This window comes from Rutidosis leptorrhynchoides, chromosome 4 (assembly GCF_046630445.1).
Source record: "Rutidosis leptorrhynchoides isolate AG116_Rl617_1_P2 chromosome 4, CSIRO_AGI_Rlap_v1, whole genome shotgun sequence".
Lineage (NCBI taxonomy): Eukaryota > Viridiplantae > Streptophyta > Magnoliopsida > Asterales > Asteraceae > Rutidosis > Rutidosis leptorrhynchoides.
The window spans coordinates 538,783,389-538,927,567 of record NC_092336.1 but is presented as its reverse complement, the minus strand read 5'-3'; the positions used below and the strand labels follow the sequence as shown (position 1 = coordinate 538,927,567).

Here is a 144,179-nt window from a genome sequence, read left to right as displayed (position 1 = left end):
TAGGAGCAATAGTAAAGCTCACCCTTATAATTTTTTGGTTTGGCACAAGGTCCTGTCTTTGACCATACTATGCAACCACCGTTCTTACGGTTGACACCCGATTTGGTTCAGGTGACCTAATGAATTCCAGGTGAATTCCTAGAATTTTACGTTCAATGGTAATGAACGCATTAAAAATAGGTTTTCAGAAAATAAATCGGTTTGTAATTTTGATCAAAATATTTTCTCGTTCAAGCTCGAGTTTAGATATCATTGAATTTCATGAGTTTGTAATTCTCAATCTTTAAGGTCAATCTCTAGGATTGAGTAATATCAGGCTTAAAAGCTGATTTTTGATCTTTAAGGAGATTATCCTTTCTGGGGATCTGATTCATTAGTCTTATCCAGCTAATTTGCACGGCGTCTTCCCTATTTTACAAGACAGATCCTCTCATGGCTAGGATAAGTCTGACTACTTGGCGACCCTGTTTTATGCCGAGGTCCGTAGATTTCCTGCTGATTTTAGAGATGACTTTTCTAGGTTTTTCGTCAACCTACAGCTGGTCTGGACGACAACTTCATGACCTAAATCAAGAAGCGCGTTTCTTTTTTGGAAGACTTTACTTCCTTTTAATGATGGAATTGATTCATCGTGTAGATCCATCTTTCTTTCAAATATATTACAGTAAATCAGGTAAAACTGATTAAAATCGTCCAAAACAAAAGTATCTTCAGTTATTTGTTACAAAAATATGTGACTTATGTTTTAAATAACTTGGTAAATTTTCCCACACTTGGCTTTTATTTTCTTTTATTTGCCTTTTTATTGTCCTCTATTCCATTTTAAATGAATTCTAACATTTTGGTTTGTTTCTCAATTTATGTCCTTTCCGAGGTAACAATAATTTCGGTGTTAACACCTAGTTTTATCGTTCATAAATATGTATAAAAATGATTTTGAATTCATTTTATTGAAAATTTTGAAAAATTTTACTAGAAATGGGTAGTCAGTATATAACACTAGGGCTGTTCTTTGTTATCAGAGAGCACTAGATTCTAATACAACTACTACGTTACTAGTATTTTTAATAGTAACCAAGTGTTTAAGTTAAAAATTTTAAAAATCCGAAAGAATTTAACCCCTTCTCACACTTAAGATCTTGCAATGCCCTCATTTGCAAGAAATCAGTAACAATTTAAATTATTGAGGGTGATTAGCGTAGAAAAATGATTAAATTTTACCAAAGTTTCCAAACATATTGGCGTTTGTTTGCTGAATGATAAATGGTGCATATCATTTGTTCATTCTGTCTGTTGGTACATCACATTTGTTTTTCGTTTTGTCGTCAAAATTAATAGCTTTTGCTGAACTTAATGCCAGTCTTTGAAAATGCGCTGTTTTACCCTGTTTTGTACATGAGATAAACTACAAACACATATATACATATTTTTGAAGTTGGGTTTTCACACCACATTCAAAAATTATTAAAATCTAATAAAGTTAGAAAATTATTAAAGCTATTATAATAATAAAATAAGAAATAAGAAATAAGAAAATTAAGAATTAGTAACATTACAATAAAATAAACAAAAATAAAAAATTATGGATGAGGAGGATGGTTCCAGTATGGGTCCCAAGCGTATCCATAGATGCTGTAAAATGCTTGGGCAGGGTCATATGTAGGATATGGTGGTCGGCTCTCTAAAGTCCAAGGAGCAAATTCGGGCATAACGGTAGGAATGTAGTTTCTACCTACGTGTGTACAATGACTTATGATTTGGCTTTGATGATACTGCCAATCTTGAAATGCTTTTTGTCTAGCCATTTCATACTCGTGTCGAGACATAAAAATTTGCATTTCCGTCATTGGATTACCCCCTCCCGGTTGACCTTGCTGTTGATCTCTCTCAACCTGTGGATGCCTGCCATCATAACGTGCTGCCGCGTTGGTTTGTTTCTTTAAGACCTTAGCACCATGATAAACACGCAAATCTATTCTATCGCGGGGTTCTGGTTCTGCCATTAATAATCCCCCCCGACTTCTATCCACACCGAGATATTCAGCAATTAAAGTAATAAATATACCACCTCCTATTATGCTACCACGCCTCATACCCCTAACCATAGTCAATAAATAATAACCCACACAAAAAGATATACTTACAGCGCTCTGTGGGTCTCGAATACGCATGTGGTAAAACAAATCCTGTTCATTTACCTTTTCCTTATTCTTACCTCGTTGTGTAATCGAATTGGCTAAAAAGCTATGGATTACTCTTAATTCAGCTCTATCAATATCAAGATAAGAGTATAATCCCCCCTGGAATCGGCGATGGCTAGTCATCCTACTCCATACGTCATTCGTATCAAAATTCTCATCCACCCTCCTACCATAAACTATTAACCTCTGACAATCATAAGATGCTAGCTCCTCGAGCGTATATATATGTAAAGCCCGAGCTATATCTAGTAAAGACATATGGCGCATCTCCCCTCCTAATAAAAATCTAAGAAAACTACGATCGGTTAAAGTATCTACCCGATCATTTATTTCAAAAGTATATAATAACTCTATACACCATTCTCTATACACAGGTCTACGCATGTTGAATAAACGTACCCAATTACTAAAAGTAGAATTACCATACCTTTGAGTAAGTAATTCCCTGATTGGCTCGGCCAATTCCACTACCTCTAATGGTTCCCAATCTATAACTCTGGGTACCTCAACATTATTAGACACAAGGTTGTGCAGGTTCTTTTGATATTTTGGATAGTCTATCCAATATCTATCAAATCTCAAATTCGGATGTAAATCTGCCTCATGAATGTTTGAATATGAAACAATTGGGTGAGGCATATCTTGTCGGTATTGGTTATTAATTTCCTGTTGATCTGCATCTTCCGGAGGAGCATTGCGAGCCTGGGATGAAGATTCACCCCTTTCAGTCTGCAAAATAAACACAATTTTTGTGCATCCAAATATGCATTAGTTTTAGCAAAATCATAAATCTAAACAATTACAATGACATGTTTAATCCATATTAAACTCTATACACATTTTCAAAATATTAACAATTCTACACTTTTACAAATATACTTTTACAAAAATGTATACAAAGTTCCTTCGCATTTATCTTTTAAAACATGTCAAAAACAATCATTATAACAATTAAATAAGTTCCTCATGGCATTCATATCAATTAAATCAAGTTCATGCAATTTTGGTTCAAAAAGTCCACTTTAATCTTCATAAATCATGTTTAGGATCAAAGTTTTGATCATTTAGCAACCTAAACATGTTACACTACTCAAATTAGCATAAACTAACAACAAAATTCGGCCATAACCTGTTTATATCAAAAAGTCCTAATTTTGCTCAAGAACACAAACCCTAGATTATTTAAAAATTGAAGTTCAAAGCTTCGAATCATGTTAAATAGCATCAATCTAGGTTATACAAGCATAATACACAAACAATTGAAGCATTATTACACTAGAAAGCATCAAAATTGAATTAGGCATAAAATTGTTTAAGAACACTAAAAATTCAGATTAAATGGTGTTTAGGTGTAGAAATTTACCGATTTCCTTGAGTAATTTCTTGATAATAGTCTCCTCATTGTGATTTTATGAAAGATTTGATGAAAAATGGTGAAAAATCACGAATTTGGGCAATTTTTTGTGTGTGTTTTTCGCAGAAAATGGGTGTGGGTGGTGTACAAACTGGTCTGTTCGACCAGTTATATATTTTCTTTTGGATTTTATAAGCTCCGCGAGTGCGGTGGTGGTCCCACTAAAACCTTCGCGAGTCGCGGCTATATATATATATTTTTTTATATAAAACCTTATACTAACAAAACATAAATTAAATTTAAAATTTTGTTTTTCCTTTTATTTAGGACGAGGTTGTTTCGGAACGATGTCCTAGTCCGTCCCTCGATAAAATTTTAAAATTTCGTCATTTCAAAACATTGTTTTAAAAGCAAAGATTTTTGGGTTTTTTTTAATGTTTTTGGCATACTTTAGTTCAATAAGATTAAAAATAATGATAATAAAAGTTCTCGTCCCTCCCTCGGGTAAAGCAATTTCGGTTCAACGACCTAGTCTTCAACTCACGACGAATTTTAAAAATCATATTTTTAACTTAGTAAAATAAAGTAAATTTTTGTTTTTAAATTTACACCATACTTAAATTTAAAATGCATAAAATTAAAAATTCATATTAAAAATTCACACCAAACTTAAATTATATTTTTCTTTTCATACAAATTTATATTAAAAATATTAATTTTTCAAATATTTACAATTTTAAATATATATTAATTTTAACAAGTTTACAATATTATTTTAATATTAATTTTAAAAACAAAGTAAAAATAAAATTAAAAATCTTTTTGGTCTTTTATCCCACTTTAATCAATCAAATATTATCAAAAATATACGCCCCTCTTTTCGGTAAAGTAATTTCGTTTCAAATACCTAATTTAACTCATGACGAATTTTTGAAATATTTTGGGTTGATTGATTAAAGATATTTATACCTTAAGAATAAACGGTAAATTTCGCAGTGATGTAATAAATTTTTGTATGATATCAATAATTTTGGTCGCAAGACCTAATTTTACCGAATACCAATTTAATACTTTATAGCGAACAAATTAGCGTTTATTATCAAAAGGTTAAAAATAAAAATAAAAATAAAAATAAAAACTGTACAAACTTACCTGTGAGATAGTATTCTTAGTGATATGCTCTAGCCCACTCATAAGATAGTCGGACTAATTGATTTTCCATAGCTACATAGGCGTAACCTCGAGCATTCAGTGTTTTTTCTTCTAAACATACGAACGGTCCATCTCTGCATAGAGTAACAAATTCGGTATTTGAATAGGTTTGATTATTTGAACATTTACCTTCGTGTGACCATTTTCCGCATTTGTGACATCTTTCAAGGTGTCATGCTCTTCTTTTCGCTGCGGATTTTGATTTTCCTTTACCAAACTGTAACTTATTATCTTCGCATCTGGATTCTTTTCTTACTCCGTCCAATTTACCTCTGATTAATGATACTATTTCACTTGGAAGTGTGTCATTATTACGTTTAGTGATCAAAGCATGTAGCATTAGACCATGGTTTAATTCACAGGAAGTCTTCATCTCGTAAAACCTAAAAAAAATAAAAATTCAGAATGGGGGGAGAAGACTAGTTCTTTAGGGTCTGCTACGGAAAGACCATTCGGATTCCATTTTCGAGAACTACACGAAAACAGAACATCTAACTCTAACAGAAATACATATTATCCTTTAAAGACTTGATTCTCCCCACACTTAGTTAGCTGTGGTATCGAAATTGTGATTAACTTCGTTGTCAACTTCCATTGGACTATCTATGTAATGTTTAACTCTGTGACCATTAACCTTAAATTCAATCCCATTTGAATTTATTAATTCTACTGTTCCGTATGGGAAAACTCTTTTTACTATGAATGGTCCAGACCATCTTGATTTGAATTTTCCAGGAAATAGCTTGAATCGTGAATTGAAAAGAAGAACTCTGTCTCCTTCTTTAAATTCTTTTGAACTTCTGATTCTTTTATCATGCCATTTCTTCGTTCTTTCCTTATAGATTAACGAATTTTCGTATGCTTCATGTCTTAATACTTCTAATTCGTTTAGTTGACTTAATCGTAGACGTCCAGCTTCATGTAAATTAAGATTACATGTCTTTAAAGCCCAAAATGCTTTATGTTCAATTTCTACTGGAAGATGACATGCTTTTCTATAAATGAGTTTAAAAGGTGTGGTTCCAATTGGAGTTTTGTAGGCTGTTCTAAAAGCCCAGAGTGCATCCTCCAATTTTATGGACCATTCCTTCGGATTTGATCCTACGGTTTTCTCTAGAATACGTTTTAAAGCTCGGTTGGTATTTTCAACTTGTCCACTTGTCTGTGGATGATATGCGGTGGATATTTTATGAGTTACTCCATATCTTTTGAGAACTTTCTTAAGTTGGTTATTACAGAAACGAGTTCCCCGATCACTTATTAAAGCTTTCGGTGTTCCAAACCTTGCAAAAAGACATTTTAAAAATTTGACTACAACTCGTGCATCTCTAGTTGGGAGAGCTTGTGCTTCCACCCATTTAGATACATAATCAATGGCTACGAGAATGTAGAGATTATTATGAGATTTTGGAAATGGACCCATAAAGTCAATACCCCAAATGTCAAATACTTCACATACTTGAATGACATTTTGTGGCATTTCATCACGTTGACTTATATTTTCGGCCCTTTGACAAGAATCACAGGATTTGCAAAGAAAGCGTGCGTCTTTGTAAATTGTAGGCCAATAGAATCCAGCATCATAAACTTTTCTTGCTGTGAGTTGAGGCCCATAATGCCCTCCTGTTGGTCTTGTGTGACAATGGTTTAAAATTTTACTAGCTTCATCTTCGAATACACATCAGCGTATTATTCCATCTGGACAACTTTTAAACAAATGTGGATCTTCCCAGAAATAGTGTTTTATATCACTAAAGAATTTCTTTCATTTTTGGTACGATAATCCTTTTTTAAGGAATCCACATACTAAGTAGTTTTCATAGTCTGCAAACCATGAAATTTTATTATAATCTATCTTCAATAGATATTCATCAGGAAAGTTGTCTTGTATGGCCGATTCATTTAGAACTTCTAATTCAGCATTTTCAAGACGAGAAAGATGATCAGCTGCGAGATTTTCTGCTCCCTTTTTATCTCGGATTTCAATATCGAACTCTTGTAAGAGTAAGATCCAACGGATTAATCTTGGTTTAGCATCTTGTTTCGAAAATAGGTATCTAAGAGCAGAATGGTCAGTATAGACCACCGTTTTAGCTAGAACGAGATATGATCGAAATTTGTCAAAAGCAAAGACAATAGCAAGGAGTTCTTTTTCAGTAGTTGTGTAATTTGTTTGTGCTCCTTGTAACGTTTTACTAGCATAATATATAGGTTGAAATTGTTTTTCAATCCTTTATCCTAAAACGACTCCCATTGCAAAATCACTTGCATCGCACATTAGTTCAAACGGTAGATTTCAATTTGGAGTTATCATGATCGGCGCATTAGTGAGTTTTTCTTTAAGAATATTAAAAGATTTAATGCATTCATCTGAAAAGATGAATGGAGCATCCTTTTCTAGGAGTTTATTCATAGGAGTAGCAATTTTAGAAAAATCTTTTATGAAACGTCGGTAAAAACCGGCATGCCCTAGAAAACTCCTAACTCCTCTAACATTGGTGGGATGTGGAAGTTTAGCAATTACATCTACTTTAGCTCTATCCACTTCAATTCCTTCTTTTGAAATTTTATGACCAAGAACGATGCCTTCTTTAACCATGAAATGGCATTTCTCCCAATTAAGAACTAGATTTGATTGTTCACATCTAATAAGCATTCGTTCAAGATTAACTAGACATGTTTCAAAAGTATCACCGAAAACTGAAAAGTCATCCATGAAAACTTCCATGCATTCTTCTATCATGTCATGAAAAATCGCCATCATACACCTTTGAAAGGTTGCAGGGGCGTTGCAAAGTCCAAATGGCATGCGTTTGTAAGCAAAAGTACCATAAGGGCACGTGAATGTGGTTTTCTCTTGATACTCGGGTGCTATTGAAATTTGAAAATATCCGAAAAAACCATCAAGAAAACAATAGTAACTATTTCCGGCTAATCTTTCCAACATTTGATCAATAAAAGGTAAGGGAAAGTGATATTTTCTGGTGGCGTCATTTAATTTTCTATAATCAATACAAACACGCCATCCTGTTACAGTCCTAGTAGGAATAAGCTCATTTTTCTCATTTGTAATGACAGTCATGCCACCCTTTTTAGGCACGCATTGAACTGGGCTTACCCATGGACTATCAGAGATTGGATAAATTAAACCTGCATCAAGCAGTTTAATAATTTCTTTCTTAACAACTTTTTGCATATTAGGATTTAGTCTTTTTTGATGTTGCACATATGTTTTATGACCTTCTTCCATAAGGATTTTATGTGTGCAATACGAAGGACTTATCCCTTTAATGTCATGAATCTTCCATGCAATAGCTGGTTTATGAGCTTTTAACACAGAAATAAGTTGAGATTTTTCATTTTCAGTAAGAGAAGACGATATTATTACAGGTAATTCAGATTCACCATGTAAATAAGCATATTCCAAATGGTTTGGAAGTGGCTTTAACTCTAATGTCGGCTGTTCTTCTATCAATGATTTATATCGATATCTGTCTTCTTCTTTTAGCATTTGAATTTCTTCTATTGTTGGTTCATATCCATTAGCCATAAGTGTAGCTAACATTTCAGTTTCATCAATTGGTTCAGTACCTTCTCATAAAGAACATTCTCCTATTCCTTGTAATTCTGGAAATTCTTCTAACAATTCTGCATGTGAATCTATAGTTTGAATATAATAGCATGTACAATCTGCAGATTGCAGTTGTTGCATTGCTCTATCAACTGAAAAGGTAACACTCTCGTCCTCTATACTTAGGATTAGTTTCTTACCAAACACGTCTATCATTGCTTTAGCCGTGTTTAAGAATGGTCTTCCTAATATGAGAGGAACTTGAGAATCTTCTTCCATGTCCAGAACAACAAAATCTACTGGAAATACTAAAGTACCAACTTTAACTAGCATGTTCTCTATTATCCCTCTGAGATATTTTACTGATCTATCGGCTAGTTGTATACTTATTCTTGTTGGTTTCAATTCTCCAAGGTCTAGTTTAGCGTATAGTGAATACGACATTAAATTTATACTAGCACCTAAGTCTGCCAATGCTTCTATTGAACTAAGACTACCCAGAAAACATGGAATTGTGAAACTTCCTGGATCTGATAATTTTTCTGGTATTTTATTCAACAGCACTGTAGAACAATTAGCATTCATAGTAACAGCCGAGAGTTCTTCCATTTTCTTTCTATTTGTGATTAGATCTTTCAGAAATTTAGCATATCTAGGCATTCCTGAAATCACATCAATGAAAGGAAGATTTACATTTATCTGTTTAAACATATCCAAGAATTTGGATTGCTCGGCTTCAAGTCTCTCTTTTCTCATTTTACTCGGGTAAGGAAGTGGTGGTTGGTATGGTTTAACATAAGGTTTAGCCTTAACTGTGTTATCCTCATTAACCTTTTCAACTACCGGTTCTTTTTCCTTATCTTGCTCAGATTGTGGTTCTTGTAGAGTAGGAATAGCTTCATTAGAAATTACAGGTATTTCAGGTGGTTTAAGTGTAATACCACTTCTTGTGGTAATGGCTTTAGCTGTTTCATTCCGGGGGTTAGCATTTGTATCACTAGGTAAACTTCTCCGTTTTCTTTCACCTATTAACCTTGCTAGGTTACTTACTTCTTGTTCCAAATTTTGAATAGAAGCTTGTTGATTTCTAAATGCTTGAGCATTTTGTTCATTGGTTTGTTTCTGATATGTGAAAAACTGCGTTTGAGATTCAACTAGCTTCGTCATCATATCTTCTAAATTTGGCTTTTATCATCGGTTTGTGGTGGTTTGTTTTGAAAATTAGGTCTTTGCTGATTGTAAGTATTATTGGATACTTGTTGATTGCTAGGACCTTGTGATTGTTGTATGGAACATTTCGGTTATAATTCTGGTTTTGATTGTAGTTTGGTCTTGGCGGTTGATAATTATTCTGATAATTATTTCCAGGCCTTTGGTTTATGTATGAAACATTCTCTCTTTGTTCCATTGTTAATTCAATACTGAGACAATCTTTTGTCAAATGTGGTCCTCCACACTGCTCGTAACTAATTCGTATTGAGTGAATATCCTTAGTCATCTTTTCCATTCGTCTCTCGACATCATCTATCTTTGCGGAAATGGAATCTAAGTCATGGCTAGAATCGGCTCTAGCTGCTTTAGATGATCTAACGATATCTTTTTCTTGGTGCCACTCATGTGAGTGGGAAGCAGTGTTATCAATAATTTTATAAGCATCAGTTTCTGTTTTCTTCATAATGGAACCACCAGCTGCTATATATATGTCTTTCCTTGTAGTGATGTCGCATCCTTGGTAGAATATTTGTACTATTTGACAGGTGTCTAAACCATGTTGCGGACATCCTCTCAATAACTTTCTAAATCTGGTCCACGCTTCATATAGAGTTTCATTTGGCTTCTGTGTGAACGTAACAATTTCTCCTTGAAGTCTTACGACTTTAGATGCCGAAAAGAATTGTTTAAGAAATTTTTCAACTAAAGCGTCCCATGTATCAATCGCCCCTTCAGGTAACAATTCCAACCAATCTTTGGCTTCTCCCTTTAAAGTCCAGGGAAATAACATGAGATATATCTGTTCATCCTCCACTTCTCTTATTTTAAATAGAGTGCAGATCCTATTAAAGGTACGAAGATGTTCGTTTGGATCTTCCTTCGGTGCACCACTAAATTGGCATTGATTAGTCACCATGTGTAGAATTTGTCCTTTGATTTCATAATCTGGCGCATTAATGTCCGATTGAGTAATTGCGTGACCTTGGCCAGTGCGTTTAGCTCTCATTCGGTCTTCCATACTTAAAGGTTCCAGGTTTTCCATGATTGAATTTGTTGAATCTGAATCACTAGAGGATTCTGATTTAATGGTTGGTTCCTCAACAATCTCTGTTTGAATGATTGGTGGTTCCGGACGAAAGATTAATGGTTCAAGATCTATGAATTGTCCCTGAATATTCTCCGGATTCTCAATTGTGAGGTCGGATTCAAAAAATGGATTATCGGAAATTTGAATTGGAGTACTTGGTAGACTGGATGACGATTCTAAAGAAAAATCAACGGCGACAATATTTGCTAGATGTCTTGATCGAGTTACAGGTGGTGAACGTACAAAAGGTGGTGAACGTTTTGCTCGGTGCATTCACTGAATATCCTATTAGTTTTTAAAAAGAAAGAAAAATTATATAAGTTATCCAATTAATAGACTTTTTTGATTTTGCCCAAGTTTCGAATAGCCAAAAGATGCAGTAGAGGGGCAGGATTCGTTTGGTCTCAATATAATTGAGTACTGTTTGGCTCCAATAACTCGGTCCACGTACAAATCCAACTATTACTACGAACCAAAAAATTTTGATGTCTATCAATTTAACCACTTAAAACAATTTTTCGTTTGAAATTTAAAGAAATATTAGATAAGAAATAGAGAAAATTCTAAGTCCTAAAAACTAGAATGGCTAGAAATAAGAAAGAAAAAGAGCGTATATGAAATAGCTTATATTTTACTAGGAAATACTATTAAATATGATACAATTTTACACAAGATATTTATTTATTTATAGAATGGATATACCTAAACCTTGCTACAACACTTATAGGCAGTGTACCTAATCGTACAGTAGTGTAGTTTTTAGTAAGTCCGGTTCGTTCCCTAGGGAAATCTTTTAAACAAAGCTTAACGCTATATTAGTTTTATCTTATAAAAATACAAATATATATAAGTAATATTATTATTATAAAAAGGGGATTTTTTACCGTTTAATGACCGGTTTGTCGATTTTTAAAACTTTAGTCGCAGTTAAAACCTAATGTAAAATATTAAATAAATAAAAGACTTAATTTAAAGCGTAAAATAAATAACGATAATGAAATTGCAATAAATAAAAGTGCGATGAAATAAAATTGCGATAATTAAAAAGTACGATAATTAAAAGTGCAATTAAATACAATGACAATAAATAAAAGTGCGATAATTAGAAGTGCAATTAAATATGAAAATAAAGGAATTATGCTTATTTAAACTTCCGTAATCATGATGTTCGACGTGTTGATTTTAGTTTATTCCTATGGGTTAATTGTTCTTTGTCCTGGATTATTTAATATGTCCGTCTGGTTTTTGTCCATAACAGTCCATCAGTCATAAATATAAAGTGCGAGTGTCCTCGTCAAATTATCCTTATATCCGAAGTCAAATATTCCAACTAATTGGGGACTTAAACTGTAACAAGTTCTTAATACTTTGTTTAATAATTACACCAGGACGTCGACTGCGTGTAACCCAAGGTTTTAATACTTTGTTAACAATTATGCCAAGTGTCCTTGTACATAATTTCACCCTTGTTTTAATAATTCCATATACTATTAATCCATTCTCGTGTCCGGTTAAATGAACGATTATTCGTACATATAAATATCCCGCCCATCGTGTCCGATTGAGTGTATATGGTTATTTATAGGGACGTCCAATTGTAAATCTTTATATTAAAATTAACAAACTATCATTTAGTTAAACAAATATAAAGCCCATTAATAGCCCATAGTCTAATTTCCACAAGTGTCGTTCTTTTGTCCAAACCCCAATTATGGTACAAAGCCCAATTACCCAATTTTAGTATTTAGCCCAACATCATGATTACTTCGGCATTAAGTAAGCATAATAATAACTTAGCTACGAGACATTAATGAAAATAACATAAACATAACTTACAGTGGGTGTTATTAGCGTAGTGGTACACGGACAGAGTTTCGACTTACAAAACCTTAAAACATTCGACTAATCGATCCTTATTATTATCACTAACTTAAAATTAAAATTACAAATTGAGATTACGATTTGGAGTGATACTTGATACATAAAAATGGGGAAAGAAAAATATATATAAAATATAAAAGGTATATATAAATCGTCGAAATGCATGTTCTTTTATAGGCAGAGAGTGCTCCGCGAGTGCGGTGCATTTTGGTCTTCAAAGCTCCGCGAGTGCGGAGGTCGTGATTCCAGCTCATCCAAGTTTGGATCTTAGTCTGCCGGCGAATTTTATTATAAATATAATATAAATATATAATTTATATAATTAATTATATATTATATTATATTTATATACATAATTAATTTATAATTTCCGATCCGTTGCCTCGTACGTTGAAAGCTGGTTCATGTCTCGGTTCCGGATTTTCGAACGTCCTTTCGTATAATTTAATATCTTGTACTTTGCGTTTTGCGTCTTGTACTCTTGTAATTTTGAGACGTTTCTCATCAATAATTTGAACCACTTTAATTGTACTTTGTACTTTTGAGCTTTTTGGTCGTTTGCGTCTTCAATTCGTCAAATCTGTCTTTTGTCTTCACCTTTTAATTTTTAAACAAATATTCCTTGTAAATAGGACAACTGCAACTAAAAGCTTGTCTTTCTTGAGGGATAATGCGATGAAATATATGTTCGTTTTTAGCATTATCAGTAAGTGTCTCACTTGTTTGAAAGTCAAGGCCGAACATCAAAAACCTTCTGGTCTATTGACACAACCCGATATTCCAGAATGGAAGTGGGAGTGCATCACTATGCACTTCGTTACTAAGTTACCTAAGACTTCGAACGGTAACGATACTATTTGGGTCGTAGTTGATCGTCTTACTAAATCTGCACATTTCATACCGATTAAGGAAACTGACAAGATGGAGAAATTATCACAGCTTTATATTAAAGAAATCATTTCACTTCATGGTGTTCCTATCTCGATTATTTCTGATCGCGACAGTCGATTTGTTTCTCGATTCTGGAAAATTCTACAATCTGCTCTTGGAACTCAACTCGACTTGAGTACAGCCTATCATCCGTAAACTGATAGTTAGAGTGAACGAACTATTCAAACCATGGAAGATATGCTACGTGCTTGTGCAATCGATTTCGGAAAAGGTTGGGATAGACACCTACCTTTGATTGAATTTTCTTACAACAACAGTTATCACTCCAGCATTAAGGCTGCACCTTTTAAAGCTTTATATGGACGGAAATGTAGATCCCCTTTGTGTTGGGATGAACTTGAGGACAGACATTTAACTGGTCCTGAAATCATTCACGAAACTACCGAAAAGATCATTCAGATTAAGCAACGTTTAGAAACTGCCCGTAGCCGACAGAAAAGCTATGCCGATAAGAAACGAAAAGACATCGAATACCAAGTTGGAGATAAGGTCATGTTGAAAGTATCACCTTGGAAAGGTGATGTCCGCCTCGATAAATGAAGTAAACTCAGTCCACAATATGTTGGACCATTCACAATCACTGAAAGAGTCGGTCCCGTGGCATATCAACTAGAACTACCAACCGAACTCAGTCAAGTACATGATGTGTTTCATGTCTCAAATCTTAAAAGGTGTCTTGCTGACGACACACTCATTATTCTTCTGGATAATGTCCGTATTGATGACCAAATGCACTTCGTTGAAGAACCTATAGAAATCATGGAAGGAGAGGTCAAACAAACGCGTAAAAGCAATATACCTATCGTTAAAGTCCGTTGGAATTCGCGTAGAGGCCCCGAATATACCTGGGAATGCAAAGACCATATGATACGGAAATATCCCCATCTCTTCTCAACTGCTGATGCAAACGAGGAATCTACCTAAAAACTTCGGGACGAAGTTTTCAATAACGGGGAGGTACTATAACTACCCTCATTTTTCCATTATATACTTTTCCTTATTAAATTACCCAATAATATAATTAAACTTAGTAATTAAACTTTAATCGATAATTGTTAAGCGTTAAGGATTATAAAATATACTAATTAACTTTGTACATTAATCGACAACTTAATAAAAATAATAAGTTACTACTTTTTGTGAACAAATAAATAACTATAAAACTTGTCTACTTAAAATAATTGAACTTGGGAAATTAAGGAATTATTTAAGCTAAATTAAAGTACAAGGACTTAAGTGAAAAAGTTTAATTCCCCTAAACCCTAGCCGATTTTTAGAGGAAAAAATTACCCTCTTACCCTCCTAATTTTCGGCTCCCATGACCAACCTTAACCCCTTTTCCAAGCCAACTTGTTCCCTAAGTAAAACCTAATTAAACCCTAATTCTAGAATAATCCTAACACTCCTATAAATAGAGGTCTAACCTAAACCTAATTCTTGTACCAAATCACAACAACAATTCTCTCCCAAAAATCTCTCTCCCTCTTGTTTTCGGCTAAAATCGAAACCCTAACACCATCATCACCATCGAAATCTTCAAGGATTTCCAAGTGATCTTCAAGTGTTCTTCGCGTTTTTCGTGTTCTTCAAGAATCTTCAAGGAGTTCTTCAAGTTTTTCAAGGCTTTGATCTTCAATCTTCATCGTGTTCATCTTTTCTTTGTTAGTCATCTTGAATCTTCAACGGTATAACATAAACCCTAAACTATTTACATAAACTTTGATTCGTTTAATTCATATTCATGTTATAACATATTCATAAACATACACACACCTAGATCTACACATGAAAGAAAGAAAAAAAATATATTTGTATGTATATGTATGTCGACCAAGAGGAAAAAAAAGGGAAAAGGAAAGTTTGATCTTAAAACCCTAGGTTATTACATGAAAGATTTGTTTATGGTTAATTTAGGAAACAAATAAATATATATATACACACACACACACACACACACATATATATATATATATATATATATATATATATATATATATATATATATATATATATCGACATATACATATATATACATGTAAAAAAATATTTTTATTATATATATATACACGAAAATATACATATATATATATACTAAACCCTAATTACTTAAACCCTAAACCTAATTAATTAATAAACCCTAATTAATTAAACCTAAACCCTAGACATTTATGAAACCCTAGGACATTAATTACTAAACCCTAGTTATTAATTACTGCTTTAATTAACTAACCCTAATTAATGAAACCCTAATACTACTTATACTATTAATTAACATGTATACACTATTACTATTACTAGTACCTATAACCTACTACTTATATTATAACACATAAAAACATTTTGGGATATGTATTAGAGATGTATAGATCTTCGAACTTTCTTGACGAGTGGTTTCTACGAAACTCTAGGCGAAAGGGTTTGGATTTCCGATTTAAAGGATCTTATAGCTCAAGCCCCTAGACTTGAAATGGCCATTCGAAGGGAAAGGGGTGATTGGAAGCTTATCTAATACGGAGAGTATCCTAAAATGGAAAACATTCTTAAAGTAGAAACTTTCTAGTTATAGAAACTTACTAAAATAAGGAACCTACTAAAAGTGAAAACTTTCTAAAAATGGAAACTTACTAGGAAAGAAAACTTAGTAAAACTTAAAACACTATCATACTTAAACATCTAGTTAAACTTGGGAAAAACACTTACTACTCTTAAATGTCAATAGGTTGACTTTTCTGCTCTTTCATCCAACTTTCTATTCCGAGGAATAATCGTCATCTCTCTCTACTTTCTAAGGTAATTTTCATAGCCCCACTCTTTATTGTGCACAACTTACTTAACTTTTATTGGGGTGAGACACATGCTGTTTTTACATTTTACAATTTAGACACAAGTACCAAACTGTTAAACTATGCTATACCCAGCTATGTCCGACTAAGTCCCTACAGTGATATTTTTAATTGCTCGTTGAATGCATGCTTAATTATTGGGGGTAGGCCTATCGGGAGTAACGTCCCCGATACATTTGATTAAGTCTTTGTATTACTTAATAATGAAATTAAACCGAAAAGTATAAACTACAACTTGTCTTGGGGCAAACTTGAACGTTTAGTCTAAATATCACGCACTGACATAACTTTTTGATCCTGCGAGATCAACTTTACAAACTAAATCTTGTGGTCTAAAACAACGGTCAAACTTATTTGTTAAACCTATGAACTTCACTCAACCTTTTTTGTTGACACTTTAGCATGTTTTGTCTCAGGTACTGTTTGATTCAAGCTTTCTTATCTACTGCTTATGTGATGCTACTTGGACATAGGATAGAGATATCGCATTTAATACTATTGCATTTAAACATTTATTTTATTCCTTTGTAACGACATTTCATTTTCCGCTGCGTACTTAATAAAGTTTATTTTATCATTTAGTATTGTTCTCATTTATTATAATATGTTGGTTTGTTTGGTATTAAGTCACATTTCGCCCAGGCCCTAACTGGGGGTGTGATAATTTCCGACCAAATTTAAACTTAATCTTTGTATAAATAATGTTTCTGACACGGTAAGCAAAGTCTATAAAGTTGAATCTCAAAATTTTTGAAATGTTTTCATACATTCATTTAACTTCGACTATTCTCGACGATTCACGAACATTAATTGTAAATATATATAGGTATATATATATATATATATATATATATATATATATATATATATATATATATATATATATATAGGTATATATATATATAGGTATATATATATATATAGGTATATATATAGGTATATGTGTGTGTGTGTCTGTGTATGTGTGTGTGTGTGTATAATAAATTAAGGAATGTTAATAAAACATTAAATGATTTGATTGAGATGAAAATAATGAAATACATTATGATTTAGAAACATTAACGAAATGTTAAACATATAACTTTATACTTATTTGTTTCAGATAAATATCTAAGTATCAAAATGTGTTATGTAAAACGTGTTTTAAAACTTTAAGATTAATAAAAATATTATTAACTTTTAATATAAGGATATATATGAGGTTTCAAATTTATTTAGTAAACAACGAGAACATATTCGTTTGACATTAGACTATGATTAGACAAAATTAAATACGAAGATTCGAAGACGTAAATAACCAACACGTTCAAACGTACAGATTATACATTCCTGAATGATAATATATATGTTTTATAACGTGATAAAATATAATATAAACTTAGATTTAAAATGATTTATTATAAAGACTTAATATATTATTAAATATATATTAATGAATAACAAGACGAGGAATTAAAGAAGTAAATGACCAAAACACTCGAACGTTAAAGTTACACTTCAAGTAATATAGTTTATTGATAATTTAAGTCTATATTTTGACAAAGGTACGAGTCACGAAACGTAAAGTGCAAGTTTTCTAAGTATACGAAAGGACGTTCGAGAAAACAAAACCGGGACATAAGTCGAGCGTCAACGTACAAGTTATCGAAACTAAAATTACAAGTCACCTATGCACGAGAATATAATATATATATAATTAATATAAATTATATATATATTATAAATATATTTATATATTATGTCGACGAACTATAAAACAAAAACAGTGTGAGCTGTAATTTAGTCCCATGCGATCGCATGGGAATGTGTCTAGGAAGCCATGCGATCGCATGGCCGTCGGTTCTAGCAAATGTCTATAAAACTCGATCGATTTCTGATTCAGTGTATTCATAATTCATCTATCTGTCTCTCTCATATATATATTTACATATTATTATTATTATTATTATTATTATTATTATTATTATTATTATTATTATTATTATTATTATTATTATTATTATTATTAAAGATTAATATTATTATTAATCTTATAGTTAGGAGTATTATTATTAGTAGTATTATACATAAAATATTACGACGGGAGTATGCTTGAACGATTTAAAAACAAGCTTTTCGAGCTGGATAGAGTAAAGGAAACTATGGGTTATAACTATGGAGGTTATGGGTAATGTTCGTGGGTATTGTTCATGAGGTCAACCTTGTGTTTATCCGTCCCGTTGCGTCTACGTACTTTCCTGCAATATTGAATCACAATATTGATATGTGAGCATTCATATCTTATCTTTTATATATTAATAGTGTATCCATGTCTAGTGCTCGAGTATATATGTTTATGCATGCTTGTATGCTTTAATTTTGTCGTTAGATAGTTTATGATGAATCACGAATTTGATACATATGCTACTAATATAAAGTATATGATATGCATGTCGTTGGAAAGCTATCGAAAAATTAATAACTTTTCATTTAGAAATTGCGTGATTTTGATGTGAAAGGACCCATTCATACCGATTATAAATGATTCACAATAGTTGATCTCATTGCGATTCTATATGATAAGTTTTACAAACATTGCATTCATTTTTAAAAGACAAACTTTCATTTGTAATGAAAGTTGATAGGTATGCATACCATTTCATAATATATCCAAACTATAAATGACTTAATCCGTCATCTGCTTAATAATAATGTTGTTGAACTCAACGAATCGAATGCAACGTCTTTTGAAATATGTCATGAATGACTCCAAGTAATATCTTTAAAATGAGCAAATGCACAGCGGAAGATTTCTTTCAAACCTGAGAATAAACATGCTTAAAAGTGTCAACCAAAAGGTTGGTGAGTTTATTAGTTTATCATAATCCATTATTTCCATAATTTTAATAGACCACAAGATTTCAGAAATTTAATTGTACATGTAACCCGAGTACTAAATAATACGCGTAACCCGCGAATTAATAATCATTCATATGGTGAACACCTAGTAACCGACATTAACAAAAATGCATCTAGAATATCCCCATCATTCCGGGACTCTCATCGGATATGATAAATCAAAGTACTAAAGCATCCGTAACCCGGATGGGGTTTGTTAGGCCCAATAGATCTATCTTTAGGATTCGCGTTAATTAGGGTTTCTGTTCCCTAATTCCTAGATTACCAGACTATAAAGGGTGATATTCGATTTGATAATCCAACCATAGAATGTAGTTTTGATTACTTGTGTCTATTTTGTAAAACATTTATAAAAGCAGCGCATGTATTCTCAGTCCCAAAAATATATATTGCAAAAGCATTTAAAAAGGGAGCAAATGAAACTCACAATACGATATTTTGTTGTAAAAATATGCATACGACTGAACTAAACAATGCAGGGTTGGCCTCAGGTTCACGAACCTATATCATTTATATATATATTAACACATATAATGATAATCGAACAATTTATATATTATATCTTAGATTATATATCTTATATATTTAATTTGTATATATATTTAAAATAATTAATATTTATATAGTTTTATATATATATATATATATATATATATATATGATTAATATTATATTAAAAATTAATAATTTGTTATATGTAAATCTTTATAAAAATAATTTTATTATATATAATTATATGTAATATTATAGTAGTTGTAATAAATATACTCTTATATAGAAAATATTTATTTGTAATAATAATATTGTTAATATGAAAATAATAATAATAATAATAATGATAATAATAATAATAATAATAATAATAATAATAATAATAATAATATTGATAATAATAATAATAATAATAATAATAATTATAATTATAATTATAATTATAATTATAATAATAACAATAATAATAACAATAATAATAATAATAATAATAATAATAATAATAACAACAACAACAACAATAATAATAATAATAATAATAATAATAATAATAATAATAATAATAATAATAATAATAATAATAATAATAATAATAATAATAATAATAATAATAATAATAATAATAATAATAATAATAATAATAATAAGTAAACTACCTCAAAGAAGTAGCCCTTAAAAAAAATGCCCAAGTCTGGGTTCGAACCCGCGACATCCCGCTAACCCAACATTCCCTTAGACCAGCTGAGCTAGCCTATTTTTCTGAAATTAATACTAACCCATATATATTTAACCCAATATAACTGTATGTCTTCTGCTTCTTTTTCCAAAAAAAAAAAAATAATGCCACAGTCAAGGCTCCAACCCTCGACCTCTCAAATATCCAACACATGCCTAACCGCTGGTCTGTTTCTTATTTCTTGTCAAAATACGGATTCTAATTCCTTTTATCATGTATCTGTTTTTTTTCTTATATTTAAAACCAACTCATCATCATCATTCTTAATCGTTTCGTGATTATCATTCCATCATCATCAATCATATATTCAGCTCAACAACAAAATTGGTACACGGTTTATGTTGTGGGTTTTAATATTCGAAGCAGTCCAACAGAAGCCTAATCATCCTTGTTACACTTCTCGGCCCAACAAAACATAAGCCCAAGAAAAACAAATAATCAAGCCCATGATCCTAAGTCCATTAATTATGTTGTTAAATTTATGATTCAGTTTGATAACACAGAAAAATATTTGGGACTAATAATTAAACCACGGCCCCACAATTCTTCAACTAACATAACCTAATCGACAAGCTCCACTATCTGTCACCATCATCATCATTATTTAGTTTCGGTATCATCATTCTCATAATCAGTCTTCACTTTCGATTATGGTGGTTTCAAAAAGTGTCTGGTTTCAACGAAAATAGAAAAAAATAAAAGTGAGTTCTTCATGGCTTTCATGATGATTGATGGTGGTGGGTTAATCGGTGTTTGAAAGAAATAGATAGATAGATGGTTTTGTGGTGCTCTACGGTGGTGATTGGTGGTGAGTTTAGGTGGAGGAAGGTGGTGAAAGTGGGTTTTGATGAGCTCGTTCGATCAAAAAGAAAAATAAATGATTTATTAGCAACAGTACAGCAACCGTAGGTAATTGCTTTGATTTGGGTTTGAGGTGTACTACGGCTGAATAGAAAGTGCAGCTGTAGCAGTCGATTAGTATACAGGAAACATTCGAATAACAGGAGGGTAGTTGGTGAGGGTTATCAAGTAGACTGAGATCATTGGTGATGATTTTTAAACCGTAAAAGAATAACCCATGACCTAGAAGGCAAGTTGAATACAGTAACATTTACAAGTGAGTTTTGATGGCTTTTGAAATGAACCCAAAACAGAAACAACGTTGTAGTAGAAATAAGATTTAAATGGGTTTCTATCTAACATAAATATTAGAAAGAGAGAATGAGAGAGAGAAGTGGAAGGTGAAGGTGGTATGGTTATTGGGTTTCATCATGTAGCATTTAACAATCGAGTATTAGTGTCAACTTGGAACTAGAAATAGAAACGATATAGAAATAGCTGCAGTAACCGTAGTTGATGGTTGTTCATGTGGGTGGTTTGAATGAGATAACTGAAACCTTGCAGTAACCCATACCTCGGCTGCAACTTGTTTCCTTGCGGGTGATACGTACATGTGTGTGAACCTAAGCTTGAACAGGTAATTAAATAGGTTATTATCTTAACAAGTAACGAGCACATGTGGAGATATATGTACCTAGTAGTAGAAGGAAATTATAATAGTGATGGATTATGGTGATCGGTGTTTATCCGAAGGTGAGAGAGGTGGTGGATTGTTGATGGTGGTGTAGAGGTGATCGAGAAACAGAAAGAAGAAGAATGAATAGTTTTTTTTTCTCTATGAATCATGTATAGGCTATGTATATATAAATATCCCATATATAATTGTAGTGGGTTCGGTTTTTAAAAGAGAAAGCAAGGAAAGTCAATTTATTCTTTGATCAAAAAGAAAACAACAAAACTCATTTGTAATTTGATGACATAATTTACAGTAACAAAAGAAAAATGGGTGTTGTGGGGTTCGATTGCAAAAGTATCAAAAGACTTTTGGAATTATGTGTAGTGTTCTTCTAATTCATTTTATATTTGTGATGTATTAAGGGATTTATGTCCTAACACTCAAAGTGGTGATCAAAGGTGGTAATAAAGGTGGTGATTTTGGGTTTATACCGAAGAAAACAAGTAGGAGATATTAGTATCATATCGGTAGATTTTTGTGTGTTGTGTGTTCCACAAAAAAAAATACAAGTTACAATATAATAGATAACCTCTTTATCTAGCAACATATTTCTAATAATTATTTAAGAATAAATCGGGCATAAATAAATAAAATCTCTCTTTTGTTAGTTTGTGGAACAAGAAACATTCATTAGTGGTAAGAGGTGTTCAAAAGTGGTGGGGATACTAGAGAAGAAAAATTGAAAAGAATAGTGATAATGCATGTATGTGTGTGGTCGATATATGGAACAAGAACAAGTGGTTTATTGATGATATGGTTGTGAATCATGCATATATATATATATATATATATATATATATATATATATATATATATATATATATATATATATATATATTATAGTTTTATGGATATGAGATATTGATATATAATAATATATAATATAATAATAGATATAGTATAGTGATACTAATAATAAGGGAATGAGTTGGAAAGGAAAATAGTAAACAATGGTGTAATTTAAAAGTGATGAATGTGTTGGTTCCTCGAATAGTAAACAGAAACAAAGAAAAGGAAAATGGGTGGGGTGTGTCTTTGTGTATGTATGTATGTAATGTATATGTAAATAGAATAGATATAATAAATTAGTAAATATAATAATATATATTAAATTATATATTCTAAACGTGTGATGAGGCATAAGCAGCCTCAAATTTAATTTTACAGATTCAATAACACATGTTGGAATATAGCATCCTCAATAATGATTAATCTACCAACAGTTTTCACGGAGTGCTATATCGTTTACTAAATAAATTCGAAACCATATATATATATATATATATATATATATATATATATATATATATATATATATATATATATATATATATATATATATATATATATATATATATATATATATATATATATATATATATATATATATATATATATATATATATATATATATATATTCAATATACTTTAAATATATATATAGATTTATTTTAATAATAATATCATATACTATTTTATTTACATAATTAATTAACTCATATAATATTTTAAATTATGTTTCAAATTAATTAATTAATATATATATATATATATATATATATGTACAATTAATTATTCGTGAATCGTCGAGAACAGTCAAAGGGTAATTGCATATATGAAACAGTTCAAAATTTTTGAGACTCAACCTAACAAACATTGCTTATTATGTCAAAATATTAAATCGTATCGAGAGTTTGATTTAAAATTAGTCGAAATTTTCCGGGTCGTCACAGTACCTACCCGTTAAAGAAATTTCGTCCCGAAATTTAATCGAGGTCGTCATGACTACAATAAAAATGTTTTCATGACGAATATGAGTTGATAAATAGAGTTTTATTACCATAGAGTGATATGGCTAAAACAATTCGATTACATGAAGAGTATAAGTGAAGCTATCACAAAAGATTGAAATATAGAAATAGAGATTCGTCTTAACTTCTGACATAGTCATGGTTGATTTCCGGAATTCAAGGAATTTAAAGAAAATATTTGATAATGCCAAAAATGAACACATATTTTATAGCATTATTCCTCAGAAAAGACAAGATTTTAGTTGCAATTGTTCAAATTACAAGCGATATTCGTTTAAATATTAAAAAGAGTAGATAAAAGGCAAATTCGACAAATTGAAGACAAAAAGGTCCAAAGAGCTAAAAAGTACAAGATACAATTAAAAAGGTTCAAAATATTGATGAGGAACGTCTCAAAATGACAAGAGTACAAGTTACAAGACGCAAAGTACGCGATTTAAAATAATACGCGAGGACGTCCGAAAATCCGGAACCGGGGCCTGAGCCTAGAAGAAACGCCCGACGCAACGGACTAAAAATATCTACTCAACTATGCATATAAATATAATATAATATATAAATAATTATTAAAATTATTTATATATTTATATTATTTATTTATTATGTCGGCAAGCAATCAGATAAAAGAATGTGAGCTGTCATCACCAGCCATGCGACTCGCATGGCAGGAAGGGTAAGCCCATGCGAGTCGCATGGCTTACTTTTCCAGGCCACCTTCTATATAAAGCGAGTTCGTGATTCAGTTTGATGTACACCATAATATCTATCTCCCTCTATCTCAAACATATGATATAAATAAATATTTATAATTTTAATTTTAATTAATAATAATAATAAGGTTATGTTAAGGATTGTTTTAAGGGTGTAAGTCAAAATTCTGTCCGTGTAACGCTACGCTATTTTTAATCATTGTAAGTTATGTTCAACCTTTTTACATTAATGTCTCGTAGCTAAGTTATTATTATGCTTATTTAAAACGAAGTAATCATGATGTTGGGCTAATTACTAAAATTGGGTAATTGGACTTTGTACCATAATTGGGGTTTGGATAAAAGAACGACACTTGTGGAAATTAGACTATGGGCTATTAATGGGCTTTATATTTGTTTAACTAAATGATAGTTTGTTAATGTTAATATAAAGATTTACAATTGGGCGTCCCTATAAATTACCATATACACTCAATCGGACACGATGGGCGGGGTATTTATATGTACGAATAATCGTTCATTTAACCGGACACGGGAATGGATTAATAGCCACTAGAATAATTAAAACAGGGGTGAAATTACATTCAAGGGTAATTGGTGTAATTGTTAACAAAGTAGTAAAACCTTGGTTTACACGCAGTCGATAACCTGGTGTATTCATTAAACAAAGTATTAAAACCTTGTTACAATTCGAATCCCCAATTAGTTGGAATATTTAACTTCGGGTATAAGGATAATTTGACGAGGACACTCGCACTTTATATTTATGACTGATGGACTGTTATGGACAAAAACCAGACGGACATATTAAATAATCCAGGACAAAGGACAATTAACCCATGGGCATAAAACTAAAATCAACACGTCAAACATCATGATTACGGAAGTTTAAATAAGCATAATTCTTTTATTTCATATTTATTTTCCTTTATTTTATATTTAATTGCACTTCTAATTATCGCACTTTTATTTATTGTTATTTAATCGCACTTTTAATTATCGTACTTTTTAATTATCATAAGTTTATTTTATCGCACTTTTATTATTCGCAATTTCATTATCGTTATTTACTTTACGCTTTAAATTAAGTCTTTTATTTATTTAATATTTTACATTAGGTTTTAACTGCGACTAAAGTCTTAAAATCGACAAACCGGTCATTAAACGGTAAAAACCCCCTTTATAATAATAATATTACTTATATATATGTTTGTATTTTTATATAGCGTTGAGCTTTGTTTAAAGATTTCCCTGTGGAACGAACCGGACTTACTAAAAACTACACTACTGTACGATTAGGTACACTGCCTATAAGTGTTGTAGCAAGGTTTAAGTATATCCATTCTATAAATAAATAAATATCTTGTGTAAAATTGTATCGTATTTAATAGTTTTTCCTAGTAAAATATAAACTATTTTATATACACCTCGCATAACATCAATATTCGTAATCAATATATATAAAAAAAAAACTTTTAAAATCAAAAAAAAAAAATATATTTTAAAGTGTATTTTAAGTTTTTCTTTATTATTTATAAAATATTAAAGTATTTGTATTTTATTTTAGTATTTTATTAAGTTTTTAGTTAAATTATATATTTATATCTTATATTATAAAACTGAAAATATAAAATAAATTTTAAAAATCACGTGACCTGTCAAATTGAACCTGTCAATTGAACCAGTCCAGTTCAGTCATGCGACTCGCATGACCCACCGGCTTATTTCATGCGACTCGCATAAGGAGTTTGACCAGGCCACCAATTTACCCTAATATCGCATTTATTACGGGGATTAATTAATTATTATTCCCTAAACCCTATTCTTATTATTAATATTATTTTTTAGTTTTTAGTTTAATTAATTATTATTACTTTTATATTTAGTTTTAAATATATATACTTAATATTTTATTATATAAAATATAAAATAATATTTTTATAAAATCTAATATTTTTATAACTTTTTATAACTTTTATATTTTTGTATCTTTTAATTGTTTTAGCGTAATTTTTATATTTTTATTATTCGTACTTAGTTTTTAGACATAGTATTTACCGTAGTAATTTTAGATTTTTAGGCTTTGCCGTAAACTCTCTTAAGTGCTTATTCCTTAGATTAAGTATTAGGTGCTTTAGAATTTTGCGACGCCTTTTTAAGTTTTAGTTTTTTTTTTTTAAGTTATTTCCATTTGGGATTTAGTTTTTCCTGTAAGCTTTAATATTTTTAGACACCTTTTACTATGTATCAATTATCATTCCAATTAGTAATTTCAATTTGCGATTATAATTTTAAGTTAGTTGTAGTAATAAGATTAGGTTAGTCAAGTATTTTTAAGTTTTTATAAGTTTCTTTTATTTTTCCGTCACCTTTTATTTTTTCAACCATTTTTCTTTTTCTACCTTTTTCGACGAACTCTTTTTCTCTCTTATTTCTCGCCATTCTAGTTTTTAGGACTTAGAATTTTTTCTACTTCTTATCTAAATTTCTTAAAATTACGAAAATTTATTTTAAGTGGTTAAATTGATAGACATCAAAATTTTCTGGTTCGTAGTAATAGTTGGATTTGTACGTGGACCGGGTTATTGGAGCCAAACAGTCCTCAATTATATTGAGACCAAACGAATCCTGCCCCTCTGCTGCATCTTTTGGCTATTCGAAACGTGGGCAAAATCAGAAAAGTCTATTGATTGGATAACTTATTATAATTTTTCTTTCCTTTTTAAAAACTAATAGGATATTCAGTGAATGCACCGAGCAAGACGTTCATCACCTTTTGTACGTTCACCACCTGTAACTAGATCAAGACATTTAGCAAATATAACCGCCGTTGATTTTTCTTTAGAATCGTCATCCAGTCAACCAAGTACTTCAGTTCAAATTTCCGATAATCCATTTTTTGAACCCGAACTCACAATTGAGAATCCGGAAAATATTCAGGAACGGTTCGTAGATCCTGAACCACTAAACTTTCCTCCGGAACCACCAATCATTCAAACAGAGATTGTTGAGGAACGAACCATTAAATCAGAATCATCTAGTGATACCGATTCAACAAATTCAATTATGGAGAATCTGGAACCTTTAAGTATGGAAGACCGAATGAGAGCTAAAGGCACTGGCCAAGGTCACGCAATTACTCATCCAGACATTAATGCGCCAGATTATGAAATCAAAGGACAAATTCTACACATGGTGACTAATCAATGCCAATTTAGTGGTGCGCTGAAGGAAGAGCCAAATGAACATCTACGTACCTTTAATAGGATCTGCACACTATTTAAAATCCGAGAAGTGGAGGATGAACAGATATATCTCATGTTATTTCCCTGGACTTTAAAGGGAGAAGCCAAAGATTTGTTGGAATCGTTACCTGAAGGGGCGATCGATACATGGGACGTTTTAATTGACAAATTTCTTAAACAATTCTTTCCTGCATCTAAAGCCGTAAGACTTCAAGCAGAAATTGTTACGTTCACACAGAAACCAAATGAAACTCTATATGAGGCGTGGACAAGATATGGAAAGTTATTAAGAGGATGTCCGCAACATGGTTTAGACACCTGTCAAATAGTACAAATATTCTACCAAGGATGCGACATCACTACAAGAAAAGACATAGATATAGCAGCTGGTGGTTCTATTATGAAGAAAACCGAAATTGATGCTTACAAAATTATTGATAATACTGCTTCCCACTCACATGAGTGGCATCAAGAAAAAGACATCGTTAGATCATCTAAAGCAGCTAGAGCCGATTCTAGCCATGACTTAGATTCCATTTCGGCAAAGATAGATGCTTTCGAGAGACGAATGGAAAAGATGACTAAAGATATTCATGCTATACGAATTAGTTGTGAGCAGTGTGGAGGACCACATTTGACAAAAGATTGTCTCAGTATTGAATTAACAATGGAACAAAGAGAGAATATTTCATACATAAACCAAAGACCTGGAAATAATTATCAGAATAATTATCAACTGCCAAGACCGATTTACAATCAAAACCAGAATTATAACCGAAATATTCCATACAACAACCAACAAGGTCCTAGCAATCAACAAGTATCCAATAATACTTACAATCAGCAAAGACCTAATTTTCAAAACAAACCACCACAACAAACCGATGATAAAAAGCCGAATTTAGAAGATATGATGACGAAGCTAGTTGAAACTCAAACGCAGTTTTTCACATCTCAAAAACAAACTAATGAACAAAATGCTCAAGCATTTAGAAATCAACAAGCTTCTATTCAAAATCTGGAACAAGAAGTAAGTAACCTAGCAAGGTTAATAGGTGAAAGAAAATCGGGAAGTCTACCTAGTGATACAAATGCTAACCCCCGGAATGAAACAGCTAAAGCCATTACCACAAGAAGTGGTACAACACTTAAACCACCGGAAATACCTGTAACTTCTGATGAAACCATTCCTACTCCACAAGAACCACAACCTGATCAAGATAAAGAAAAAGAACCGGTAGTTGAAAAGGTTAATGAAGATAACACAGTTAAGGCTAAACCTTATGTTAAACCGTACCAACCACCGCTTCCTTACCCGAGTAAAATGAGAAAAGAAAGACTTGAAGCCGAGCAATCCAAATTTTTGGATATGTTTAAACAAATAAATATAAATCTTCCTTTCATTGATGTAATTTCAGGAATGCCAAGGTATGCTAAATTCTTGAAAGATCTAATCACGAATAGAAAGAAAATGGAAGAACTCTCGGCTGTCACTATGAATGCAAATTGTTCAGCAGTGCTGTTGAATAAGATACCAGAAAAATTATCTGATCCAGGAAGTTTCACAATTCCATGTTTTCTGGGTAGTCTTAGTTCAATAGAAGCATTGGCAGACTTAGGTGCTAGTATAAATTTAATGCCGTATTCACTATACGCTAAACTAGACCTTGGAGAATTGAAACCAACCAGAATAAGCATACAACTAGCCGATAGATCAATAAAATATCCTAGAGGGATAATGGAGAACATGCTAGTTAAAGTTGGTACTTTAGTATTTCCAGTAGATTTTGTTGTTCTGGACATGGAAGAAGATTCTCAAGTTCCTCTCATATTAGGAAGACCATTCTTAAACACGGCTAAAGCAATGATAGACGTGTTCGGTAAGAAACTGACCCTAAGTATAGAGGATGAGAGTGTTACCTTTTCAGTTGATAGAGCAATGCAACAACCACAATCTGCAGATGATACATGTTATTATATTCAAACTATAGATGCACATGCAGAATTATTAGAAGAATTTCCAGAATTACAAGGAACAGGAGAATGTTCTTTAGGAGAAGGTAATGAACCAATTGATAAAGCTGAAATGTTAGCTACACTTATAGCTAATGGATATGAACCAACAACAGAAGAAATTCAAATGCTAAAAGAAGAAGACAGATATCGATATAAATCATCGATAGAAGAACCTCCGAAATTAGAGTTAAAGCCACTTCCAAACCATTTGGAATACGCTTATTTACATGGTGAATCTGAATTACCTGTAATAATATCGTCTTCTCTCACAAATGATGAGAAATCACAACTCATTTCTGTGTTGAAAGCTCATAAACCAGCCATTGCATGGAAGATTCATGATATTAAAGGAATAAGTCCTTCGTATTGCACACATAAAATCCTTATGGAAGAGGGTCATAAAACATATGTGCAACGCCAACGAAGACTAAATCCTAATATGCAAGATGTAGTTAAGAAGGAGATTATTAAACTGCTAGATGCAGGTTTGATATATCCAATCTCTGATAGTCCATGGGTAAGCCCAGTTCAATGCGTGCCTAAGAAGGGTGGTATGACTGTCATTACAAATGAGAAAAATGAGCTTATTCCTACTAGGACTGTAACAGGATGGCGTGTATGTATTGATTATAGAAAATTAAATGACGCCACCAGAAAAGATCACTTTCCCTTACCTTTCATAGATCAAATGTTGGAAAGATTAGCCGGAAATAGTTACTATTGTTTTCTAGATGGATTTTCCGGATATTTTCAAATTCCAATAGCACCCGAAGATCAAGAGAAAACCACATTCACGTGCCCTTATGGTACTTTTGCTTACAAACGCATGCCATTTGGACTTTGCAACGCCCCTGCAACCTTTCAAAGGTGTATGATGGCGATTTTTCACGACATGATAGAAGAATGCATGGAAGTTTTCATGGATGACTTTTCAGTCTTCGGTGATACATTTGAATCATGTCTAGTTAATCTGGAACGAATGCTAATTAGATGCGAAAAATCAAATCTAGTACTTAATTGGGAGAAATGCCATTTCATGGTTAAAGAAGGCATCGTTCTTGGACATAAAATTTCAAAAAAAGGAATTGAAGTGGATAGAGCTAAAGTAGATGTAATTGCTAAACTTCCACATCCCACAAATGTTAGAGGAGTTAGGAGTTTTCTAGGGCATGCCGGTTTTTACCGACGTTTCATAAAAGATTTTTCTAAAATTGCCACTCCTATGAATAAACTCCTAGAAAAGGATGCGCCATTCATCTTTTCAGATGAATGTATCAAATCTTTTAATATTCTTAAAGAGAAACTCACTAATGCACCGATCATGATAACACCAAATTGGAATCTACCATTTGAACTAATGTGCGATGCAAGTGATTTTGCAATGGGAGCCGTTTTAGGACAAAGGGTTGAAAAACGATTTCAACCTATATATTATGCTAGTAAGACGTTACAAGGAGCACAAACGAACTATACAACTACTGAAAAAGAACTCCTTGCTATTGTCTTTGCTTTTGACAAATTTCGATCATATCTCGTTCTAGCAAAAACGGTGGTCTATACCGACCATTCTGCTCTTAGATACCTATTTTCAAAACAAGATGCTAAACCAAGATTAATCCGTTGGATCTTACTCTTACAAGAGTTTGATATTGAAATCAGAGATAAAAGAGGAGCAGAAAATCTCGCCGCTGATCATCTTTCTCGTCTTGAAAATCCTGAGTTAGAAGTTCTAAATGAATCGGCCATACAAGACAACTTTCCTGATGAATATCTATTGAAGATAGATTATAAAGAAATCCCATGGTTTGCAGACTATGCAAACTACTTAGTTTGTGGATTCCTTGAAAAAGGATTATCGTACCAAAGACGAAAGAAATTCTTCAGTGATATAAAACACTATTTTTGGGAAGATCCACACCTGTTTAAAAGTTGTCCCGATGGAATAATACGCCGATGTGTATTTGGAGATGAAGCTAGTAAAATTTTAAACCATTGTCACACAGGACCAACAGGAGGGCATTATGGGCCTCAACTAACAGCAAGAAAAGTTTATGAAGCTGGATTCTATTGGCCTACAATTTACAAAGACGCACACCTTCTTTGCAAATCCTGTGATGCATGTCAAAGGGCCGGAAAAATAAGTCAACGTGATGAAATGCCACAAAATGTCATCCAAGTATGTGAAGTATTTGACATTTGGGGTATTGACTTTATGGGTCCATTTCCAAAATCTAATAATAATCTATATATACTCGTAGCCATTGATTATGTATCTAAATGGGCGGAAGCACAAGCTCTCCCAACTAACGATGCACGAGTTGTAGTCAACTTTTTAAAACGTCTTTTTGCAAGGTTTGGAACACCGAAAGCTTTAATAAGTGATCGGGGTACTCATTTCTGTAATAATCAACTTGAGAAAGTTCTTAAAAGATATGGAGTAACTCATAAAATCTCCACCGCATATCATCCACAAACAAGTGGACAAGTTGAAAATACCAACCGAGCTTTAAAACGTATTCTAGAGAAAACCGTAGGATCAAATCCAAAGGAATGGTCCATTAAATTGGAGGATGCACTCTGGGCTTTTAGAACAGCCTACAAAACTCCAATTGGAACCACACCTTTTAGACTTGTTTATGGAAAAGCATGTCATCTTCCAGTAGAAATTGAACACAAAGCATTTTGGGCTTTGAAGACATGTAATCTTGATTTACATGGAGCTGGACGTCTACGATTAAGTCAACTAAACGAATTAGAAGAATTAAGACATGAAGCATACGAAAATTCGTTAATCTATAAAGAAAGAACGAAGAAATGGCATGATAAAAGAATCAGAAGTTCAAAAGAATTTAAAGAAGGAGACAGAGTTCTTCTTTTCAATTCACGATTCAAGCTATTTCCTGGAAAATTGAAATCAAGATGGTCTGGACCATTCATAGTCAAAAGAGTTTTCCCATACGGAACGATAGAATTGATAAATTCAAATGGGATTGAATTTAAAGTTAATGGTCACAGAGTTAAACATTACATACATGGTCAGATGGAAGTCGACAGCGAAGTTAATCACAATTTCGACACCACAGCTAACTAAGTGTGGGGAGAATCAAGTCTTTAAAGGATAATATGTATTTCTGTTAGAGTTAGATTGTCTGTTTTCGTGTAGTTCTCGAAAATGGAACCCGAATGGTCTTTCCCTAGCAGACCCTAAAGAACTAGTCTTCTCCCCCCATTCTGAATTTTTATTTTTTTTAGGTTTTTACAAAATGAAGACTGCCTGTGAACTAAACCATGGTCTAATGCTACACACTTTAATCACTAAACGTAATAATGACATACTACCGAGTGAAATAGTATCAGTAATCAGAGAAAGAATGGACGGAGTTAGAAAAGAATCCAGATGCGAAGATAATAAGTTACAATTTGGTAAAGAAAAATCAAAATCCGCAGCAAAAAGAAGAGCACGACACCTAGAAAGATGTCACAAATGCGGAAAATGGTCACATGGAGGTAAATGTTCAAATAATCAAACCTATTCAAATACCGAATTTGTTACTTTATGCAGAGACGGACCGTTCATATGTTTAGAAGAAAAGACACTGAATGCTCGAGGTTACGCTTATGTAGCAATGGAAAACCAATTAAACCGACTATCTTATGAATGGAATAGATCATATAACTAAGAAATCTATTTCACAGGTATGTCTGTACAGTTTTTATTTTTATTTTTATTTTTAACCTTTTGATAATAAACGCTAATTTGTTCGCTAAAAAGTATTAAATTGGTATTGAATAAAATTAGGTTTGGCGACCGAAATTATTGATATCATTCAAAAATTTATTACATCACTGCGAAATTTAACGTTTATTCTTAAGATATAAATATCTTTAATCAATCAACCCAAAATATTTCAAAAATTCGTCATGAGTCAAATTAGGTCTTGGAACCGAAATTACTTTACCGAAAAGAGGGGCGCATATTTTTGATAATATTTGATTGATTAAAGTGGGATAAAAAGCCAAAAAGATTTTTAATTTTATTTTTACCATGTTTTTAAAATTAATATAAATCTTAAATTAATATTGTAAACTTTGTAAAAACAATATATTTAAAATTGTAAATATTTGAAAAATTAATATAAGTTTGGTGTGAATTTATAATATGAATTTTTAAATTAAGTCTGGTGTGAATTTTTAAAATATGAATTTTTAATTTTATGCATTTCAAATTTTAAGTTTGGTGTGATTTTTTTTTTAATATTAATTTTGAATTTTATATTTAAATTGTGTGAATTTAAAAACAAAAATTTACTCTATCTCATTAAGTTAAAAATATGATCTTTAAAATTCGTCGTAAGTTGAAGACTAGGTCTTTGAACCGAAATTGCTTTACCCGATGGCGGGACGAGAATTTTTATTATCATTATTTTTAAGCTTATTGATTTAAAGTATGCCAAAAAAAAAAAAAAAAAAAAAAATCCAAAAATCTAAGCTTTTAAAACAATCGCTTGAAAATGACAAAATTTTAAAATTTTGTCGAGGGACGGACTAGGGCATCGTCCCGAAACGACCTCGTCCTAAAAAGAAACAAAATTTTTAAAATTTTATTTAATTCTATGTTTTAAAAGTATAAGATTTTATAAAAAAAAAAAAAATATATATAAATATCTGGAATTTAACCCCATGCGACTCGCATGGGGATGGGCAGGAAACCATGCGACTCGCATGGCTAAAGAAATCTGGTCAGGATCATTTATCCAGCGAATCTGCTTCTGTCTCTCACAAATACACACACATACACGAACTTACTCTCAAATCCTCTCAAATTTTCATCATTTTTCATCAAATTTCTTGCAAAACTTCACAACAATCATGCCTAGATTCAGTAGTCTCAACCCCTTCAGGCACATGGTAAAGATTTCACCCCTAATCTCTTTAAATTCGAATTTTTGTGTTCTTGAGTTAGAAATTTTATATTTTGATTTTGTTAATTTTAGGTGTAATTAGAGCTAAATTGTTGTTATATTATGCATGTATATCCTAGATTGAAGCTATTTAACATGAATTGAAGCTAAAAACTTCAAATTTTTAAGAATCTAGGGTTTGTGTTCTTGAGCAATTTGGGGCTTTTTGATATAAACAGGTTATGGCCGATTTTTGTCATGAATTGTTGCTAAATTAAGTAGTGTAACATGTTTAGGTAGTTAATTGATCCAAACTTTGAGCCTAAACATGTTTTTGAGAATTAAAGTAGACTTTTTAAGTCTAAAAATTCATGAACTTGGATAATTTGATATAAAGGCCATTTGAAACTTGTTTCATTGCTAGTAGTGATTATTTTGGCATGTTATTTGAGATAAATGCTTATGAACTTGATGTACATTTTTCGTATATGCTTATTTGACAAAGTGTAGACTTGACAAAAATATGAAAATGAGCACTAGTTTGATTTGAATGCCATGTAACAAGTGTTTAATTGCTATAATGATTATTGTTGACATGTTTAAGAGTTTAAATGTGATAAAACATTGTACACATTTTCGTATTTAAAAGTGTAGAATTGTTATTGTTAAGAAAATGTGTATAAAATGTGTTATGAATTGAACATGTCATCATAATTGTTTCAAGTTATTATTTTGCTAACACTAATGCATATTTGGATGCACAAATTTTGTGTTTAATGTGTTTTGCAGAGAAATACAGATACGGACGGTGCATCATCGTCCAGACAACCAGAGCCCGAACCGGAAATGTTTTATGAACAAGAACAACATATGCAACAAGAAGAAGAACAACATGAGGATCAACATATTCCATATCATGATCAAGATCAATTATTCATGAATCAGTTTCGTCAATTCGCTCCACATCAAATGATTCTGAGCTTAGACATTAATGAAGATCAATTACACCCAAATCTGAGATTTGATCGATGTTGGATAGAGTATCCAGATTATCAAAAGAACATGCACATTCTCTACTTTAAGGTTGTTGAAATGCCAAGGACAATTGACTGGGTACCTTTGGAAACAGTTGACCTTGCCGAACCGATTCGGGAATTATTGGTGCAAAGGTATGGTAATTCTCAGTTTAACGATTGGATGCGCCTATTTTCAATTCGTAGAACCATATATAGGGAATGGTGTATAGAATTACTTAGTACTATTAAGTTAAACAGTGATGTTAGGAGGATAGATGATAGAAGCTTTATTAGATTTCTGTTAGGTGGACGCATGTACAGAATGTCCATGATAGATTTAGCCAGGGCCTTACAGATTTACACCCCTGCTGAACTTTTGAGCCCCGACTGTAATAGCCTGATTGCCCAAGGAGAAAGGATAGATAGGGAATTTGATATTAACGCCGTCTGGAGGCGTATGTCCCACTTTAATGAATTTCACGCCAGTGGAAATCATACATACTTAGATATAGATAGAGCTGAACTCCGGGTGATTCATAGATTCTTAGCAAACACAATTACACAAAGGGGTAAGAATAAAGAGAAATTGACCGTAAACGATTTGTTCTACCTCAAGTGTATTAGAGACCCGAGGAGTTTCGTTAACATTCCCTATTGTGTTGGTTATTATCTCGCTAATGTAGTTTCGGGGATGAAATTGGGGAGTATTATAGGTGGTGGTATTTTCATTACTCTCATTGGAGAGTATTTAGGTGTGGATAAGCACCAAGGGGGTCCAATGAACGAAATAGAGGACGAAGGTGAAACTATAAGTTCAAACCTTTATCACGGTGCAAGGGTATTATTGATGAGACGTGGTCGGGTATATCGATACGAGGGACCTCAGCGACAGGTAGAAAGAGGTTCGGATGACGAAATGGAAGAGGCGAACAACATTATAGGAGTTGTTCGGGAGACTGCTCTTGATTTAGGCGTTCGTATGGAGGATGAATACATGACGAACTATGATAGGCATATGCAGTACGAGGCATGGCAACGTCGGAATGACTACGAGCATTCCCGGCAACGAGAGCATGGCCGATGGGATTATCATCAGCGCCAAATTATAAGCCAGTTGCAGCCTGGCGAGATGTATTATCCGACCCGACCCGCATACTATCCTGCACATCAGCCAGAAATGAGACCACCCTATGATTTATATGATTATGACGCAGCATACCAGTTCACCTATCACCAGCCATGGAACCCTGATCCGAACATGAATTGGGATCCATATCCTAATTTTCCTCCTAACCCGCCTCCTGATGAGTAGAGATAAGTTGGTAATTTTTATTTTTATTTTAAACACTTAACATTTTATTACGTTTATGTAATGTTTGATATTCTTATTATTATTGTGTACTAATATTTTTCTTATAGTTTGAAAGTGGGATGCCAAAGTTCCATTTCAAATTGCATGTATGATTATATTTGTATTGCATGTATTTTATGTTATGCACAAAACAGGATAAAACAACGCGTTTTCAAATACTGGCATTAAGTTCAGCAAAAGCAAGTAATTTTGACGACAAGATGCAAAATATATGTGAAATAACAACAAGACGGAATGAACAAATGACGTGCACCATTTATCATTCAACAATCAAACGACAATATGTTTGAGACTTTGGTAAAATTTAATCATTTTTCTACGCTAATAACCCTCAATAATTTAAATTGTTTCTGATTTCTTGCAAATGAGGGCATTGCAAGATCTTAAGTGTGGGAAGGGGTTAAATTCTTTCGGATTTTAAAAAAAAAAAAAAAAAAAAAAAAATTTTTTGATTTAAACACTTGGTTACCATTAAAAATGCTAGTAACGCAGTAGTTGTGTTAGAATCTAGTGCTCTCCGATAACAAGGAACAGCCCTAGTCTTATATACTAACTACCCAATTCTAGTAAAATTTTTCAAAATTTTCAATTAAATGAATTCAAATCATGTTTATACATATTTATGAACGATAAAACTAGGTTTTAACACCGAAATTATTGTTACCTCGGAAAGGACATAAATTGAGAAACAAACTAAAATGTTAAAATTCATTTAAAATGGAATAGAGGACGATAAAAAGGAAAATAAAAGCCAAGTGTGGGAAAATTTACCAAGTTATTTTAAACATATGTCACATATATCTGTAACAAATAACTGAAAATACTTTTGCTTTGGACTAAACTAAACTGTTTTACCCGATAAAAGAAAAGAAGAGATGGATCTACACGATGAATCAATTCCATCATTAAAAGGAAGTAAAGTCTTCCGAAAAAGACACGCGCTTCTTGATTTAGGTCATGAAGTTGTCGTCCAGACCAGCTGTAGGTTGACGAAAAATCTAGAAAAGTCATCACTAAAATCAGCAGAAAATCCACGGACCTCATCATTAAACAGGGTCGCCAAGTGGTCAGATCTATCCTAACCATGAGAAGGATTTATCTCGTACAATGGGGAGGCACCGTGCAAATTAGCTTGATAAGACTAATGAATCAGATCCCCAGAAAGGATAATCTCCTTAAAGATTAAAAATCAGCTTTTAAGCCTGATATTACTCAATCCTTGAGATTGACCTTAAAGATTGAGAATTCAAACTCATGGAATTCAATGATATCTAAACTCGAGCTTGAACGAGAAAATATTTTGATCAAAATTACAAACCAATTTGTTTTCTGAAAATCCATTTTCAATGCGTTCATTACCATTGAACGTAAAATCCTAGGAATTCACCTGGAATTCATTAGGTCACCTGAACCAAATCGGGTGTCAACCGTAAGAACGGTGGTTGCATAGCATGGTCGGAGACAGGACCTTGTGCCAGACCGAAAAATCATAGGATGATCTTTACTATCGCTCCTACCAAGGATAGTTCTAGCATCCGACACGTTTAATAAGACCATAATCATCTGCATGTCATAGGACATTGCCTTAACAGTTTCTTGTTCATCGCTTTCCTTTACAACCGGACGGTAGTTTACCGAAAGGTAATATACGGAACAAGTAAAGTGGGTGTGTGCTTTCCGATACCGGGATAGCAGTGGATTACACGAACCTAAAAGTTTTAGCCAAACTATTGATCCACAAATATATTTTGCAACACCGATGGTGGATTAAATCAGAAAACTTATCTAGGGTAAAATCTAGCTTGAATTTTCAAAAGATCAAATGTTTTCATAAAGATCCAATTTCCTTAAGGATCTAAATTTTTATAGTCATGTGGGACTGTAAACCGCCTTTCAAATGTGCACTTTGCTTTGGAAACCGAAAGTAAATCGGCTATTTGATTGCCAGTGTCGTTGACCTAAACCCGAGGCAACCATAAAAAGACACACCCACCTTTAACCACATCGTTACTACCATTGTTCATACCGCCGTATTGAAGTCACTGATGTACAAAGTGTGAAGAATAAAGAAGTGATTCAAGTGTTTCAAGACTATATTGCTTGAGGACAAGCAACGCTTAAGTGTGGGAATATTGATAATGCCAAAAATGAACACATATTTTATAGCATTATTCCTCAGGAAAGACAAGATTTTAGTTGCAATTGTTCAAATTACAAGCGATATTCGTTTAAATATTAAAAAGAGAAGATAAAAGGCAAATTCGACAAATTGAAGACAAAAAGGTCCAAAGAGCTAAAAAGTACAAGATACAATTAAAAAGGTTCAAAATATTGATGAGGAACGTCTCAAAATGACAAGAGTACAAGTTACAAGACGCAAAGTACGCGATTTAAAATAATACGCGAGGACGTCCGAAAATCCGGAACCGGGGCCTGAGCCTAGAAGAAACGCCCGACGCAACGGACTAAAAATATCTACTCAACTATGCATATAAATATAATATAATATATAAATAATTATTAAAATTATTTATATATTTATATTATTTATTTATTATGTCGGCAAGCAATCAGATAAAAGAATGTGAGCTGTCATCACCAGCCATGCGACTCGCATGGCAGGAAGGGTAAGCCCATGCGAGTCGCATGGCTTACTTTTCCAGACCACCTTCTATATAAAGCGAGTTCGTGATTCAGTTTGATGTACACCATAATATCTATCTCCCTCTATCTCAAACATATGATATAAATAAATATTTATAATTTTAATTTTAATTAATAATAATAATAAGGTTATGTTAAGGATTGTTTTAAGGGTGTAAGTCGAAATTCTGTCCGTGTAACGCTACGCTATTTTTAATCATTGTAAGTTATGTTCAACCTTTTTACATTAATGTCTCGTAGCTAAGTTATTATTATGCTTATTTAAAACGAAGTAATCATGATGTTGGGCTAATTACTAAAATTGGGTAATTGGACTTTGTACCATAATTGGGGTTTGGATAAAAGAACGACACTTGTGGAAATTAGACTATGGGCTATTAATGGGCTTTATATTTGTTTAACTAAATGATAGTTTGTTAATGTTAATATAAAGATTTACAATTGGGCGTCCCTATAAATTACCATATACACTCAATCGGACACGATGGGCGGGGTATTTATATGTACGAATAATCGTTCATTTAACCGGACACGGGAATGGATTAATAGCCACTAGAATAATTAAAACAGGGGTGAAATTACATTCAAGGGTAATTGGTGTAATTGTTAACAAAGTAGTAAAACCTTGGTTTACACGCAGTCGATAACCTGGTGTATTCATTAAACAAAGTATTAAAACCTTGTTACAATTCGAATCCCCAATTAGTTGGAATATTTAACTTCGGGTATAAGGATAATTTGACGAGGACACTCGCACTTTATATTTATGACTGATGGACTGTTATGGACAAAAACCAGACGGACATATTAAATAATCCAGGACAAAGGACAATTAACCCATGGGCATAAAACTAAAATCAACACGTCAAACATCATGATTACGGAAGTTTAAATAAGCATAATTCTTTTATTTCATATTTATTTTCCTTTATTTTATATTTAATTGCACTTCTAATTATCGCACTTTTATTTATTGTTATTTAATCGCACTTTTAATTATCGTACTTTTTAATTATCATAAGTTTATTTTATCGCACTTTTACTATTCGCAATTTCATTATCGTTATTTACTTTACGCTTTAAATTAAGTCTTTTATTTATTTAATATTTTACATTAGGTTTTAACTGCGACTAAAGTCTTAAAATCGACAAACCGGTCATTAAACGGTAAAAACCCCCCTTTATAATAATAATATTACTTATATATATGTTTGTATTTTTATATAGCGTTGAGCTTTGTTTAAAGATTTCCCTGTGGAACGAACCGGACTTACTAAAAACTACACTACTGTACGATTAGGTACACTGCCTATAAGTGTTGTAGCAAGGTTTAAGTATATCCATTCTATAAATAAATAAATATCTTGTGTAAAATTGTATCGTATTTAATAGTTTTTCCTAGTAAAATATAAACTATTTTATATACACCTCGCATAACATCAATATTCGTAATCTATATAAGATTTGATTATTCGGTAATTAAGGAAGTTATGATCCTCTTTGATTAAATGCGGTAATCTGCCTCGATTGCTATGTCTAACATTTCTCTATATATTAACCTCTTCCGTTCCATTATTTTTCCCACTCCTATACTTTCTTCCTCAATTCATACTTCCAAAAGATCCGTTAATATGCTCAATCCTATATTGATCTTCGCTATTATATTGACCATATATACAGTCATTTTTCTTTTCAATCTTCCCTTGGAAGAATATTTTTACTTCTACTATGCTCTAGTGATTATTGTATTTATCATTCTCCCATGTCTTTTTATTGCGATAAGCATTGATATACACAGTTTGTAATTTCTGTGTTGTGGTCGTGCTTATATTCTCCCTTATATTTTGAAGCTTCATGCTTTCGTTTTCTTCTTGACTTAAGGTAAATCGATCAAGACGTCTCGAATTCGTAGATTAAATCTTTGAATTTTGAATGATCATGGCTAACGTTCTAAGAAAGAAATGGTAATAACACGATCTGATTTGTTAAATTACCAGAATCACGGAAAGATAGAAATATCAAGAAAATATTTTTTTGATATGTTTAGAGTTTAAGTAGAATGAAAGAGTTATGTAACATGGCACATGATGATGGTATGATCTGTGAACTATCATCACGTTCCATTAGAAATTCAGCATGACTTACCGAAATATAATCACGTTGGCCAAGCGTAATTATATTATACTAACTCATGCTTCAATTCCCAACACTTCTCCAAAAGCATTCATAATTTAAGCTCAAATTTTACAGAAAGATAGTAACTAAAACAGTTTCTTTTATGATATAATATAGATATCACGAAGAGATAGATAATTTCAGACAAAGATATTTATGAAGGTATCTTTAGAAATATCAAGGATATTTATAACGAAAGATACGATGATATCTTAGAATTTAGAATATTTAGAATCAGAAGATGATGAGGAAATTTGTCAGCAAGGATTTAGAATAAGTAGGAGTAAGATATTCGTTTAAAGGTTTTACCTGGATAAAGTATCATCTAAATTCTTTATGTACAAGTTTAGTCCTGGTGATTTATTTACACACTCCTTCATGGTTTGCTCAATCCGTTTTTCAGTACCAATTTTCTATTGAGCATTTCCAACACTCCATTCTTTATCATCAAACTTTTGGCCATTCAGACCATCTACAGTTTTGCTGCTTCATCAGCATTCAAAGTTATCATAACTGAATTATTGGTTATCAATCCGAGATGTTTCAAAAATTTCGAAGGATTTGAACGCAGATTGTAATCCTCAAGATACAAAAGATTGTTTAAGATGAAATCAAGTGAAAAACTTGAGGAAATATTTAACTGTAGTAGATTTAATTTATTAACGATATTTTAAGTCAAAATGTGTTGTAATTAATATTTCCTACTCTTTTAATTCTTTTTAATTGTCTAAGATTAGTAGTCCAATGTTAGTAGTCCAATAGTCCAATATATAATCTCAGAATTTAAAATATTTAAGATTAGAAGATGATGAAGAAATTTTACGTAGTTAATTAATTGGTTACTAATCAATTTTATTTTATTCATTATTTTCTTCATTATGCCACTTGTCAAATCTTGACTTGGATTTTGATCAGCAGAAACTCGTATATGAAATTGAATTGGAATGAAAATAGTTGTTCTTTGGTGAACGAATACGTATATATGTGGATTTGAGCAGTATTGTTAATAACTGTTGAATCTGAATGGAAGAATGTACAGTGTAACCTATTAATGTGAAATCTAAATATTCCTAGGGTATTACCTACCCGTTAAAATATTCTTATCATTAATAGTTTGTACATGAGAAATTTTAATTACAATCTTTATGAAAATATACTTACATATATATTTTCTTCAGATGTAATCATGGATTTAATGAGTCAATATGATATTAATCTCATTTGATTTATGGTTAGAACTAGAGTACATAATCTCTAAAACATTAGAGTTTACGTAATCTCCATGTTGGACGAAGATAAATGAGGTAGAACGATACATAGAATGAAAATTAATCGATGTAGAACAAAGATTATGCTAGAGGTATAGATTGTGATATCGAGGCTGGTGATGTGAACGTTGCTGTCGGTGATGCAAGTGCTGTTGGTGTTGAGGCTGGTGATGATGCTGGTGTAATTAGTATAGCTTGTAAATCACGCACCATTCTTGTCAGGGTTTCTATTCTACCCTTAACCATTTTTATCCACCCACTCATCTGATTCGATAGATCTTGATTATCAATTCGAAGTTCTCTAACTTCTTTTAATATTCCTCTTTGATTGGTATTCGGAAGTAGAGGTTGAATATTTTATGATATTGCAGTAACGCGACCTTTGAGGCGGAATATTTTGGCACGAAGGGTGAAAACAGTGTTGCGCATAGGTTTACCGATGAGTACATCGTTTTTCTCCGATGTTAGGAGGTAAGTTGGTTCACAGTAGGGTTCACCTTCTTCATTTCTCCATCGAGTGAGTAAGTCTCGGACCCACCTCCATTTCCTTCAGAAAAAAAAATAGCTAAACAGTGGAGACACTTTGGGTTCATTGACTTCAGAGTCTACTTCAATATACATTTCGAAATTGCTTCCGGAACTAATGGAATCCAAGCTAGTTGTAGGATCCATCTCTCACGATCAGTTAAAGGATTTTGATATGAAATGATTTTCGGATATCGAATGATATTCTAATTATATATAGAATATCTATACATACTTCCAATGATCCCATGGATTACGGAGGAAATTAAGGAATGTGTCAGACAAAGTCTAATATGATGGGATTTGAATTTGTCAGTACACCATCTATGCAATAATTACAATAAGACGTGTCGAGACTGAAAATGATAGGTTGATATTTTTTGACAAAGCATGGTAAGTAAAACTTTTGACATGCAAACAAGGTCTAAGTCTAGACTCGTTAATGTATCCTAACAATTACTAGGTCAAAGTCCAGACTCACTAATGCATCCTAACAACTATCAGTTAGACACACTAATGCAAGACCTGGTTCGCTAAGACCCCTGCTCTGATACCAACTGAAAGGACCCGTTCATACCAATTATAAACGATTCACAATAGTTGATCTCATTGTGAGGTATTTGACCTCTATATGATAAGTTTTACAAACATTGCATTCGTTTTTAAAAGACAAACTTTCATTTGCAACGAAAGTTGATAGGTATGCATACCATTTCATAATATATCCAAACTATAAATGACTTAATCCGTCATCTACTTAATAATAATCTTGTTGAACTCAACGACTCGAATGCAACATCTTTTGAAATATGTTATGAATGACTCCAAGTAAAATCTTCAAAATGAGCAAATGCACAGCGGAAGATTTCTTTCAAACCTGAGAATAAACATGCTTAAAAGTGTCAACCAAAAGGTTGATGAGTTCATTAGTTTATCATAATCCATCATTTTCATAATTTTAATAAACCACAAGATTTCAGATATTTAATTGTACACGTAACCCGAGTATAAAATAATACGCGTAACCCGCGAATTAAAAATCATTCATATGGTGAACACCTAGTAACCGACATTAACAAAAATGCATCTAGAATATCCCCATCATTTCGGGACTCTCATCGGATATGATAAATCGAAGTACTAAAGCATCCGTAACCCGGATGGGGTTTGTTAGGCCTAATAGATCTATCTTTAGGATTCACGTCAATTAGAGTTTCTGTTCTCTAATTCTTAGATTACCAGACTATAAAGGGTGATATTCGATTTGATAATCCAACCATAGAATGTAGTTTCGATTACTTGTGTCTATTTCGTAAAACATTTATAAACGCAGCGCATGTATTCTCAGTCCCAAAAATATATATTGCAAAAGCATTTAAAAAGGGAGCAAATGAAACTCACAATACGATATTTTATAGTAAAAATATGCATACGACTGAGCTGAACAATGCAGGGTTGGCCTCAGATTCACGAACCTATATCATTTATATATATATTAACACATATAATGATAATCAAACAATTTATATATTATATCTTAGATTATATATCTTATATATTTAATTTGTATATATATATATATATATATATATATATATATATATATATATATATATATATATATATATATGATTAATATTATATTAAAAATTAATTATTTGTTATATGTAAATCTTTATATAAATAATTTTATTATATATAGTTATATGTAATATTATAGTAGTTGTAATAAATATACTCTTATATAGAAAATATTTATTTATAATAATAATATTGTTAATATGAAAATTATAATAATAATGATAATAATAATAATAATAATAATATTGATAATAATAATAATAATAATAATAATAATAATAATAATAATAATAATAATAATAATAATAATAATAATAATAACAACAACAATAATAATAATAATAATAATAATAATAATAATAATAACAAAAACAACAACAACAATAATAATAATAATAATAATAATAATAATAATAATAATAATAATAATAATAATAATAATAATAATAATAATAATAATAATAATAATAATAATAATAATAATAATAATAATAATAATAATAATGAGTAATAAGTAAACTACCTCAAAGAAGTAGCCCTTAAAAAAAAGCCCAAGTCCGGGTTCGAACCCGCGACATCCGGTTAACCCAACATATGAAGCGACCCATCCTAATCCATAAGGACGAATACAATAACATATGATTACATTGCTAGGTATTTGACCTCTAAATGATACATTTTACAAATATTGCATTCGTTTTTAAAAGATAAACTTTCATTACATCGAAAGTTAATAGGCATGCATACCATTTCATATTATATCAACTATCAATGACTTTATAATAATATTGTTGAACTCAACGACTCGAATGCAACGTCTTTTGAAATATGCCATGAATGACTCCAAGTAATATCCTTAAAATGAGCAAATGCACAGCGGAAGATTTCTTTAATACCTAAGAATAAACATGCTTTCAAGTGTCAACCAAAAGGTTAGTGAGTTTATTAGTTTATCATAATCATTCATTTCCATCATTTTAATAGACCACAACATTTTAGATATTTAATTGTACACGTAACCCGAGTACATAATAACACGCGTAACCCGCGAATTAAAATTCATTCATATGGTGAACGCTTGATAACCGAACTAACAGGATGCATATATAATATCTCCATCATTCCGGGACTCTCATCGAATATGATAATCGAAGTACTAAAGCATTCGTAACCCGAATGGGACGTGTCGAGGTCCATAGATCTATCTTTAGGATTCGCGTCAATTAGTGGCAATTATCATAAACACCAATTCTTAGGCTACCAAGCTAAAAAGGGGCATATTCGATTTCAATAATCCAACCATAGAATGTAGTTTCGATTACTTGTGTCAATTTCCTAAAACATTTATAAAAGCATCACATGTATTCTCAGTCCCAAAAATATAATAAAAGGGAGTAATGAAACTCACAATACTGTATTTCGTAGTAAAAATACATATGACGTCATTGAACAAGTGAAAGGTTGGCCTCGGATTCACGAACCTATATCAATTGTATATGTATTAAAACATTTAATGGAATCACATAATTTCCTTTATTAGTATGTATTATTTATATATATTTTTAGTTATATAGAATTTATACTAAATTCCATTAAAAACAAATACTCATATTATATCTTAAATTATAGATTATATATATTTATGTTGTGTATATATTTAAAATGTTTAATATCTATATATTTAGTTATATTAATATATCATATATATATATATATATATATATATATATATATATATATATATATATATATATATATATATAGTTAGTATTATATAAAAAAAATGATTAGTTTGTTATATATAAGTATTTATATAAATAATGTTAATATGTTTGATATATAGGTACGTAAACTATTAATATAATTATAATATTAGTATTAAGTATATTTTAGGTAAAAAATATTTATCTGTAACAAAAATGATAGTTTTGATAATAATGATTTACTAATAATAAATACTTTCTTGATATTGAAAATACTAATAATAATAACGATATTGTTAAAAATGGTACTTATGTTAATAATAATAATAGTAATACTAATAATTACAAAAATGATATTAATACTAATATTAGTGAAAATAATAATAACTTGTATTATTTTTATAATAACAATAACAATAATCCTAATCATAATCATAATAATAATAGTAGTACTAAAATAATAAATTAATAATGATAATAACATTAATAATACTTATAGTAATAATAATGATAATTGTTATAACACTTATTATGATACAAATAATAATTATTTTAATACTTATAATAACAATAATAATAATAACAACAATATCAATAATCATAGCAATAACACTAATAATAATAATAATAATAATAATAATAATAATAATAATAATAATAATAATAATAATAATAATAATAATAATAATAATAATAATAATAATAATAATAATAATAATAATAATAATAAAAATATTGAAACTACCTCAAAATCGGTTTTTAAACAAATTTTTCACCAGCTGGAATCGAACCCGAGACCTCTCGAATACCCGAACAACCCCTTAACCATTGCTCCATTACTGTCTTTCTGTTCTACATCCGTTTTTAATTTATATATAACCTGTATATATATATACATACATGTTCTTCTTCTTCTATTACTCAATTGACCCGAACCAAACAACAATCAATACTTAGCGAATTAAAGGTTTTATTTAAGACTAGTAATAGAATTATAATTGACCTATTGTGAGATTAATAGTCAAACAAAGAAGAAAAAAATAATAATAAGGAAGACACTGTCGCGATGTACACGGCAAACTTACACATTGATTTTGAAATCGCAAATGTTTTAGACAAAGTTTACAACACCAATTGTGTTTCAAATCACCTCTATAAAGGTTCTGGATCATCAATTTATCCAAAAACATTAACACGATTACGAATTTCATGATGAACACGATATTTGACTTTTCGAAATTGAAACTTTGACTCGAAAATTCAAGTTCGTTAAGATGAATTGGAATTTGATATTTTGCAGAAAGTTTAAGTGAACGGTTTCTAATCAACATGGCATTTTTAGATTTTGAAATATCATTTGAAATCAAGCTTTTCAAGAAAATAGCACAAGAACAGAGCAGACTTGTTGCTGCGTCTCTTTTTTTTTTTTTTTTTGACAATTGGAAGCTGTTTTAAATTCTAATTGATAATGGTGATTAAGAAGCTGATTGAGTTAACTAATATTGCTGAAAATTTAGATTGATTTATAGCCCAATTGGCCGACACACAATATTCGATCAGGAATATAAAAATAAATAAATTTGTTAAGTTCAACAAATTGTACAATTGATATGGACGTAATCAAACTTTAGAGATGTAAACAAAAATCATTTACAGTATTTGATTGAGATAGGAAACTGATTTTGGCTTTTATTAGACGTATGAATGATTTTATAATTATAATTATATTAAATTTCTAATAATATTAATAATAGGATTAATAATAATATTATTATTATTATCCTTATAAAAAAATGATATTAATAGTATTATTACTAATAATAATAAATTATATCATTTTATAATATCTATAATAATGATAATATTTTATAATCATAATAATAATATTAATTCTTAATAATAATGGTAATAATAATATCTAATAATAATATTAATATTAACCATAATACTAAAACTATATCTTTACTACAAGTTATAATGATATTAACAATGATAACAATAATATAAATATAACAAATTAAATGTATCAAATTTCAGTATTATAATTTTAATAATATTAATAATACTGATATTATATTAATAATGAATGTAACCATAATAACTATCATTAAGCTTGTAATTACATTTAATATTGCAATTTATAAATTTTGTAATATTTAATAGTTATATAATATATAATACTTTTATTGAATATTTATTATTTATAAATTTTATTATAATATACATATCATAGTAATTATAGAAATCATACATACATATATATATATATATATATATATATATATATATATATATATATATATATATATATATATATATATATATATATATATATATATTCATTTTAAATTTCACTTAATTGTTTTGTATCTTATTCTTACATATTTGAATCTAATGTTTAATTTTTATATTTTATAATTTCATATTATTATATATACTTACATTTACATAATATATATATATATATATATATATATATATATATATATATATATATATATATATATACACACACATATTTATTACAAACAATTGTTCGTGAATAGTCAGGAATAGTCAAGGTCAAATGCATTCATGAAAAAAAGTTCCAACATTTTGAGAATCGGTTTAATAAACTTTGCTTATCGTGTCTGATTTAAGTTTAAATTTGGTCGGAAATTTCGGGGTCGTCACAGTACCTACCCGTTAAAGAAATTTCGTCTAGAAATTTGATTGGGATGGTAATGGTCGACAATAAGTATGTTTTCATGACTCATATGAGTTGGAAATTAGAATTTTATCATTAGTTAGTAATATGGATAAAATAATTTGATTTTTGCGAAGAGTACGAGTGAAGCTATCACAAAAGAGTGAAATGAATAAATGCAGGTTTGACTTAACCGGTGACGTAGTCACGGTTGATTTCCGGATTTCAAGGGATTTAGAGGAAATTTTTGAAATAAGATTTGGCTTTTCGATAATTAAGGAATTTGAGATCCTCTTTGATTAAATGCGATAATCTGTTTCGATTGCCATGTCGGATATTATACTATAAATCACCCCCTTCTTTTCCTTATTTCTACAACTCACACCTTCTATTCTTTCTCTCTCAATTCATACTTTATAGCATTCACCAATATGCTCCATCCAATTTTGATTCTTGATATACTCCTAACTTTGATATCTGTCATTCTTCTTTTTCATCTGCCACCGAAAGAATCTATTTACTTTTACTATACTCTAGGTTTTATAGTGTTTTTAGTTCTCCCGTGTCTTTTCGTTGCAATACATATTGATATACACGGTTTGTAATTTATGTATTGTCGTCGGGCCTTATATCTTTCCTTATTTCTCGAAGGCCCTGCTCCCGTTTTTCCATAATCATTGACATCTACGGTTAATAATCTTTTCTGTTTGCTGCAATTTATACCCCCTTTTTATTTTGGAACTTCATGCTTTTGTTTTCTTTTCACAAGTAATGGTCCAGAATTCGAAGGTATGGAGTTTCGGTTTATCATAATATACAAAGTAGAAAGGAAAGGTAGTAGCACGATTTGATTTGTCAAATTACCAGAATATCCGAAAAAGACCGAATCATCAAAGAAATATTTTCTTGATATTTTAGAGGTTAAATAGAATATAAGAGTCGTGTAACATGGCACATGATGACGGTATGGTCTGTGAATCGTCATGTCCCATTAGAAACTCAGCATGACTTACTGTAATATAATCACGTTGATCAAGTGTCATTATATTATACTAACTCATGCTTCAGTTCCTAACACTTCTTCAAAAACATTCATAATTTAAACTCGCATGTTTACAGAATATAGAAACTAAACCATTTCCTTTATGATGTACTACAGATAACATGAAGAGATAAATGATTTCAGATAAGAATAGTTATAAAAATATCTTCATAAATATCGAGGATATTTATAATGAAAGATACGATGATATCTTAGAATTTCTAATATCGATGGATGATGAAGAAGATTTATCCGTAAAGGGTTAGAGTCAGGAGCAAGATATTCGTTAATAACTTCACCAGATACTGAATCATTTGGATTCTTTGAAGGCAGGTTTAGTCTTTTTGATTTGTCCACAGCCTCCTTCATGGTTTGCTTAATCCGCTTTCCAGTTCCAACATTTCTGAGCTTTGCCAACATACTATTCTTTATCATTAAACTTTTGACTGTTAAGGCCGTTTACCGTTTTTGTTGCTTCATTCAACTTTTTCAAAATTCAGGGTATTGATTCGTAGACTGTGTGCTTTTCAGAATTTCCAAATGGAAGATCATAATTCTAAGAGATAAATGTTATATGTATACTTATAACTGTTGACGTAGAAATGCTGCGAGATTCAAAATACTGATTGCTGAGTTTCGGTACTTGGTATGGCAATTCTCGTTACAAGATGCGGAGGTGTATATGATAGGATTTTAATGATCAAATATAATGGTTTGTCGGAGAGAGACTTAAGCTAACGAATAATGAAGTTGCTAGTAAGTTTACTGATAATGTGGTGGAATATAAACAGTTCCCCGGTAATTATGATGAAGGGGTAATATTTATAATAAGGTTTATTCGAATGAAAAATTAAAGTTGATTTGCTGAAGCTGTGACAAAATTGGCTAATTTGAAAAAGAATTGCAATGTTATTTTCGGTAATAGCAATGCCGAAGGAGCTAGCACAGATACGTGTTAAACGTTTACTCAGGTTCCGAGTGTTTTTAGGTGCATAACTATATGCATCAATCTTTTCTTCCGTAGATGAAGTGTGGTTGGTTCATCCTCTCGATTAAGGTGTTTTCAAGAATCATGAAAGGTTTGAACGCAGATTGTAATTATCAAGATACAAATGAGTTTTAAGATGAAATCAAGTGGCAACTTGAAGAATTGTTTAGTTTCATATGTTATAATTAATATTTTAATTCATTTTAATTATCCAATGTTATTAGTCCACAGTTAGTAGTCCACAGTTAGTAGTTCAATAATTCATATATAGTTTAATATATAATATTCGAATTAATTAATACATATCGTGACCCATTGTATACATGTCTCAGACTCGATCACAACTCAAGGTATATATATTATTTTATAATCAACCTCAACCCTGTATAGCTAACTCGAGCATTACTGCATATAGAGTGTCTATGGTTATTCCAAATAATATATATAGATGACGTCCATATGATATGTCAAAACATTGTATACGTGTCCCGATATTTAAAGTGCGTAAAATAAATAACGATAAATAAAATTGTGAGAATTAAAATTGCGATAAATACAATGTAATAAGGAATTAACAGTTAGCTAGAAACAGTTAGCTAGGATTTTATTAGCGTGGATTCTTAACAGAATTTCTCATAGTTAATTTGTTTGTTTCTAACAAATTTTATTTTTGTCCAATGTTTTTTCAGTATGCCACTTGTTGGTTTCTGATAAGTCAAAATCCAAATATAAAATTGAATGAAAATGGTTATTCTGTGGTGAACGGATTCGTATATCTATGGATGTAAGTAGGATAGTAAATGACTGTTGAATCAGATTCGAAGAATGTTCAGTGTAACTTATTAATGTGAAATCTAAATACTCCTCGGGTATTACCTACCCGTTAAATATTTTCACCATTAACAGTTTGTACAAAAGAATTTTTAATTACAATCTTTATAAAAACATATATACATATATATCTTCTTCAGATGTAATCATAGATTTAATGAGTTAATATGATATTAATCTCATTTGCTTTTCGGTTTGAGCTAGAATAAATAATCTCTAAGACTTTGGAGATTACATAATCGCTACAGAATATTTCTCCAATGATGTTATAGATAAATACTTCATCAGTTGTTGTTGTTGGTACTCCTTGGTATCTATGGTGCGTATGACGTTGATGCTCGAGATACAAATTGTGATGTTGAGGTGTGAGATAAGGATGTTGCTGTTGGTGGTGGTGATGGTACTGTTGGTGTTGTTGATGGTGGTACTGTTGATGCCGGTGCTGCTGGTGGTGGTTGTAATGTTTGCACCATATTCTCTAAAATCATTATTTAGGCGCGAAGCTTTTTGACTTCTACGATTACTCCGGGATGATTGGCGATTGAAACGAGCGGATGAATAAGGTTTTGAATTTGAGATAGTATATAATCATGGCTAGATATTCTGGAAATGAGAGAGAAAATGGTGTTTCGGACAGGTTCACCAGTAAGTGCTTCAGGTTCTTCGCCAAGAGGGGAATGTGTTGGATGGAAGGGATCGCCTTCTTCTTGTCTCCAATGATTAAGTAGGCTACGAACCCATCCCTAGTTCATCCAGAATAGATGATGGCTATTTGGTTGATCCATTCTGGTCACACTGCTTTCAGAGCTCGAGTGAAACTCCATATCAGAATAGCTGTCGGAATCCAGGGAACTGGAACTGGTTGTAGGGTCCATCTCGTACAGAGTAGGGAAATGATATTTTGATATGAGGAATATTTTAAGACTTAGATTTGGTATTCTTTAATACATAAATTACATATGTATATATAATACCAAAATCCCATAAATTACGGAGGAATCTTTGAAATATGACAGGCAAAGTTTACAGTAACAGATACGTTAAGATATGATTTAGCAGATATGCTAAGATATAAATTTTGTCTATACACTATTTATGTAATCAATGCAGTAAGATGTGTCTAGACTAAGAATGATGAACATGTAATTTTTGACAAGAAATGATAAGCAAAAATTTTGACATGCAACTAAGGTCGAAGTCCAGACTCACTAATGCATCCTAAAAACTATCAGTTAGACACACTAATGCAGACCTGGTTCGCTAAGACCACCGCTCTGATACCACATGAAGCGACCCGTCCTAATCCATAAGGACGAATACAATAACATATGACTATATTGCGAGTTATTTGACCTCTAAATGATACATTTTACAAACATTGCATTCGTTTTTAAAAGACAAACTTTCATTACATCGAAAGTTAACAGGCATGCATACCATTTCATATTATATCAACTATCAATGACTTAATAATAATCTTGTTGAACTCAACGACTCGAATGCAACGTCTTTTGAAATATGCCATGAATGACTCCAAGTAATATCCTTAAAATGAACAAATGCACAGCGAAAGATTTCTTTAATACCTGAGAATAAACATGCTTTCAAGTGTCAACCAAAAGGTTGGTGAGTTCATTAGTTTATCATAATCATTCATTTCCATCATTTTAATAGACTACAAGATTTCATATATTTAATTGTACACGTAACCCGAGTACATAATAACACGCATACCCGCGAATTAAAATTCATTCATATGGTGAACGCTTGATAACCGAACTAACAGGATGCATATAGAATATCCCCATCATTCCGGGACTCTCATCGGATATGATAATCTAAGTACTAAAGCATTCGTAACCCGAATGGGACGTGTCGAGGTCCATAGATCTATCTTTAGGATTCGCGTCAATTGGTGGCAATTATCATAAACACCAATTCTTAGGCTACCAAGCTAAAAAGAGGCATATTCGATTTCGATAATCCAACCATAGAATATAGTTTCGATTACTTGATTCGTAAAACATTTATAAAAGCACCACATGTATTCTCAGTCCCAAAAATATAATAAAAGGGAGTAATGAAACTCACAATACTGTATTTCGTAGTAAAAATACATATGACGTCATTGAACAAGTGAAAGGATGGCCTCGGATTCACGAACCTGTATCAATTGTATATGTATTAAAACATTTAATGGAATCACATAATTTCCTTTATTAGTATGTATTATTTATATATATTTTTAGTTATATAGAATTTATACTAAATTTCATTAAAAACAAATACTCATATTATATCTTAAATTATAGATTATATATATTTATGTTGTGTATATATTTAAAATGTTTAATATCTATATATTTAGTTATATTAATATATCTATATATATATATATATATATATATATATATATATATATATATATATATATATATATATATATATATATATATATATATATATATGGTTAGTATTATATAAATAAATCATTAGTTTGTTATATATAAGTATTTATATAAATAATGTTAATATGTTTGATATATAGGTATATAAACTATTAATATAATTATAATATATGTATTAAGTATATTTTAGGTACCAAATATTTATCTGTAACAAAAATGATAGTTTTGATAATATTGATTTACTAATAATAAATACTTTCTTGATATTGATAATACTAATAATAATAACGATATTGTTAAAAATGGTACTTATGTTAATAATAATAATAGTAATACTAATAATTACAAAAATGATATTAATACTAATATTAGTGAAAATAATAATAACTTGTATTATTTTTATAATAACAATAACAATAATCATAATCATAATCATAATAATAATAGTAGTACTAAAATGATAAATTAATAATGATAATAACATTAATAATACTTATAGTAATAATAATGATAATTGTTATAACACTTATTATGATACTAATAATAATTATTATAATACTTATAATAACAATAATAATAATAACAACAATATCAGTAATCATAGTAATAACACTAATAATAATAATAATAATAATAATAATAATAATAATAATAATAATAATAATAATAATAATAATAATAATAATAATAATAATAATAATAATAATAATAATAATAATAATATTGAAACTACCTCAAAATCGGTTTTTAAAAAAATTTGTCACCAGCTAGAATCGAACTCGAGACCTCTCGAATACCCGAACAACCCCTTAACCATTGCTCCATTACTGTCTTTCTGTTCTACATCCGTTTTTAATTTATATATAACCTGTATATATATACATACATGTTCTTCTTCTTCCATTACTCAATTGACCCGAACCAAACAACAATCAATACTTAGCGAATTAAAGGTTTTATTTAAGACTAGTAATAGAATTATAATTGACCTATTGTGAGATTAACAGTCAAACAAAGAAGAAAAAAAAATAATAATAAGGAAAACACTGTCGCGTTGTACACATCAAACTTACACATTGATTTTGAAATCGAAAATGTTTTAGACAAAGTTTACAACACTAATTGTGTTTCAAATCATCTCTATAAAGTTTCTGGATCATCAATTTATCCAAAAACATTAACACGATTACGAATTTCATGATGAACATGATATTTGACTTCTCGAAATTGAAACTTTGACTCAAAAATTCAAGTTCGTTAAGATGAATTGGAATTTGATATTTTGCAGAAAGTTTGAGTGAAAGGTTCCTAATCAACATGGAATTTTTAGATTTTGAAATATCATTCAAAATCAAGCTTTTCAAGAAAATAGCACAAGAACAGAGCAGACTTGTTGCTGCGTCTCTCTTTTTTTTTTTTTTTTTTGACAATTGGAAGCTGTTTTAAATTCTAATTGATAATGGTGATTAAGAAGCTGATTGAGTTAACTAATATTGCTGAAAATTTCGATTGATTTATAGCCCCAATTGGCCGACACACAATATTCGATCAGGAATATAAAAATAAATAAATTTGTTAAGTTCAACAAATTGTACAATTGATATGGATGTAATCAAACTTTAGAGATGTAAACAAAAATCATTTACAGAATTTGATTAAGATAGGAAACTGATTTTGGCTTTTATTAGACGTACGAATGATTTTATAATTATAATTATATTAAATTTCTAATAATATTAATAATAGGATTAATAATAATATTATTAATATTATCCTTATAAAAAATGATATTAATAATATTATTACTAATAATAATAAATTATATCATTTTCTAATAACTATAATAATGATAATATTTTATAATCATAATAATAATATTAATTCTTAATAATAATGATAATAATAATATCTAATAATAATATTAATATTAACCATAATACTAAATTTATATCTTTACTACAAGTTATAATGATATTAACAATGATAACAATAATATAAATATAACAAATTAAATGTATCAAATTTCAGTATTATAATTTTAATAATATTAATAATACTGATATTATAATAATAATGAATGTAACCATAATAACTATCATTAAGCTTGTAATTACATTTAATATTGCAATTTATAAATTTTGTAATATTTAATAGTTATATAATATATAATACTTTTATTGAATATTTATTATTTATAACTTTTATTATAATATACATATCATAGTAATTATAGAAATCATATATATATATATATATATATATATATATATATATATATATATATATATATATATATATATGTATATATATAGATTCATTTTAAATATCGCTTAATTATTTTGTATCTTATTCTTACATATTTGAATCTAATGTTTAATTTTTATATTTTATAATTTCAGATTATTAAATATACTTACATTTACATAATATATATATATATATATATATATATATATATATATATATATATATATATATATATATATATATATATATATATATATATATATATATATATATATATATATATTTATTTCTAAACAATTATTCGTGAATCGTCGGGAATAGTCAAGGTCAAAAGCATTCATGAAAAATAGTTCCAACATTTTGAGAATCGGTTTAATAGACATTGCTTATCGTGTCTGATTTAAGTTTAAATTTGGTCGGAAATTTCCGGGTGGTCACAACATTCCCTTAGACCAGCTGAGCTAGCCTATTTTTCTGAAATTAATACTAACCCCTATATATTTAACCCAATATAACTGTATGTCTTCTGCTTCTTTTTCCAAAAAAAAAAATGCCACAGTTAAGGCTCGAACCCTCGACCTCTCAAATATCCAACACATGCCTAACCGTTGGTCTATTTCTTATTTCTTGTCAAAATAAGGATTCTAATTCCTTTTATCATGTATCTGTTTTTTTTTTCTTATATTTAAAACCAACTCATCATCATCATTGTTAATCGTTTCGTTTCATTTCATGATTATCAATCTATGTCCCTTATTGTAACATTACATCATCATCAATCATATTTTTAGTTCAACAACAAAAATGGTACACGGTTTATGTTGTGGGTTTTAATATTCGAAACAGTCCAACAGAAGCCTAATAATCCTTGTTACACTTCTCGGCCCAACAAAACATAAGCCCAAGAAAAACAAATAATCAAGCCCATGATCCTAAGTCCATTAATTATGTTGTTAAATTTATGATGCAGTTTGATAACACAGAAAAATATTTGGGACTAATAATCAAACCACGGCCCCACGATTCTTCCACTAACACAACCTAATCGACAAGCTCCACTATCTGTCACCATCATCATCATTATTTAGTTTCGGTATCATCATTCTCATAATCAGTCTTCACTTTCGATTATGGTGGTTTCAAAAAGTGTCCGGTTTCAACGAAAACAGAAAAAAATAAAAGTGAGTTCTTCATGGCTTTCATGATGATTGAAGGTGGTGGCTTAATCGGTGTTTGAAAGAAATAGATAGATAGATGGTTTTGTAGTGTTCTACAGTGGTGATTGGTGGTAAGTTTAGGTGGAGGAAGGTGGTGAAAGTGGGTTTTAATGAGCTCGTTCGATCAAGAAGAAAAATAAATGATAAATTAGCAACAGTGCAGCAACCGTAGGTAATTGCTTTGACTTGGGTTTGAGGTGTACTACGGCTGAATAGAAAGTGCAGCTATAGTAGTCGATTAGTATACAGGAAACATTCAAATAACAGGAGGGTAGTTGGTGAGGGTTATCGAGTAGACTGAGATCATTGGTGATGATTTTTAAACCATAAAAGAATAACACATGACCCATAAAGCAAGTTGAATACAGTAACATTTACGAGTGAGTTTTGATGGCGTTTGAAACGAACGCAAAACAGAAACAACTTTGTAGTAGAAATAACATTTAAATGGGTTTCGATCTAACAGAAATATTAGAAAGAGAGAATGAGAGAGAGAAGTGGAAGGTGAAGGTGGTAGGGTTATTGGGTTTCATCATGTAGCATTTAACAATCGAGTATTGGTGTCAACTTGGAACTAGAAATAGAAACGATATAGAAATAGCTGCAGTACCCGTAGTTGATGGTTGTTCATGTGGGTGGTTTGAATGAGATAATCGAAACCTTGCAGTAACCCATACCTCAGCTGCAACTTGTTTCCTTGCGGGTGATACGTACATGTGTGTGAACCTAAGCTTGAACAGGTAGTTAAATGGGTTATTGTCTTAACAAGTAACGAGCACATGTGGAGATATATGTACCTAGTAGTAGAAGGAAATTATAATAGTGATGGATTATGGTGATCGGTGTTTATCCGAACGTGAGAGAGGTGGTGGATTGTTGATGGTGGTGTAGAGGTGATCGAGGAACAGAAAGAAGAAAAATGGATAGTTTTTTTTTTCTCTATGAATCATGTATAGGCTATGTATATATAAATATCCCATATATAATTGTAGTAGGTTCGGTTTTTAAAAGAGAAAGCAAGGAAAGTCAATTTATTCTTTGATCAAAAAGAAAACAACAAAACTCATTTGTAATTTGATGACATAATTTACAGTAACAAAAGAAAAATGGGTGTTGTGGGGTTCGGTTCCAAAAGTATCAAAAGACTTTTGGAATTATGTGTTCTTCTAATTCATTTTATATTTGTGATGTATTATGGGATTTGCGTCCCAACACTCAAAGTGGTGATCAAAGGTGGTAATAAAGGTGGTGATTTTGGGTTTATATCGAAGAAAACAAGCAGGAGATATTAGTATCATATCGATAGATTTTTGTGTGTTGTGTGTTCCACAAAACGAAATACAAGTTGCAATATAATAGATAACCTCTTTGTCTAGCAACATATTTCTAATAATTATTTAAGAATTGATAATGCTAAAAACGAACATATATTTCATAACATTATCCCTCAAGAAAGACAAGCTTTTAGTTGCAATTGTTCTATTTACAAGTGATATTCGTTTAAATAATAAAAGGTGAAGACAAAAGACAGATTCGACGATTTGAAGACGCAAACGACCAAAAAGCTAAAAAGTACAAAGTACAATCAAAGTGGTTCAAATTATTGATGAGAAACGTCTAAAAATTACAAGAGTACGAGCCGCAGAATGCAAAGTACAAGATACTAAATTGTACGCAAGGACGTTCGAAAATACGGAACCGGGACGAAAGTCAACTCTCAACACGCGACGCAACGGACTAAAAATTACAAGTCAACTATGCACATGAATATAATATAATATATAATTAATTCTTAAAATTATATATATATATATATATATATATATATATATATATATATATATATATATATATATATATATATATTAAAACCGTCGGCAAACTAGAAAACAAGAGAATGTGGCCTGATCCAGCTGGCCATGCGATCGCATGGCCTGAAAGAACAAAGCTCATGCGATCGCATGGATCACTGTAGCAGGCCACATTCTATAAAAAGTCAGTTTTTTGGACGAATGGAGTACTCTATCATCTATCTCTCACTCCTCTCATATATATATATATATATATATATATATATATATATATATATATATATATATATATATATATATATATATATATATATATATATATATATTTATATTTTAATTATAATTTTAATATTAAAGTTTAATAATAAGGTTATAGTGGCGAATGTTGTAAGTGTGTAAGTCGAAATTCTGTCCGTGTAACGCTACGCTATTATTAATCATTGTAAGTTATGTTCAAACCTTTAAAATTAATGTCTCGTAGCTAAGTTATTATTATGCTTATTTAAATCTAAGTAATCGTGATGTTGGGCTAAATATTCAGATTGGGTTATTGGGCTTTGAACCATAATTGGGGTTTGGACAAAAGAACGATACTTGTGGAAATTAGACTATGGGCTATTAATGGGCTTTATATTAACTAAATGATACCTCGTTAATTTAATATAAAGATTAAAATTTGACGTATCTATATATAACCACATACGCTTAATCGGGTACGGTGGGCGGGATATCTATAAATACGAATTATCGTTCATTTACCAAACACTGCATTGGATTAATAGTTAATGGACTCATTAAAACAGGGGTAGATTACATTCAAGGGTAATTGGTGTAATTGTTAACAAAGTAGTAAAACCTTGGATTACACACAGTCGATAACCTGGTGTATTCATTAAACAAAGTATTAAGACCTTGTTACAGTTCGAATCCCCAATTAGTTGTAATATTTGACTTCGGGTATAAGGATAATTTGACGAAGACTCTCGTACTTTATATTTATGACTGATGGACTATTATGGACAAAACCGTATGGACATATCGAATAATCTAGGACAAAGGACAATTAACCCATGATAATAAACTAAAATCAACACGTCGAACATCATGATTACGGAAGTTTAAATAAGCATAATTCCTTTATTTTATATCTCATCGCACTTTTATTTAATGTCATTTTAATTATCGTACTTTTTAATTATCGCAATTTTATTTACTGTCATTTACATTACCGCACTTTAATTTATCGCACTTTTATTTATCGTTATTCACTTTACGCTTTAAATTAAGTTTTATTTATTTTTAATATTTTACATTAAGATTTAACTGCGACTTAAGACATAAAATCGACAAACCGGTCATTAAACGGTAAAAACCCCCTTTTATAATAATAATACTACTTATATATATATATATATATATATATATATATATATATATATATATATATATATATATATATATATACAAATATAGTTTTAAAAATATAGCGTTAAACTTGGCTAGCTCCCTGTGAAATGAACCGGACTTACTAAAAACTACACTACTGTACAATTAGGTACACTGCCTATAAGTGTTGTAGCAAGGTTTAGGTATATCCACTTTATAAATAAATAAATAACTTGTGTAAAATTGTATCGTATTTAATAGTATTCCGCACTAAAAATATAACTATTTCGTATACACCTCTGCACACATCAAGTATTTTTGGCGCCGCTGCCGGGGACACGAAAGCGAAACGCTATAAAAAAAGATTTTTATTAAGCTTTAATTCATTTTTATAAAAATACGTTTTATATAATACAATCAAAAATATAAAAGAAAAAGAAAAATATATATCTATATTTTTAAGTTTAGTTAAATTTAAAAAGTTTATATTTCTATTTATTGTGAAAAGTTATAAAAACTAATAAGTAAAATTTTCTTATTTATAAGTTTTATATAAATATTTTACAAAAATATAAAACAGAGAAAAAGAAGTAAAAATAATCGGGCCTGGTACTGTAGCAGCCCAATTTGTGATCCGAAATTCAGGCCCATGCGATCGCAAGAACCGGAAGCTTCAAATCCATGCGACCGCATGGTGATGTCTGACACGTCTGAAACCTTGGACAGCCGAATTAGGGTTAAGTTAATTAATTATTATTATTATTCATTACCTAATTAGGGTTTATTTTAATAATAATTTAGTTTAGTTGTTATTTAATTTGTATTTTTAAGTTATAGTTAGTTTTATTAATATATAAATTAATACTTTTATAAAATAATAATATAAAAATAATATTTTTATAAAAATTATATTTTTATAACTTTAAGCTTATTTTTACATATTGTATATTTTAATCGTTTAATTCGTAATTTTATAATTTTTCTTTCGTAATTAGTTTTAATCTAGTATTTTGCCGTAGTTATTTTTATTTCTAGATTTTTAGGCTTTGCCATAAAATCCCTTAAGTACTTTTTCTTTAGATTAAGATTTAGTTGCTTTAGAATTTTACGACGTCGCTCATCGCTTTAATATTTAATAGATTTTAGTGGCTTTTAAGTTATTACCGTTTTGGATATAGAATACCTTTTAAGCTTTAATATCTTTAGACGTAGGTTTTAATTTTTAGTTTTTAGAATTCTAAGTTTCGACGTTAATTTTCTTATTTTTATTTTTCGACCGTTTGTTTTTCGACCTTTTATTTTTCGACGTTTTTCGACGCCCTCTTTTTCTTTCTTATTTCTCGACACTCTAGTTTTTAAGACATAGAATTTTCTTTATTTTCTTTAAATTTTGACGAAAAATTATTTTAAGCGGTTAAATTGATAGACATCCAAAATTTTCTGGTTCGTAGTAATAGTTGGATTTGTTAGTGGCGAGTTGTGGGCTTCCGATTTAAAGGGTCCTGGCTACCTGCTGCATCTATTGGCTATTCAAAACGTGGGCAAAATCAGAAAAGTCTATTAATTTGACAACTTATATAATTTTTTTATCTATTATAACTAATAGGATATTCAGTGAATGCACCGAGCAAAACGTTCACCACCTTTCATACGTTTACCACCTGTAACTCGAACAAGACATCTAGCCAATATTGTCACCGTTGATTTTTCTTTAGAATCGTCATCAAGTCGACCAAGTACTCCAATTCAAATTTCCGATAATCCATTTTTTGAACCAGACCTCACAATTGCGAATCCGGAGGATATTCAGGGACAATTCTGAGATCCTGAACCACTAATCATTCCTCCTGAACCACAAATCACTCATCCAGAAATTGTCGAGGAAGAAACCATTAAATCAGAATCCTCTAGTGATTCAGATTCAACAATTTCAATCATGGAAAATCTGGAACCTCTAAGTATGGAAGACCGAATGAGAGCTAAACGCACTGGCCAAGGTCATGCAATTATTCAACCAGACATTAATGCGCCAGATTATGAAATTAAAGGACAAATCCAACACATGGTAACTAATCAATGCCAATTTAGTGGTGCGCCGAAGGAAGATCCAAATGAACATCTTCGAACCTTTAATAGGATTTGTACTCTATTTAAAATCCGAGAAGTGGAGGATGAACAGATATATCTCATGTTATTTCCCTGGACTTTAAAGGGAGAAGCCAAAGATTGGTTAGAATCGTTACCTAAAGGAGCGATTGATACATGGGATGTCTTAGTTGAAAAATTTCTTAAACAATTCTTTCCGGCATCTAAAGCCGTGAGACTTCAAGGAGAAATAGTTACGTTCACACAAAAGCCAAATGAAACTTTATATGAAGCGTGGACAAGATTTGGAAAGTTGTTAAGAGGATGTCCGCAACATGGTTTAGACACTTATCAAATAGTACAAATATTCTATCAAGGATGCGACATCACTACAAGAAAAGACATCGATATAGCAGCTAGTGGTTCCATTATGAAGAAAACCGCAACTGAAGCTTACAAAATTATTGATAACACTGCTTCCCACTCACATGAGTGGCATCAAGAAAAAGATATCGTTAGATCATCTAAAGCGGCTAGAGCCGATTCTAGCCATGACTTTGATTCCATTTCCGCAAAGATAGATGCTGTCGAGAGACGAATGGAAAAGATGACTAAAGATATTCACTCAATACGAATTAGTTGTGAGCAGTGTGGAGGACCACATTTGACAAAAGATTGTCTCAGTATTGAACAAACAATGGAACAAATAGAGAATGTTTCATACATAAACCAAAGGCCTGGAAATAATTATCAAAATAATTATCAATCGGCAAGACCAATGTACAATCAAAATCATAATTATAACCGAAATGTTCCATACAACAACCAACAAGGTCCTAGCAATCAACAAGTATGCAACAATACTTACAATCAGCAAAGACCTATTTTTCAAAATAAACCACCACCAACCGATGATAAAAAAAGCCAAATTTAGAAGATATGATGTCGAAGCTAGTTGAATCTCAAACTCAATTTTTCACATCTCAGAAACAAACCAATGAACAAAATACTCAAGCATTTAGAAATCAACAAGCTTATATTCAAAATCTGGAACAAGAAGTAAGCAACCTAGCAAGGTTAATAGGTGAAAGAAAACCGGAATTCTACCTAGCGATACAAATGCTAACCCCCGAAATGAAACAGCTAAAGCCATTACCACAAGAAGTGGTATTACACTTAAACCACCTGAAATACCTGTAATTTCTGATGATTCTACTCCTACTACACAAGAACCACAATCTGAGCAAGATAAGGAAACAGAACCGGTAGTTGAAAAGGTTAATGAATATAACATAGTTAAGGCTAAACCTTATGTTAAACAGTACCAACCACCACTTCTTTACCCGAGTAAAATGAGAAAAGAAAGACTTGAAGCCGAGCAATCCAAATTCTTGGATATGTTTAAACAAATAAATGTTAATCTTCCTTTCATTGATGTGATTTCAGGAATGCCAAGATATGCCAAATTCCTGAAAGATCTAATCACAAATAGAAAGAAAATGGAAGAACTCTCGGCTGTTACTATGAATGCTAATTGTTCTGCAGTGCTGTTGAATAAGATACCAGGAAAATTATCAGATCTAGGAAGTTTCACAATTCCATGTTTTCTGGGTAGTCTTAGTTCAATGGAAGCATTGGCAGACTTAGGTGCTAGTATAAATTTAATATCGTATTCATTATACGCTAAATTAGACCTCTGAGAATTGAAACCAACACGAATAAGCATATAACTAGCAGATCGATCAGTAAAATATCCTAGAGGGATAATGGAGAACATGCTAGTTAAAGTTGGTACTTTAGTATTTTCAGTAGAATTTGTTATTGTGGACATGGAAGAAGATTCTCTAGTTCCTCTCATATTAGGAAGACCATTCTTAAACACGGCTAAAGCAATAATAGACGTGTTCGGTAAGAAACTGACCCTAAGTATAGAGGACGAGAGTGTTACATTTTCTGTTGATAGAGCCATGCAACAACCGCAATCTGCAGATGATACATGTTATTATATTCAAACTATAGATTCACATGCAGAATTGTTAGAAGAATTTCCAGAATTACAAGGAACAGGAGAATGTTCTTTAGGAGAAGGAACTGAACCAATTGATGAAGCTGAAATGTTAGCTACACTCATGGCTAATGGATATGAACCAACAACAGAAGAAATTCAAATGCTAAAAGAGGAAGACATATATCGATATAAATCATCGATGGAAGAACCACCGACATTAGAGTTAAAGCCACTTCCAAACCATTTGGAATATGCTTATTTACATGGTGAATCTAAATTACCTGTAATAATATCGTCTTCTCTTACGGAAAATGAAAAATCTCAACTCATTTATGTGCTAAAAGCTCACAAACTAACTATTGCATGGAAAATTCATGACATTAAAGGCATAAGTCCTTCGTATTGCACACATAAAATCCTTATAGAAGAAGGTCATAAAACCTATGTGCACGCCAACGAAGTCTAAATCCTAATATGCAAGATGTTGTTAAGAAAGAAATTATTAAACTGCTAGACGCAGGTTTAATTTATCCAATCTCTGATAGTCCATGGCTAAGCCCAGTTCAGTGCGTACCTAAGAAGGGTGGCATGACTGTCATCACAAATGAAAAAAATGAGCTTATTCCTATTAGGACTGTAACAGGATGGCGAGTTTGTATTGATTATAGAAAACTAAATGACGCCACTAGAAAATATCACTTTCCCTTACCTTTCATTGATCAAATGTTGGAAAGATTAGCCGAAAATAGTTACTATTGTTTTCTTGACGGTTTTTCCGGATATTTTCAAATTCCAATAGCACCCGAGGACCAAGAGAAAACCACATTCACGTGCCCTTATGGTACTTTTTCTTACAAACGCATGCCATTTGGACTTTGCAACGCCCCTGCAACCTTTCAAAGGTGCATGATGGCGATTTTTCACAACATGATAGAAGAATGCATGGAAGTTTTCATGGATGACTTTTCAGTCTTCGGTGATACATTTGAATCATGTCTAGTTAATCGTGAACGAATGCTTATTAAATGCGAACAATCAAATCTAGTACTTAATTGGGAAAAATGTCATTTCATGGTTAGAGAAGGCATCGTTCTTGGTCATAAAATTTCAAAAGAAGGAATTGAAGTGGATAGAACTAAAGTAGATGTAATTGCTAAACTTCCACATCCCACCAATGTTAGAGGAGTTAGGAGTTTTCTAGGGCATGCCGGTTTTTACCGACATTTTATAAAAGATTTTTCTAAAATTGCCACTCCTATGAATAAACTTCTAGAAAAGGATGCTCCATTCATCTTTTCAGATGAATGCATCAAATCTTTTAATATTCTTAAAGAAAAACTCACTAATGCGCCAATCATGATAACTCCAAATTGGAATCTACCATTTGAACTCATGTGCGATGCAAGTGATTTTGCAATGGGAGCCGTTTTAGGACAAAGGATTGAAAAACGATTTCAACCTATTTATTACGCTAGTAAGGCGTTACAAGGAGCACAAACAAATTACACAACTACTGAAAAAGAACTCCTTGCTATTGTCTTTGCTTTTGACAAATTTCGTTCATATCTCGTTCTAACTAAAACGGTGGTCTATACTGACCATTCTGCTCTTAGATACCTATTTTCGAAACAAGATGCCAAACCACGATTAATCCGTTGGATCTTACTCTTATAAGAGTTCGATATTGAAATCCGAGATAAAAAGGGAGCAGAAAATCTCGCCGCTGATCATCTTTCTCGTCTTGAAAATCCTGAATTAGAAGTTCTAAATGAATCGGCCATACAAGACAACTTTCCTGATGAATATCTTTTGAAGATAGATTATAATGAAATTTCATGGTTTGCAGACTATGCAAACTACTTAGTATGTGGATTCCTTAAAAAGGGATTGTCGTACCAAAAATAAAAGAAATTCTTTCGTGATATAAAACACTAATTTAGGGAAGATCCACATTTGTTTAAAAGTTGACCCGATGGAATAATACGCCGATGTGTATTCGGAGATGAAGCTAGTCAAATCTTAAACCATTGTCACATAGGACCAACAGGAGGGCATTATGGGCCTCAACTCACAGCAAGAAAAGTTTATGACGCTGGATTCTATTGGCCTACAATTTTCAAAGACGCACACCTTCTTTGCAAATCCTGTGATGCATGTCAAAGGGCCGGAAAAATAAGTCAACGTGATGAAATGCCACAAAATGTCATTCAAGTATGTGAAGTATTTGACGTTTGGGGTATTGACTTTATGGGTCCATTTCCAAAATCTCATAATAATCTCTACATTCTCGTTGCTATTGATTATGTATCTAAATGGGCGGAAGCACAAGCTCTCCCGACTAACGATGCACGAGTTGTAGTGAACTTCTTAAAACGTCTTTTTGCTAGGTTCGGAACACCGAAAGCCTTAATAAGTGATCGGGGTACTCATTTTTGTAATAATCAACTTGAGAAAGTTCTCAAAAGATATGGAGTAACTCATAAAATCTCAACCGCTTATCATCCGCAAACAAGTGGACAAGTTAAAAATACCAACCGAGCATTAAAACATATTCTAGAGAAAACTATAGGATCAAATCCGAAGGAATGGTCCATGAAATTGGAGGATGCACTCTGGGCTTTTAGAACAGCCTTCAAAACTCCAATTGGAACCACACCTTTTAAACTCATTTACGAAAAAGCATATCATCTTCCAGTAGAAATTGAGCACAAAGCATTTTGGGCTTTGAAGACATGTAATCTTGATTTACATGAAGCCGGACGTCTACGGTTAAGTCAACTAAACGAATTAGAAGAATTAAGAGATGAAGCATACAAAAATTCGTTAATCTATAAAGAAAGAACGAAGAAATGGCATGATAAAAGAATCAGAAGTTCAAAAGAATTTAAAGAAGGAGACAGAGTTCTTCTTTTCAATTCACGATTCAAGCTATTTTCTGGAAAATTAAAATCAAGATGGTCTGGACCATTCATAGTCAAAAGAGTTTTCCCATACAGAACAATAGAGTTGATAAATTCAAATGGGATTGAATTTAAAGTTAATGGTCACAGAGTTAAACATTACATACATAGTCCGATGGAAGTTGAAAATGAAGTCAATCATAATATCACCACCCAGGAAAACCCTCAGAATAAAAACATAAATATGTTATCAACAACATATGAAAAACCAAAATTGGAAGACGGGGAAACTTCAAATTGGAGTGATGAAGAAGAATTCCTATACAAACCTCCCATTCTAAGAAACGAAGAAAAATGTGAACAAGAAGTTCAAGTAGAAGTGAAAGAACCAAGAAAAGATCACTTGGAAAAGGTTAACAAACCAACTCTACTTACTAAAGTAGGAGACCCAGGTGAATTTATCATTTCCTGCTTACTTAACGATGGTGCTATGTATAATGGACTTGCAAATTTAGGAGCAAGTGCAAATGTTATGCCTCTTTCCTTATACAAAAGATTAGGTGTGGGTAAATTAAAACCAACTAGAATAGGTGTTCAATTATTTGATCAAACCATTAAACACCCGGTTAGAATAGCAAACAATTTACTTGTTAAAGTGAGAAGTTTGACCTTTGTTGCAAACTTCATAGTTATTAATATGGAGGAAGACCTTGATATTCCTCTAATTTTAGGTCGACCATTTTTAGCAACCACCGAAGCATTCATTAATGTAAAAGAAGGTAGAATGACACTTATGGATGGTGACAAATCGGTCACCTTTGTGAACCGAAAGTTTAGATCTCCACCAACCAAAACTGTTGAACCAATAAAAATGCCTAAGTGTGGGGAAGATGAAGCAACAACCAATGATGACCTGATAACAAAGAACTCTGTTGTTGATATGAAATTAGATGAACCCAATTTTAACAGTTCAACGAAGAAACTTTATAAACGGATTCAATAATATGCTAGGATTAAGGGGAACTTTAAGTTATGTAACCGATTAGTATCCAATTTGTCGCCTAAAGAAAAGGCAATGTTAGTTGAATTTGTGAAAGTTACAGAGGAAATCAACAATTGGCTTGAAGCAAAAGTCAAAGATATACAAGTTGTTGATAGTCCAATTGAAAACAAAGTTAATCACAATTTCGACACCACAGCTAACTAAGTGTGGGGAGAATCAAGTCTTTTTAAGGATAATATATATTTCTGTTAGAGTTAGATTTTCTGTTTTCGTGTAGTTCCCGAAAAAGGAATCCGAATGGTCTTTCCCTAGCAGACCCTAAAGAACTAGTCCTCTCCCTCCATTCTGAATTTTTATTTCTTTTAGGTTTTACAAGATGAAGAATTTCTTTGATCTGAACCATGGTCTACTACTACACGCTATGATTACTAAATGTAATAATAATACTTTCCCGAGTGAACTGGTATCATTCATAAGAGGCAAAATGGATGAAGTGAGGAAAGAACTCGAGAAAGATCATCATAAGACACATTTTGGTAAAGGAAAATCAAAATCCGCAACAAAAAGAAGAGCACGACATCTTGAAAGATGTCATAAATGCGGAAAATGGTTACACGAAGGTAAATGTTCGAACAATTAAACATATTCAAATACCGAATTTGTTACTCTATGCAGAGAAGGATCGTTCATATGTTTAGAAGAAAAGTTATTGAAGAATCGAGGTTACGCTTATGTAGCTATGGAAAACCAAATCACACGACTCTCCTATGAGTCAGCTAAAGCAGGTCTCTGAGAATTCTGTCTCACAGGTAAGTATGTACAGTTTTTATTTTTGTTTTTATTTATTGCTTTTAACCTTTGGATAATAAACGCTGAATCGTTCGCTATAAAGTATTAAATTGGTATTCAGTAAGATTAGGTATGCGAAACCGAAATTATTGATATCATACAAAAATTTATTACATCACTGCGAAATTTACCGTTTATTCTTAAGGTATAAATATCTTTAATCAATCAATCCAAAATATTTCAGAAATTCGTCAGGAGTAAAACTAGGTAATATAGCCGAAATTACTTTACCCAAAAGAGGGGCGTATATTTTTGATAATATTTGATTGATTAAAGTGGGATAAAAGATAAAAAAGATTTTTAATTTTATTTCTACCTTGTTTTTATATTAATATTAAATTAATAATGTAAATTTTTAAAATCAATATATTTAAGTATCTAAATATTTTAAAAATTAATATTTTTAATATAAGTTTGTAAAATTAATATTAATTAATTTTTAATTTTATGCATTTTAAATTTAAGTTTGGTGTGAATTTAAAAACAAAAATTTACTTTATTTCATTAAGTTAAAAATTTAATATTTAAAATTCGTCGTGAGTTGAAGACTAGGTCGTTGAACCGAAATTGCTTTACCCAAGGGAGGGACGAGAAATTTTTTTATCATTATTTTGAATCTTATTGATCTAAAGTATGCCAAAAACATTAAAAAAAACTCAAAAATCTTTGCTTTTAAAACGACGCTTAAAAAGTGACAAATTTTAAAATTTTGTCGAGAGACGGACTAGGACAACGATCCAAATTCCCTCATTCTTAAAAGAAACAAATTTTTAAAATTTATTAATTTATGTTTTATTAGTTAAGTTTTTAAAAAATATATATATAATAAAATAAAATAACCCCATGCGATCGCATGGGGTTTATGCTGGAAATCCATGCAGTCGCATGGTGATAAAAAACTGGGCAGGTTAAAATTTCCTAGCTCACTGTCTGTCTTCAACACAAAAACACACACATAAACTCGAAAATACTCCCAAACACTCTCAAAAATTCGCCACTATAACCTTATTATTATTTTATTATTTTTACCTCTTTATGCTAAACATTTAACATTTTGATACTTTAATGTAATGTTTAATATTTTTATTATTTTGTACTAATATTTCATTTTTGTAATTTGAAAGTGGGATATTAAGTCCCATTTCAAATTACCATGCATGTTTATATTTGTATTGTATGTATTTTATTTCATGTACACAACAGGGTAAAACAGCGAACTTTCAAAGACTGGCATTAAGTTCAGCAAAAGCTACTAATTTTGACGACAAAACGAAAAACAAATGTGATGTAACAACAAGACGGAATGAACAAATGATATGCACCATTTATCATTCAACAAACAAACGCCAATATGTTTGGAAACTTTGGTAAAATTTAATCATTTTTCTACGCTAATCACCCTCAATAATTTAAATTGTTACTGATTTCTTGCAAATGAGGGCATTGCAAGATCTTAAGTGTGGGAAGAGGTTAAATTCTTTCGGATTTTTAAAATTTTAAATTTAAACACTTGGTTACCATTAAAAATACTAGTAACGCAGTAGTTGTATTAGAATCTAGTGCTCTCTGAAAATAAAGAACAGCCCTAGTTTTATATACTGACTACCCAATTCTAGTAAAAATTTTCAAAATTTTCAACTAAATGAACTCAAAATCATGTTTATACATATTTATGAACGATAAAACTAGATGTTTACACATAAATTATTGTTACCTCGTAAAGGACATAAATTGAGAAACAACCCAAAATGTTAGAATTCATTTAAAATGGAATAGAGGAAAATAAAAAGGCAAAGAAAGGAAAATAAAAGCCAAATGTGGGAAAAATTTACCAAGTTATTTAGAACATATGTCACATATTTTTGTACAAATAAATGAAGATACTTTTGTTTTGGACAATTTTAATCAGTTTTACCTAGTTTATTGTAATATAAATGGAATTTAAAAGGAAGTAAAGTCTTCCGAGAAAAAAGACACGCGCTTCTTGATTTAGGTCAGGAAGTTATCGTCCAGACCAGTTGTAGAGTCTACGTAAAACCTTGAAAAGTTTTCTCGAAAATTAGCTAGAAATCCACGGACCTCAGCATCAAACAGGGTCGACAAGTGGTCAGACTTATCCTAACCATGAGAGGATCTGTCTCGTACAATGGGGGGCACCGTGCAAATTAGCTTATAAGACTAATGAATCAGATCCCCAGAAAGGATAATCTCCTTAAAGATAAAAAAATCAACTTTTAAGCCTGATATTACTCAATCCTTGAGATTGACCTTAAAGATTGAGAATTACAAACTCATGGAATTCGATGATATCTAAACTCGAGCTTGAACGAGAAAATATTTTGATCAAAATTACAAACCGATTTGTTTTCTGAAAACCCATTTTTAATGCGTTCATTACCATTGAACGTAAAATTCTAAGAATTCACCGAAATTTATTAGGTCACCTGAACCAAATCGGGTGTCAACCGTAAGAACGGTGGTTGCATAGCATGGTCAATGACATGAGCTTGTGCCAGACCGAAAAAACTATAGGGTGATCTTTACTATTGCTCCTACAAAGGATAGTAATTGCATCCGACACGTTATAGACCATAATCAAAAGTATGTCAAGGGACATTGCCTTAACAGTTGCTTGTTCAATGCTTTCCTTTATAACCGGACGGTAGTTTACCGAAAGGTAATATACGGAGCAAGTAAACTGGACGTGTTGCTTTCCTAATACAAGGTTAGCTAGTGGGTGACACAAGACCATAAGTTTTGAGCTAAAATTTTCGAATCTGAAACCCACAAAACCCGCAAAAATATTTTGCAAACACCGGTGAAGGGTTATTCCGGAAAACTTATCTAGGGTAAAAGCTAGATTGTATTTTCGAAAGATCAAATATTTTCATAAAGATCCAATTTCCTTAAGGATCTAAATTTTCATATTAATGTAGGACTGTAAACCACAACGTTACTATCATTGTTCATACCGCCAAATCGAAATCACTGATGTACAAAGTGTGAAGAATAAAGAAGTAATTCTAGTATTTTTATTTCAAGACTATATTGCTTGAGGACAAGCAACGCTCAAGTGTGGGAATATTTGATAATGCTAAAAACGAACATATATTTCATAGCATTATCCCTTAAGAAAGACAAGCTTTTAGTTGCAATTGTTCTATTTACAAGTGATATTCGTTTAAATAATAAAAGGTGAAGACAAAAGACAGATTCGACGATTTGAAGACGCAAACGACCAAAAAGCTAAAAAGTACAAAGTACAATCAAAGTGGTTCAAATTATTGATGAGAAACGTCTAAAAATTACCAGAGTACGAGTCACAAAATGCAAAGTACAAGATATTAAATTGTACGCAAGGACGTTCCAAAATACGGAACCAGGACCAAAGTCAACTCTCAACACGCGACGCAACGGACTAAAAATTACAAGTCAACTATGCACCTGAATATAATATAATATATAATTAATTCTTAAAATTATATATATATATATATATATATATATATATATATATATATATATATATATATATATATATATATATTATATTAAAACAGTCGGCAAACTAGAAAACAAGAGAATGTGACCTGATCCAGCCAGCCATGCGATCGCATGGCCTGGAAGAACAAAGCTCATGCGATCGCATGGATCACTGTAGCAGGCCACATTCTATAAAAAGTCAGTTTTTCGGAAGAATGGAGTACTCTATCATCTATATCTCACTCCTCTCATATATATATTTATATTTATATTTTAATTATAATTTTAATATTAAAGTTTAATAATAAGGTTATAGTGGCGAATGTTGTAAGTGTGTAAGTCGAAATTCTGTCCGTGTAACGCTACGCTATTATTAATCATTGTAAGTTATGTTCAACCTTTTTAAATTAATGTCTCGTAGCTAAGTTATTATTATGCTTATTTAAATCGAAGTAATCGTGATGTTGGGCTAAATATTAAGATTGGGTTATTGGGCTTTGAACCATAATTGGGGTTTGGACAAAAGAACGACACTTGTGGAAATTAGACTATGGTCTATTAATGGGCTTTATATTAACTAAACGATACCTCGTTAATTTAATATAAAGATTACAATTTGACGTATCTATATATAACCACATACACTTAATCGGGTACGGTGGGCGGGATATCTATAAATACGAATTATCGTTCATTTACCGAACACGACATTGGATTAATAGTTAATGGACTCATTAAAACAGAGGTGGATTACATTCAAGGGTAATTGGTGTAATTGTTAACAAAGTAGTAAAACTTTGGATTACACACAGCCGATAACCTGGTGTATTCATTAAACAAAGTATTAAGACCTTGTTACAGTTCGAATCCCCAATTAGTTAGAATATTTGACTTCGGGTATAAGGATAATTTGACGAAGACTCTCGCACTTTATATTTATGACTGATGGACTATTATGGACAAAACCGTATGGACATATCGAATAATCCAGTACAAAGGACAATTAACCCATGATAATAAACTAAAATCAACACGTCGAACATCATGATTACAGAAGTTTAAATAAGCATAATTCCTTTATTTTATATCTCATCGCACTTTTATTTACTGTCATTTTAATTATCATACTTTTTAATTATCGCAATTTTATTTACTGTCATTTACTTTACCGCACTTTAATTTATCGCACTTTTATTTATCGTTATTCACTTTACGCTTTAAATTAAGTTTTATTTATTTTTAATATTTTACATTAAGTTTTAACTGCGACTTAAGACATAAAATCGACAAACCAGTCATTAAACGGTAAAAACCCCCTTTTATAATAATAATACTACTTATATACATATATATATATATATATATTTATACAAATATAGTTTTAAAAATATAGAGTTAAACTTGGCTAGCTCCCTGTGGAATGAACCGGACTTACTAAAAACTACACTACTGTACGATTAGGTACACTGTCTATAAGTGTTGTAGCAAGGTTTAGGTATATCCACTTTATAAATAAATAAATAACTTGTGTAAAATTGTATCGTATTTAATAGTATTTCGCACTAAAAATATAACTATTTCACATACACCTTTGCACACATCAAGAATCAATTGGGCATAAATAAATAAAATCTCTCTTTTGTTAGTTTGTGGAATAAGAAACATTCATTAGTGGTAAGAGGTGTTCAAAAGTGGTGGGGATACTAGAGAAGAAAAATTGAAAAGAATAGTGATAATGCATGTATGTGTGTGGTCGATATATGGAACAAGAACAAGTGGGTTATTGATGATATGGTTGTGAATCATGCATATCTATATGTATATATTATAGTTTTATGGATATAAGATATTGATATATAATAATGTATAATATAATAATAGATATAGCATAGTGATACTAATAATAAGGGAATGAGTTGGAAAGGAAAATAGTAAATAATGGTGTAATTTAAAAGTGATGAATGTGTTGGTTCCTCGAATAGTAAACAGAAACAAAGAAAAGGAAAATGGGTGGGGTGTGTCTTTGTCTATATATGTATGTAATGTATATATAAATAGAATAGATATAATAAAGTAGTAAATATAATAATATATATTACATTATATATTCTAAACGTGGGATGAGGTATAACCAGCCTCAAATTTAATTTTACAGATTCAATAACACGTGTTGGAATATAGCATCCTCAATAATGATTAATCTACCGACAGTTTTCACGGAGTGCTATATCGTTTACTAAATAAATTCGAAACCATATATATATATATATATATATATATATATATATATATATATATATATTCAATATACTTTAAATATATATATATATATATATATATATATATATAGATTTATTTTAATAATAATATCATATACTATTTTATTTACATAATTAATTAACTCATATAATATTTTAAATTATATTTCAAATTAATATATATATATATATATATATATATATATATATATATATATATATATATATATATATATATATATATATATATATATATATATATATATATATACGATTAATTATTCGTGAATCGTCGAGAACAGTCGAAGGGTAATTGCATATATGAAACAGTTCAAAATTTTTGAGACTCAACCTAACAGACTTTGCTTATTGTGTCAAAAAAATTAAATCGTATCGAGAGTTTGATTTAAAATTAGTCGAAATTTTCCGGGTCGTCACACGATGAACGGATTAAAAGATATGGTCAACTGAATTATGGTTAACGTTAATTAAAATTGGGTTTGAAACTGTAAATTAATATTTAAACAACTTGTCTATGAGATTGATAAATTGGATTTTTAGATATTACTAATCAAGTAAATGAATTTCTATATAAGGCACATTTTGTTTTATTGATCAATTGTTAAAGTTGACTGTCTTATCATGTTTTAAAGCTTTATAAACACTATAATCTGATTTTACAAGTATTGAAAAACTATGTGAAATAATAAAATATGTTCGATTGCCATGATAATTCAAATATAATATAGCTCCTGAAATAAAAAATATTTTGAGTTTAATAAACTATAAATTCGTTCAATTATCAAGACTTATATTATGTTAATAAACATGTATAGATTTAAAGATCATATTGGGTCAGGTTGACTTTTGAGATGACTTTTGAGATGATATTGCGACTAAATATATGTTCGTTTGGAGCACTATCAAATATCCCCACACTTGAGCGTTGCTTGTCCCCAAGCAATACAGAACTTGAAATTAAATCACACGAATCACTTCTTTATTCTTCACACTTTATACATTAGTGATTTTGATACGGCGGTATAAACAATGATAGTAACGTTGTGGTTTACAGTCCCACATGACTATGAAATTTTAGATCCTTAAGGAAATTGGATCTTTATGAAAACATTTGATCTTTTGAAAATTCATTCTAGCTTTTAGCCTAGATAAGTTTTCCGGAATAACCCTTCACCGGTGTTTGCAAAATGTTTTTGTGGGTTTTGTGGGTTTCAGATTTTAAAATTTTAGCTCAAAACTTGCAGTTTTGTGTCACCCACTTGCTAACCTTGTATTAGGAAAGCAACACGTCCAGTATACTTGCTCCGTATATTACCTTTCGGTAAACTACCGTCCGGTTGTAAAGGAAAGTGTTGAACAAGCAACTGTTAAGGCGATGTCTAATGACATGCAGATGTTCATGGTCTACAACGTGTCGGATGCAATTACTATCCTTTGTAGGAGCAATAGTAAAGATCACCCTATAATTTTTCGGTCTGGCACAAGGTCCTGTCTTCGACCATGCTATGCAACTACCGTTCTTAGGGTTGACACCCGATTTGGTTCAGGTGACCTAATGAATTCCAGGTGAATTCCTAGAATTTTACGTTCAATGGTATTGAACGCATTGAAAATAGGTTTTCAGAAAATAAATCGGTTTTAATTTGATCAAAATATTTTCTCGTTCAAGCCCGAGTTTAGATTTCATCGAATTTCATGAGTTTGTAATTCTCAATCTTTAAAGTCAATCTCAAGGATTGAGTAATATCAGGCTTAAATGCTGATTTTTTAATCTTTAAGGAGATTATCCTTTCTGGGGGTCGGATTCATTAGTCTTATCAAGCTAATTTGCACGGCGCTCTCCCCATTTTACGAGACAGATCCTCTCATGGTTAGGATAAGTCTAACCACTTGGCGACCCTGTTTGATGTTGAGGTCCGTGGATTTCCTGCTGATTTTAGAGATGACTTTTCTAGATTTTTCGTCAACCTACAGCTTGTCTGGACGACAACTTCCTGACCTAAATCAAGAAGCGCGTGTCTTTTTTGGAAGACTTACTTCCTTTTAATGATGGAATTGATTCATCGTGTAGATCCATCTATTCTTTCAAAGGTATTACAATAAATCGGGTAAACCTGATTAGTTTAGTCCAAAGCAAAAGTACCTTCAATAATCTGTACCAAATATGTGATATATGTTTTTTTTTAAATTGGTAAATTCTTTCCACACTTAGCTTTTATTTATTTTTTTCCTTTGCCTTTTTATTCTCCTCTATTCCATTTTAAATGAATTCTAACGTTTTGGGTTGTTTCTCTATTTATGTTCTCTCCGAGGTAACAATAATTTCGGCATTAACACCTAGTTTTATCGTTCATAAATATGTGTAAACATGATTTTGAATTCATTTAGTTGAAATTTTTTTAAATTTTCACAAAATTTGGCAATTAAACTAAGGGTAAACCTGAGAGAATTTATAACCCTTCCCCACACTTGAGATCACGCAATGCCCTTATTTGCATGAAATCGGACTATAATTATAAATTCATGAGGGTGATTAGTGTAGAAAAGTGATTAAAAATACCGAGTTTGCAAACATATTATTTTATATCATATTTGATATTTTGTGTCTTGTCGTCAAAATTAGTAGCTTTTGTTGAACTTAATGTCAGTCTTTGAAAGTGCTTTGTTTTACCCTGTTTTGTAAATAAGATAAACTACAAACACACACACACACACACACACACACACACACATATATATATATATTTATAAAACCTTTATTTATTAAAACAATTTAAATGAATAATATTTTTAAAATTTTGTTTCCTTTTACTTTAGGTAGTTTCGGTACGTTTACCTAGTCCGTCCCTCCACAAAATTTAAAATTTGTCGTTTTTAAAGCGATTTTTTTAAAAGCAAAGATTTTTAGGTTTTTTAATTTTTTTGGTATACTTTAGATCAATAAAATTAAAAATAATGATAACAAAATTTTTCGCCCCGCCCTCGGGTAAAGCAATTTCGGTTCCATGACATAGTCTTCAACTTACGATGAATTTTAGAAATCATTTTTTAAACTTAATGAAATAAAGTAAATTTTTGTTTTTAAATTCACACAAAACATAAATTTAAAAAGCGTATTAATTTCATACAAACCCTAAAAAACAAAAATTTAGAATGGAGGGAGAAAACTAGTTCTTTAGTGTCTGCTAGTGAAAAAGACCAATCGGATTCCATTCTCGGAACTACACGAGAACAGAAAAACTAACTCTAGACAACGTTTTCTTTTTAGAACATTTGAATCTCCCCACACTTAGGTAGCTGTGGTGTCGAATTTGTGATTAACTTCATTGTCAATTTCTCTTGAACCATAATCAACTTGCATATCTGTGACTTTTGCTTTAAGCCATTGGTCGGATTCCTGTGTAATATCCACAAATTCAACTAGTTTCGCCTTTTCTTTAGGCGATAGATTGGATACTAACCGGTTACATAACTTAAAGTTCCCCTTGGTTCTAGCATTGCGAATCCGTTTAATAAGTTTCTTCATTGAACTATTAATAACGGGGTCATTTAATTTCGTATCAACAATGAGGTTCTTTGTTATCAGGTCATCATTAGGTTTTACTTCATTTTCCCCACAGTTAGGCGTTTTATTATTATTAAGCACTACAGTTGGAGTTGGTAAAACAATGTGGTTCTTACCAATAGTTTTTGCTGGTTCAACGATTTTGGTTGGTGGAGATTTAGACTTTCGACTCACAAAGGTGATCGATTTTTCATTATTACTAAGTGTCATTCTACCATCTCTTACATCAAATAAAGCCCCGGTAGATGCTAAGAATGGTCGACCTAAAATTAGAGGAATGTTTGGGTCCTCTTCTATGTCAATGACAATAAATTCGACTAAAAAGGTTAAATTACCCACTTGAACGGGTAGGTCTTCAGCAATTCCAACTGGGTGCTTAATGGTTTGATCAAAAAGTCGAACACTCATCTCTGTTGGACTTAACTCACCTACTCCTAATCTCTTATATAATGAAAGAGGCATAACACTCACACTCGCACCTAAATCTGCTAGTGCATCATACATGACACAATCACTAAGTAGACAAGGAACAATAAATTCACCCGGATCACCCAACCTGGGTGAAACTTTTGATGGAACTGTCTTCACCGGGTTTATCTTTACGGTTTTTGTTTCTTGTACTTTCTTATTCTTCTTCTTCTTTCTAGAGGTATCACAAACTTTATTACCTATTACTTGCTCATACTCAACTCCTTTTCTTGGAAACGTGATGGGTGGTCTGTATGGTGCCACCACTGGCTTTACATACTCGGGTGGTGGTGGTGTTGTAACTTCTTCATTATTACTCACATCTAAAACCTTCCCATCTTCTGGAGCTGTTTTTTCAGAATTTGTTGATACCATATTAACATTCTCATTTCGAGGATTTACTTCAGTATTACTCGGTAACTTTCCTTATTCCCTCTCACTTATCATGCTAGCAAGAGTACCTACATGTTTTTCTAGATTCAAAATGGAAGCTTGTTGAGTTCTTAATGACTGATCAAACCTCTCATTTGTTTGGGTTTGAGATGTAATAAATTGTGTTTGAGATTCCATTAGCTTTTCCATCATTTCTTCCAGATTTGGCTTTTTCTCTTCGTTTTGTTGTGGTGGTTTATACAAGCCAGGTCTTTGTTGATTGAAAGTGTTGTTTTGAGTTGGTTGGTTATTCGGACCTTGTTGGTTGTACGAGTTATTGTTGGGTCCATTTGGATTGTAAAGAATGTTTTGATTTTGATTGAAGTTTGGCCTTGGAGGTTGATAATTATTTTGATAATTAATTCCCGGCCTTTGGTTCATGTAGGAAACATTCTCTCGTTGTTCCATCGTTTGTTCGATGTGACAATCTTTTGTTAAGTGTGGTCCACCGCATTGCTCGCAACTGATTCGTATTGCGTGAATATCTTTATTCATCTTTTCCATTCGTCTCTCGAAAGCATCTATTTTTGCGGAAACGGAATCAAAGTCATGGCTAGAATCGGCTCTAGCCGCTTTAGATGAACGAAAGATATCTTTTTCCTGGTGCCACTCATGCAAGTGGGAGGCTGTGTTATCAATGATTTTGTGAGCTTCGGTTGCGGTTTTCTTCATAATGGAACCACCAGCTGCTATGTCGATGTCTTTTCGTGTAGCAATGTCGCATCCTTGGTAGAATATTTGTACTATTTGATAAGTGTCTAAACCATGTTGCGGACATCCTCTTAACAATTTTCCAAATCTTGTCCACGCCTCATATAGAGTTTCATTTGGCTTTTGCGTGAACGTAACAATTTCTCCTTGAAGTCTCACGGCTTTAGATGCCGGAAAGAATTGTTTAAGAAAATTTTCAACTAAAACGTCCCATATATCAATCGCCCCTTTAGGTAACGATTCTAACCAATCTTTGGCTTCTCCCTTTAAAGTCCAGGGAAATAACATGAGATAGATTTGTTCATCCTCCACTTCTCGGATTTTAAATAGAGTACAGATCCTATTAAAGATTCGAAGATGTTCGTTTGGATCTTCCTTCGGCGTACCACTATATTGGCATTGATTAGTTACCATGTGTAGGATTTGTCCTTTGATTTCATAATCTGGCGCATTAATATCTGGCTTAATAATGGCGAGACCTTGGCCCATGCATGTGGCTCTCATTCGATCTTCCATACTTAGAGGTTCCGTTACTTCCATAATTGAATTTGTTGAATCTGAATCACTAGAGGATTCTGATTTAACGGTTTGTGGTTTAGGAGGAATGATTAGTGGTTCAGGATCTTGGAATTGTCCTTGAATATCCTCCGGGTTCTCGGTAGTGAAGTCGGGTTCAAAAAATGGATTATCAGAAATTTGCATTGGAGTACTTGGTCGACTAGATGACGATTCTAAAAAAAAATCAACGGCGATAATATTAGCTAGATGTCTTGATCGAGTTACATGTGGTGAACGTATGAAAGGTGGTGAACGTTTTGCTCTGTGCATTCACAGAATATCCTAGTAGTTATAAAAGATAAAAATTATATAAGTTATCAAATTAATAGACTTTTCTGATTTTGCCCACGTTTCGAATAGCCAATAGATGCAGCAGGTAGCCAGGACCCTTTAAATCGAAAGCCCACAACTCGCCACTAACAAATTCAACTATTAATACGAACCAGAAAATTTTGGATGTCTATCAATTTAACCGCTTAAAATAAATTTTCGTTTTAAAATTTTAGAGAAGAAATAGAAAATTTTATGTCCTAAAAACTAGAGCGTCGAGAAATAAGAAAGAAAAAGAGCGCGTCGAAAAACGTCGAAAAATAAAAGGTCGAAAAAATAAAAATAAGAAAATAAGCGTCGAAACTTAGAATTCTAAAAACTAAAAATTAAAACTTACGTCTAAAGGTATTAAAGCTTAAAGGGAATTCTATATCCAAAACGGCAATAACTTAATAGGCACTAAAATTTATTTAAAACTAAAACGATAAGCGACGTCGTAAAATTCTAAAGCACCTAAATCTTAGTCTAAAGAAAAAGTACTTAAGGGATTTTACGGCAAAGCCTAAAAATCTAGAAATAAAAATAACTACGGCAAATACTAAATTTAAAACTAAGTACGTATGAAAAATACAAATTACGAATTAAACGATTAAAATATACAATTTATAAAAAGATATAGAAAGTGATAAAATTACTGATTTTTATAAAAATATTATTTTTATATTATTATTTTATAAAAGTATTAATTTATAATTTAATAAAACTAATTAAAACTAAAAAATACAAAATAAAACTAAAAACTAAACTAATTAATATTATAATTAAACCCTAATTAATAATAATAATTTAATTAAAACCCTACGCGTAATTAATGCTGGGATCAAGCCTGTCAAACAGCCTCATGCGATCGCATGAGCTTTATGTGTTTGGGCCATGCGATCGCATGGCTTCGGATACAGGCCAGGTCTTGGGCTGCTACAGTGTAGTGACCCGATTACTTTTTATATATTATTTTTTTTCTGTTTTTAATTTATATAAAATATTTATATAAATAAAAACTTATATTTTAAAAACTACCTATTAGTTTTTGTAACAAAAAAAAGATACAAACTTTTTAATTAAAAAAAACGTAAAAAATATATATATATAGTAATATATATATTTATTTTCTTTTTTCTTTTTATTGTTTTTATATTTTTGATATTTAAAACGTATTTTTACAAATATAAATTAAGACTTAAAAAAAACTTTTTTTATTAAATATAGCATTTCGCTTTCGGTTCCCCGGCAGCGGCGCTAAAAACTTGATGTTATGCGAGGTGTATACGAAATATACTATATTTTTACTACGAAATATGATACAAATACGATACAACTTTACACAAGTTATTTATTTATTTATAGAATGGATATACAAAAACCTTGCTACAACACTTATAGGCAGTGTATCTAATCGTACAATAGTGTAGTTTTTAGTAAGTCCGGTTCGTTCCACAGGGAGCTAGCCAAGTTTAACGCTATATTTTTAAAACTATATTTGTAAATATATAAATATATATATATATAAGTAGTATTATTATAAAAGGGGGGTTTACCGTTTAATGACCGGTTTGTCGATTTTAAATAAAGCGTAAAGATAAATGACGATAATATAAATGACAGAATTTAAATTGCGATAAAGTAAATTGCAATAATTAAAATGACAGTAAATAAAGGTACGATGAAATATGAAATAAAAGTATTATGCTTATTTAAACTTCCGTAATCATGATGTTTGACGTTTTGATTAATTGTTACCCGGGTTAATTGTCCTTTGTCCTGGATTATTTGATACCTATTTGGTTTTTTGTCCATAATAGTCCATCGGTCATAATTATAAAATGCTCGTCAAATTAACCTTATTCCCGAAGTCAAATATTCCAACTAATTAGGGATTCGAACTGTAACAAGGTTTTAATACTTTGTTTAATGATCACACTAGGTTATCGACTGCGTGTAATCCAAGGTTTTAATACTTTGTTAACAATTACACCAATTATCCTTGTATGTAATCCACCCCTGTTTTAATGAGATATGAATATTAATTTACCCACTTGATCAAAATGAATAATCAATTACCCAACCCAAATAATTAATTAAATGATCGTAAAAGATGCCGTATAAACGTCACTAAATAGGACATACATAATTATTTTAATAATTATTAGATTAACTAATTTGAAAATAGGTTCGACAGGTTCCAATGAGTTGTCGCTCAATTAGACAATACCCCCTATCTATTAATAGTCATAGTCCAATGTCCACAAGTGTCGGTCTTTTGTCCAAACCTTAATTATGGTACAAAATCTAATAACCCCGTCTTAATATTTAGTCTAACATCACTATTACTTTGGCTCAAATAAGCATAATAATAACTTAGTTACGAGACATTTATTTAAAAAGGAAGAACATAGCTTACAGTGGTGATTAATCGCGTAGCGTTAGACGGACAGAATTTTGACTTTAAAACCCGTAAAACATTTCTTACAATAACCCAACTAAACCATAACTTTATTATTAAAATTAACTTAAATTAAAATTATAATATAAATATATATTACATTGATGAAGGAAAAGAAAAAGATGTGTAATATTTTCGTCCAAAAATCTTGCAATTTATAGAATGTCACGTGCTACAGTACTCCATGCGACAGCATGGAGTTTGTGCTTCCTGGCCATGCGGTCGCATGGCCGCCTTTTACTGGTGACATAAACTTCCAAAATGTGGGCTCTCGATTTTTATAATATATATTATATAATATATATAATTTTAAATAATTATATATATATTATATTATATTCTTGTGCATAGTTGACTTGTAATTTTTGGTCCGTTGCATCGCGCGTTGATAGTTGGCTCAGGTCCCGATTCCGGATTTTCGAACGTCCTTTCATACTATTTAATATCTTGTACTTTGCGTTTTGCAATTTGTAATTTGCACAAAAAAATATTTTTCTTAACTCCCAAAATCTGCGCAAGTCTTTAACTCACTTTTAGTGGCGCTTTTGAGTGCACTATGGCTTTAGTGGCGCTTTTCAGGCTTTAGTGGCACTTTTTCTTCAATTCTTTAATCTTCGTGCTTTGTCTTCACATTTATTTATTTAAACGATTACAACTTAAAAATAGAATAATTACAACTAAAAACTTTACATATTGGGATGATATTGCGACTAAATATATGTTCGTTTGGAGCACTATCAATACACTATGACCTGACCTAGCTTGTTATATGTTTTAATATATATATAACTAATATAGGTTCGTGAATCCGAGGCCAACCCTGCACTTGTTCAGTGCCGTCATATGAATAATTGCTACGAAATACAGTATCGTGAGTTTATAGTCTCCCTTTTTAAATACTTTAAATATTTTTATGCTGAGAATACATGCAATTTATTTTAAACGCAATGGACACAAGTACATACTTAATTCTACACTGAATTTGAACCAAAAATCCCTTAGCTTTGGAAACTAGTAACTGCCAGTTATAAGAACTGGTGGGCGCGAGTAGTTATATATGGATCCATAGGGCTTGGCATCCCCGTCCGTTCCAGGTATAGAAACCCTAGCCTGAACTATAAAACAGACTTATGCTATTTAAGTTTAGTACACGTTGGTTTGCGTGTATTGTACATGTTGGTTGCATGTATGTTAAAACATGGGTACTTATTATATATACGTTAAGTTTAGTTACCAGGGTGCTCAATTTCATAGAATATTTTGATAAATGTTTTGGATGAAACAACTGAAATCTTGTGGTTCACCTTTATATACAGATTATGCGCAATATTAAAACTATAAACTTACCAACGTTTGTGTTGACACTTTTAGAATGTTTATTCTCAGGTTCCTAGAAGTCTTCCGATGTTTGCTTATACGTTATACAAGCTATGTGCATGGAATCATACATGCTTTATTCAAGAAAACTTTGCATTCACAAAATCATTACCATGTATCTTATTTTGACTGCATTGTCAACAGATGTAGTATTCTAAACTATTATTTACGGTGATTGTCTATATGTAGAAATCATCCAATGTCAAAAACCTTGGAATTTGATATTCATCTATGGTGTGCTTTTTCAAAAAGAATGCAATGTTTACAAAACGTATCATGTAGAGGTCAGTACCTCACAATGAAATCAATGAATGATGTATTCGTTCAAAGGGATTTGGATGGGTCATCACAGTTGGTATCAGAGTTTTAGGTCATAGGGAACCAGAATTTGCATTAGTGTGTTTAACTGGTAATTGTTAGGATGCATTAGTGAGTCTGGACTATGACCGTATCTGTTTTTACCAAGTTTTGCTTATCATTTCTTGTCGGAAATTACTTGCTTATCATTCTTAAGCCTAGACGCATTTTCCTGCATTTATTGCATAAATAGTGTACAGACGAATTCATATCTTAGCATATCTGTTACTGTAAACTTTGCCTAACATCTTCCGAAAATTCCTCCGTAATTTATGGGATTTTGGTATTATATATACATATGTAAGTTATGTATTGAAGAATACCAAATCTAAGTCCTATAATCTATTTCATATCAAAAATCAATTCCCAGATTATACAAGATGGATCCTGCATCTAGTTCAATTTCCTTGGATTTCGACAGCTATTTCGATATGGAATTCGACCTGAGCTCCGAAAGCAGCGTAACCAGAATGGATCAACCAATTAGCCATCACCTATTCTAGATGAATTAGGGATGGGTTCGTAATCTACTTAATCATTGGAGACAAGAAGAAGGTGATCCCTTCCATCTACCTCATTCACCTCTTGGCCAAGAACCTGAAGCACTTACCAGCGAACCTGTTCATAATACCATTTTCTCTCTCATTTCCAGAGTATCTCGTCATGATTATATACTATCTCAAATTCTAGATCTTATTCATCTGCTCGTCCGAACCGACAATCACCCTGGCGTGATAGAAGAACTCAACGAGCTTTGCGCTCGCGTGACGGCTTTGGAGAATATGGTGCAAAGATTACAAGCACCATCAACAATGCCAGTACCGCTAACAACATCCACATCGCAAGCCTCAATACCACAAGCACCAGTAGCATCACTGGCATCAACAGTACCACCATCATCAACACCAACAGTACAATTACCACCACCAACAACAACGTCCGCATCACATGCCTAAACATCACAATCTGTACCTCGAGCATCAACGTCATACGCCCTGTAGATACCAAGAAATACCAACAACAACAAACGATGAAGTATTAATTCATAACTTCATTGAAGAAATATTCTACGAAGATTATGTAATTTCTAAAGTTTTAGAGATTATATATTCTAGTCCAAATCAAAAACCAGATGAGATTAATATTATGTTAACTCATTAAATCCATGATTACATCTAAAGAAAATATATATGTAGGTATATTTTCATAAAGATTGTAATTAAAAATTCTTTTGTACAAACTGTTAATGGTGAGAATATTTTAACGGGTAGGTAATACCCGAGAGATATATAAATTCACAATTAATATGTTACATTCTTCGATTCTGATTCAATAAATCATCAACTATACTCACTACTTTCACAACGATATATATTCTTTCATAGAAATCAAAACAACCATACTCATTCAAATTCAATTACATATTCTGATTTTAACATATCAGAATCCAAGTCGAGATATAACCGATATCATCACTCTTAGATCCCTACATCTTTCAAAACTGTACTTTGATTTCAAAACTGTGCTAGAACATCACTCCTATTCATAAAACCCAGAAAAATAATTATGTCATTCAAAATTCTAGAACATCATATGACGATTACAATTTGCGTTCAAACCCTGCATGATTCTTGAAAACATCTGAATTAAGAAACAACCGAGAGGATGATCTAACCACACGTTACCTATGAAAGGAAAGACTTATGCATATAGTCATGCACCTGGAAAACTCTTGGAATTTAAGTAGAAGTTTAACACGAATCTATGATCCATTGGCGTTGTTATTACTGAAAATAACTTTGCAATCTCTTTCCAAATTAGCCAATTTTGTCACACCTCCAGCAAATCAACTTTGACTTTTTCATTCGGATTAACCTCATTGTAACCTTGATATATATGTTTTCCCTTTTCGTCGTCATTACCGGGGAACCGTTTATGTCCCACCACATTAGCAGGAAACTTACCAACAATTTTGTTGATCTTTGACTTTACGAAAAATCATTATATTTATCAAAACCCCATCATATGCCCATCTGCATCTTGTAACGTTAGTTATCATATCAAAAAGCTTCAATCATTATTCTCGAATTTCGCAGCGTTCTACATCAACAATAATATATATACATATAACGTCTATCTCCTGGACTTACGTACTTCAATTCTGAAATTCTGAAATTCTGAATAAGCACCCAGTCTACAAATCAATACTCTGAATTTTGAAAAAGCTGAATGAAGCAGCAAAAACAGTGGACAACCTTAACAGTCAAAAGTTTAATGATAAAGAATAGTGAGTTAGAAAAGCTCAGAAAATAAGAAAATGTGGTACTGAAAAATGAATTGAGCAAACCAAGAAGGAGGTTGTGTGTAGAGACTCGTCCTAATCCATCCGGACGAAGTCCATATCGATTATAAACGATTCACAACAGTTGATTACATCGCGAGGTACTTGACCTCTATATGATACATTTTACAAACATTGCATTCTTTTTTGAAAAGACAATCTTTCATTACATCGAAAGTTGACAACATGCATACCATTTCATAATATATCTAACTACAATTGACTTAATAATAATCTTGATGAACTCAACGACTCGAATGCAACGTCTTTTGAAATATGCCATGAATGACTCCAAGTAATATTTCTAAAATGAGCAAATGCACAGCGAAAGATTTCTTTCATACTTGAAAATAAACATGCTTTAAAGTGTCAACTAAAAGGTTGGTGAGTTCATTAGTTTATCATAAATAATCATTTCATAATTTTAATAGACCACAAGATTTCATTTCCATTCTTAACAAATATAACCTCATATCAGGCATTTCGCACGGCATAGAGATAAAAATCATTCATATGGATTGAACACCTGGTAACCGACGTTAACTTAATGCATAGAATATCCCCAAAACAGAACCTCTCGTCTGTATAATAATCTCAAATTACTAAAGCATTCGTACCCCGAATGGGACTTGTCAAGGTCCATAGATCTATCTTTAGGATTCACGTCAATCAGGGGCCATTTCCCTAAATTCTTAGGTAACCAGACTTGAAGGGCGATATTCGGTTAATAATCCAACCATAGAATGTAATCTTAAGTACTTGTGTCTATTTCGTAAAACATTTATAAAATCAGCGCATGTATTCTCAGTCCCAAAAATATATATTACAAAAGCATTTAAAAATGGAGCAAATGAAACTCACCGTACTGTATTTTGTAGTAAAAATACATATGAGGACATTAAACAACTGAACAATGCAGGGTTGGCCTCGGATTCACGAACCTATATCATTCGTATATATATTAAAACATATGCTCGTAATCGAATAATTATAACTTTATGTAATTAATTTGTATATATATTTGATAGTGATTATTATTTATTTAGTTATATATATATATATATATATATATATATATATATATATATATATAAATACTTAGTTTATTATATATGGATATTTATATAAAGATTGGTAACCTAATTAATTTATACTTATATGTAGTATACTTATAAGTATATTTTACATAGATAATAATGTTTTCTATATATAAAAAGTTGTATTTAATTATATTGATATGAAGATTACTAATAATATCGTTAATAATACTTAATGACGTTACTTAATCTAAATGATAATAATATTAGTCATAGTATTTACGTTAACATAATGATAATAATAATAATACACCTATTAGTAGTTAATAAATGTAATAATAATAGTAGTAATAACAATATTTTTAGTTATAACTTTAATTGTAATAATAATAGTGATAAATGATAACTAATACTTATTAGTAATAATAATAATAATAATAATAATAATAATAATAATAATAATAATAATAATATTCGTAACACTAACAATAAGAATAATGACAATGACAATAATAATTACAATAACCATATTAATAACCATAGCAATAATAATAATAATAATAATAATAATAATAATAATAATAATAATAATAATAATAATAATAATAATAATAATAATAATAATAATAATAATAATAATAATAATAATAATAATAATAATAAAAATAATAAAAAAAAAAAAAAAAATAATAATAATAATAATAATAATAATAATAATAATAATAATAATAATAATAATAATAATAATAATAATAATAATAATAATAATAATAATAGCAATATAATTTATAATAGCAATGATAATAATAATAATAATAATAATATAAAAAAATTGATTACTACCTTAAGGCATTAAAGGCTAAAAAAAATAGGTAGCAATCCACCCAAGCCGGGACTCGAACCCATGATCTCTCGCAAACCCGAACCAACAACCAACCACTCGACTAGTTTCATTCTTTCTGAATTTATCTCAAACTATAACAATATAACTCGTATTTTTTATTTCCTACTTTCTTCTTCTCCTTCCTCCCATTTAATTCGAACCAGGAATCAATCCAAAAAAAAATGAGTTTAATAATTAGTTTTAAGGGTTAAAACTTATACAGAAAAATTTTAGAGTTTTTACATTAATTAAAATAGAGAATAAATAAAAGTAAAAAATAAAAATAAAAACGCTGTAGAAACCCGGTTTGAACAAAAAATCCAATTCGATCCTAGAGACAGTTATGGACTATGATTCCTTCATGAAAAAGTTTGTAAATCGATACTAGAAACTTTCTGGAGTGTCAATTAAACTTAAAACATAACACAAATTTCGAATTTAATTGAAGAACAAAGGTTGACTTTTTTAATACGAAACTTTGACTCCAAAATTTACGATTGATAGAAGGAATTGGAATCTGAAACTTTGAAGATAGTTTAAATAAGAGATTATTAACATGACTACATTTTTAGTTTTTTGAAAAATCGTTTAGAATTCGGGATTTGGATATAAAGTTCACGTACAGAGGTATCGAGCTGTTGAATATTTAAAAGAAAATTTTAATAGTTGAAATCAGTTACAGATAGCTGTAATTTGATACAGGTAGTGAGAATAAATTGAGATGCCCGAATTATATGATAAGTTGGTCGATTATGTATTGGATCATAGTGTAAATTTTCTCAATCAGACAAAAGAATACAATTAAATAAATAAATAGAATAACAGATTAATATGACTTTTATCAAAATCGTACAACATTGACATCAACCTTCAACAACTTGCAGACCAAAAACAAGAAATCGTACAGTTGAAAGTAAAAAAAAAACGAATTTAGAATTTGCCTTGTAGATTTTCTTGACTTTTATATATAAAATATATAATTAATATTAATTATTGAATATAACTATATAAATAATAATAATAATAATAATACTTTTAATATCCTTAGTAAAAATTATAATGATATTATAAATAAAATAATACTAGTGATATTAATAATAATGATAAAATTAATAAGATTCATGATAATAATATTCTTATATAAAAATAATAATTTTTGGTAATAATAATAATACTAATTATTAATAACTATATTAATAATAATAATCATAATATTATTATAAGACAATACTACTAATACATAGTGATAATAATAATAATATGATGATATTGCTAATAACAATTATAATTTCAATAAATTTTTTATAATAATCAATATTAATAAAACTGCTAGTATTAATATTATTAATAATACTAATAATAATACTAATTGTGATTATCAATAAAAATGTTATAACAATTCTTACGTATCAACTTTCATATCTTTATGCTATATATAATAATATTATTAATACCAATATTACTATAATATAGTAAGTAATATAGCAATTATATTTTTATTTGCAAGTAAGTTTATTATATTGATATTATATCTTATTAGCTATGTAATACTTTATTATATATCCTATGATAACATTGATTGAATCATAAATATACATATAGGTAATAATATCATATATATATTTATATATAATCATTTTTAATATTACTTGATTATTCTGTTTATTACTTTTATATTTTTAATTCTAATTGATTAAGTGTACTTTATTGATTTAAATTTTTATATATACACTTATGTTTATATTTATATATATCTATATATATTTATTTACATAATTATTTACACGTAACTGTTCGTGAATCATCGGGAATAGACAAAGGTCAAATGACAGTTCAACAATTTTGAGATTCAGTTTAATAGACTTTGCTTATCGTGCCAAAATCATAATACGATAAATTTTAAATTTGGTTGGAAATTTTCGGGTCTTCACATTGTGGATAAATCACAAAGACTAAACCCGCCTTCAAAGAATCCAAATGATTCAGTGTCTGCTGAAGCCTTTAGCGAATACCTTGCTCCTGACTCTAAACCTTTACGGACAAAACTTCTTCACTATCCTTCGATATTAGAAATTTTAAGATATCATCGTATCTTTCATTATAAATATCCTCGATATTTCTAAAGATATTTTCATAACTATTCTTATCTGAAATCATTTATCTCTTCGCAATATCTGCGTTACATCATAAAGGAAACTATTTTAGTTTTTAAGATTTGAAAAATTCGAATTTAAAATATGAATGTTTTTAAAGTAGTGTTGGGAACTGAAGCATGAGTTAGTATAATATAATGACACTTGATCAACGTGATTATATTAAAGTAAGTCATGCTGAGTTTCTAATGGAATGTGATGACACACAAACCATAACATCATCATGTGCCATGTTACACGACTCTTACATTCTACCTAATCTCCAAACATATCGAGAACATATCTCCCTGATAGTTCTATCTTTTCTCTTGAATTCTGGTAATTTAACCAATCAAGATAGTGCTATTACAATTTATCTCTCAGAACATTAGGTATGTTCATTCCAAATTTCATACCTACGAATTCTAGACCATTACTTGCCGTGCTTAATGGAAAGAAGAGAAAACAAAAGCATGAAGCTCCGAAATAGAAATGAGAGTATAAATCGTAGCAAATAGGAGAGAGCATTAACTGTGGATGTCAATGATTATAGAAAGACAGAAGCAGGGTGAAATGTCCCGTTCATATTGATTATAAACGTTCCATATTAATTGATTTCATTGCGAGGTTTTGACCTCTATATGAGACGTTTTTAAAAGACTGTATTCGTTTTTAAAACAAACCATAATCTTTATTTTATCGACAAGGATAAAAGGACACCACCTAGATTATCAGAAATGATAATCTAAAAATATCACACTTACACACTACCAATACATATTGGTTTACAATATTAATATGTTACAACAAAGTAAATCTCGAATACAGTTTTAAACAATATTATACAAGCATGCTGACACCAAGTCTTGTCCTTATTTTAGTATGCAAAAGCGGAAGCTCTTAATAATCACCTGAGAATAAACATGCTTAAAACGTCAACAAAAATGTTGGTGAGTTATAGGTTTAACCTATATATTATCAAATCATAATAATAGACCACAAGATTTCATATTTCAATATACATCCCATACATAGAGATAAAAATCATTCATATGGTGAACACCTGGTAACCGACATTAACAAGGTGCATATAAGAATATCCCCTATCATTCTGGGAAATCCTTCGGACATGATAAAAACAACATCAAAGTACTAAAGCATCCGGTAATTTGGATGGGGTTCGTTAGGCCCAATAGATCTATCTTTAGGATTCGCGTCAATTAGTAGATCGGTTTACTAATTCTTAGGCTACCACGCAAAAGGGGCATATTCGACTTCGATCATTCACCCATATAATGTAGTTTAAATTACTTGTGTCTATTTCGTAAAACATTTATAAAACCGCATGTATTCTCATCCCAAAATATTAGATTTTAAAAGTGGGACTATAACTCACTTTCACAGATTTTTACTTCGTCGGGAAGTAAGACTTGGCCACTAGTCGATTCACGAACCTATAACAAATATGTACATATATATCAAAGTATGATCAAAATATATTTACAACATTTTTAATACGTTTTAATGTTTTAAGTTTATTAAGTCAGCTGTCCTCGTTAGTAACCTACAACTAGTTGTCCATAGTTAGATGTACAGAAAATAAATTGATATATATTATCTTGACCCAATCCACGACCCAGTGTATACACGTCTCAGGCTAGATCACAACTCAAAGTATATATATTTTTGGAATCAACCTCAACCCTGTATAGATAACTCCAACATTACTGCATATAGAGTGTCTATGGTTGTTCCAAATAATATATATAGATGGGTCGATATGATATGTCAAAACATTTGCATACGTGTCTATGGTATCCCAAGATTACATAATATATTAGAATACATGTATAATACAATATAAGTTAGCTAGGATATGATTAATATAGATTTGTTACAATATTTTCCGTAGCTACAACAATAAAAAAATATCCAATCTTGTTTTACCCATAACTTCTTCGTTTTAAATCCGGTTTGAGTGAATCAAATTGATATGGTTTCATATTGAACTCTATTTTATGAATCTAAACAGAAAAAGTATAGGTTTATAGTCGGAAATATAAGTTACAAGTCATTTTTGTAAGAGGTAGTCATTTCAGTCGAAAGAACGACGTCTTGATGACCATTTTGAAAAACATACTTCCACTTTGAGTTTAACCATGATTTTTGGATATAGTTTCATGTTCATAAAAAAAATCATTTTCCCAGAAGAACAACTTTTAAATCAAATTTTATCATTGTTTTTAATTATCAAACCCAAAACAGCCCGCGGTGTTACTACGACGGCGTATGTCTGGTTTTACGGTGTTTTTCGTGTTTCCAGGTTTTAAATCATTAATTTTGCATATCATATAGATATATAACATGCGTTTAGTCTATTTTAAAAGTCAAGTTATAAGAATTAACTTTAGTTTGCGAACAAGTTTAGAATTAACTAAACTATGTTCTAGTGATTTCAAGTTTGAATCTTCGAATAAGGTAGTTTTATATATATGAATCGAATGATGTTATGAACATCATTACTACCTCAGGTTTTGTGGATAAACCTACTGGAAATGAGAAAAATAGATCTAGCTTCAAAGGATCCTTGGATGGCTTGAAAGTTCTTGAAGCAGAATCATGACACGAAAATAAGTTCAAGTAAGATTTCCACTCGAAATAAGATTGTTATAGTTATAGAAATTGAATCAAAGTTTGAATATGAGTATTACCTGGTATTAGAAAGATATCTTACTGTAAATAAGAAATATTTCTTGAGGTTGGATGATCCCTTTACAAGATTGGAAGTAAGCTAGCAAACTTGGAAGTATTCTTGATTTTATGAAACTAGAACTTATAGAATTTATGAAGAACACTTAGAACTTGAAGATAGAACTTGAGAGAGATCAATTTGATGAAGAAAATTGAAGAATGAAAGTGTTTTTAGGTATTTTTGGTCGTTGGTATATGGATTAGATATAAAGGATGTGTAATTTTGTTTACATGTAAATAAGTCATGAATGATTACTAATATTTTTGTAATTTTATGAGATATTTCATGCTAGTTGCCAAATGATGGTTCCCACATGTGTTAGGTAACTCACATGGGCTGCTAAGAGCTGATCATTGGAGTATATATATCAATAGTACATACATCTAAAAGTTGTGTATTGTACGAGTACGAATACGTGTGCATACGAGTAGAATTGTTGATGAAACTGAACTAGGATGTAATTGTAAGCATTTTTGTTAAGTAGAAGTACTTTGATAAGTGTCTTGAAGTCTTTAAAAAGTGTATGAATACATATTAAAACACTACATGTATATACATTTTAACTGAGTCGTTAAGTCATCGTTAGTCGTTACATGTAAATGTTGTTTTGAAACCTTTAGGTTAACGATCTTGTTAAATGTTGTTAACCCATTGTTTATTATATATAAAGATATGTTAAATTATTACATTATCATGATATTATGATATATTAATATATCTTAGTATGATATATATACAGTTAAATGTTGTTACAACGATAATCGTTACATATATGTCTCGTTTCGAAATCATTAAGTTAGTAGTCTTGTTTTTACATATGTAATTCATTGTTAATACACTTAATGACATGTTTACTTATCATTTATCATGATTAAACATAGTGTAACAATATCTTAATATGATTCATATGTATTCAGTAAGACGTTGTTATAACGATAATCGTTATATATATCGTTTCGAGTTTCTTAATTCAATAAACTCAATTTTATGTATATAACTCATAGTTAAAATACCTAATGAGATACTTACTTATCATAATATCATGTTAACTATATATGTAACCATATATATGTCATCATATAGTTTTTACAAGTTTTAACGTTCGTGAATCACCGGTCAACTTGGGTGGTCAATTGTCTATATGAAACCTATTTCAATTAATCATGTCTTAACAAGTTTGATTACTTAACATGTTGAAAACACTTAATCATGTAATTATCAAATTCAATTAATATAAATAAACATGGAAAATTTCGGGTCACTACAGTACCTACCCGTTAAATAAATTTTGTCCCGAAATTTTAAGCAGTTGGAGGTGTTGACGTATCTTCTGGAAATAAGTGCTGGTATTTCTTCTTCATCTGATCTTCTCGTTCCCAGGTGAACTCGGGTCCTCTACGAGCATTCCATAAAAATTTAACTATTGGTATCTTGTTTTGCTTAAGTCTTTTAACCTCACGATCCATTATTTCGACATGTTCTTCGACAAATTGAAGTTTTTTGTTGATTTGGATTTTGTCTAATGGAATAGTGAGATCTTCTTTAGCAAAACATTTCTTCAAATTTGAGACGTGGAAAGTGTTATGCACAGCCGCGAGTTGTTGTGGTAATTCAAGTCGGTAAGCTACTGGTCCGACGCGATCAATAACCTTGAATGGTCCAATATAGCTTGGGTTTAATTTCCCTCGTTTACCAAATCGAACAACGCCTTTCCTAGTTGCAACTTTAAGCATGACCATTTCTCCAATTTCAAATTCTATATCTTTTCTTTTAATGTCAGCGTATCTTTTAATGTCAGCGTAGCTCTTTTGTCGACTTTGGGCAGTTTTCAACCGTTGTTGAATTTGGATGATCTTCTCGGTAGTTTCTTGTATTATCTCCAGTCCCGTAATCTGTCTATCCCCCACTTCACTCCAGCAAATCGGAGACCTGCACTTTCTACCATAAAGTACTTCAAACGGAGCCATCTCAATGCTTGAATGTTAGCTGTTGTTGTAGGAAAATTCTGCTAACGGTAGATGTCGATCCCAACTGTTTCCGAAATCAATAACACATGCTCTTAGCATGTCTTCAAGTGTTTGTATCGTCCTTTCGCTCTGCCCATCAGTTTGTGAATGATAGGCAGTACTCATGTCTAGACGAGTTCCTAATGCTTGTTGTAACATCTGCCAGAATCTTGAAATAAATCTGCCATCCCTATCAAAGATAATAGAGATTGGTATTCCATGTCTGGAGACGACTTACTTCAAATACAGTCATGCTAACTTCTCCATCTTGTCATCTTCTGTTATTGACAGGAAGTGTGTTGATTTGGTGAGATGATCAACTATTACCCAAATAGTATCAAAACCACTTGCAGTCCTTGGCAATTTAGTGATGAAATCCATGGTAATGATTTCCCATTTCCATTCTGGGATTTCGGGTTGTTGAAGTAGACCTGATGGTTTCTGATGCTCAGCTTTGACCTTAGAACACATCAAACATTCCCCTACGTATTTAGCAACATCGACTTTCATACCTGGCCACCAAAAATGTTTCTTGAGATCTTTGTACATCTTCCCCGTTCCAGGATATATTGAGTATCTGGTTTTATGAGCTTCTCTAAGTACCATTTCTCTCATATATATCCAAATTTTGGTACCTAAATTCTTTCAGCCCTATACCGGGTTCCGTCTTCCCGAATATTAAGATGCTTCTCTGATCCTTTGGGTATTTCATCCTTTAAATTTTCCTCTTTTAAAACTCCTTGTTGCGCCTCCTTTATTTGACTAGTAAGGTTAGTGTGAATCATCATATTCATAGATTTTACACGAATGGGTTCTCTGTCCTTTCTGCTCAAGGCGTCGGCTACCACATTTGCCTTCCCTGGGTGGTAACAAATCTCAAAGTCGTAATCATTCAATAATTCAATCCACGTACGCTGCCTCATGTTAAGTTGTTTCTGATTAAATATGTGTTGAAGACTTTTGTAGTCGGTATATATAATACTTTTGACCCCATATAAGTAGTGCCTTCAAGTCTTTAATGCAAAAACAACCGGGCCTAATTCCAAATCATGCGTCGTATAATTCTGCTCATGAATCTTCAATTGTCTAGATGCATAAGCAATTACTTTCGTTCGTTGCATTAATACACAACCGAGACCTTGCTTTGAGGCATCACAATATATCACAAAATCATCATTCCCTTCAAGTAATGACAATATAGGTGCCGTAGTTAACTTTTTCTTCAACAATTGAAACGCTTTCTCTTGTTCATCCTTCCATTCAAATTTCTTCCCTTTATGCGTTAATGCAGTCAAGGGTTTTGCTATTTTGGAAAAATCTTAGATGAATCTCCTGTAATAACCAGCCAGCCCTAAAAATTGGTGTATATGTTTCGGAGTTTTCAGGGTTTCCCACTTTTCAACGGTTTCAATCTTTGCTGGATCCACCTGAATACCTTCTTTGTTCACTATGTGACCGAGGAATTGAACTTCTTCCAACCAAAATGCACACTTTGAAAACTTAGCGTACAGTTTTTCTTTTCTCAGCAACTCTAGCACTTTTCTCAAATGTTCTTCGTGGTCTTGATCATTCTTCGAGTAAATAAGTATGTCATCGATAAAAACAATAACAAACTTGTCAAGATATGGCCCACACACTCGGTTCATGAGGTCCATGAACACAGCTGGTGCGTTAGTCAATCCAAACGGCATAACCATAAACTCGTAATGACCGTAACGCGTCCTAAAAGCAGTCTTTGGAATATCATCCTCCTTCACCCGCATTTCATGATATCCAGAACGTAAATCGATCTTCGAATAAACCGATGAGCCTTGTAGTTGATCAAATAAGTGTCGATTCTCGGTAATGGGTAACGGTTCTTAATGGTAAGTTTGTTCAACTCTCGGTAGTCGATACACAACCTGAATGTACCATCTTTCTTCTTGACAAACAGAACAAGAGCTCCCCATGGTGATGTACTTGGTCGAATAAAACCACGCTCTAAAAGTTCCTGTTACTGACTTTGTAATTCTTTCATTTCGCTGGGTGCAAGTCTGTATGGAGCATGAGCTATTGGTGCAGCTCCTGGTACAAGGTCTATTTGAAATTTAACGGATCGATGTAGGGGTAATCCCGGTAATTCTTTCGGAAATACATCAGGAAATTCTTTTGCGACGGGAACATCACTGATGTTCTTTTCTTCAGGTTTAACTTCCTCGACGTGTGCTAGAATGACGTAACAACCTTTTCTTATTAGTTTTTGCACCTTCAAACTACTAATAAGATTTAATTTCGCATTGTTCTTTTCTCCGTACACCATTAAAGGTTTTCCTTTTTCACGCATAATGCGAATCGCATTTTTGTAACAAACGACCTCTGCTCTCACCTTTTTCAACCAGTGCATGCCAATTATTACGTCAAAACTCCCTAACTCGACTGGTATTAAATCAATTTTAAACATTTCATCCCTCAGTTTAATTTCTCTCTCCCGACATATATTATCTGCTGAAATTAATTTACCGTTTGCTAATTCAAGTAAAAATTTACTATCCAAAGGCGTTAATGGGCAACTTAATTTAGCATAAAATTCTATACTCATATAGCTTCTATCCGCACCCGAATCAAATAAAACATAAGCAGATTTATCGTCAATAAGAAACGTACCCGTAACAAGCTCCGGGTCTTTCTGTGCTTCTGCCGCATTAATATTGAAAACTCTTCCACGACCCTGTCCATTAGTATTCCCCTGATTCGGGCAATTTCTAATAATGTGGCCCGGTTTTCCACATTTATAACAAACAACGTTGGTATTACTTGCTCCGACACTATTCGTTTCGGCATTACTTGTTCTGACATTATTTATTCCTTTAGTTCTGTTAAACTTTGGTCCGTAGACCTCACACTTTGTCGCGCTATGACCATTTCTTTTACACCTGTTGCAAAATGTCGTGCAAAACCCCTGATGATTTTTTCACACCTATGACATGGCTGTTTTTGGTTTTTGTTGCTGTTGTTGTTATTGAGGTTGTTGTTGGGATTGTTATTATTGTTGAAACGGTTGTTGTAGTAGTTGTTGTTGTTGGGATGTTTGTTGTAGTTAATGTTAGGATTGTGGTTATTGTTACGATTGTTGTTGCGGTTGTTGGGATAGTTGTTGCGATTGTGGTTGTAATTGTTGTTGTTGTTGTACTGGTGACTCTTGTCACCGTTTTCCTCCCACTTCCTCTTGAGTTGTTTCGTGTTGGCTTCTTCGACCGCCTGCTCTTTAATTCTTCCCTCAATCTGATTTATGAGTTTATGAGCCATTTGACTTGCCTTCTGTATAGAAGCTGGCTCGTGTGAACTCACATCTTCTTGAATCCTTACTGGTAACCCTTTTACAAATGCATCAATCTTCTCTTCTTCATCTTCGAATGCTCCCGGACACAATAGGCACAACTCTGTAAATCTTCGTTCATATGTGGTAACGTCGAACCCTTGTGTTCGTAACTCTCTAAGTTCTGCCTTGAGTTTATTGACTTCGTTTCTAGGACGGTACTGTTTGTTCATCAATGGCGTGAATGCCGACCACGGTAGTGCGTAAGCAGCATTTCGCCCTACCTGTTCAAGATAGGTGTTCCACCATGTTAACGCAGTACCTGTGAAGGTATGCGTAGCATACTTAACTTTGTCCTCTTCAGTACACTTACTTATGGCAAACACCGATTCGACTTTCTCGGTCCACCGTTTCAATCCAATTGGTCCTTCGGTTCCATTAAATTCCAAAGGTTTGCAAGCAGTGAATTCTTTGTAGGAGCATCCTATACGATTTCTTGCGCCGTTAGTTGCATTGCTAGATTCAGAGTTATTGTTGGTATGTAGCGCAGCCTGTACTACGGCTATGTTTGCAGCAAGAAAGGTACGAAATTCCTCTTCGCTCATATTCATGGTGTGTCGAGTAGTCGGTGCCATTACCTTCAAAATAGCCAACTGAATCGAATTAATCATACAGAATATTAAGAGTAGTCAATAGTATTTCGTAGGATAATATAAACTCATTTATAGAAGCTTTTTCTTCATATTAGCATTTTATAGTTTTAATTCGGGTAGTACCTACCCGTTAAGTTCATACTTAGCAGCTATTATACAATTCAACTACTACGATTCTATATGAAAAACTTATTACAATAATATTTCTCGTTCAAACTTTATACAATATTTTACAAACTTACAATACCGCTATAATACATATAGGATGAAATATAGCACATAATAACTTTGCTACTCGGCAGCTATGAAGGCAATTCTAGTTAATACGCAAGTTGTTCAGCAAAAGAATTAAAGACACGTAATTCATAAGTCCAGAAACAAGTCATGCATTCAGGTTTTACTAAGACGACTTCCCATCCTTGATCTTGTGGAAAATAACAGTTATGACCATTGGCTAGGCAGCATGTTGTAATGTCATCAAAAGGACGAGGGTTTCTTAATTTCCAACAGCCCCGTAATAATCTAAAAAACTTGTTTCTCACCCCAACTACTGAATCTGTCACTTGTGGGAAGGTTTTGTTTAAAAGCTACAATCCGATGTTCTTTTTCTCACTTTGGTAAGAAGCGAACATCACTAACCCGTAAGCATAACATGCTTCTTTATGTTGCATGTTAGAAGCTCTTTCTAATTCACGAAATCCTATGTTGGGATATGTTGAGTCAAAATAGGTTCTTAACCCGTAGCGTAAAATTGCATTTGGGTTCCTCGCATTTAACGCTTTAAAGAAAACACGGCGTAACTTACGGTCTCCCCAATGTGATATACCCCACCTATCAAATGAAAGCCTTTTATAAACTAAGGCATTTCTGGAAAGTCTTTCAAATGTTTGACAAGTTAATTTCGCCATAACTAAATGTGCTGATGAATTCTGACCGACTCTAGACAAGATTTTCTCAATCATATCCTCTGGTAGGTCTTCTAAAATATTCGGTTGTCTACCCTTAACGTCCATTTTATTTTTATACTGTAAAATAGACAAGGATTAGATTCGTAAAAGATAATTAACAAACAATACAAGCAATTTTTACATAGAACATAAAAGTACAAGCACACTACAATACATATAATACACAACCTGATTACAACCCTCTAATCTGAATTACTGGTTTCTTCTTCTTCGGACTTGGTTCGTTTTCCTAATTTTCTAGGAATATATGGTGTTCCTCTAATACAAGCCATCGTTTTCCACAATGGTTTAGAAAAACCTGGTGGTTTAGAGGTTCCCGGCTCATTGTTACATTTTAGGAAATACGGATGTTGCCGATACATATAAAGTTCATCGGGGTTGGAATCGGGTTTCTCTATTTTTATACCTTTTCTCTTATTATTTTCTTGCTTTATTAAATTGGGTCGAGGTAATTTCTATAACATCATCGGAATCCTCATTGGGATCCGATTCATCGGAAAATTGGTAATCTTCCCAATATTTTGCTTCCTCGGCGGAAACACCATTGACCATTATTAACTTTGGTCCGTTGGTTGAGGATTTTCTTTTATTTAATCGATTTACTATAGGTATCAATATTTCTTCCTCCGGAACCTCTTCTTCTTCCGGTTCCTCCTCTTCTGATTCCTCTTCTTCCGATTCCTCTTCTTCCGGTTCCTCTTTTTCCGGTTCCACTTCGGGAATTTGTGAATCTTCCCAAATTATATTCGACTCTTCTTTATTATTAGGTGAGTCGACGGGATTTGTACTAGTGGTAGACATCTATCACACAATATCAAACACATTAAGAGGTTAATATATCACATAATATTTACATGTTAATAATATATAGTTTTCAACAAAAGTGTTAAGCAATCCTTTTTAAAGAAAACACGGTCGAAGTCCAGACTTACTAATGTATCCTAACAAACTCAATAAGACACACTAATGCAAATTTCTGGTTCTCTAAGACCAACGCTCTGATACTAATTGAAATGTCCTGTTCATATTGATTATAAACGTTCCATATTAATTGATTTCGTTGCGAGGTTTTGACCTCTATATGAGACGTTTTTAAAAGACTGCATTCGTTTTTAAAACAAACCATAACCTTTATTTTATCGACAAGGTTAAAAGGACACCACCTAGATTATCAGAAATGATAATCTAAAAATATCACACTTACACATTACCAATACATATTGGTTTACAATATTAATATGTTACAACAAAGTAAATCTCGAATGCAGTTTTAAACAATATTATACAAGCATGCTGACACCAAGTCTTGTCCTTATTTTAGTATGCAACAGCGGAAGCTCTTAATAATCACCTGAGAATAAACATGCTTAAAACGTCAACAAAAATGTTAGTGAGTTATAGGTTTAACCTATATATTATCAAATCATAATAATAGACCACAAGATTTCATATTTCAATATACATCCCATACATAGAGATAAAAATCATTCATATGGTGAACACCTGGTAACCGACATTAACAAGGTGCATATAAGAATATCCCCTATCATTTCGGGAAATCCTTCGAACATGATAAAAACAACATCGAAGTACTAAACCATCCGGTACTTTGGATGGGGTTCGCTAGGCCCAATAGATCTATCTTTAGGATTCGCGTCAATTAGTAGATCGGTTTACTAATTCTTAGGCTACCAAGAAAAAGGGGCATATTCGGCTTCGATCATTCACCCATATAATGTAGTTTAAATTACTTGTGTCTATTTCATAAAACATTTATAAAACCGCATGTATTCTCATCCCAAAATATTAGATTTTAAAAGTGGGACTATAACTCACTTTCACAGATTTACTTCGCCGGGAAGTAAGACTTGGCCACTGGTCGATTCACGAACCTATAACAAATATGTACATATATATCAAAGTATGTTCAAAATATATTTACAACATTTTTAATACGTTTTAATGTTTTAAGTTTATTAAGTCAGCTGTCCTTGTTAGTAACCTACAACTAGTCGTCCATAGTTAGATGTACAGAAAATAAATTGATATATATTATCTTGACCCAATCCACGACCCAGTGTATACACGTCTCAGGCTAGATCACAACTCAAAGTATATATGTTTTTGAAATCAACCTCAACCCTGTATAGCTAACTCCAACATTACTGCATATAGAGTGTCTATGGTTGTTCCAAATAATATATATAGATGGGTCGATATGATATGTCAAAACATTTCATACGTGTCTATGGTATCCCAAGATTACATAATATATTAGAATACATGTATAATACAATATAAGTTAGCTAGGATATGATTAATATAGATTTGTTACAATATTTCCCGTAGCTACAACAATCAAAAAATATTCAATCTTGTTTTACCCATAACTTCTTCGTTTTAAATCCGTTTTGCGTGAATCAAATTGCTATGGTTTCATATTGAACTCTATTTTATGAATCTAAACATAAAAAGTATAGGTTTATTGTCAGAAATATAAGTTACAAGTCATTTTTGTAAGAGGTAGTTATTTCAGTCGAAAGAACGACGTCTTGATGACCATTTTGAAAAACATACTTCCACTTTGAGTTTAACCATGATTTTTGGATATAGTTTCATGTTCATAAGAAAAATCACTTTCCCCGAAGAATAAATTTTAAATCAAAGTTTATCATAGTTTTTAATTATCAAACCCAAAACATCCCGCGGTGTTACTACGACGGCGTATGTCCGGTTTTACGGTGTTTTTCGTGTTTTCAGGTTTTAAATCATTAAGTTTTCATATCATATAGATATAGAATATGTGTTTCGTTGATTTTAAAAGTCAAGTTAGAAGTATTAACTTTATTTTGCGAACAAGTTTAGAATTAACTAAACTATGTTCTAGTGATTTCAAGTTTAAACCTTCGAATAAGGTAGTTTTATATATATGAATCGAATGATGTTATGAACATCATTACTACCTCAGGTTTTGTGGATAAACCTACTGGAAATGAAAAAAATAGATCTAGCTTCAAAGGATCCTTGGATGGCTTGAAAGTTCTTGAAGCAGAATCATGACACGAAAACAAGTTCAAGTAAGATTTCCACTCGAAATAAGATTGTTATAGTTATAAAAATCGAATCAAAGTTTGAATATGAGTATTATCTTGTATTAAAAAGATATCTTACTATAAATAAGAAAGATTTCTTGAGGTTGGATGATCACTTTACAAGGTTGGAAGTAAGCTAGCAAACTTGGAAGTATTCTTGATTTTATGAAACTAGAACTTATAGAATTTATGAAGAACACTTAGAACTTGAAGATAGAACTTGAGAGAGATCAATTTAATGAAGAAAATTGAAGAATGAAATTGTTTGTAGGTGTTTTTGGTCGTTGGTATATGGATTAGATATAAAGGATGTGTAATTTTGTTTACATGTAAATAAGTCATGAATGATTACTAATATTTTTGTAATTTTATGAGATATTTTATGCTAGTTGCCAAATGATGGTTCCCACATGTGTTAGGTCACTCACATGGGCTACTAAGAGCTGATCATTGGAGTGTATATACCAATAGTACATACATCTAAAAGCTGTGTATTGTACGAGTACGAATACGGGTGCATACGAGTAGAATTGTTGATGAAATTGAACGAGGATGTAATTGTAAGCATTTTTGTTAAGTAGAAGTATTTTGATAAGTGTCTTGAAGTCTTTCAAAAGTGTATGAATACATATTAAAACACTACATGTATATACATTTTAACTGAGTCGTTAAGTCATCGTTAGTCGTTACATGTAAATGTTGTTTTGAAACCTTTAGGCTAACGACTAACGATGTAAATCTCATTTGATATTATAAACATTGGTACATGTAAATCTCATTTGATATTATAAACATTGGTTTAACAACATTTAACAAGATCGTTAACCTAAAGGTTTCAAAACAACACTTACATGTAACGACTAACGATGATTTAACGACTCAGTTAAAATGTATATACATGTAGTGTTTTAATATGTATTCATACACTTTTGAAAGACTTCAAGACACTTATAAAAATACTTCTACTTAACAAAAATGCTTACAATTACATCCTCGTTCAGTTTCATCAACAATTCTACTCGTATGCTCCCGTATTCGTACTCGTACAATACACAGCTTTTAGATGTATGTACTATTGGTATATACACTCCAATGATCAGCTCTTAGCAGCCCATGTGAGTCACCTAACACATGTAGGAACCATCATTTGGCAACTAGCATGAAATATCTCATAAAATTACAAAAATATGAGTAATCATTCATGACTTATTTACATGAAAACAAAATTACATATCCTTTATATCTAATCCATACACCAACGACCAAAAACACCTACAAAAACTTTCATTCTTTAATTTTCTTCATCTAATTGATCTCTCTCAAGTTCTATCTTCATGTTCTAAGTGTTCTTCATAAATTCTACAAGTTCTAGTTTCATAAAATCAAGAATACTTTCAAGTTTGTTAGCTTACTTCCAATCTTGTAGAGTGATCATCCAACCTCAAGAAATCTTTCTTATTTACAGTAAGATATCTTTCTAATATAAGGTAATACTCATATTCAAATTTTGATTCAATTTCTATAACTATAACAATCTTATTTCGAGTGGAAATCTTACTTGAACTTGTTTTCGTGTCATGATTCTACTTCAAGAACTTTCAAGCCATCCAAGATCCTTTGAAGCTAGATCCATTTGTCTCTTTTCTAGTAGGTTTATCCATAAAACTTGAGGTAGTAATGATATTCATAACATCATTCAATTCATACATATAAAGCTATCTTATTCGAAGGTTTAAACTTGAAATCACTAGAACATAGTTTAGTTAATTCTAAACTTGTTTTCAAACAAAAGTTAATCCTTCGAACTTGACTTTTAAAATCAACTAAACACATGTTCTATATCTATATGATATACTAACTTAATGATTTAAAACATGGAAACACGAAAAACACCGTAAAACTGGACATACGACGTCGTAGTAACTCCGCGGGCTGTTTTGGATTTGACAATTAAAAACTATGATAAACTTTGATTTAAAAGTTGTTCTTCTGGAAAAATGATTTTTCTTATGAACATGAAACTATATCCAAAAATCATGATTAAACTCAAAGTGGAAGTATGTTTTTCAAAATGGTCATCAAGATGTCGTTCTTTCAACTGAAATGACTACCTCTTACAAAAACGACTTGTAACTTATATTTCTGACTATAAACCTATACTTTTTCTATTTAGATTCATAAAATAGAGTTCAATATGAAACCATAGCAATTTGATTCACTCAAAACGGATTTAAAATGAAGAAGTTATGGGTAAAACAAGATTGGATATTTTTTGATTTTTGTAGCTACGGGAAATATTAACAATTCTATACAAATCATATCTTAGCTAACTTATATTGTATTATACATGTATTCTAATATATTATGTAATCTTGGGATATCATAAACACGTATGCAAATGTTTTGACATATCATATCGACCCATGTATATATATTATTTGGAACAACCATAGACACTCTATATGCAGTAATGTTGGAGTTAGCTATACAGGGTTGAGGTTGATTCCAAAAATATATATACTTTGAGTTGTGATCTAGCCTGAGACGTGTATACACTGGGTCGTGGATTGATTCAAGATAATATATATCGATTTATTTCTATACATCTAACTGTGGACAACTAGTTGTAGGTTACTAACGAGGACAGTTGACTTAATAAACTTAAAACATCAAAATGTATTAAAGGTGTTGTAAATATATTTTGAACATACTTTGATATATATGTACATATTTGTTATAGGTTCGTGAATTGACCAGTGGCCAAGTCTTACTTCCCGACGAAGTAAAAATCTGTGAAAGTGAGTTTCATTACTCCCTTTTTAAATGCTTTTGCAATATATATTTTTGGGACTGAGAATACATGCGTTTTTATAAATGTTTTACGAAATAGACACAAGTAATCGAAACTACATTATATGGTTGAATGATCGAAGCCGAATATGCCCCTTTTACTTGGTAACCTAAGAATTAGTAAACCAGTCTACTAATTGATGCGAATCCTAAAGATAGATCTATTGGGCCTAACAAACCCCATCCGTTGTAGCGGATGCTTTAGTACTTCGATGTTGTTTTATCATGTCCGATGGATGTCCCGGAATGATAGGGGATATTCTTATATGCATCTTGTTAATGTTGGTTACAGGGTATGGGATGTATATTGAAATATGAAATCTTGTGGTCTATTATTATGATTTGATAATATATAGGTTAAACCTATAACTCACCAACATTTTTGTTGACGTTTTAAGAATGTTTATTCTCAGGTGATTATTAAGAGCTTCCACTGTCGCATACTTAAATAAGGACGAAATTTGGAGTCCATGCTTGTATGATATTGTGTAAAAACTGCATTCAAGAAACTTATTTCGTTGTAACATATTTGTATTGTAAACCATTATGTATGTGATGACCCGTCCTAATCCATCCGGACGAAGTCAATATCGATTACAAATGATTCACAACAGTTGATTACATCGCGAGGTAATTGACCTCTATATGATACATTTTACAAACATTGCATTCGTTTTTAAAAGACAAACTTTCGTTACATCGACAGTTGACAGGCCTGCATATCATTTCATAATATATCCAAATATAATTGACTTAATAATAATCTTGATGAACTCAACGACTCGAATGCAACGTCTTTTGAAATATGTCATGAATGACTCCAAGTAATATCTCTAATATGAGCAAATGTACAGCGGAAGATTTCTTTCGTACCTGAGAATAAACATGCTTTCAAGTGTCAACCAAAAGGTTGGTGAGTTCATTAGTTAAACATAAATAATTCATTTCATAATTTTAATAGACCACAAGATTTCATATTTCCATTTCTCATAAACATACGTCCCATGCATAGAGACAAAAAATATCATTCATATGGATTGAACACCTGGTAACCGACATTCACAATATGTATATAAGAATATACCCATCATTTCGGGATCCTCCTTCGGACATGATATAAATTTCGAAGTACTAAAGCATCCGGTACTTTGGATGGGGCTTGTTGGGCCCGATAGATCTATCTTTAGAGTTCGCGTCAATTAGGGTGTCTGTTCCCTAATTCTTAGATTACCAGACTTAATAAAAAGGGCATATTCGATTTCGATCATTCAACCATATAATGTAGTTTTGATTACTTGTGTCTATTTCGTAAAAACATTTATAAAAATTGCGCATGTATTCTCAGCCCAAAAATATAAAGAGTAAAAGGGAATTAAATGAAACTCACGCATATAAATATTGTAAAACAGTTAATAAAGCATTTGCATGTATTCGCAGTGCAAAATATATTTCAAAAGCATTTAATAAAGCAGTTGTAAAGACAGCGCATGAGTAAAAAAGGAGCAAATGAAACTCACCTAATGTATTTTGTAGTAAAAATACATATGATGACATGGAACAAATGTAGGGTTGGCCTCGGATTCACGAACCTATAAAATTTATATATATATATATATATATATATATATATATATATATATATATATATATATATATATATATATATATATATATATATATATATATATATTAACGCATAAAATGGAAATTGAACAAATTTAAATTTATTAATTATATCCATTTTATATTATTAAAATACATATGTTTATTATATTCATTTTGTATATAAAAATATATTAAATTTTTGTTATGTTCTGTGTATTAAATATATTGTAATATGAATATCATTTGTTAGTTAATTTAATGAAAATGCTAAAATAGTGATAATAATACTATTAGGTTTACTAATAATATTAAATAAAAAAAATGATAGTTATTATATAAAAAGATAATTTTAATAATATTTATAATGTTAATAATAGTGATACTACTAATAATATTCTTAATAATAATACTAGTTTTTAAATAAATGATAGATTTAAAAATTAAAGATACTTTTAGTATTAATGATAATAATAATACTGATATTAATAGTAATTATACAATTAATCAATTTATTACTAATGATAATGTTAATAACAACACTTGTATTAATATTAATACTAATACTTACTTTAATTAATACTAATAATCTTAATGATAATAATACTAAATATTAATTCTTAGTAATGATAATAGCATTAGTAATAATATCATTACTATTAACTTATCTACTATAACCATAATACTAATGATACATGATAAATAATAATACTTAATGATTATAACACTAATAATAACAATAATACTAATAATAATAATAATAATAATAATAATAATAATAACGAAAATTTTAATAATAATAGTGAATGTTAATTAATAAAACTAATATTTACAATCTAATAATAATAATAATAATAATCAAAATAATGATAATAGAAATGATAATAATTACAACAATAATAATAATAATAATAATAATAATAATAATAATAATAATAATAATAATAATAACAATAATAATAATAAAAATAATAATTTTTGTAAAGAAAAACTACCTTCCAAAGAAACTTTTAAAAAGAATTGCCCCAAACCGGGATCGAACCCGAGACCTCTCGTTACTCCACCACACACTCAACCATCGATCTATTTTCTGCTTTTCTGAATTATTCTATCACTTAAGTTTTATAACCCGTATAAACATTCTCTCCTATTTCTTCTTCCTCCCCATCATTAACCTTCGATCAATACCCAATCTCAATTCACAGTTTGCGAAAGAAAAGAAAATAATAATAACCGACTTGTATCTGAAATTAACAGGCATGAATTAAGAAAGAAAGAAAAAAAATAAAATAAAACAGGTAGAAGAAGCTGTGAACTGTCGCGAGTGAAAAAAATAACAACTCAATACATGACTTCAATTTTTATAACGTTTTAGAAAAATTTTCCAACACGAATTAGGTTGTAAATCCTTCATAGAAACTTTGTGTGTCGTTAATTTCAACTGAACTAACCTCTATAACTTCAATTTGATTGAAGAACATTCGATTGACTTTTTGAAACAAAACTTTGACCTCAAAATTTGATTTCGATATAAAGAATTGAGACTTCAAACTTTGCAGGAAGATTAAGTAAAAGTTTCCTAACAAAATGGTATTATTACATTTTGAAATTAGATTCGAATTAGAGGTGTTGATAAAATGATTTTAAGAACAGGGACGACTTTTCTTTTATCTGTTTTAAATTCAAGTTGCAGTGAAAGAATTATGCTGTATGATTGATGTTGGATTATAATTGATTGTAAAGGATTTAGAAGAACACTCAAATTGATTTGTGGAGTTTATTAAGGTCGACAGAAAAATCAACAGGAATCGAAGTAAATAAATAAATAAAAATTGAAAGTAAAAACTACTGAATTTGGAGTTATTCTTTTGTTTGGAATCAATTACGTACAACTTCTGATTTAGATAGCTAACAACCTGGAGACACAAAACAAAACCAATCACAGTCTGATTGGAACATAAAGCTTAACTTTATCTGATTAAATATATAAGGAATTTTTAATAAATATAGATTATAAATTATATTAATAATAATATAATACAATAATAATTATAATTATATAAATAATAATAATATTATTATTTAATATTAATTTTAAAAGCACTAATAAATAAAGTAGTTATTAATAATATTCTTAAATCTGATATCACTAATGATAAAAATAATAGTTTGTATTATCTTTATAATAGATTTATAATATTAATAATGATTTAAATGATAATGATAATTAAAATAATAATGCTAATAATAATCTTAATCATAATTTTACTACTCATCATAATAATATAATACTGATATCAATAGTATTAGTTCTAATAATACTATAACAAAATATATTTATATCAATTTCTATATTTATATATTATCTATTGATAATAATGACACATCTAATACTGATGTTAATAATGATAATAAAAAAAATTTATTATTAGTGGTACTAATAATAATATTAGTTAACTTTACTAATAATAATATTCATAATACTAATATAACCATTTATGCTTATCTACTTTCCTATATATATAATAATAGTGATGATACATATATTAATATTAATATTAATATTAATATTAATATTAATATTAATATTAATATTAATATTAATATTAATATTAATATTAATATTATCAATAATAATTAAAGTAATGATAATGATATTAATATAACATTTACACCTAAAATTATAATTAAATTTAATATGTTACAAATTCAATTATATCATTTTTACCAATAATATAATATATCGAATCTTTAGTATGTATTTACTATTTATATTTAATATTTCTTATGTATAGAATTTATACATATATATATATATATATATATATATATATATATATATATATATATATATATATATATATATATATATATATATATATATATATATATTTATATATATATATATGTGTGTGTAAATATTTACATATTTATTTTTAATGAGTTAATACCATTTTATAATTTCTAAAACTTACATTTATAATTGTATATATAATTATATATATATATATATATATATATATTTAATTCTTTACAAACAATTGTTCGTGAATCATCGGGCATAGTCAAAGGGTAATTGATTACATGAATATAGATTTCAAAACTTTTGAGACTCAATATTACAGATTTTGCTTATCGTGTCGGAAACATACATAGATTAAAGTTTAAATTTGGTCGGAAATTCCCGGGTCATCACAGTACCTACCCGTTAAAGAAATTTTGTCCCGAAATTTGAGTGAGATCGTCATGGCTAACAATAAATATGTTTTTCTTGACGAATATGAGCTGATAAATAGAGTTTTCATCATTACAGAATAATACAGATAAAATAATTCGATTATTCGAAGAGCACGAATGAAACTATCATGAGAGAGGTCCCAACGGGCATCGTCCACCTTCGCCCAAAAACTTGCCCAAATTTTTAGCCGTTAGTAAAATAAAATAAAAAAAAATTCCAACAGCTATCCCAACGGTCACCTTTACACTATATAAACACCAACCATATGCTTCATTTTATACACTCAAACATATATTTCTTTTATATTTCCACCTTTCTCAAAATCAAAATCAAACACTCCCAAACTGAAAAATGTTAACACTTCCCCCAATGATTGTTTCATTCGATGTTCATTACGGAGGTTATTTCCGTAATCAAATGAAGGAGTATAAGTGGGGCGACAGTATTTCATTTGAAGATATCGACATTCGTGATGTTGGTTTCCAAGACTTGCTATCCTTTCTGAAGGAAAAAGTTCCGTGTGAATTCACGTCTGTGTTCTTTTATAAAGACGATTATGATGCAGATTGTAGGGCAAGTTTTCTGTGTACCGATGATCAATGGTACTTTATAAAAGATACCATTGAAGATCGCGGTAAGCGCATTTCTTTGTATGCGGTTCTTGAAGATGAAGAGACATTGGGTTATCGTTACCTCGATGAATCAGCTGAAGCAGCAGTTGAAGCATCAAGAGAAATACCGATGTCTTCAGAGTACCTCACGGATGGTGAAATGACTGGTGAACGCTACTTTGCAGATGACAATTGACGACGACGAGTAGTTTGATTGTAATCTTTAAATTTTTAATTGTCGTGATGTTTTAATTTTTAATTATTGTAATTTCAGTGTTGTTGTCGAGTTTTATATCTTCCTTTATGTTTCGGAGCTCTTCATCTTTTTAATCTCCTCTCGATCTCTAGTAAAACGAGTAATGGTCTAGAATTTGTAAGTATGGAGTTTCGAATGAATTTAATGTCATAATCAAGAAAGAACGTAATAGCACGATTTGATTCGTCAAATTACCAGAATCATTGAGAATAGAGTTATCAAGAATATACTTTCTTGATATGTTCAGAAGTTAATTAGAATGAAAGAGTTATGTAACATGACACATGATGGTGGTATGATCTACTGTGAACCATCATGTCCCATTAGAACTCAGCATGACTTCCTGTAATATAATCACGTTGATCAAGTGTCATTATATTATACTAACTCATGCATCAGTTCCCAACATTACTTCAATAACATTTATATTTTATGCTCGAAAGTTTACAGAATATAGAAACTAACAGTTTCTATATGATGTAACACTGATAGCACTAATAGATTAATGATTTAGATAAGAATAGTTATGAAAATATCTTCAGAAATATGGAGGATATTTATAATGAAAGATACGATGATATCTTGGAATTTCTAAGATCAGAGGATGATGAAGAGTATTGTCCGCAAGAGTTTAGAGTAAGGAGCAAGATATTTGCTAAAGACTTCCGCAGGTATTGAATCATTTGGATTCTTTGAAGTCAAACTTATTCTTTGTGATTTGTCCAAGGCTTCCTTCATAGTTTTGCATAATCTGCTTTTCGGTACTAAATTTTCTATTGAATGTTTCTAATATAATGATACAAAGGAAGCACGAGGAGATATATAATTTCGGGCGAGAATATTTATGAAAATATCCTCAGAAATATCGAAGATATTGATGATGATATTTTGGAATTTCTAAGTTCGATGGTTGATGGAGAAAGATTTTTCGCAAGATTTTAACATGACTTCGGAGCAATATATTCTCTAAAGATTTCAACGGATCCAAAATTACCTGAATCCTTTGAATATAGGGTTTGGTCCTTGTATTTGTTCTTGGTCTTCTTCATGGGTAGCTTAATCTGTTTTTCAATTCCCAATTTTTCTATCGAGCGTTCCTAACACTCCTTTCTTTATCATCAAACTTTTGGTCGTTTAGACCATCTACTATTTTTCTGTTTCCTCTGCATTTAATGCTATGATATCTGAATCATCGGTTATTAATCCGAGGTGGTTTAAGGAAAATTGTGTTTTTAGACGATTAAACGCTGATGGTAATATGGTGGAATATGAAAGGTTCCCTGGTAACAATAAAAGAGCACGCGTATATATCAACGTTATAATAAAGTTGTTTTGTACGAAAAGTCGAAGTTGACTTATTGGAGCTGTGACAAAATTGGCTAATTTTGAAAAGGGATCGCAAAGTTATTTTTTCTAATAAATGCCAAAGGATCTGACGCGGCTACGTGTTGAACTTTTACTCAATTGCCGAGAGTTTCTCAGGTGCGATATTATATACATAAATCTTTCCTTCCGTAGATGAAGTTCGGTAGGTTAATCCTCTCGTTTGAGGTGTTTTCAGGAATTATGATAGGTTTGAACGCAGATCATAATCGTCAAGATACAAATGAGGTTTAAGATGAAATCAAGTGGCAACTTGAAGAATTGTTTAGTTTCATATATTATAGTCAATATTTTAATTCATTTTAATTGTCCAATGTTGATGGTCTTCAGCTGATAGTCCACATTTAGCAGTGTACAAATAATAATTCATATATAGTTTACTATATAATATTCGAATTAATTAATACGTATCGTGACCCGTATACATCTCAGACTCGATCACAACTCAAACTATATATATTATTGTAGAATCAACCTCAACCCTGTATAGAGAACTCGATCATTACTGCATATAGAGTGTCTATGGTGATTCCAAATAATATATATAGATGCGTCGATATGATATGTCAAAACCTTGTATACGTGTCCCGATATTTAAAGTGCGTAAAATAAATAACATAAATTAAATGACAATAAATTAAATGCGTAAAGTAAATAACAAAAATTAAATGACGATAAATAAAATTGCGATGATTAAATTCCGATAAATAAACTGCGATAAATAAAATGTAATCAGTTAGCTAGGAACAGTTAGCTGGAAACAGTTAGCGTGGATTCTTAACAAAATTTCTCATAGTTAATTTGTTTGTTTCTAATAAATTTTATTTTGTCCAATGTTTTCTTCATTATGCCACTTGTTGGATTATGATAAATCAAAATCCAAATATGAAATTGGATGAATATGGTTATTCTGTGGTGAACGGATACGTATATCAGTGGTTGTAAGTAGGATAGTAAATGACTGTTGAATCAGCTTTGAAGAATGTACAGTGTAACTTATTATGGTAAAATCTAAATATCCCTCAGGTATTACCTACCCGTTAAAATATTTTTACCATTAATCGTTTGTACAAAAGAATTTTAATTTACAATCTTTATGAAAAACATATATACATATATATTTTCTTCAGATGTAATCATGGATTTAATGAGTTAATATGATATTAAACTCATTTGGTTTATGGTCAGAACTAGAATACATAATCTCTAAAACATTAGAGATTACATAATCGCCATGAAGAACGGAGATAATTGATATAGAACGATACGTAGAACGATGATTATACTCGAGGTACAAAATGAGATGTTGAGGCATGGATTGTTGATGGTACTGGTATTGGTGTTGGTGGTACTATTGGTGCCGGTGATTTGCTGAAGCTGGTACGTTTTGCACCATATTTTCTAGATTGATTATTCAAGCGCGAAGCTCGTTGACTTCTTCTATTACTCCGGGATGATTGTCGATTGGAACAAGCGGATGAATAAGGTTCAGAATTGTGGATAGAATATAATCTTGTCGAGTTACCCTGGAAATGAGACTGAAAATGGTGTCTCGAACAGGTTCGCCGGTAAACACTTCAGGTTCATTGTGAGGTGAATTCAGTTGATGGAAGGGATTGCCTTCTGCGCATTTCCATTAATTAAGTTGACTACGAACCCATCAGATGAATTGATAATGGCTGATTGGTTGATTCATGCCGATGACGCTGTTTTCGGAGCTTAGGTGAACATCTATGTCGGAATAGCTGTCAGAATAACTATCGGAATAGCTATCGGAATCTGAGGGACTCGAACTGGTTGCAGGATTCATCTAGTACGATCAGATGAAGGATTTTGATAAGAAATAGATTATAGGATGTAGATTAGTATCATGCAATACATAATTTACATATGTATATATAATACTAAAATCTCATAAATTACGGAGGAATCTACAGAAGCTATCAGACACAGATAACAATAACAATTACGCTAAGATACGAATTTTTGCCTATACACTATTCATGCAGTCAATGCAATAAGATGTGTCTAGACTAAGAATAATAGGCAGGTAATTTACTAAGGATGATAAGCAAATGATTTCCGACAAAAATGATAAGCAAAACTTTTGACATGCAGACACGGTCGAAGTCCAGACTCACTAATGCATCCTAACGACTTATCAGTTAGGCACACTAATGCAGACCCGGTTCACTAAGACCACCGCTCTGATACCAACTGTGATGACCCATCCTAATCCATCCGGACGAAGTCCATATCGATTACAAACGATTCACAATAGTTGATTACATCGCGAGGTAATTGACCTCTATATGATACATTTTACAAACATTGCATTCATTTTTAAAAGACAAACTTTCGTTACATCGACAGTTGACAGACCTGCATATCATTTCATAATATATCCAAATATAATTGACTTAATAATAATCTTGATGAACTCAATGACTCGAATGCAGCGTCTTTTGAAATATGTCATGAATGACTCCAAGTAATATCTCTAATATGAGCAAATGTATAGCGGAAGATTTCTTTCGTACCTGAGAATAAACATGCTTTCAAGTGTCAACCAAAAGGTTGGTGAGTTCATTAGTTTAACATAAATAATTCATTTCATAATTTTAATAGACCACAAGATTTCATATTTCCATTTCTCATAAACATACGTCCCATGCATAGAGACAAAAAATATCATTCATATGGATTGAACACCTGGTAATCGATATTCACAATATGTATATAAGAATATCCCCATCATTCTGGGATCCTCCTTCGGACATGATATAAATTTCGAAGTACTAAAGCATCCGGTACTTTGGATGGGGCTTGTTGGGCCCGATAGATCTATCTTTAGAGTTCGCATCAATTAGGGTGTCTGTTCCCTAATTCTTAGATTACCAGACTTAATAAAAAGGGCATATTCGATTTCGATCATTCAACCATATAATGTAGTTTTGATTACTTGTGTCTATTTCGTAAAAACATTTATAAAAATTGCGCATGTATTCTCAGCCCAAAAATATAAAGAGTAAAAGGGAATCAAATGAAACTCACGCATATAAATATTGTAAAACAGTTAATAAAGCATTTGCATGTATTCGCAGTGCAAAATATATTTCAAAAGCATTTAATAAAGCAGTTGTAAAGACAGCGCATGAGTAAAAAAGGAGCAAATGAAACTCACCTAATGTATTTTGTAGTAAAAATACATATGATGACATGGAACAAATGTAGGGTTGGCCTCGGATTCACGAACCTATAACATTTATATATGTATATTAACGCATAAAATGGAAATTGAACAAATTTAAATTTATTAATTATATCCTTTTTATATTATTAAAATACATATGTTTATTATATTCATTTTGTATATAAAAATATATTAAATTTTTGTTATGTTATGTGTATTAAATATATTGTTATATGAATATCATTTGTTAGTTAATTTAATGAAAATGCTAAAATAGTGATAATAATACTATTAGGTTTACTAATAATATTAAATAAAAAAATGATAGTTTTTATATAAAAAGATAATTTTAATAATATTTATAATGTTAATAATAGTGATACTACTAATAATATTCTTAATAATAATACTAGTTTTTAAATAAATGATAGATTTAAAAATTAAAGATACTTTTAGTATTAATGATAATAATAATACTGATATTAATAGTAATTATACAATTAATCAATTTATTACTAATGATAATGTTAATAACAACACTTGTATTAATATTAATACTAATACTTACTTTAATCAATACTAATAATCTTAATGATAATAATACTAAATATTAATTCTTAGTAATGATAATAGCATTAGTAATAATATCATTACTATTAACTTATCTACTATAACCATAATACTAATGATACATGATAAATAATAATACTTAATGATTATAACACTAATAATAACAATAATACTAATAATAATAATAATAATAATAATAATAATAATAATAATAATAATAATAATAATAATAATAATAATAATAATAACAAAAATTTTAATAATAATAGTGAATGTTAATTAATAAAACTAATATTTACAATCTAATAATAATAATAATAATCAAAATAATGATAATAGAAATGATAATAATTACAACAATAATAATAATAAAAATAATAATTTTTGTAGAGAAAAACTACCTTCCAAAGAAACTTTTAAAAAGAATTGCCCCAAACCGGGATCGAACCCGAGACCTCTCGTTACTCCACCACACACTCAACCATCGATCTGTTTTCTGCTTTTCTGAATTATTCTATCACTTAAGTTTTATAACCCGTATAAACATTCTCTCCTATTTCTTCTTCTTCCCCATCATTAACCTTCGATCAATACCCAATCTCAATTCACAGTTTGCGAAAGAAAAAAAAAATAATAATAACCGACTTGTATCTGAAATTAACAGGCACGAATTAAGAAAGAAAGAAAGAAAAAAAAAACAGGTAGAAGAAGCTGTGAACTGTCGCGAGTGAAAAAAATAACAACTCAATACTTGACTTCAATTTTTATAACATTTTAGAAAAATTTTCCAACACGAATTAGGTTGTAAATCCTTCATAGAGACTTTGTATGTCGTTAATTTCAACTGAACTAACCTCTATAACTTCAATTTGATTAAAGAACATTCGATTGACTTTTTGAAACAAAACTTTGACCTCAAAATTTGATTTCGATATAAAGAATTGAGACTTCAAACTTTGCAGGAAGATTAAGTAAAAGTTTCCTAACAAAATGGTATTATTACATTTTGAAATTAGATTCGAATTAGAGGTGTTGATAAAATGATTTTAAGAACAGGGACGACTTTTCTTTTATCTGTTTTAAATTCAAGTTGCAGTGAAAGAATTATGCTGTATGATTGATGTTGGATTATAGTTGATTGTAATGGATTTAGAAGAACACTCAAATTGATTTGTGGAGTTTATTAAGGTCGACAGAAAAATCAACAGGAATCGAAGTAAATAAATAAATAAAAATTGAAAGTAAAGACTACTGAATTTGGAGTTATTCTTTTGTTTGGAATCAATTACGTGCAACTTCTGATTTGGATAGCTAACAACCTGGAGACACAAAACAAAACCAATCACAGTCTGATTGGAACATAAAGCTTAATCTTTATCTGATTAAATATATAAGGAATTTTTAATAAATATAGATTATAAATTATATTAATAATAATATAATACAATAATAATTATAATTATATAAATAATAATAATAATAATATTATTTAATATTAATTCTAAAAGCACTAATAAATAAAGTAGTTATTAATAATATTCTTAAATCTGATATCACTAATGATAAAAATAATAATTTGTATTATCTTTATAATAGATTTATAATATTAATAATGATTTAAATGATAATGATAATTAAAATAATAATGCTAATAATAATCTTAATCATAATTTTACTACTCATCATAATAATATAATACTGATATCAATAGTATTAGTACTAATAATACTATAACAAAATATATTTATATCAATTTCTATATTTATATATTATCTATTGATAATAATGACACATCTAATACTGATGTTAATAATGATAATAAAAAAAAATTTATTATTAGTGGTACTAATAATAATATTAGTTAACTTTACTGATAATAATATTCATAATACTAATATAACCATTTATGCTTATCTACTTTCCTATATATATAATAATAGTGATGATACATATATTAATATTAATATTAATATTAATATTAATATTAATATTAATATTAATATTATCAATAATAATTAAAGTAATGATAATGATATTAATATAGCATTTACACCTAAAATTATAATTAAATTTAATATGTTACAAATTTAATTATATCATTTTTACCAATAATATAATATATCGAATCTTTAGTATTTATTTACTATTTATATTAAATATTTCTTATGTATAGAATTTATACATATATATATATTTATATATATATATATTCATATGTGTAAATATTTACATATTTATTTTTAATGAGTTAATACCATTTTATAATTTCTAAAACTTACATTTATAATTGTATATATAATTATATATATATATATATATATATATATATATATATATATATATATATATATATATATATATATATATATATATATATATATATATATATATATATATATATATATATTTAATTCTTTACAAACAATTGTTCGTGAATCATCGGGCATAGTCAAAGGGTAATTGATTACATGAATATAGATTTCAAAACTTTTGAGACTCAATATTACATATTTTGCTTATCGTGTCGGAAACATACAGAGATTAAAGTTTAAATTTGGTCGGAAATTCCCGGGTCATCACAATGTAATGGTCGTATGTAAACAGGATATTTTAGATTATCATTATTTGATAATCTACGTAAAGCTTTTTTAAACCTTTATTGATGAAATAAAGGTTATGGTTTGTTTTAAAATGAATGCAGTCTTTGAAAAATGTCTCATATAGAGGTCAAAACCTCGCAACGAAATCAATTAATATGGAACGTTTTTAATCAATAAGAACGGGACATTTCAGTTGGTATCCGAGCGTTGGTCTTAGAGAACCAGAATTTTGCATTAGTGTGTCTTATCGAGTTTGTTAGGATGCATTAGTGAGTCTGGACTTCGACCGTGTTTACTTGAAAAATGATTTCTTAACAAGTTTTGTTGGAAACTATATATTTGTAACATGTGAATATTATGTGATATATTAATCTCTTAACGTGTTTGATATTATGTGATATATGTCTACCTCTAGAACAAGTCCCATTGACTCACCTAATAATAATGAAGAGTCAAATGTAAATTGGAATGATTCGTGGACTGATTCACAAGTTCCCGAAGAGGAACCGGAAGAAGAGTCGGAACCGGAAGAAGAATCGGAACCGGAAGAAGAATCGGAACCGGAAGAAGAAATAGAACCAGTGGGGGAAATAATAAAACGGTTAAGTAGAAGAAAATCCTCAACCAACCGACCAAAGTTAATTATGGTCAATGGTGTTTCCACCAAGGAAGCAAAGTATTGGGAGGATTACCAATTCTCCGATGAATCGGATCCCGACAAGGATTCCGATGATGTTATAGAAATTACCCCAACACAATTTAATAAGGCAAAAGAGAACAATAAGGGAAAGGGCATAAAACTAGAGAAATTTGATTCCAAACCCGATGAACTTTATATGTATCGTCAACACCCGTATTTCTTAAGTTGTGACAATAACCCGGGAACCTCTAAACTACCAGGTTTTTCTAAACCAATGTGGAAAATGACGGCTCGTATTAGGGGAACATCATATATCCCTAGAAACTTGGCAAAACGAACCAAAACCGAAGAAGAAGAAACGAGCGAGTCGGAATAAGATAGTTGTATTCGTGTGGTGTAATATATGTAATATAGTGTGCTTATGCTTTATGATATATGTAAAAATTGCTTGTATTAATAAGTATTTTTTTTATGAATCTAACTCTTGTCTATTTTACAGTATACAAACACAAAATGGATAGACAACCCAATATTTTAAGAGACCTACCCGAAGACATGATTGATGAAATCTTGTCTAGAGTCGGTCAGAATTCCTCGGCACAACTATTTAAGGCGAGATCAGTTTGTAAGACATTCGAAGAATGTTCCAAGAATGCTTTGATTTATAAAAGGCTTTCGTTCGAAAGATGGGGGATATCACATTGGGAAATCCATAAGTTACGATGTGTTTACTTTGACGCATATATTGCGGGGAACCCAAATGCTATTTTACGCAACGGGTTAAGAAATTATTTTGACTCAATATATCCGAATATAGGACTTCGTGATTTAGAAAAAGCGGCTAACATGCAACATAAAGAAGCATGTTATGCTTACGGGTTAGTAATGTTCGCTTCTCACCAAAGTGAGAACAAGAACATCGGGCTACAACTATTAAACAAAACGTTCCCACAAGTGACGGAGTCGGTAATTGGGGTAAGAAATGAGGTTTTTAGGTTATTACGGGACTGTTGGTCATTACGTAACCTTCATCCTTTTGACGACGTTACAACACATTGACTTACTATCGGTCACAACGGTTATGTTCCACAAAACCAAGGATGGGAAGTGGTATTAGTAAAACCAGAATGCATGACTTGTTTATGGACGTATGAATTACGTGTCTTTATTGCCTTTACTGACCGCCTTATTTATTAACTAGAATTATCTTCGCAACTACTTTGTATCAAAGTTTTATGTGCTATATTTCATGCTATATGTAAAATAGCGGTATTGTAAGTTTGCAAGTTATTGTATAAAGGTTTGAATATGATATATATTTTTTTGTGATTAGTTTTTCATATAGAATTGTAGTAGTTGAAATGGTATGTTAGCTACTAAGTATGAACTTAACGGGTAGGTACTACCCGAATTAAAGAGTATAAAACGCTAATATGAAGAAAGAGCTTTTATAAATAAGTTCATATTACGCTACGAAATACTATTGACTACTCTTGATATTCTATATGATTAACTCGTTTCTTTTGGCTATTTTTGAAGGAAATGGCACCAACTACTCGACATACCGTGAGTATGAACGAAGAGGAGTTTCGTACCTTTCTTGCTGCAAACATAGCCGCAGTACAGGCTGCGCTACATACCAACAATAACGCTGAATCTAGCAATGTAGCTAACGGCGCAAGAAATCGTGTAGGATGCACCTACAAAGAATTCACTGCCTGCAAACCTTTGGAATTTGATGGAACCGAAGGACCAATTGGATTGAAACGGTGGACCGAGAAAGTCAAATCGGTGTTTGCCATAAGTAAGTGTACTGAAGAGGACAAAGTTAAGTACGCTACGCATACCTTCACAGGTACCGCGTTAACGTGGTGGAATACATATCTTGAACAGGTAGGACAAAATGCTGCTTACGCACTACCGTGGTCGGCATTCAAGCAATTGATGAACGAGCAGTACCGTCCAAGAAACGAAGTCAATAAACTCAAGGCAGAACTTAGAGAGTTACGAACACAAGGTTTTGACGTTACCACATATGAACGACGATTCACAGAGTTGTGCCTATTGGGCCCGGGAGCATTCGAAGATGAAGAAGAGAAGATCGACGCTTTTGTAAAAGGGTTACCAGTAAGGATTCAAGAAGATGTAAGTTCACACGAGCCCGCTGCTATACAGAAGGCAAGTCGAATGGCTCATAAACTCATAAATCAGATTGAGGGAAGAATTAAAGAGCAGGCGGCCGAAGAAACCAACACGAAACAACTCAAGAGAAAGTGGGAGGAAAACGGTGACAAGAGTCACCAGTACAACAACAATAACAATTACAACCACAATCGCAACAACTATCCCAACAACCACAACAACAATCGCAACAATAACCGCAATCCTAACAATAACTACAACAAACATCCCAACAACAACAACAACTACAACAACCGTTTCAACAACAATAACAATCCCAACAACAACCTCAATAACAACAACGACAACAAAAACCAAAAACAGCCATGTCATAGGTGTGAAGAAAATCACCAGGGGTTTTGCACGACATTTTGCAACAGGTGTAAAAGAAATGGTCATAGCGCGACAAAGTGTGAGGTCTACGGACCAAAGTTTAACAGAACTAAGGGAGTAAATAATTCCGGAACAAGTAATGCTGAAACGAATAGTGTCGGAGCAAGTAATACCAACGCTGTTTGCTATAAATGTGGAAAACCGGGCCACATTATTAGAAATTGCCCGAATCAGGGGAATACTAATGGGCAGGGCCGTGGAAGAGTTTTCAATATTAATGCGGCAGAAGCACAGGAAGATCCGGAGCTTGTTACGGGTACGTTTCTTATTGACGATAAATCTTCTTATGTTTTATTTGATTCGGGTGTGGATAGAAGCTATATGAGTAGAGAATTTTGTGCTAAATTAAGTTGACCATTGACGCCTTTGGATAGTAAATTTTTACTCGAATTAGCAAATGGTAAATTAATTTCAGCAGATAATATATGTCGGAATCGAGAAATTAAACTGGTTAGCGAAACATTTAAGATTGACTTGATACCAGTAGATTTAGGGAGTTTTGATGTGATAATCGGTATGGACTGGTTGAAAGAAGTGAAAGCAGAGATCGTTTGTTACAAAAATGCAAATCGCATTATACGAGAAAAAGAAAAACCCTTAATGGTGTACGGAGAAAAGAGCAACGCAAAGTTAAATCTTATTAGTAACCTGAAGTCACAAAAACTAATAAGAAAAGGTTGCTATGCTGTGCTAGCACACGTCGAGAAAGTAAATTCAGAAGAAAAGAACATCAATGATATTCCCGTCGCAAAAGAATTTCCCGATGTATTTCCCAAAGAATTACCGGGACTACCTCCACACCGATCCGTTGAATTTCAAATAGACCTTGTACCGGGAGCTGCACCAATAGCTCGTGCTCCATACAGACTCGCACCTAACGAAATGAAGGAACTTCAGAGCCAATTATAAGAACTTTTAGAGCGTGGTTTCATTCAACCAAGCACATCACCGTGGGGAGCTCCTGTTTTGTTTGTCAAGAAGAAAGATGGTACATTCAGGTTGTGTATCGACTACCGAGAGTTGAACAAACTTACCATCAAGAACCGCTACCCACTACCGAGAATCGACGACTTATTTGATCAACTACAAGGCTCGTCTGTTTATTCAAAGATTGACTTACGTTCCGTGTATCATCAAATACGGGTGAAAGAAGATGATATTCCAAAGACTGCTTTTAGAACATGTTACGGTCATTACGAGTTTATGGTCATGCCGTTTGGCTTAACTAATGCACCAGCTGTGTTCATGGACCTTATGAACCGAGTGTGTGGACCATACCTTGACAAGTTTGTCATTGTTTTCATTGATGACATACTTATTTACTCAAAGAATGACCAAGAACACGGTGAACATTTGAGAAAGGTGTTAGAAGTATTGAGGAAGGAAGAATTGTACGCTAAGTTTTCAAAGTGTGCATTTTGGTTGGAAGAAGTTCAATTCCTCGGTCACATAGTGAACAAAGAAGGTATTAAGGTGGATCCGGCAAAGATAGAAACTGTTGAAAAGTGGGAAACCCCAAAAACTCCGAAACACATACGCCAGTTTTTAGGACTAGCTGGTTACTACAGAAGGTTCATCCAAGACTTTTCCACAATAGCAAAACCCTTGACTGCATTAACGCATAAAGGGAAGAAATTTGAATGGAAGGATGAACAAGAGAAAGCGTTTCAGTTATTGAAGAAAAAGTTAACTACGCACCTATATTGTCATTACCTGAAGGGAATGATGATTTTGTGATATATTGTGACGCCTCAAAGCAAGGTCTCGGTTGTGTATTAATGCAACGAACGAAAGTAATTGCTTATGCATCTAGACAATTGAAGATTCACGAACAAAATTATACGACGCATGATTTGGAATTAGGCGCGGTTGTTTTTGCATTAAAGACTTGGAGGTACTACTTATATGGGGTCAAAAGTATTATATATACTGACCACAAAAGTCTTCAACACATATTTAATCAGAAACAACTGAATATGAGGCAGCGTAGGTGGATTGAATTGTTGAATGATTACGACTTTGAGATTCGTTACCACCTAGGGAAGGCAAATGTGGTAGCCGACGCCTTGAGCAGGAAGGACAGAGAACCCATTCGAGTAAAATCTATGAATATAATGATTCACAATAACCTTACTACTCAAATAAAGGAGGCGCAACAAGGATTTTTAAAAGAGGGAAATTTAAAGGATGAAATACCCAAAGGATCGGAGAAGCATCTTAATATTCGGGAAGACAGAACCCGGTATCGGGCTAAAAGGATTTGGGTACCAAAATTTGGAGATATGAGAGAAATGGTACTTAGAGAAACTCATAAAACCAGATACTCAATACATCCTGGAATGGGGAAGATGTACAAGGATCTCAAGAAACATTTTTGGTGGCCGGATATGAAAGTCGATGTTGCTAAAACGTAGGAGAATGTTTGACGTGTTCTAAGGTCAAAGCTGAGCATCAGAAACCATCAGGTCTACTTCAACAACCCGAAATCCTGGAATGGAAATGGGAAAACATTACCATGGAAAACATAAGACTTTATATACCCCTGCTGTTGACTCACCCATACGATTCATTCATCACACGTACGAGTTAGCTTCATAAGCCGTACGGGTGATCATTCACTCGTGTCTTCTCATTAAGGTTGTAATTGTGACTTAGCTCAGCATCAACCGTGCGTATGAGCCTGTCAGCCGTACTAGTGAGGCTTCACTCGTACGTCTGACTAAGTCTAACATAGTTAAACATCTAAATCTCGTTCCTGCAGTTCCTGTAACCACATACAAACACGGATAGGATAATAACGAGCAATCATGGTGGCCTGTAAACTGTTGTACCTGCAATGGACGTGGGTCGATGTCTAGGGACTTGCATAAAATGCATCAACAGAAGGTGTGAGTTGTAAGGAAATGAAGGAGGTAAATTTATAAGAAAATCTCCGACAGAACAATTAAAATGGACGATCGCATTTAAAGCGGATCCTAATTCCCTTGATTACCGGAGAGTCAACTCTTATTAAGAAGATTTTCTTCAAATCCCTTGAAATCTGGGAATCAATCATATCTACGTCAAATAATAAGATGAATCTACACTTACTCATTTCACTCTTCTATGTTAACTTCATTCGTACTCTTCATATAAATGGATTGTTTATCCAAATTATTCGCTGATGATAAAACTCTAATTTTCAGCCCGTATGCATCATGAAAACATACTTATTATCATCCACGACCTTTCCACTCAAATTTCGGGACGAAATTTCTTTAACGGGTAGGTACTGTGACAACCCGGAAATTTCCAACCAAATTTAAACTTTAATCTTTATATGTTTCCGACACGATAAGCAATATTCGTTAAGTTAAATTTTAAGAATTTTAAACTATGTTCATACATTCATTCAACCTCGACCAAGTTCCAACGATTCACGAACCATTAAACAAATATGATTATATATGTATATGTGTATATATATTATAACTTGAAACGTAAACAAAATATTAGATTAAATACTTTATATGATTGTATCTGTTTCAAAATGTTTATCAATGGAATTAGAAGATAAGATCAAATGATTGAATTATCAGATATATTGAATTATGATTACAAGTCTCTGTGGAAAGGCCCACGTTGATTTGAGAAATCTTTCCATTTTAACAATATTCAGAAAATGGTAAAGTGATTTATAAATAAGAACAAATTGTCAATCATTGAGAACTATACAAAGGATAGTGGAAGATTGAATCTCATAAAGACTCGATTGATCTATTTAGTTTCAAACGTACAAAAACGTTTTCAGTTTAAAAAGAACTTTATTATTAAAACGTATATAACTTTTATAAATATCTAGAACCACTTTTGACAACTCATTACTTAACTAGTATGATAAAGATAACGATATTTATATTTTATTTTATTAAATATATATAACGATTTAAATTAATATTATATATATTTATATGCATATTATACGTACATAGTTTTATACTTTTACTATACTTAAACTTAGTTTTATACTTTTACTATACTTAAACTTTACCTTTACTTTATTTTTACTTTACTTTAACTTTAATAATTCACTTTAATAATTCATACTTTAATAATTCACTTTAATAATTCATACTTTAATAATTCACTTTAATAAATCATACTTTAATAATTCACTTTAATAATTTATACTTTAATAATTCACTTTAATAATTCATACTTTAATAATTCACTTTAATAATTCAAAAATCTATTATAAATAGAATTCAATATGTTTCATTATTTCATAGAAACTTGAAAATATTTTTCTCTAAACTCTCTCAATCAATTTACATATATATATTTACTCCGTATTATTTCAAGATATTATTAGTATACATAAAATATTACGACGGAGTGCTGTCCGAGTGATTTCGAAATTGTTTTTCGAGTAGGATAGGATTAAGGAAATTATGGGTTATAGCTATGGAGGTGATTGAGTATGGTTCATGGGTATGCTCGTGAGGTCAATATAGTGTTTATCATTTCCGTTGCGTCTACGTACCTTTCCTGCAATATTGAATCTCAATATTGATACGTGAGTACTCATAATTTAACTTTTACATACTAATAGTGTATCCCTGACTAGTGCTCGAGTATTTAGGATTATGCATGCTTGTACTTTTGATATTGTCCTTAGACAGGTTAGGTTGAATCTTGAATTAGTTACACTTGCGGTTGAGATAAGGTATAAGATATGCATGTCCTTGGAAAGCTAGCGAAAAATTAAGAACTTTTCCTTTAGATATCGAATGGTTTCGATGAACGGATTAGAAGTTATAATCAATTGAATTTTCGATATTTTTATTAAAAATGATTATTATTATCATAGTTTTTATCGTCGTTGTAGTTTTATCTTATTATTATCATTATTATTATCTTTATCAATAAAAGAGATTTATCATTAAAATTGTTATTTTTTTATTATTACTATCGTTATTATCGTTAAAGTTATAATTAGTATTATTATTATTATCCAATTATTATTATTATTATTATTATTATTATTATTATTATTATTATTATTATTAGTATTATTATTATTATTATCATTATTAATATATATATATATATCATTATTTAAAAATGGTTATTGTTGTTGTTATTATTATTATTACTATATTATCATTAAGATAATTATTAGTATTATCGTTAATAATGTTATAGTAACTATCATTATTAATATTAGTGTAATTAAAACAAATATTTGTAACACCTAATTATTTTGATTACTATTATTATCATTATTATGAATACGATATAAAAGATGATTAAAAGCTATTAAACAAAACGATTAGGAAATAATGAGTAAGAGTATCATGATGAAATTAAAATATTATAAGATATTGATTTAGATAAAATTATCATTCTTATTATTTTTATCATTACTATTATTATTAAAAGTATCGTTAGTATTAAAACTATCATTTTAACAAAAATTATCATTTTAATAGAAATGTCATTGTTACTATAAAATATCATTATTATTATTATTTTAAATAGAATTATTATTTTAAAGATAATATTAAAAATTATCGTAAATATTAAAGTTATCATAATTAGAATTATCGTTTTATTATAATGTCGTCTTAGTAATTATAAATATTGATATTTTTATAATAATAATTATTATTACAAAATAATACAACTTTTACTTACTATCATTATAGATATTATTTTATCAAATAAATATGTGATACAAACATATTTTACTATGTGTAATAACTTACTTTAATAATACCTATCATATTATCTTTATGATATTAAATTAACCCTATAAATTTTATTACTTAATATATATAAAAGTATATTTTATTATATAAATTTAATATAAAATTTTATTTATTAATACAAAAATTATATTATTTACTCTAATAAATCTTTTAAACATATTTAAAAATATAAAACGACGATATTTAAAATATATATTAATCATGTATAGATTTTTGGAAATTATTTTGAGTCAAATTAACTTTTGTTGACTTTTGCATATTAGTCTCGAGCAAATATATATATATATATATATATATATATATATATATATATATATATATATATATATATATATATATATATATATATATATATATATATATATATATATATATATATATATATATATATATATGACTTTTGCATAGGATTGTGGTACACTATGACTTGACCTAATTTGTTAGACAAATATTGACCAACACATAAATATATATAATTAATTTAGGTTGAATTATCAAAATCGAATATGCCCCTTTTTATTAAAGTCTGGTAATCTAAGAATTAGGGAACAGACACCCTAAATGACGCGAATCTTAAGATAGATCTATTGGGCCTAACAAACCCCATCCAAAGTACCGGATGCTTTAGTACTTCGAAATTTATATCATGTCCGAAGGAGGATCCCGGAATGATAGGGGATATTCTTATATGTATCTAGTTAATGTCGGTTACCAGGTGTGTTCACCATATGAATGATTATTTTTGTCTCTATGCATGGGACGTAAATTTATGAGAACTGGAAATGAAATTCTTGTGGTCTATTAAAATGATGAAAATAAATGATTATGATAAACTAATGAACTCACCAACCTTTTGGTTGACACTTTAAAGCATGTTTATTCTCAGGTGTTAAAGAAATCTTCCGCTGTGCATTTGCTCATTTTAAAGATATTACTTGGAGTCTTTCATAGCATATTTCGAAGAACGTTGCATTCGAGTTATTGAGTTCATCAAAGATTATTGTTAAATCAATTTATAGTTGGATAGTGGATATTATGAAATGGTATGCATGCTTGTCAATTTTTGATGTAAAGAAAGTCTGTCTTTTAAAAACGAATGCAATGTTTGTAAAATGTTTCATATAGAGGTCAAATACCTCGCAATGTAATCAACTATTGTGAATCGTTTATAATGTATATGAACGGGTCCTTTCAGTTGGTATCAGAGCGGTGGTCTTAGAGAACCAGGTCTGCATTAGTGTGTCTAACTGATAAGTCGATAGGATGCATTAGTGAGTCTGGACTTCGACCGTGTCTGCATGTCAAAAGTTTTGCTTATCATTTTGTGTCGAAAATTAACTACTTATCATCCTCAGGAAATTACCTGCTTATCATTTTTAGTCTAAGACACGTCTTGCTGCATTGATTGCATGAATAGTGTATAGACAAAAATTCATATCTTAGCATATCTGCTAAATCATATCTTATCGTATCTGTTAGTTTAAACTTTGCCTAACATATCCCGCAAAGTCCTCCGTAATCTACGAAATCTTTTGATATATATATATATATATATATATATATATATATATATATATATATATATATATATATATATATATATATATATATATATATATATATATATTCTATGTAATTAGAATACCATCCATTAGCCAAAATCATTTCATATCGAAAAGAAAAAAAATCCTTTATCCAATCGTACGAAATGGAATTCGTCATCAGTTCAAGTCACTCAGATTCCGAAATGGAATCCCATTCAAGCTCCGAAAGTAGTATGACCGGAATAGATCAACCAATCAGTCATCACCTATTCTGGATGAATTGGGGATGGGTTCGTAGCCTCCTCAATCATTGGAGACAAGAAGAAGGTGATCCCTTCCATCCACCTGAACCACTTACCGGTGAACCTGTCCGAAACACCATTTTTTCGCTCATTTCTAGAGTATCTCATCATGATTATATATTACATCAAATTTTAGATTTTATTTATCCGCTCGTTCGAACCGACAATCACCCCGGTGTAATAGAAGAAGTCAACGAGCTTCGCGCTCGGGTAGTGGCTTTGGAGAATATGGTGCAGAGATTACACACACCAGCAACAGCATCAGCATCATAACCAGTACTACCATCATCAATGCCAACAGTACCATTACCACCTCCAACCACAACCGCATCGTAAACCTCAACTTCACAATCTGTCCCACGAGCAACAACGTCATATGCACCATAGATACCAAGGAGTACCAACAACAATAACTGACGAAGTATTAATTCATAACTTCATTGGAGAAACATTCCGCGACGATTATGTAATCTCTAAAGTCTTAGAGATTATCTAATCTAGCCCTATCCATAAATCAGTTAAGCGAACCAAAATGATAGAAGGAAGAGTAGAAACCCTGACAAAAATGGTGTGTGATTAACAAGCTAAACTTGCTTTACCAACAGCATCAACAGTACAGTCAGTGTTACCAGCATCGTCAGTACAGTCAACATCCGAATCAACAACACCGATAACATTACAAACTCCGTTAGTTCAAGAATCACTGTGGACATCATTACGAGTAAATAACGTGTATATTGTATCAACGAGTTATGAAGAATTAACTCATTCCCTCTAAAGAAATTATATGTATATTATATATATATATATACATATATATATATATATATATATATATATACATATATATATATATATATATATATATACATATATATATATATATATATATATATATATATATATTGAAATAAATCTTTCCGTGCTAAGCTATTGTGTGTGAATCTTAACTACTCGGTTAATTCATATTACAAATATGCAATAATGTACGTCCTTCGGCCGCAACTTAACCAGCGTTAAATACAATCTCTGTCGCAATTCAACAAATTCCAATTCATAATAAATCAAGTATATATTTGATTTTACACTTTCATCATCGATGTACCCGAAACTTTTCAGATAACATCATTCGTACTTTGCGAAATTCACAAGAATTCCACGAACCGAACATCATACATCAACAAATAACGAAGTATTGATTCATAATTTCAATGTCATTAAAGAAATACTGCGTAAAAGTTATGTACTTTTTAAAGCCTTTAGGGATTATTCAATTCTAGTTTCAACCGTAAATCAAATGAGTTTAATTTAACATTAACTCATTAAATCTATGTTACATCTGAAGAAAATATACATATTTATATTTTCATAAAGACTGTGATAAAATTCTTTTGTACAAAATATTAATTGTGAATTTTTTTTTTAACGGGTAGGTAATACCCGAGAGATATATAAATTCACAAATAATATGTTACATTCTTCGAATCTGATTCAGCAAATCATCCATTATACTCCCTACTTTCACAACAATATACATTCTTTTATAGAAATCAAAACAACCATACTCATTCAAAATTTAATTACATATTCTGATTTTGAAATCTCAAAATTCAACTCGAGATATGACCAAAATCATCACTCTTAGATCCTTACATCTTTCACAAGCTATATTTTGACTTCAAAACTGTGTTAGAACATCAAATGTATGTTAACGATTACAATCTGTGTTCAAACCCTTCGAAAATTTCTGAAGACACTTCGAATGATGAGCAATCGAGATGATTATCCAACCACATGTTACCCACAGTTATGTACCCGAAAAACTCTTGAAACCAAAGTAAAAGTTTAAACAACGTATCCGCGTCAGATTCTTTGGCATTTATTAGCAAAAATAACTTTGCGACTCCTATTCAAAGTAGCCAGTTTTGTCACAGCTCCAGCAAGTCAACTTCGACTTTTCAGTCAGACTAACCTTATTATAACCTTGAGATATACATCATCGTTACCAGGGAACCTTTTACATTCCACCACATTATTAGCAGATGTACCAACAACTTCATTGCCCTCTGATTTTAGCCTCTCCAAAAAGTCATTATAATTATTTATTGAAACCCCATCATTTACTCATTCGCATCTTGTAATGAGAATTTCCATACGAATCATTGGGAATTAGCAATCAGTATTTTGAAATCTCACAGCATGTCTACGCCAATAGTTATATGTGTATATATAACGTATATATCTTCTGAACTTAATTTGAATGTGAAGTTTCTGAAAAAAACACTCCGAACTACGAATTGGTTCTCCGAAAATGGAAAAAATGCTGATGAAGCAGCAAAAATTATAAACGAATTTAAACGGTAAAAGCTGGATGATAATGATGAAGTGTGCTGGCAAAGCGCAGAAAAATGGAAGTTTTGGAACTGAAAAACGGATTGAGCAAAGTAAGAAGGAGGCTTTGGACAAATTACAAAGACTGAACCTGACTTCAAAGGATCCAAATGATTCAGTACCTGTTGAAGTCATTAACGAATACCTTGCTCCTGACTCTAAACCCCTGCGGACAATATTCTTCATCATCCTCTGATATTAGAAATTCTAAAATATCATCATATCTTTCATTATAAATATCCTCCATATTTCTGAAGATATTTTCTTAATTTTTCTTATTTGAAATTATTTACCTCTTCGTGCTATCTGTATTACATCATAAAAGAAACTATTTTAGTTTCTAAATTCTGAAACATTCAAGTTTAAAATAGGAATATTTTGAAGTAGTGTTGGGAACTGAAGCATGAATTAGTATAATATAATGACACTTGATCAACGTGATTATATTACAGTAAGTCATGCTGAGTTTCTAAATGGAAGGTGATGATTCACAGATCATAACATCATCATGTGCCATGTTATACGACTCTTGTATTCTATTTAACCTCTAAAATATCAAGAAAATATTTCTTGATGATTCGGCCTTTTCCAAGGTATTCTAGTAATTTGACAATTCAAGATCGTGCCATCACAATTTCCTTCCTAGAACATTAACAATGTTCATTCCGAAATTCATATCTGTGAATTCTGGACCATTACAAGCGGTGCTTAATCGCAAGAAGAAGAAACGAAAGGACAAAACTACGAAATAGAAATTGGGGTATAAATTGAAGCAAATAAAAGAGAGCATTAACTGTGAATGATAATGATTATAGAAGACAGAAGAAGAGACTTTGAAATATAAGGGAACATATAAAGCCCAACGACAAACCAGAAATTATAAACCATATATATCGTTGCATATAGCAATATAAAGACATAGGAGAACTAGAAACACTATAAACCCAAGAGTATAGTAGAAGTAAATAGATTCTTCCGGCGGTAGATGAAAAAGAAGAATGACCGATATGAAAGTTAGAAGTATATCGAGAATCAGAACTGGATGAAGCATATTGATGAATACTTTAAAATATGAGTTAAGGGGGAAAGAATAGAAGGTGATGAAACATGACTAGGAACTTAGAAATCAATAGATTTAACTCACACAATGGCGGAATAAGTGAATCAAACCCTCTAGTGAATAGGTTAAGTTTTTTTTGGATAATTTAGTCAAACCACAACTAAATCAAGTATGATTAGATCAACACCTAGAGCTATTATTTACCACTTGGGTGATTTGGACTGAGAGAGAATCGAAGGAGCTCACTAGATCTGAGTGTGTGTAACAAATGAGAGGCTTAACCTAAAATGAAGAACATAAGACTTTATATACCCCTGCTGTTGACTCACCCATACGATTCATTCATCACACGTACGAGTTGGCTTCATAAGCCGTACGGGTGATCATTCACTCGTGTCTTCTCATTAAGGTTGTAATTGTGACTTAGCTCAGCATCAACCGTGCGTATGAGCCTGTCAGTCGTACTAGTGAGGCTTCACTCGTACGTCTGACTAAGTCTAACATAGTTAAACATCTAAATCTCGTTCCTGCAGTTCCTGTAACCACATACAAACACGGATAGGATAATAATGAGCAATCATGGTGGCCTGTAAATTGTTGTACCTGCAATGAACGTGGGTAGATGTCTAGGGACTTGCATAAAATGCATCAACAGAAGGTGTGAGTTGTAAGGAAATGAAGGAGGTGAATTTATAAGAAAATCTCCGACAGAACAATTAAAATGGACGATCGCATTTAAAGCGGATCCTAATTCCCTTGATTACCGGAGAGTCAAATCTTATTAAGAAGATTTTCTTCAAATCCCTTGAAATCTGGGAATCAATCATATCTACGTCAAATGATAAGATGAATCTACACTTACTCATTTCACTCTTCTATGTTAGCTTCATTCGTACTCTTCATATAAATGGATTGTTTATCTAAATTATTCGCTGATGATAAAACTCTAATTTTCAGCCCGTATGCATCATGAAAACATACTTATTATCATTCACGACCTTTCCACTCAAATTTCGGGATGAAATTTCTTTAACGGGTAGGTACTGCGACAACCCGGAAATTTCCAACCAAATTTAAACTTTAATCTTTATATGTTTCCGACACGATAAGCAATATTTGTTAAGTTAAATTTTAAGAATTTTAAACTATGCTCATACATTCATTCAACCTCGACCAATTTCCAACGATTCATGAACCATTAAACGAATATGAGTATATATGTATATGTGTATATATATTATAACTTGAAACGTAAACAAAATATTAGATTAAATACTTTATATGATTGTATCTGTTTCAAAATGTTTATCAATGGAATTAGAAGATAAGATCAAATGATTGAATTATTAGATATATTGAATTATGATTACAAGTCTCTGTTGAAAGGCCCACGTTGATTTGAGAAATCTTTCCATTTTAACAATATTCAGAAAATGGTAAAGTGATTTATAAATAAGAAAAAATTGTCAATCATTGAGAACTAGACAAAGGATAGTGGAAGATTGAATCTCATAAAGACTCGATTGATCTATTTAGTTTCAAACGTACAAAAACGTTTTCAGTTTAAAAAGAACTTTATTATTAAAACGTATATAACTTTTATTAATATCTAGAACCATTTTTGACAACTCATTACTTAACTAGTATGATAAAGATAACGATATTTATATTTTATTTTATTAAATATATATAACGATTTAAATTAATATTATATATATTTATATGCGTATTATACGTACATAGTTTTATACTTTTACTATACTTAAACTTTACCTTTACTTTATTTTTACTTTACTTTAACTTTAATAATTCACTTTAATAATTCATACTTTAATAATTCACTTTAATAATGAAATGTCCCGTTCTTATTGATTAAAAACGTTCCATATTAATTGATTTCGTTGCGAGGTTTTGACCTCTATATGAGACGTTTTTCAAAGACTGCATTCATTTTAAAACAAACCATAACCTTTATTTCATCAATAAATGTTTAAAAAGCTTTACGTAGATTATCAAATAATGATAATCTAAAATATCCTGTTTACACACGACCATTACATAATGGTTTACAATACAAATATGTTACAACAAAATAAGTTTCTTGAATGCAGTTTTTACACAATATCATACAAGCATGGACTCCAATTCTCGTCCTTATTTAAGTATGCGACAGCGGAAGCTCTTAATAATCACCTGAGAATAAACATGCTTAAAACGTCAACAAAAATGTTGGTGAGTTATAGGTTTAACCTATATATATCAAATCATAATAATAGACCACAAGATTTCATATTTCAATACACATCCCATACATAGAGATAAAAATCATTCATATGGTGAACACCTGGTAACCGACATTAACAAGATGCATATATAAGAATATCCCCATCATTCCGGGACACCCTTCGGATATGATATAAATTTCAAAGTACTAAAGCATCCGGTACTTTGGATGGGGCTTGTTGGGCCCAATAGATCTATCTTTAGGATTCGCGTCAATTAGGGTGTCTGTTCCCTAATTCTTAGATTACCAGACTTAATAAAAAGGGGCATATTCGATTTCGATAATTCAACCATAGAATGTAGTTTCACGTACTTGTGTCTATTTTGTAAATCATTTATAAAACCTGCATGTATTCTCATCCCAAAAATATTAGATTTTAAAAGTGGGACTATAACTCACTTTCACAGATTTTTACTTCGTCGGGAAGTAAGACTTGGCCACTGGTTGATTCACGAACCTATAACAATATATACATATATATCAAAGTATGTTCAAAATATATTTACAACACTTTTAATATATTTTGATGTTTTAAGTTTATTAAGTCAGCTGTCCTCGTTAGTAACCTACAACTAGTTGTCCACAGTTAGATGTACAGAAATAAATCGATAAATATTATCTTGAATCAATCCACGACCCAGTGTATACGTATCTCTGTATTGATCACAACTCAAACTATATATATTTTGGAATCAACCTCAACCCTGTATAGCTAACTCCAACATTCACATATAGAGTGTCTATGGTTGTTCCGAAATATATATAAATGTGTCGACATGATAGGTCGAAACATTGTATACGTGTCTATGGTATCTCAAGATTACATAATATACAATACAAGTTGATTAAGTTTTGGTTGGAATAGATTTGTTACCAATTTTCACGTAGCTAAAATGAGAAAAATTATCCAATCTTGTTTTACCCATAACTTCTTCATTTTAAATCCGTTTTGAGTGAATCAAATTGCTATGGTTTCATATTGAACTCTATTTTATGAATCTAAACAAAAAAGTATAGGTTTCTAGTCGGAAAAATAAGTTACAAGTCGTTTTTGTAAAGGTAGTCATTTCAGTCGAAAGAACGACGTCTAGATGACCATTTTAGAAAACATACTTCCACTTTGAGTTTAACCATAATTTTTGGATATAGTTTCATGTTCATAATAAAAATCATTTTCTCAGAATAACAACTTTTAAATCAAAGTTTATCATAGTTTTTAATTAACTAACCCAAAACAGCCCGCGGTGTTACTACGACGGCGAAAATCCGGTTTTACGGTGTTTTTCGTGTTTCCAGGTTTTAAATCATTAAGTTAGCATATCATATAGATATAGAACATGTGTTTAGTTGATTTTAAAAGTCAAGTTAGAAGGATTAACTTTTGTTTGCGAACAAGTTTAGAATTAACTAAACTATGTTCTAGTGATTACAAGTTTAAACCTTCGAATAAGATAGCTTTATATGTATGAATTGAATGATGTTATGAACATCATTACTACCTTAAGTTCCTTGGATAAACCTACTGGAAAAGAGAAAAATGGATCTAGCTTCAACGGATCCTTGGATGGCTCGAAGTTCTTGAAGCAGAATCATGACACGAAAACAAGTTCAAGTAAGATCATCACTTGAAATAAGATTGTTATAGTTATAGAAATTGAACCAAAGTTTGAATATGATTATTACCTTGTATTAGAATGATAACCTACTGTAAGAAACAAAGATTTCTTGAGGTTGGATGATCACCTTACAAGATTGGAAGTGAGCTAGCAAACTTGAAAGTATTCTTGATTTTATGTAACTAGAACTTTTGGAATTTATGAAGAACACTTAGAACTTGAAGATAGAACTTGAGAGAGATCAATTAGATGAAGAAAATTGAAGAATGAAAGTGTTTGTAGGTGTTTTTGTTCGTTGGTGTATGGATTAGATATAAAGGATATGTTATTTTGTTTTCATGTAAATAAGTCATGAATGATTACTCATATTTTTTGTAATTTTATGAGATATTTCATGCTAGTTGCCAAATGATGGTTCCCACATGTGTTAGGTGACTCACATGGGCTGCTAAGAGCTGATCATTGGAGTGTATATACCAATAGTACATACATCTAAAAGCTGTGTATTGTACGAGTACGAATACGGGTGCATACGAGTAGAATTGTTGATGAAACTGAACGAGGATGTAATTGTAAGCATTTTTGTTAAGTAGAAGTATTTTGATAAGTGTCTTGAAGTCTTTCAAAAGTGTATGAATACATATTAAAACACTACATGTATATACATTTTAACTGAGTCGTTAAGTCATCGTTAGTCGTTACATGTAAATGTTGTTTTGAAACCTTTAGGTTAACGATCTTGTTGAATGTTGTTAACCCATTGTTTATTATAACAAATGAGATGTTAAATTATTATATTATCATGATATTATGATATATAATATATCTTAGTATGATGTATATACAGTTAAATGTCGTTACAACGATAATCGTTACATATATGTCTCGTTTCGAAATCATTAAGTTAGTAGCCTTATTTTTACATATGTATTTCATTGTTAATACACTTAATAATATATTTACTTATCATTTAACATAATTAACCAAGTGTATCAATATCTTAATATGATTCATATGTACCTAGTAAGACGTTGTTATAACGATAATCGTTATATATATCTCTTTCGAGTTTCTTAAATTAATAGTCTCATTTTTATGTATATAACTCATTGTTAAAATACCTAATGAGATACATACTTATAATAAAAACATGTTAACTATATATATAACCATATATATGTCATCGTATAGTTTTTATAAGTTTTAACGTTCGTGAATCACCGGTCAACTTGGGTGGTCAATTGTCTATATGAAACATATTTCAATTAATCAAGTCTTAACAAGTTTGATTGCTTAACATGTTGGAAACATTAAATCATGTAAATATCAATCTTAATTAATTTATATAAACATGGAAAAGTTCGGGTCACTACAGTACCTACCCGTTAAATAAATTTCGTCCCCAAATTTTAAGCTGTTGAAGGTGTTGACGAATCTTCTGGAAATAGATGCGGGTATTTCTTCTTCATCTGATCTTCACGCTCCCAGGTGAACTCGGTTCCTCTACGAGCATTCCATCGAACCTTAACAATTGGTATCTTGTTTTGCTTAAGTCTTTTAACCTCACGATCCATTATTTCGACGGGTTCTTCGATGAATTGAAGTTTTTCGTTGATTTGGATTTCATCTAACGGAATAGTGAGATCTCTTTAGCAAAACATTTCTTCAAATTCAAGACGTGGAAAGTGTTATGTACAGCCGCGAGTTGTTGAGGTAACTCAAGTCGGTAAGCTACTGGTCCGACACGATCAATAATCTTGAATGGTCCAATATACCTTGGATTTAATTTCCCTCGTTTACCAAATCGAACAACGCCTTTCCAAGGTGCAACTTTAAGCATGACCATCTCTCCAATTTCAAATTCTATATCTTTTCTTTTAATGTCAGCGTAGCTCTTTTGTCGACTTTGGGCGGTTTTCAACCGTTGTTGAATTTGGATGATCTTCTCGGTAGTTTCTTGTATAATCTCCGGACCCGTAATCTGTCTATCCCCCACTTCACTCCAACAAATCGGAGAGCTGCACTTTCTACCATAAAGTGCTTTAAACGGCGCCATCTCAATGCTTGAATGGTAGCTGTTGTTGTAGGAAAATTCTGCTAACGGTAGATGTCGATCCCAACTGTTTCCGAAATCAATAACACATGCTCGTAGCATGTCTTCAAGCGTTTGTATCGTCCTTTCACTCTGCCCATCAGTTTGTGGATGATAGGCAGTACTCATGTCTAGACGAGTTCCTAATGCTTGCTGTAATGTCTGCCAGAATCTTGAAATAAATCTGCCATCCCTATCAGAGATAATAGAGATTGGTATTACATGTCTGGAGACGACTTCCTTCAAATACAGTCGTGCTAACTTCTCCATCTTGTCATCTTCTCTTATTGGTAGGAAGTGTGCTGATTTGGTGAGACGATCAACTATTACCCAAATAGTATCAAAACCACTTGCAGTCCTTGGCAATTTAGTGATGAAATCCATTGTAATGTTTTCCCATTTCCATTTCGGGATTTCAGGTTGTTGAAGTAGACCTAATGGTTTCTGATGCTCAGCTTTGACCTTAGAACACGTCAAACATTCTCCTACGTATTTAGCAACATCGGCTTTCATACCCGGCCACCAAAAATGTTTCTTGAGATCCTTGTACATCTTCCCCGTTCCAGGATGTATTGAGTATCTGGTTTTATGAGCTTCTCTAAGTACCATTTCTCTCATATCTCCAAATTTTGGTACCCAAATCCTTTCAGCCCTATACCGGGTTCCGTCTTCCCGAATATTAAGATGCTTCTCCGATCCTTTGGGTATTTCATCCTTTAAATTTCCCTCTTTTAAAACTCCTTGTTGCGCCTCCTTTATTTGAGTAGTAAGGTTATTATGAATCATTATATTCATAGATTTTACTCGAATGGATTCTCTGTCCTTCCTGCTCAAGGCATCGGCTACCACATTTGCCTTCCCCGGGTGGTAACGAATCTCAAAGTCATAATCATTCAATAATTCAATCCACCTACGCTGCCTCATATTCAGTTGTTTCTGATTAAATATGTGTTGAAGACTTTTGTGGTCGGTATATATAATACTTTTGACCCCATATAAGTAGTGCCTCCAAGTCTTTAATGCAAAAACAACCGCGCCTAATTCCAAATCATGCGTCGTATAATTTTGTTCGTGAATCTTCAATTGTCTAGATGCATAAGCAATCACCTTCGTTCGTTGCATTAATACACAACCGAGACCTTTCTTTGATGCGTCACAATAAATCACAAAATCATCATTCCCTTCAGGCAATGACAATATAGGTGCCGTAGTTAGCTTTTTCTTCAATAACTGAAACGCTTTCTCTTGTTCATCCTTCCATTCAAATTTCTTCCCTTTATGCGTTAATGCAGTCAAGGGTTTTGCTATTCTGGAAAAGTCTTGGATGAACCTTCTGTAGTAACCAGCTAGTCCTAAAAACTGGCGTATGTGTTTTAGAGTTTTCGGGGTTTCCCACTTTTCAACAGTTTCTATCTTTGCCGGATCCACCTTAATACCTTCTTTGTTCACTATGTGACCGAGGAATTGAACTTCTTCCAACCAAAATGCACACTTTGAAAACTTAGCGTACAATTCTTCCTTCCTCAATACTTCTAACACCTTTCTCAAATGTTTACCGTGTTCTTGGTCATTCTTTGAGTAAATAAGTATGTCATCAATGAAAACAATGACAAACTTGTCAAGGTATGGTCCACACACTCGGTTCATAAGGTCCATGAACACAGCTGGTGCATTAGTTAAACCAAACAGCATGACCATAAACTCGTAATGAACGTAACGTGTTCTGAAAGCAGTCTTTGGAATATCATCTTCTTTCACCCGCATTTGATGATACCCGGAACGTAAGTCAATCTTTGAATAAACAGACGAGCCTTGTAGTTGATCAAATAAGTCGTCGATTCTCGGTAGTGGCTAGCGGTTCTTGATGGTAAGTTTGTTCAACTCTCGGTAGTCGATACACAACCTGAATGTACCATCTTTCTTCTTGACAAACAAAACAGGAGCTCCCCACGGTGATGTGCTTGGTCGAATGAAACCACGCTCTAAAAGTTCTTGTAATTGG

At 31.0% G+C, this 144,179-nt stretch overlaps 1 non-coding gene across 1 annotated transcript; it reads left to right on the top strand.

Annotated features, from left to right (window-relative positions):
- The first annotated feature begins 10,101 nt into the window (after positions 1-10,101).
- On the top strand, positions 10,102-10,208 carry LOC139846237 (small nucleolar RNA R71). Its single transcript, XR_011758965.1, has one exon. It is a non-coding gene; the product is annotated as a small nucleolar RNA R71 (small nucleolar RNA).
- The last annotated feature ends 133,971 nt before the right edge of the window (positions 10,209-144,179 follow it).